The sequence below is a fragment of the Pan troglodytes genome, chromosome 1 (genome assembly GCF_028858775.2).
Source record: "Pan troglodytes isolate AG18354 chromosome 1, NHGRI_mPanTro3-v2.0_pri, whole genome shotgun sequence".
NCBI classification, from domain to species: domain Eukaryota; kingdom Metazoa; phylum Chordata; class Mammalia; order Primates; family Hominidae; genus Pan; species Pan troglodytes.
This window is the reverse complement of record NC_072398.2, coordinates 18184109-18308364: the sequence shown is the minus strand read 5'-3', so window position 1 is coordinate 18308364 and position 124256 is coordinate 18184109. Positions and strand designations below refer to the sequence as shown.

At 41.4% G+C, this 124256-nt stretch overlaps 2 protein-coding genes and 1 pseudogene across 15 annotated transcripts; 1 reads left to right on the top strand and 2 right to left on the bottom strand.

Annotated features, from left to right (window-relative positions):
• Positions 1-15705: 15705 nt before the first annotated feature.
• Positions 15706-15815, bottom strand: LOC112207556 (small nucleolar RNA U13; annotated as a pseudogene).
• A 10419-nt stretch (positions 15816-26234) lies between these two features.
• TTC13 (tetratricopeptide repeat domain 13) lies at positions 26235-98978 on the bottom strand. Of its 13 annotated transcripts, none has more exons than XM_009441650.5 (23): positions 98620-98978; positions 81230-81324; positions 78230-78305; positions 74351-74421; positions 65405-65470; positions 63821-63913; positions 60471-60587; positions 59417-59527; positions 53820-53902; positions 51779-51920; positions 51341-51515; positions 48975-49131; positions 45540-45670; positions 44866-44998; positions 43870-43962; positions 41443-41526; positions 40534-40618; positions 36215-36324; positions 32636-32771; positions 31478-31557; positions 28950-29028; positions 28720-28799; positions 26235-27010 (listed from the first exon to the last, which is right to left on the bottom strand). In XM_009441650.5, the coding sequence occupies exons 1-23, from the start codon at positions 98888-98890 to the stop codon at positions 26896-26898; spliced, it is 2583 nt and encodes an 860-aa protein (XP_009439925.2). In that variant the 5' UTR covers positions 98891-98978; the 3' UTR covers positions 26235-26895. The 13 variants fall into 13 exon arrangements, with proteins under 13 accessions (XP_009439925.2, XP_016796246.1, XP_016796253.1 ...); XM_016940757.4 differs by having other exon boundaries at positions 36215-36321; XM_016940764.4 differs by lacking the exon at positions 63821-63913 and having other exon boundaries at positions 98620-98953.
• On the top strand, positions 98904-120968 carry ARV1 (ARV1 homolog, fatty acid homeostasis modulator). 2 transcript variants are annotated; one of them, XM_016940784.3, is made up of 6 exons: positions 98904-99339; positions 108356-108475; positions 110147-110300; positions 116128-116352; positions 117490-117636; positions 120515-120968. In XM_016940784.3, the coding sequence occupies exons 1-5, from the start codon at positions 99166-99168 to the stop codon at positions 117630-117632; spliced, it is 816 nt and encodes a 271-aa protein (XP_016796273.1). In that variant the 5' UTR covers positions 98904-99165; the 3' UTR covers positions 117633-117636; positions 120515-120968. The 2 variants fall into 2 exon arrangements, with proteins under 2 accessions (XP_016796273.1, XP_016796278.1); XM_016940789.2 differs by lacking the exon at positions 108356-108475 and having other exon boundaries at positions 99151-99339.
• The last annotated feature ends 3288 nt before the right edge of the window (positions 120969-124256 follow it).

The following is a 124256-nucleotide window of genomic DNA, read 5'->3' as shown; positions in this document are numbered from 1 at the left end:
CCTGCCCCTCTCTCTGCCGTCCTCCCCCTCCACAATCACCCTGCCCCGCCTCTGCCATCCTTCCCCTCCTCAATCACCCTGCCCTGCCTCTGCCAGCCTCCCCCTCCTCAATCAGTCTGCCCCCCTCTGCCGGCCTCCCCCTCCACAATCACCCTGCCCTCCCTCTGCCGGCTTCCCCCTCTCCAGTCACCCTGCTCTCCCTCTGCTGGCCTCCATCTCTCCAGTCACCCTGCCCCCCTCTGCCAGCCTCCCCCTCCTCAATCACCCTGAGTCCCTCTGCAGACCTCCTCCTATCCAATCACGCTGCCCCCCTCTACCAGCCTCCCCCTCCTCAATCAACGTGCGTCCCTCTGCAGGCCTCCTCCTCTGCAATCACCCTGCGCCCCTCTGCTGACCTCCTCCTCTTTCACAGACTCTCTGGTTGGGTGTCTTTATTTTTGTTATTAATTTAGACAGCAGCTCTTTCTGGCCTTCACCAGCCATCACCAGTGACAGCACATCACCAAAGCCCCGGGTACAGTCCATCTTCATTGCAACCTTTGTGCTTTGGTTTGCATCAGGCCATTTGGTTAGAAAGATGCTCTTTCTCAGGCCCACCTGTCCAAGTTCTACCAATTTCTGAAGGTCTGGGTTAAATGCCATCTCACCGACCTTTACCGCATCCCCTCTGCTCTATGCTATGGTCACTGTTGCTGCCATGGCCACAGCAGGAAGCAGACTGTGGGTACTGACTGCCACAAAAGGACAACAGTCACACAGCTCTGGCAACCCCTGAGCAGCTGCTGCAAGGAGGTCACCTGATGACACAGGAGGCAGTGTGCCCACCCATGGACAAGCAGAACCCAGAGAATCTCCTTGCCACATGTTGTCCCCATCCCCTTCTCCCTTTGGGTCTGGCACCTACAGCGGCTGTCACCTTCCACAATGCCCATGTGAACTTCCTAGCGACATGGCACTCCTGTTGCCAACAAACAGAAATATGGAGGGCTCTGATTAAGCTCTTTTGAAAACATCATAAAAGAGAGACCAAATCAAGGAAGCTACATTTCAGAAACATTAGTTATGTTCCTATATCAATAAACAATCGCTAGGTGGGATCCACGGTTGCAAAATCTCCCGATCTCCTCAGAAAAAGCAAAAACCACACTTGCCATGTATCCTGTATTTGGGGGAAAATCAAGGAACTCCCTGAGGTTAATCGTACCTACTTAATAGAAACTTTCACCTGAGAAGCACTAAGTACTTTGGACACGTTAGCACATAGGTCCTAATAATACTCCTATTAAGAAGAAAGAGGTGAAATTTACTTCACTTAATGGTTGGGGAAACTAGTCTAGTGACAGAGAAAAAGCGATTTACTCAAGCTCAGGGAATGTATCAGTGTTAGCGATGAGAATAAAACTCAGAGGCTGGAATCTCAAACTAGTGTACTATCACAGTATGTTACTCAATGCACACTGATTCATTTGTTCATTCATTCATTCGTTCGTTCATTCATTCTGTGCCAGACACTGTGCTAGGCTCCCAGAAACAACAATGAGCCTAAGACCCAGCTCATATCAAGCGTATCATCTAATAGATGAGGCAGAGAATGAAAAGCACACAGACAAAAATCACTAGACCGTGCTAAGTGCTATGAAGGAAACAAGCATCCATTGAATCCTTACGGTGCCTGTCATTTGTTCTCATAGCATCCCTATGAAGAAAGTATTTTACAAGTAAGAAAGCAGAATCTCAACAAGGTCAGGTGCGTGCCCAAGGCCTCACCACTCACAGGTGGCAGAGCAGGAATCTCAACACACTACCCTTTCCCTCCAACAGCCATTCACCATGGAGCCAAAATGCAATACCACACACTCCCAGAGCCAGTCTTGGAAGGATAGACAAACACCAGGACTGTGCCAGAACTCCCTTTTCCTTCTAGTGTTGTGTCTCTTCTTCCCTGTTCATCAAGGAGAAGAGGCTGGTGGATGGCACAGCCTCAGGGAGGAATGGTGTCTGTCTTCAACGCTTATGAAGCTGTGAGACATTCTCCAAACTCCTGCTCCAAAGAATATGTCCATTCTAAGCAGTATATACACAGCAGAGTTAAGAAGCGTTAGTAGGGGCCAGTGTGGTAGCTCACACCTGTAATCCCAGCACTTTGGGAGGCCGAGGTGGGTGGATCACTTGAGGTCAGGAGTTTGAGACCAGCCTGGCCAACATGTTGAAACCCTGTCTCTACTAAAAATACAAAAATTAGCCGGGCATGGTGGTGCGTGCCTGTAATCCCAGCTACTCGAAAAGCTGAGGCAGGGAATGGCTTGAACCCGGGAGGCGGAGGTGGCAGTGAGCCAAGATCGCACCACTGCACTCCAGCCTGGGTGACAGAGTGAGATTCAAAAAAAGAAAAAGAAAAAAGAAAATAAAAAAGAAGAAGCATTAGCAAGTCCCTCTGAAATGGGAAAGGTTCCCTTGTCCCTCACAGGGCATGCAATGGGGTATGGCTTGCTTCTTCAGTGCCCCGCTGCTCAAACCTCTAGGGGAGCATTCAGATGGGCAGGCTGAGGGGCTCTGACCCCATGGCAGTATCCAGGGGTGAATGTTTACAGCTGAAGCCCCAGTGGGCGTGTGTTACAGGATGCTCTTTTAGTTTAGCCATCTGTAGGCGGCTTGTGTTAGTCAGCTCAATTGGACCCCTGCCTTATGGCCAGGACAGAGGGCTTTCTGTGTCCCGGGGTTCTTGTCTTGGTGTACCGGAAGAATCAGATCACACCTGCACTTGGGGAATGAGTTCAGGTTTTTTGAGTGAGAATAACTCTTGGCAGATGGGGGAAGCCAGAAGGGGATGGAGTGGAAAGGTTTTCCCCTGGAGTCAGGCTACTGAGCGGCCAACTCTTCTCTGACCACCCCAGCTAAACTCTTGAGTCGTTCTGCTGGTCAGTGGCCTGCCGGCCTGCCGGTACCTGTCAATGTGCTCTTAACATCCAGCCACCTGTGTGTTTCCCTACTAGGGTCTCAGGGTTTTTATAGGCACAGGATGGGGACGTGGCAGACCAGGGTGGTCTTGGGAAATGCAACATTTGGGCAGGAGAACAAAAATCTCTGTCTTCACCTAGGTCTGTAGCCATGGGTCCAGGGGCGGAGCCCTAGCCAGGGACCACGCCCTAGGATGGAAAGACGTTCTCTCTGCCCTGGGTGGCATAATAACAAGGCAGATAAAGGCTATATTGGAAATAAGCAGAAGGCACAGTGGGCTCCGCAGAGGAAATGCGTAACTTTCTTGTAGGAGGAAAAGAACAAAGGGTGAAGGATAAGAAGGTTCACCTAGCACAATGGTAGGGGAAGAATGGTGTGAAAGAGGTGGCAGAGTCTCTCAGCCCTGAGAAGAGACAAAGCATGGGGCCAGGGATCGCTCCGACTGCCGGGACAGGGTACTCACAGGAGAAGAAGTGTGGGTGGGGAAGGTGGAATGGCGGAGACCTTGAGGGTCCACATTGCATCAGAAGCTGCCTCTATTGCTCCCTCATCTGCTTCCCTGGCTCCACTCCTTTTGGGGTGAAGAACTGGCTTTATCTCACCACAACATCTTCTGACTCTCCTGTGTTTGCCTCACGATGGTCACAACTAAGCTTGTGAAACTTAAAAACCAAAAATGGGCCAGGCGCGGTGGCTTACGCCTGTAATCCCAGGACTTTGGGAGGCAGAGGCGGGTGGATCACGAGGTCAGGAGATGGAGACCATCCTGGCTAACATGGTGAAACCCCATCTCTACTAAAAATATAAAAAATTAGCCGGGCGTGGTGGCGAGTGCCTGTAGTCCCAGCTACTCAGGAGGCTGAGGCAGGAGAATGGCGTGAACCTAGGAGCCGGAGCTTGCAGTGAGCCAAGATTGCACCACTGCACTCCAGCCTGGGCGACAGAGTGAGACTCCGTCTCAAAAAAAAAAAAATAAAAGCGAAACCACCTCTTTTTCTCCTACAGACACACAGCCAAGCACATATAAATCCAAAGTATCCTGGGTGGCCACTTAGCTGCTGTGGCCAAGTTTAGAAATGTGTTGAAAAGGACAGCTGACCTCTGTGTTCTGCTGGGCACCTCTGTACCCTCCCTTCCCTGGGCAAATGATTCCCCAGCCGTGAAGGTTTATGCCTGTGCGTGGTGGAGGAGTTCTCAGGCTGAGGAGGAAAGTGTCTCCTCAAAGAGGCACGGAGGGGGCTCTGGAGCCCGGCCACCTGCATTCCAACCCCAGCACCAGTGTTCTGGAGTGTGACGCCAACAGACTACCTCCTGTGCCTCAGTTTCTACATATGTCAAATGGGATAGTAATTCCAAAAAAACCACTGCAGGATTTTTTTTATTTAGGTTAAGTTTTTTTATTTAGATTTGAAGCCAGCTGTGTGGGGAGAAGGAGCGAGCAGTCCAGGGAAATAGTTGGAAGGGAGGCTGAGAGTAGGAGGGTGAAAGCCCGCCAGCCCAAGCAACAGGGAGGGAGTGGAGAGCAGAGCTGAGTGCCTGGAGGCAATGAATCCGCCTTTGCAAAATGATGACAGTGAGAGAAATCTAACATAGCTAACTCTATCTTGCTTCTAACCTTCAAGCTTTTCTTGTTTATTCCTGGGTACAGACCAAGCTAACTTTGAAAGGAATTTAATTTATAGTTTAACCTTAAAGCAAGGATGATAATAACCCTTCCCAAAACTAAACTGCCTTTGTAAAACTAATGAAAGTCCACAAGGTTAGGATCATGAGAGGGATGTAGGCATAGTTAAATGGAACCAGCCACTGTTCTGGAAGTCAAAAGATTTGTAACGTCCCCAATTACTCCTATAGATAACATCATTATTGTAGAACCTAAGATTTTTTTAAAGGTGTTTTTCTAACTTGCATTTCTGACAACTGACTGACCCCACTGGGCCCTATGGCCCCCATCTAGAGAGGCAATGAAGACCACACCCTTGTGATTTCATCCCTAATCAATTAGCAGCACCCATTCCCTCACCCCCTGCCCACCAAATCATTCTTTAAAAAACTCAGTCTCTGAATTTTGGGGGGAGACTGATTTGAGTAATAAACCCCAGTCTTCTGCTTAGCCAGCTCCATTTAGTCAACTATTTCTCTGTTACAGTACTGCCGTCCTGGTAAATTGGCTCTATCTATGCATCAGGCAAGAAAAACCTATCAGACAACAACAGTAAAAGGGGCTGGGTTCCAAGAATGCTGGGTTGGAAGTGACCAGGCTTGCCCTGAGAGTTGTTACTGCCCCAGGATTCTTATGGTCTCAGCACCTTGGGCAAGGGAGATGGCAGCAGAGAGACCCTCAGATGGCACCTACCTCTTGCCCTGGGGTTTGTCCTATCTTCCTCCAAATGTGAGCATGTCCTTACTTAGCCCAGGAAGGCTGAGAAGGACAGAAGGCACTCTGGGGACTTCCTGTGGCTTATCTGGGGGCACCTCTGAAGGATCAGAGACGTGGTCCAACAGGACAGAAGCCAGCAGGGGACACTGCAGCCTGATGCAGAGGGGTGTGAGGTAGCACTGGGCTATTTTAGGAGGGTCAGGTCCTTGTGCCTTGGAAGAGATCAAAGCTACCCCTCCACCTCCAGGCTGTGTTCTCTCCCTCTGCCCGGAGCTGCTTGGCTGAGTTTTCTCCTTCTGCCTCTCTGGGGCAGCTTGGCTGGAAAGAAACCAGTATTGTCCATTTGTCATCCAAATGCACATGGGGCATTTCCTACCTGTTTCCTCTGTCTCTCCAAAGTGGACAGATTCCCCTCCATTCCATTTTTCTCACCACCGCCAGACTCTGGTCCTCTCCTCCCACCCTCCATCCCTACAAGCCAAGGCCCTCCCCTCAACACACCTCCATATTTCACTCTGCCTCCTGATTGCCAAGCCTAGGTAAGGTCTTCCTCTGGTTCTCACCCTCCTCAGTGCCTCTGCTGAATGAGACAGGAGGCTGTGGTGGTTCTGGTCCCCTGGGGAAAACTCTCTTCTTTCAGGCTTTCATTGTTGTCCTGGATTTGTTTTTGCTTTTCTCACCATTTCTTTTCCATTTTCTTATCCTTCTTCAAGGTTGAAGGCCCGGGCTTTGCTCTTCTCTTTGCCTGCCCTGTCTCACATTTTCCTATAGCATCCACTGCTTCTCTGCCAGCATTTCCCCGCTATGTTCCTTAGGGCTCCAAGGAATAGGAAATGCTGCTTCACAGGCAGTTGAGAGGCTGCATTTCCACCAGGCTTCCTGATTCTGCTGCTATTGTGGCCTGTGATCCACACTTTAAGTAGCAGATGCTAGAAAACAGGTGCCAGGCAGACACCGGAATTCTCTACCTCAGAAAGCAAGAAGCATTTGGGATTTACTTGTAGGACAGTATGAGACTGCCTGGGAGAAGGAGACAGCAGGAGCCTAGGAGACTTGGAGAGAGACAGTGAGAATGGCCGCAGGCCTTCCCAACAATTTGAAATTGTTTGCACTGTGCAGGTGTGTGGGAAAGCCCCCACTGCTGCTTCTCCCTCCAATTCAGGAAAACATGCTATGTATTCAGTGTGGGATCAAAGCAAGAATATAAACAGAGGGTCCTATACCATGTGTCAAAATATCTAGAAGTTACTAACTTGACTTGAAAAATACACCTTCACAGAGACCTAGGTGTCCTGGATTGAACTGAGAAGCTTCTGAATCCTTGGACTTTCAACTGAATTGAGCATTCAGGGGGACAGGCCCCAGGTTCCTTCTCTTCCCACTCAGCCCTGACTGGCACTGGGGAGGGCCTCAGTATGGACGTGTGGATACGCCGGCCCAAACAGCTGAGCCACTGTTTAGTGCTGTCATATCTGCACTTAATTCCACCCATTGGATTACATACATTCAGCAAAAGCAAACGTAATAATAATGATTATTTTTTGTTTTTGTTTTTGCTTGAGACAGAGTCTTGCTCTGTCACCCAGGCTGGAGTGCGATGGCCAATCTCGGCTCACTGCAACCTCTGCCTCCCTGGTTCAGGCAATTCTCCTGCCTCAGCCTCCTGAGTAGCTGGGATTACAGGTGCCTGACACCACACCTGGCTAGTTTTTGTATTTTTAGTAGAGATGTGGTTTCACCATGTTGGCCAGGCTGGTCTCGAACTCCTGACCTCAGGTGATCCACCCACCTCAGCCTCCCAAAGTGCTGGGATTACAGGTGTGAGCCACCGCTCACAGCCTGATAATTGTTTTTTAAAGGAGAGGGACAGAAGAACTTTACATAAGCTCACGCCTGAAGTGAGCATGGGTAAGGACATACAAATCTGCTGTTAGTCTCTTAGTGGGTTTCAGCTCTTGTTTGCCTTGCATGGAGGGAGTGTTAAAAATACACCTTTTATCCAAAAAGGCCTTCCAAATGCAGGTCAATTACATTATCTGGTATTTAACAGAACAAAGCACAATCTATTCCCCTGCTAGAGACAAGAAATGTGTCTTTTTGTTTTTTCTTAGAGATGAGGTCTTGCTATGTTGTCCATGCTGGAGCACAGTGGCTATTCATAGGTCGAAACATAGCGAACTACAGCCTGGAACTCCTGACCTCAAGCTGTCCTCCCACCTCAGCCTCCTGAGCAGCGCAGATTACAGGTGCATGACACCGTGCTCAGCTAAGAAATGCGTTTTGTTGTTGTGGGATTTCTGGAGACATAGTTTGTTAGATTTTAATATAGCATCTTCTTAAGAGATTTTTCTTTCTTTTTTTTTTCTTTTTTTTTGAGACAGAGTCTCACTCTGTCTCCCAGGCTGGAGTGCAATAGCGCGATCTCAGCTCACTGCAGCCTCCACCTCCCGGGTTCAAGCGACTCTCCTGCATCAGCCTCCCAAGTAGCTGGGATTACAAGCATGTGCCACCACGTCCAGCTGATTTCTTTTTGTTGTCGTTGTTGTATTTTTAGTAGAGACGGGGTTTCACCATATTGGCCAGGCTGGTCCTGAACTCCTGACCTCAAGTGATCAGCCCACCTCGGCCTCCCAAAATGCTGGGATTATAGGCATGAGCCACCATGCCCAGCCTTCCTTAAGAGATTTTTAAGGGTAATTTTCATTATGCTCAATATTACCTTATACATGGCACTATATAATCAGAACAGTTTTTTAGAAACTATACCAAAATAGGATGACCCAGGAGAGCTACCAGAGACAGGAGACCAGGTAAGAGGCTGTTGCTTCTATACAAGAAAGAACAGGTCTCGAGTAGGATGGTGGTTGTAGGTCTGGGAACATACAGGTCTCAGATATCACAAAGAAATACTCGACAGAGCTTGGGCATGGGTTAAAGATAAGAGTCAAAGAAAAGGAAGAGGTCACCGCTGTCCAGTTTTAAGCTTGGATAACTTGGAGAATGGTGAAACAAGGAGCAGAAATGAGTCAGGAGGAAGAACTGATTTCTGGGGGAAGGATTTGAAGAGTCTGGCTGCACACAATTTGAGTTTGAGGGGCTGATGATCCATGCAGGTACAGAGGATTTGTAGCCAACTGGAAATGCAAGACTAGAGTTGGCAGGGAAGCTAGCAGTAGAAATGGTGCAGAGATGATGGTTGAAACCACGAGAACAGATACAGTCAGTGAAAGAACTGAAACAAGAGAGACCTGGCCGGGCGCGGTGGCTCACGCCTGTAATCCCAGCACTTTGGGAGGCCGAGGAGGGTGGATCACCTGAGGTCAGGAGTTTGAGACCATCCAGGCCAACATGGTGAAACCCCGTCTCTGCTAAAAATACAAAAAATTAGCCAGGCATGATGGCGGGAGCCTGTAATCCCAGCTACTTGGGAGGCTGAGGCAGGAGAATTACTTGAACCCTGGAGGTGGAGTTTGCAGTCAGCTGAGATCACGCCACTGCACTCCAGCCTGGGCAACAAGAGCGAGACTCTGTCTCAAAAAAAAAAAAAAGAGAGAGAGACCTAGGACAACCATGGAATGTGGTCCCAGTTAAGGATGGGACTGAGGCATGAGAGGACTAAGGCTGCAGAGAGGAACCACGTCAGGGGCAGGAGCAAAACCTGCCCTCTTTTAAGCCATCCTTGGTGTTGATGGCAAATGATCTTTCTAATTCTAGTCAAATCATTCCCATGCTTTACAGTCTACATACAGAGAATGAAGTCCAAATTCCTGAGGATGATGGCAAGACACGCCCCTCTGCCCCTCACTTCCTTTCCAGCTGCATCTGCAAGCCATCCCAAGCACACTAGGCACGTTCACCTCTCTGAACTTTTTCTCCCAACTTTGCCTCTGCTGGGAAGGTCCTTGGCTACCTGGCACATTTCTACTCCGCCTCTGCGGTCCCACACTCTCCACACCTCCTCGGCATAGCCGCCGCACACATAGCCGCCGCACAGCTATCCACCTCAGGTGGAAATAATTGGGGCCTTTTGGCTTTCCCACAGCAACTTTGATGTTGCTCTTTTAAAATCATTATCACTTTGTCTTATTACGTATCACTTCTTTCCGAATCGAGCCTGAGATCAAGCAATCCAGAGCAGGGAAGCAAAAAAAAAAAAAAAACAAAAAAACAAAAAAAAACACATCAACAAGAAAGCAGACAGAAAAGAGCAGAAGCCAGGGGAAGGCTAGGTCCATGGACAGAGGGTGGGGAGGGGTCAGATCAGAGGTTAAGATAGAAATGAGTGGAAGGCAGCGCCAGAGCAGGTTCCACTACCAGTAGACGTGGGAGTGGGTAACAGTTTGAGTGAAACTGATGGTAGCTGGTGGGAAAGGCTTCTAGAAGCTTCCAGAAGCTCTGCCCTAGTGTTGACACACTAGTCATCTCTCCTGAGATTTGATAACATAATTATCTGATTCACCTTGGCTTTTTTTCCTTTGACTTTTCCAGATTCCGTCATATCTCCGAGACTCCAAGTAAACCTGTGTCCAAATGTCTCATAGGATGCTCCCAGGAACGACTTGATCCTCGTTTTTGAAACTTCAAGTGCTGGCTAAGTAAGGGGATGTATTTATTAGTCCATTCTCGAACGGCTATAAAGAAACGCCTGAGTCTGGGTAATTTATAAAGAAAAGAGGTTGAATTGGCTCACAGTTCTGCAGGCTGCCCAGGAAGCATGGCTGGGAAGGCCTCAGGAAAGTAATGGAAGGTGAAGCGGGAGCAGGCACTTCACATGGCCAGACCCGTAGCAAGCAGAGGGAAGAGGGTGTGGGGGCCATGCATCTTCAAACAACCGGATGTCAGTAACAAGGCAGGGTGGTGCTAAACCATGGGAAACGGTCCCCATGATCCAATCACCGCTCACCAGACCCCACCCACCTCCAACCCTGGGGGTTACAACTCAACATGAGATTTGGACCGGGTCACAGATCCGAACCATATCGAGGAAGAAGCACCTAACTCAACCTCTCTGCTAGGAAATTACCAACTGAGAAATTCCCTTTGGATGCTTCCCTGCCCTGAAGCCTCTCACTTCACCCTAAAGAAAAACCAGCGGTTGATGTAGAACGATGGGATGGCCATTTTCCCCCAAAGAAGTTTCTCTTTTGAACCTGGCCAACTTTTTCAATCATATCTATCGTTAGGATTATTGTTATTCCGGAATTGCAGGCAATGTTTAAATTTTGCACCCAGTACTAAAGACACAGCTTTTTAAGATGTTTTAAAAACTTGATTTCTAAAACATGAAGACTTCAGGCCAGGACACTTTTCAAAATCTTTCCTTGAAAGATCTTAACTTTCAAGATATTGTAAGAAGCATTTAAAAAGAACATTACAAAACTATAAATAAGAGGTATTGAATGATTTTCTCCAAGCTATTTCTAAAAAGAACCACTTATTTAGGTAACCTTTATTGTATTTGTTTATATGTTGGCTTCAGAAATTATAAAGTATTTGCCAGGTGTCGTGGCTCACACCTGTAATCCCAGCACTTTGGGAGGCTGAGGCAAGAGGATCACTTGAGGCCAGGAGTTGGAGGCTGAAGTGAGCGGTTATCATGCCACTGCGCGCCAGCCTGGGTGACAGAGCAAGATCCTGTCTCTTAAGATTAGAAAACAAAAATTATAAAATATCAAATGCAGAACATAAATTATGAGTTTTCTTCCTTTACATCTCAGATAATTTTGTCAGTTAATTTAAAAATTAACTTTGTTCTGATTATCAAAATAATAAATGTCATTAAAAATGTGGAAAACAGGCTGGGCATGGTGGCTCACGCCTGTAATCCCAGCACTTTGGGAGGCCAAGGTGGGTGGATCACTAGGTCAGGAGATCAAGACCAGCCTGCCCAACATGGTGAAACCCCATCTCTACTAAAAATACAAAAATTAGCTCGGTGTGGTAGCGTGTACCTGTAGTCCTAGCTACTCGGGCAGCTGAGCCAGGAGAATCACTTGAACCCAGGAGGCGGAGGTTGCAATGAGCTGAGATTGTGCCACTGCACTCCAGCCTGGCGACAGAGGGAGACTCCAGCTCAAAAAAAAAAAAAGTGCAAAATAGAGAAGACACAAACAAAATATAATTTTGCAAACATCCTATTATATACACTTCTGGTCTTTTCTCCACATAACTGTATATATACAAAAAATAATAATACAATTCTTTTTATATAAGAAAGTTATCCTTATATAATAAAAATAAATATTACACTGTAACTTTCCCCTTTCAATCAATAATATTATGAACATTTTTCTAACTTTGTTAAATATTCTAATTAAATAGTCATGTAGTATTCCAAATAAAAGGATACATAATTTATTTAATCAAACCTATTTTTGGGGGCTTTTACAGACACCAGAAGGAAGACCCTTAGGAAAACCCACCTTTCTTGGAACTCCACTTCCCTCTCCTCAGTGTGTGAGCAGGGCTGGTTTTGTACCATGCAACCCTGATTCCCTTGGAACAGGCCAGGGCCAATTAAAGGACTTCACTTAGGAACCTGAAACTGTGACTCAGAGACAGGCCAGACAATCTCTGCGCAGCAGGGATTGAAAGAGAAAAAGAGAGAGAATCCTATTCTTTTGAAACGAGATTTTGAGGGAGAGACTCAAAGTTCCTGGCTTCTCTACAGACATCCACTTCCTGTCCTTGCCTGAGGCCAGGCTGTGCCCTTGCAGGAAATTCACTCCTTTTGCCTAAGTTAGCTTAAATAGGTTTCTTGCCACCCAAAGAGTTCTACCTAATAATAAAGGAGTAAACATTTTTAAGGATTTTTATACCTATTGTAAAGCTTTCTTCCAGAAAAATCACCTCTACATTTTAAACGTCTTGAATTTTGGTACAGAGGCACCTTCTGGATATAGTTCTTGCTTGGAAGAGAGTCCACTGTTTAATGTTGATTGCTCCCAAAGGGAAAGAAGCAAGTATGTCCATTTGCAAGGTATCAACGGAGACTTAACTTGGATTTACAGGGCTGGGTGTGTGCTGTCCATCACAGTTGATGCGCATAGGCACAGGACCTGAGTACAAGTGCAATTTTCCTTTTGAGAGGCTGAGGCTAGGGTAATTTTTCTGACTAATTTGAAACAGAGGACAGTTCCTGTAAATTGCGGTAATCCAAGCCCATTTGCAAGGAGGCGGTAGACTTAGGGGTCTGCTGCCATCATCTAAACATGTTAGCAACTGAATGTTAAATCCTTACTTCCTGGTAAGAGGTCTGTCCAGAAAAGGACTGAAGCATGAAGAAAGTGGAAGGGGGTTTCTGGAGAAAGTTTCTCCTCACTCTTCTTCTGAGGGGTTCGTAGCCACACCCCACAGTATGGACAACAGATGTTATTTCCCCATTGTTCACGTGTCCTCACACTCAAACCTTCCATGATTTGCTCTTTTGTTAATTTGCCGTCTTTTGCTTCTCATGATTTTTAACCAGCTGTTTGTTGAGAAGCTGGGCACTTTGACACTACACCGAGGCAATAGTCCTTAGGTCTGGCTGGACCATACAAATCTGGCTGCTTTCCTCACGTCACTTTTTGTTTTGTTTTGTTTTGTTTGAGATGAAGTCTCCCTCTGTCACCCAGGCTGGAATGCAGTAGCACGATCTCGGCTCACTGCAACCTCTGCCTCCTGGGTTCCAGCGATTCTTGTGCCTCAGCCTCCCAAGTAGCTAGGATTACAGGCGTGTGCCACCATGCCTGGCTAGTTTTTGTATCTTTGGTAGAAGACGGGGTGTTGCCATGTTACCCAGGCGGGTCTCCAACTCCTGACCTCAAGTGATCCACTCGCCTTGGCCTCCCAAAGTGCGTGGGATTAGAGGTGTGAGCCACCACACCCGGCCCCTCACGTCACTTTGAAAAGAGAAATTCCTCTGTTGCTCTTCAGCCCATCAGGGATCTGCCAAGTGACACCTGGCAAAGAACCACCCTATTTGACATCAGTGATCTCTCTGTGGCCCTGAGTTACCAAGTTGGTGGATGCCTTTTCACCCAGGTTTTATAACTAGCTTATTTATAATGCTCTAACACAAAACTAACAAAAGTATACTAAGCCAGGCATGGTGGCTTATACCTATAATCCAAGCACTCTGGGAGGCCAAGGTGGGAGGATAGCTTGAGCCTAGGAGTTCAAAACCATCCTGGACAACATGACAAGCCCCATCTGTATTAAAAAAAAAATTTTTAATTTAGCCAGGCATGGTGGTGCATGCCTGTAGTCCTGCCTACTCGGGAGGCTGAGGCAGGAGGATTGCTTGAGCCCAGGAGTTCGAGGCTACAGGGAGCTAAGATTGCACTTTCAAAGAAGGATTGCAGGATGTCAGTGTCCCGTGGTCCCTCTTGCCCCTGTGTCCTAGCTCTTATCTCACTCGATCACAATTATTCATTTCTTCTGCAATAGGTGAAGCCTGTAAAGACCCAGGCTCTGGAGTCAGACTGCCTAGGTTCAAATCCCAGCTCCACCATTTGATCTCAGGTAATTTTCTTATGTTTTCTCTTCATCCATTTGCCCACAGGTATTGTTTTATTTCCCATTCCATGCATATCACATGAAGATTAAATGAGATAACATAAATAAGTGCTTAGCACACTGCCTGGCTAGCAGTAAGTGTTCAACAACCAGGAGCTATCATTATTGTTGTCATTATTATTATTTACTTGTCTATTTCCTAATCTGGCTATGAGTGGGCAGAGACTGTGTCTTTCTTATTCTTGTTCCCTAGCATTTAGCTCAGCACCAGGCACTTATGGTGGGTTCTCCATAAACATTTGTTAGTTGGATGGATGGGATGAATGAATGAGCTGGAAACAGACAGGCTTATATAGTCGGTGCTCTGTGTACCATCTCGTTCCTTTTTCTTTTTCTTGTATTGGAAAGACTCTTGTAACACTGAAAAAAGAGTGTAGAGAAAGGTTTTCATAGCAGAAGCTGTTTCTCATCTCTGTTACATAGACATCATGACCCTTGTCTCCTATGTGATGGTCTGAGAATCGTCTTTTTGCCAGTCACCAATATATTTTTTCCTAAACAAAAAATGAACAATCTACACTTATGATTGAAAAAAGTAGAAGGCTGGGTGTGCCTGTAGGCCCAGCTACTCAGGAGGCTGATGCGGGAAGATCGCTTGAGCCCAGGCGTGCTGGGCTGGAATGTGCTATGCGGATCCGGTGTCTGTACTAAGTTCAGTATCAATGTGGTGAATTCCTGGGAAGCAGGGGTCACCCAGGCTAAGGAGGGGTGCACTGGCCCAGGTCGGAAGCAGAGCAGGTCAAAACTCCTGTGCTGATCAATAGTGGGATTGTGCCTGTGAACAACCGCCATAAACACTGTCCCCCAGCCTGAACAACATAGTGAAAATTTAAAAAATAAAATAAAACTAGAATAAGTGGGATAGAATAAAAGTGGGATGTGGCTCCTCCTTCACATGCTTTCTCTTTTTTCTTCTTCTCTTGTCCCACTGATCACAAAACTCACACCACCACCTCACTGACACTATGCCTGCCAACACCGAGGCTTCAGTCATACAAGGAAAGTAGCCAGTCTGTAGTGTTCTTCTGTGCTGTCATAATGTTTAAATAGGCCTTTTACTTAAAGAATTCCAGAAACTGGCCTTAGGAGATCCAAATATTGAACCAAGGTTTCAGAATGTCCCACCCTAGAAAGGAATGCTGAAAAACTGATGTACAGCCTTGTTGCTGCTGGCCAGACCACCAGGTAGCCCCTGCCATCACAACCAGGTAGGGTCCACTGACCTGCACGCCCTTCCCCTTAGGTGCCTCGCCCAGCCCAGCCTGCACACCCTTCCCCCGAAGCCAAGTCCCGTGCTTTGACTGATTTAAAAAAGCCCTACTGGCTCTTCCCAGTGAGCTACCTGGAGAATCCTTGTACCTCCACTGTCTCCTTTCTACTTGTGTACAAGCCCCAAAATAAAGACATGTCTGGGAAATCTGCTTGGCCCCGTGTTAATTTCCATTACATGGGGGAGCTGAAGAGTCTGTGGTCTTTAGCATAAGTAGTGAGCTATAGCGGTTAAGCTATTTCATCATAAGCGTAGCTCTAGAGGATGTTTTCTAATGATGCAAATTGCTACAGATACATCCATAAGCACAAGGAAATGGTAGAGAAACGTACATCTATAGTGAAATTATAAAGAGATGCATGGGTCATATGATCTCAAAACTTAGGGCCACAGTTACCTTTCGGGGATGGCAGGGAATCGGGGGAGAGTGCACGGAGGACTCCAACTGCATTGGTGAAGCTTGCTTCCTTCACGTAGTTTTTGTGTATCATTATTTATATTATTTGTGTGTTTCAAATATTTCTCTTTTTCCTTCTCATATCGGACAGGTAATGTGCCAACATTGTAACAAGGTTTAAAGGAGGGATATCTCACACATGAGCATGAAAAACTGTAAGTGTGTTTCACATTTATGAACCACAAAATAATGTGTTTCAAATCTTTCTTAATACATTGAAAGCAACAGCTGAAGATCATGAAGACAGTTCAACAAAGAAATACAAGCTGGTGGCTTGCACCTGTAATCCCAGCAACTCCGGAAGCTGAGGTTGGAGGATTGCTTGAGCCCAGCAGTTCTAAGACCAGCACGGGCGTCATAGTGAGACTTCATCTCTAAAAAAATTTTTTTTTTAATTAGCTGGGTGTATATTAATACATTTTGTGTTTCTATAAAGGAATACCTGAGGCTGAGTAATTTATAAAGAAAAGAGGCTTCTCTGGCTCATGGTTCTGCAGGCTGTACAAGACACACAGTGCTGGCATCTGCTTCCAATGAGGCCTCAGGAAGCTTCCAGTCATGGCAGAAAGCAAAGAGGGAGCAAGCACATCGCATGATGAGAGAGGGAGCAAGAGAGAAGGGAGGAGGAGAGAGATGTGAGGCTCCTTTAGACAACCAACCAGCTCTCGTGTGAACAAAGAGAGCGAGAAGACACTCATTACTACAGGAAGGGCACCAAGCCACGCATGAGGGACCCACCCCCGTGACCCAAACACCTCCCACTGGACCCCATCTCCAACTTACTGGAGATCACATTTCAACGTGAGATTTGGAGGAGACACACATCCAAACCATATCACTGCGTGTGGTAGTGCACACCTGTAATTCCAGCTACTCAGGATGCTGAGGCAGGACGATTGCTTGTGGCCAGAGTTGGACATCAACCTGGGCAAAAGAGCAAGACCCCATCTCTACAAAAAGTTTTTAAAAAATAACTAGATGTGGTGGCATATACCTGTAGTCCCAGCTATTCAGGAGGCTGAGGCAGGAGGATCGTTTGAGCCCAGGAGTTCAAGGTTGCAGTGAGCTATGATCATGCCATGGCACTCCAGCCTGGGCTGCAGACCCTGTTTCCAAAAAATAGAAAAAGGCCAGGCGTGGTGCTCATGCCTATAATCCCAGCACTTTGGGAGGCCGAGGCAGGTGGATCACCAGGTCAAGAGATCAAGACCATCCTGGCCAACATGGTGAAACCCCATCTCTACTAAAAATACAAAAAATTAGCTGGACATGGTGGCGCGCACCTGTAGTCCCAGCTACTCCAGAGGCAGAGGTTGCAGTGAGCCGAGATTGTGCCACTGCACTCCAGCCTGGTGACAGAGCAAGACTCCATCTCAAAATAATAATAATAAATAAATAAATAATAAAAAAGAAAAGAAATACAAGTGGCCAATAAACACATAAGAGCTGTTTATGTTGGGTTGGGGCAGGAGAAAGTGGAGAGAGAGAGGAGTGAGAGATCCAGCAGAAAGAAACCCTACACAAAGCTGATCGTAGCTCTACCAACAAGCAAGAGGAAGCAGCTCTGCATGGACAGCTGCTCTCCCAGCTGTGCTTCTGGAAGGATCAAATAGTGCAAAGCTTTGCCTCCAACTTTGGACATTAAAGACAGAGTAAGTATTTGTCACTGGGAGCCAGAGAACAAAAAAGAATTTGAAAAGCTTTCCTGAGAGTGCTTCTGAGTTTTGCTTTTTTACTCTAAAGAGGCAGGAAAAAACAGCAAAGTTTACATTATGAAATTATTTCAGCCCTCGTGACCAAGACAGTCTGGTATGGGGAAAGCAAGAGCCAGAAACTGTATTATTCCACTGGCCAGTTTTTATGTGTTTGTTTGTTGGCTTTGAGACATGATCTTGCTCTGTCGCACAGGTTGGAGTGCAGTGGCATGACCATAACTCATGGCAACCTCGAACTCCTGAGCTCAAGTGATCCTCCCACCTCAGCCTCCCAAGTAGCCAGGACTACAGGCGTGCACCACCATGCCTGGCTAATTTTTTAATTTTTTGTAGCGACAGAGTCTTGCTGTACTGCCCAGGCTGCTCTTGAACTCCTGGGCCCAAACAATCTTCCCACCTCGGCCTCCCAAAGTGCTGGGATTACAGGGATGAGCCACTGCACCTGTACTGGCCAGCGTTCCTTGGCTGGTTTCTCTAATTATCCCTACATCTCCCACATGGGATTCAAAATGCAGAGATCCTTTGACAAGTCTTTATCAGTATAAAAGCCTCTGTGGTTATATCAAAAGCATGAAAAAGGAAAAACTATTTTAAATGAACTCTGGTTTTTCTGAATCTTCTCAAATTGGCTAATCAGTTAGAGAAAACTTAAGAATTTGTAATTGGCCCACTATACAACATATCAAAACTGTAAAGCTGGATAAAACACTGTAGATGACTTAGCTTCACGCTTTCCTTTTCCAGGTAAAGTAAGGCCAGAGAGATTAAATCCTTTGCTTGGTGGTAGGCAGCAGTGTTGGTTTTGGAGCCCACGTGTCCTGACTGAATACTCTACAGCTGGTCATTACTCCAGCTCCTTCTAGAGCATCAGGGAGTCCTGACTCTGGAATCCTGCAGTTCCCTCTGCCAGGGACTTGAGGATGTTCTGGTGTTCACATATAGCACAAGCACTTCCCCCTCTTTTCTTCTGATACCTGCATGCACACCTGAGATGCCTACTCCAAGACTCACCCTGGGGATGAAGTGGCCTGATTTCATTGTCATAAAGGCATCTCTGATGGGATTCTCCCAAGTCAGTAATCATCTGCGGGCTTTATGAATAACAAACATCTTAGCCTTGGATTATGTAGCTAATAAAAATAAGAGGTATATTCTAATATGCCAAAGTCAGCAATTGGGAAGTTCACGTCACCCGGTCCAATGTTGCATCCTCTCTGTGGTCTTTCCCAGTCTCCCCAGGCAGAGCCACTCCCTGCTCTTCTGTTCCTACCCAGATTTCTTAGGCTGTATCATGACCTAATTTGTACAATTTCCCCTGTTAGGACTGTGAGCTCCTTCTGGAAAGGGTTACTGTCTTACTCAACTATATCTCCAACATCTAGGACACAGCTTGGCCTCTAGTAGTTGCTGGGTCCAAATGATGGCTGGGACTGGGAGGAAGGCGCCATGTAGACCAAACAGGGATATAAGTGAACTTTCACACTCACCAACTTTCACTTACAGTCAGGGGCATCATAAGAATGATTATCCAAACCAGGATACTTTTGAATGGAAAGTGGCACTATTAATAATTACAATGGGACAGCAGGCATAAATCAGGCAAATTGGGGTATAGGGCTGTCTTCCTTGTAACCTAGGTTTGGAAAGTTTTAGCTCTGGAAATTATGTACAATAAGAAAAGAAACATTAAGTGAATGCATGACTTGAAACCACTAAAAGAGAGGTCTGTTCAAATAAAGGAATTACATTCTGTCAAAGTATCATATACAATGAAGGGATGGTTAGTCTAGAAATCACCATCCCTTTTATGATTTAACCAAGGGTATCGTATGTGTCTACCCTATGGCACTCTGGATTGGTCCAAGTGGTCACCTGACCTAACCTGGCCCATTCACGAGTCCTTTCCCTGGGATTCTGCGACCACAGCTGCGAAGGATGGGCTGTCTTTGGGTCGCCGATGCAAAGCTGAACACTGGTAGTAGCCCTGCACCCACCACGTTGGGAGAACAGGTTTGCAGATGGAGAGAGGAGCAGAAAGGAGAGACAGAGCCCGCTTCCAGCACAGCTGAAACATTTTGAGGGTCCAGGGCCAGAATATAAATGGACCCACCTATCATGTATCTAAAGACTTGGAAGTTATAAATCCATTGTCAAATAAAACATATCCTGTCTTCCTACCTTAATAAATGTATCTTCATGAGAAAAAAAAATGGATATGGAACATGTGTAAAGCTACAGGTTTAACATATTCAAAAGTTTGCAAAATGCCTAAGACCAGTGCATTTAATCATTATTACACATTTGGTGTTCTCAATAGGCTCTGACATCAGCCAGAGTAATAAAGATATGCATGATTCAAAAATCACATTAATTCCTTAAAATGTATCATTCTTGCCTTCATTTCAGCAAAATCACTAATGTGGTTATATTCAAGATTTTTACTGAATTTGTGCTCTATCATGAGTAATGGATTAAAAAGAATTTTTAAATAGATGTAATTGTAGTAAAAATATACCAAATCTGAATATATTTCTTAAAAATTTAAATAAATGTAAACATTTTTAAACTTGATTTTTAAAAAAATTTTTACTTTTAAAGTGTTCAATATGATCTATTAAAATTAAAGGCAGTGTGTGGATTATAATTTACAAATATTAAATTAAAACTCAAACCTTTAAAGCTAAATTTTATTTTAAAAATATAATTTCAATTTTAAATATAAAAATTATTTGCAATTCTAGCATTCGATGTCCATCTAGTTACCAGTGTAAAGAACTGGCATCATGCTTTACCTGTTGTGGCTAGACCTGCATATCTTAAGTTACCACGTGCAACTGTCACATAGGCCATGCTAATTCATGCGAACCTCCTGAATTGGAACAAAGCAAAGAAAAAAACAATCTAGACTACTGGAAAAAGGCACGTCACTATGTAAGAATCCAGTGCATTTATACTATCCGAAGGGAAGAATTTGACAAAATAGTTTTTCCCCCTCTTACCTAAGGCATTTCGATTGCTCAAGTAATTTTTGGAAGGAATGTGCCAGCATGTAATTTCAGTATTCTTGGTCTCCCAAGGTTGTGGAGCACAGAACCAGGCTGCTCAATGGTCAAGCTAGCATCTCACTCAGAGGGCCAGAGCTGTGCTCCTACCCACACACATTACCAAAATCAGAGTATTGGTTAACGCTGCCCTGAAGGGAGAGCAAGAAGAAATCTAACAGATACAGAAAGGGAAAGGAGAAGGGTCAAGTTGCATAGGAACAGAAGAATGAAGATTATTTTAATGAAAATGTTCTTGTAATAAAAGGATTACAAAGTCAAGATTTTACTTCTAAGGCTCTTAAAATATAAGTGTTCATAGATGATAATTTTTAAAATCACAAACAGAAATATAATATCAATTGTTATAATGATAGGAGTGTTTCTGGAAAAAAATTGGAGGTGTAAAGGCTGGAGTAAGCCTGAGATAAGGTGATTTTTCTTATTGGATTAATCTTAACAGAAATCACTTATGGGCTGACACAAAATAAATGGGGTGATAATATAATGGATGAAAATCAGATTTTATAATACAAAAGAAAACAGCTATAAGAATGGACCAATATTAATTAAATGACACTTGGTGGAGGCAAAAAGATTAAATGGTAAAGCTTTATTAAACAGCTGCTAGGGAAGACTGAAGTTAGAGATTTTTAGTTGACTTGGGTCAATAGTGTGATGAAGCTGCCTTCGAGAGCTACTGTAGTCTGCTGTGTTTATATGAAATCTGTGATGTATATTTATTTATATGTATACACATATGTTCATATACATTCTGGGGTGCTGGTAATGTTCTGTTTCTTGATCTCAAAGCTGGTTATGTTAGGTTTGTGAAGATTCACCAATGTGCACACACATGTGCATTTTTTGTATGTATGTTGTACTTCAATTAAAATATTTTATGGGACAGACCACATGTGGACTATTATGTTTAGTTATGAACATTTATTTCATTTTAAGGAGTATGAAGAGGCGGTGGGAGGAGCCACAGAAGGAGCTATTTAGGCTGAACAAGCGAAGGCCCGAAGGCCCGGCAGGGGAGCTGTCTGAAGTTTTTTTGTGCATTCCGCTCAATGATGGTGTTTACCTAGGTTGACCGCCAGCTCCGTGGCACTACCTGAGTGACCTCTGGGCAGCTACTCACCTCTTTTTGTCCCAGCTTCCTCAACGGCAAATTACAGGAGCTTGACTAGATGATCTGAGGACTCCTTAGCTCTCAAGTGCTATGAGCATTGAAAGGCATGTGTATAAAACAAGTATACATGTATCAGAGTTAGTTGGTTCTCCCACTCATGTTTTTCTTACATGTTGTATTTTTTTTAATCCAGCTGTGAAACTGGATGGTTAACATTTATGTACTTACCTGAAACAGAAAGTGCTACATTCACTTTACAAGTTACTTCTATACCAAACTGGTAATTCGAGGAGTTAATTTGCATGTAAACATTGTTCTAGTTCTTTGCATTAGAAGCCTACTAATGGAAAGATTCATTGATTCAGAATCTATTTTTGGACAGAGATGTATTATTTTAAATTCTGATCCTAGTAAGTGACAATTTCCAGTTTTTGTTGGGCTTATACATAAGCCTTGACAAATCTGATCATTTTGACATGATCTCTAGAGTTGTGTTACACAACAAGCCAATCCGCCTGGCCCCCGATGGATGACTGCTGGAAGCCCCTTGAGTAATATGGTGGCATTTCTACCTGGTAGACAGCCAAAAGTAATCAAGCTCCTTGACAGAAGGGCTTATTTGTTTAAGGCTAAGAATGCGGCAGTCAAATCCCCGCTGGCCCCACCACCACTCTCCACTGAGGACTTACTACGCGTGGCAAACACACTAGGCAACATTCAAGAGCTATGACAGGCAAGTCACTTCTCCCACCTGAGCCCGTTTGTCACCTAAGTGGGGATAATACTAGCACTTATCTCACAGGCCTCTTCAAAGGATTAAATGAGTGAAACAATGTACAACACTTAGAAAAAATTGGCCAGGCGCCGTGGCTCACGCCTGTAATCCCAGCACTTTGGGAGGCCGAGGTGGGCGGATCACGAGGTCAGGAGATCGAGACCATCCTGGCCAACATGGTGAAACCCCCCTCTCTACTAAAAATACAAAAATTAGCTGGGCGTGGTGGCGTGCGCCTGAAGTCCCAGAAACTCGGGAGGCTGAGGCAGGAGAATCGCTGGAACCCAGGAGGCGGAGGTTGCAGTGAGCCGAGATTGCGCCATCGCACTCCAGTCTGGGCAACAAAGAGAGACTCTGTCTCAGGATTAAAAAAAAAAAAAAAAAAGGAAAGAAAAATGCCAGCCGTAGTAAGTGCTTAAAACACATTAGCTCCCGAAGGGCCCCAAACCCTGGAGACAGAAGCATCCGGTTGCAACCCCTCATCCCTCGAGAGGTGGCAGCAAGCCTTATAGGGAAGCCCAAGCCCAGTGTGGCATAGAATAGAGCAGGGGGCCCGCAGGGAGCCTCCACAATGGCAGGAGTTCTGCACGCTCAGTACCGGTAGCCCAGGGCTCTGGAGGTAGAGAAGTCTGCGGACCAGACTGAAGAGGCCGAAGAGGCAGCGCATGCGCTGTTGGCCAGCGGACCCGAGCGGGCAGAGGTCAATCAATAGACGCCGTACCGACTGAGGCTTGCTGCCCTAGCACAGGGAGCATGAGCTAAACCTCAGTGCGGAGGATCTGGGCAAAGGCCCGAGGGTGGCCAAGACGCCTGGTTCAGAAAATCAGACTGTCCCGCGAAGGGCGAAGGCAAGGAGGCTGGGAACTTAAACAAGGCAATTCAAAACTGCACATGTCTGAGTCACCGTGAATGGGCACAAGTTAAAACTCTTTATTGGAGCTTGTGAACCGAGTTGTGTTCAACTAAGCTGCCTGTGTTCAAGACTTAATTACATATATATGTGTATATCCAACTTAAAATGTTACAAATATATTTATTGACATATAATTCATTATGTGTTAATTGAAAAAAGTAAATTTTAAAAATTAAGCACAGTGTAGTGTGATCTCATTTTGTATATCCAACTTTCTGTAGACTAGTTTAACTGGTATGTTTACAACATATAAAACTAAAGGGATTCTATATTTATGGGAACATAGTTTGAAGCAAAAAGGACTACTGTAAATCTAATCACAGCTCTAATATTCAAGAACATACTTGTTTTCATGATGGCAGTTAGGGAGGAAAAAAAAAATCCCTGGTGCAGTGAGGTAGATTTTCATGATATTCTAGTTTGGTGTTTCTCAGGTGTGGTTCCCAGACCACTTCTGTGTGAAGCACGTGAGGTTTAGGTGAAGATGGAGATCCCGGGCCTAACCACAGACCCCTTGGATCAGAAAACAGAAGGAAACGTTTCAAGCCAGTCTAGAAGTGTTTTTTCTTTCTTTCTCTAATTTGTGCCCCCGTGCTGCCACCAAACACTGTGGTTTTGACCCTAAAACCTCCTGGACCCTTGCTTAAGACCACAGGGATGCGCAGTGTGTTGGGTTGGGGGGATAGCAGTGTGTTTGCTTTCAGGATAGCAGTGCTGCTCAGTGGGATGTTCTGTGATGATGGGGCTGTCCCATGTCTGCTCTGTCCAATGTAATAGCTGCTAGCCACATGTGGCTACTGAGCACTTGAAAGGCAGCTAGGGAGACAGAAACAAGCGTTCGATTTAGTTTAATATTGATTAGTTTAGCTTTAAGTAGCTTGGGCTTGGGGGTAACAATGGAGATGGTAAGACATGAATAGTTCTGGGATCTTCTTAGAGGTAAACAGGATCGGACTGGATGGTGATGATTTGAAAACTGCAGGAGGGCAGTGTAGACTGTGGAGGCTGCCTGGGTGTCTGGCTGAAGCTGCTGAGTGAAGAGGGAACCATTTCTGACACAGAGAAGTGTGGGGAGAAACAGACTTTGGGTGAAGGAATGATGGGCTCCATTACAGACATCTTAAGATGTATTCATGAACACTCAGATTTTGCTGGTCTGGGACACAGTGGGTTTCTTTAGGTGATTTTGCTTGTCTCTCTGTCTGAGGCATATCAATTTTATTCCATATTTCCAAATTATCAGAGAGTAATGATCACAGAGTTGGAGGTCAGTTTCCTGTCCCTCATACAGTTTCTATACCAAAGAAATTCCACACTAAAGTTCTTAATGTACTAGCAAATTTTGCTCTAGATTTTTTAAAGTTAGTTTTTTAAAAGTCTGAACATCTTGATCCACAGGAGCAATTTTATCGATAGAACTGTGATACCGAGGTAATAAGAAAGCTATATCTGATCTCTGCCCTCTAGTTCCTGGCACAGAGCTCGTAAAACTCTTGGTATTTTCTGAGTGATCGGGATGAGAAGTGTTTTTTGTTATTAATAAGCACCGTCCAACCATACCTGAATTTATGCTGATGAGATGACTCTTGGAGGATGGGGGTTGGGGGCCAGAGAAACTAACCATGTGATTAGAGGAACTTTCAGTCCTAACCCCCAGCCTCCAGAGAGAAAAGAGGGGCTGAGAATTGACCTAATTGGCAATGATTTAATCAACCATGCCTATGCAATGGAACCCCCATAAAAACCCTAAGTGAAAAGGTTTGGGGGTTTTTGGTTGGTGAACACTTCGAGGTGGGGGGACGGTGGTGGGCCTGGAGAGGGCACGGAAGCTCCATGCTGCCCCCCATACCTTGCCCTGTGCACCTCTTCCATTTGGCTGTTCATGTGTATCCAATATAACAAATCAGTAATAGTAAGTAAAGGGTGTCCCTGAATCGTGTGAGCCATTCTTGCAAATTATCAAACATAAGGAGGGAGGGTGTGATGGGAACCCCCGAGTTATAGCCAATCAGTCAGAAGTACAGGAGGCCCTGACTTGCAACTGGCGTCTGAAAAGGGGGCAGTCTTGTGAGACTGAGCCCTTAACCTCTGGGGTCTGTGTTAACTCCAGGAAGTTAGTGTCAGATGTGAATTGCAGGATCCCTCCCCACTCCAGCTGATATATGGAAAGCTGCATAATTGGTTGCTATCGGGGGAAAACTCCATATATCTGGTATGGGAACTCTTGCGAATAAAAACAGATCATAGTAAGAGCTTAGCTACTCAGGCAAGTCTATAACCACAAATTCAAAATGATATTAAGTTACACTGGGAGACCACCATTCTGGATTATTTCTGTGGAAAAACCTTTAAAGTCTCACTAGGAACTCTGTAGGCTGCATGGGCCAATATAATAACCACTAGCTACATGCAGCTATTTGAATTTAAATTAATTAAAACTAAATGTGAAACTCAGCTCCTCAGGCATACTAGTCCTGTTTCAGGTGCTCAGTAGCCACATGAGGTTACTGACTACCATACTGGCAGCACACAGAACATTCTGGAATGTCATCACAGAATTTCTATCGGACAGTGTCAAGCTAACTGTAAGGTTCTCAAGGAAGGAAAAGGCTAGGGGAGTTGATGGTGCAAACAAAGGACAGTGCGGGGAGTAAGAGATTCAATCAGAGAAACACAGCCGCGTCAGCTAGGCTACAGCAGGAGACTGCGTTTCATTTTAGGACAAAAGGAGGCTGTGGGGTTTAAACCGAGCAGCAGCAGGAAGATGAGTCAGGAGACTCCGGAAGTGGTCCAAGAGAAATTACAATGGACAGGGAGAAGTGGCCAAGCAAAGAGATGGGCGTGCATCCTGTAGAAGGGAGAGAAGAGCAGGCTTGCTAATGGATGGTGCCATTTGGAAACAGCAACAGTTTTAATTAACCCATTTTACTCACTGTCATTTACCCTGTCTGGGAAAAAAAAACCAGAGAGACTTTCTGAATGTTCTTATACCTGAAAGCGAAACTGGTTCACAAAATAAACACATACATAATCCAATGCCAAAAACTGGTGATTTATAGAAATCACCCTGGTTTATTTTTTTCAACAAAGGAAAAAAAAACATGGTTCAATAATTCAGCATTTGGGACACTGGCAAATACTGTCTGCATTGTTCAAAATAAGTGTTCCTGGCTGTGAGCTCTGCAACACATACTGATGGCCCAGGAACCTTCTTCCATGGTTCTAATAAAACAAAGGACCCACACATGGAGGTTACGTGAGTCAACAAAAGATGCTCTATCACAATGTGCGTAAAAAGCAAGTCTTTGAAAAATATCCAGATCTCTAAAGGAATACAAACACTCCTATTTGGTTTTGGTTTTGTTCATCTTCAGTATTATATTTTAGTTGTTGAGGAAAATTTTTTTACTGTAAGGAAGGAGTTATATGACTTTATAAGTGGGAACCAACAGGCTGCCGGCTAATACATACGTTTTCCCTCCAAGTCAAGTAGCTTTTTCCCCCTGAAAGCCTCTTTCATGATTTTCATTATGGTTCAGAAAAGTAAAGAAAATGATTTCAAGTATTCAATTCCTATAAAAATTGGTATCAAAAGTAATAGAGGACCTAATTTCTTTATAATTCCATGTTTTAAAAAATAACTTAAGAAGCAAGAGGTCCGGCCCTTTACTTGTATAAATACAGCAGCAGAACTAGAGTTTCTTAAGACAACGTGGAGAAGAGTCTGTGTTTAGCACCTCAATCATCGATCTTAACGTTGGAAACGTTTCTGATACTGATGGAAGAGTCTTATAAGAAGGTGAAATACTGAAAAAGAAAAACACAAAGTAGCGGCATGAAAATTAACAAAATTTGCAAAAAAAGGGCAGAGCTTATATTTATTCCTATCATTATATTTATTATATTCATGTTGTAATATCAAACAATGTTAGAAAGGCAGGGAGGAGCTGTGAACAGAATGGCTCCTCTCACAACAACGGCCTGCGGCATCAGCCAACACGTTACAAGTCGCTTGGAAGTTAAGCCAGAGCTTTGAAAAAGAAAATTAAACTCTGATTTACATGTCCAGCTGTGGTGCATGCTGGGCTTGGAATCAAAAGACACAGGTTTCAGGTCCAGCTTCACTCCTTATTAGCTTTCTTTACTTCTCTAGGCTGCACTTCCCTGATCTGTCACAGGGACAGTGTTCTTAACTCGCAAAGTTACCGTGAGCTCTGAATGAGATAAGGTATTTCAAGGTACGCTGTAAAGCGTTAACTGCAGGATGTAAGGTAGCATTGTTATTCTTTCCTTAAAGAATTGTCAAAAGATTCACACTGTACAATTATGTAAGAATAGAAGCAAGACCTTCGGCCTGGTGGTTGTATTACTAAAACATGTGCAAACTAATAAGCCTGAAACAACAATGTACCAGGACAAGGTGTAACTGTTAGAAGCTTTCATTGCAAAGCTAAATTACAAATTGAGCAATGGTAGACTACAGGCACAAATATTTCTGTTTTAAACAGAATATAAATTACCCAGCAATAGAGTGGTTGCTACGACAAATAGACGTGAAAGGCAAAACTGGGGGTGGTTGGGATGTAAAAAACCAGGAGAAGGGGCAAAAATAACTAAAGTTGAACAGTGAGGCTTACTTATTCTTCATTAACTACTGAGGCATCTATGAGTTTAATTTCACACACTTCAAATTCACACAGTCCTCTCCAGTGCTTCTGGAAACAAGAGCCAGGAACGATCACGGTCTGCTAGACTCCTCACACACAGTGACCGTCAGGGATAATTCCTGGCTGCTGTAAAATTCCTGGCTGCAATAAAATGCAACCAAGTAGGCTAAGTGCTACCACTCAGAGTAATGTAAAATGGGCTCTGTCTACAAGTTCAAACACTCCTGAATACTGAGCCTAAGAGTAAACAGGCCAAGAGAAGTGAATACCTGATCATATAAATAAGACTTTGGTAATTTTCTTTCACCAACTACTTTTTAAATTTTTTATTCATGGTTCTTTAAGAGTCAGGGTCTCACTCTGTCGCCCAAGCTGGAGTGCAGTGGTGCAACCATAGCTCACTGCAGCCTCAAACTCCTAGGCTCAAGAGATCCTCTCGCTTCAGCCTCCCAAGTACTTGGGACTACAGGCACACACCACCATGCCCAGCTAATTTTAAATTTTTTTGTAGAGGGGAGCAGTTTCACTATGTTGCCCAGGCTGGTCTCGAACTCCTGGCCTCAAATGATCCTTCCACCTCAGCCTCCCAAAGTGCTGGATTACAGGTATGAGCTACTGTGCCTGGCCTTCATAGTCCATTTTTATCCATACATTCACCCTTAAAAGGTTATCTTATACAACAGCAAAACATTTTAACCTTGAAAAAGTGAATTAAATTCACTGTATTACATATTAACTTATAAAAATGAGTATAACAGTTCCAGTTTTCATAGCGCTCCAAAGTAACAGGAAACTCCTTTTCCTCCTCCAGTTATGATACCCTTGTGTGGACCCCCCTCAAGTAGTTACCTTTTCAAGTTCATCCAGCTTTTGGCGACTTTGCTAAAGGCCTCTGAACCAGGGGCTGTCATAGCTTCAAAGTCGACTAACTGAAAAAGAAAGACATTTAGGAATGTTACTAAACATGGAGGACACAGGCTCGGCTGGAGATCTATGTAACTCGTGTACCTTAAAATAAAAATCCATAAATTGGGACTTAATACATAACCAAGCATTTCTCCCTTCCCGCTCCAACATACCTTCCCTTTGGGAATTTTTCCTGCTACTTCTTTTCCACTTGCCATCAGTGCTCCCACGATGACCGAGTAAGCAATTACACTATTTAAATAAAGAACAAAGGTCAATCCATCCTGGACGGTCTACAGTTACCATGTTAAATTTCACCATGGACTTCCCATCATGAAAGATAAAATTTATTCAAAAATTCTTTCAAATAAAACACCGAATGTTTCATTTAACATGAAAATATGCCTATTTGTTTAAGAATAGTTACTAATTTACTATTAGAATATATTTACTGGCCAGGTGAGGTGGCTCACACCTGTAATCCCAGCACTTTGGGAGGCCAAGGTGGGCGGATCGCTTGAGGTCAGGAGTTTGACAGCAACATGGCGAAACCCTGTCTCTACTAAAAACACAAAAATTAGGCCAGGCATGGTGGCTCACACCTGTAATCCCAGCACTTTGGGAGGCCGAGGTGGGTGGATCACTTGAGGTCAGGAGTTCGAGACCAGCCTGACCAACATGGCAAAACCCCATGTGTAACAAAAATACAAAAAATTATCCAGGAGCGGTGGCATGTGCCTGTAGTCCCAGCTACTTGGGAGACTGAGGCAGAAGAATTGCTTGAACCCGGGAGGCAGAGGTTGCAGTGAGCCGAGATCGCTCCACTGCACTCCAGCAATGCATGTATACAATAAAGTTCATAAATACAAATACATATGTTAGTCTTACTTTTTAAGCATTAGAAATGCTGGCCTTCAAAGAAGAAATGCAGAATACATTCTCACAATGTACTAACGGACAGATGGTTTGGAGATTTGGGCATGTGTGTGAACTGCCAGGGCTCCAAGGTGGCTGTTAGAGGCCAGGGGATTGTGGGGTACCTTTGCCTGCTGGCTCGGAGGCTCGTGGGGCAAGGTCTGCTGCCCTGTCACTCCAGAACGAGTGTAGAGCTGCGAGTGTGCAGGTCTGGGATAGGAGGCATTTGTAAGACGTTGTGCTTCTGCTCTTGGTGAGGGAAGAGAGGGAGCTGACTGGTTTTGGGTGGAAGGGGCTGGCAAAAGGCCGTGGGACCCACTATTGTAACCACAGTGTTGTGCTTTTCCCAAAACAAATCGGCTCAAAATAAAGACAGCTCTCACCCATGAGATAATGCATCCTAGCAGGTGGAAAGGATGGCACGAGCACCTGAGAAAGCTAACAAGTGCCATGGGTGGACACCAAGAAAAGTGAGTCAAGGTGATTCATGGGGTTCTCCAGCAGGGAAGACTTCAGAGGCTAAAGACATGTGCTCTGCAACCTCCAGGGTCCCAGGGCTGAAGATGAAAGGGGCAGAGAAGGCAGGGAGATGTGGCAGAGAGCCCACGTGGAAAGCAAAGGGGAAGCGAAAGAGCCACGGAAGAGAGCGGTGCTGCAGCCAAGGCAAACCAGGGCAGGGCAGGGCTGGCACTGCGCACTGTGTGTGCTGCCAAGCTCGGCTTAAACCCATGGTTTTCAGAAGGTGCTGGAGAGCCGCAGGGCACAGAGAGGAGCAGGAGCAAAGCTAGCTGTGGCGGGTACAGGGAAGAGAGAAACAGAAGTGTGGGAGGCAGAATCAACAGACTATTTAGGATTGAAGAGATGTAGGGATGAGGCAGAGTTGAGGACAATCAGAGCTGCACGTCCTTCAATGTCACACGTGAGCCAGCAGAGCTGCTGTGAGGACAAAGGACGGATGCTGGCTGTTGAGTACAGTGGGGCCCACAAGCGGTGATGTGCACAGGCCTCACATCCCTTATTCAGTGGACACAACTAGCAATATTATGCTGATAAGACAACATTTATGTTTCTATTTTGTTTCAATGAGTCTTAAATTCTATAACCAAATTTACTACCACACTTAGGGGAGTTTTACTTTCTAAGCCATTAATCAAAGATAAAGACATTCAAGTGTATTATTTTTAGCCAAAACATCTTAAGTTCAACTATGTGCCAGTAATGGCAAAAGGCCATTTACATAATTTACTGCACACAGTACTGGGAAAAGGAGAATGAAATGAAAACTCTACAGTCATAGCTCTTGTTTTAATGATACCTAAAAAACTCCTGATATACAAGTAGCAAGAATTTATCCAAAATAATAAAAATAGTACAGACTGACTGTTGGCCCAAAAGTATAAAACATGAGGATTATGGGTCACCTGACAGCCCAAAATGAAAAAGGAAGAGGAGGAGGAAGAGGTTCAGTAAGAGGCTGGCAGATACAAAAAATTAAAACACACTGAGCACGGCACATGGTACACAGTAAACTTTCCATGAACTTGTGTTGAATGGATGAATCCCTATCCTATTAAACGTAAGCACACTATATTAGAACTGTCTTCTATAATTCTTTTGCTGATGTGATAGACTAAGGAAATATTTTTTTGTGCAGATTTTGGAAAAAAATAGGGAGCTCCTTACCATTTCTTTGTGTACTCTGTACCTATATCCATAACAGGAAGGGTAAGCAAAAAAGAACACATTTCTCAATTTAAAATAATTTTAATGACAGGATATTACTTACCTGGATCCTCGAGAGAGTGGCATTAAATTATAAAAGTAATAAACTAAGGATAAGATTAAGTTGCAGACAGCATCAGCCTCCTAGAAAAAAAGATACAGACTCATAAACTTAAATACTACAAAGATTACAAACTAATTTTTCATTAGGTGACAGAACACACAAGAATAATTTACATCAAGAAAAGGATTGTTTTCTTCCTCCCCCATAAGAATCTACTTTTCAAATTCTTGAATATTCTATACCCTTTTGTATCATTTTTTTCCAATTTAGTTCAATTTAGAGCAATGTTTTCCCAGCTGTTTCTTAAACTGCAACTCTTGGATAAACATAAAAATCTCAGTCTCCTTTAACGTTATTTGAAATGTCAAAATATATATTGTGACTAAAATTTTAAAAGGCATTTATTAACACCAAATGTGTTCTCTCAAACAACATGTACCTTACCCCAAAAGATCTGGGTAAGCCCCTTCCCCTACTCCGCATTGAGATTTGGATGATGCTCAATTATGTGTATAAACTTAGATGTTTAATTATATGGATGCAGTGATTAAATGTTGGAGAAATAAGGTGACTTTTCAAGGGTATGGGGCACCTGTCCACTGCAGAACACAGAGAAGGGGCGTGGTGGGGAGAGAATGTCCACCATACCCTGCTGCCTGTAACGACTCCACCTCGAGTCCAAGCAGACAACCAAAGAAGAAGGCCACAGACCAGGAAAGGGCCGCCAAGTGCAAAGTATACACAACTTCATTATACTTTCCTTGCCATTAACTCATCAGAATGCATCATCCAGTTTACATTCAAAAGCTCCTTGTAAATATACGGTTATAAGCAACAACCGCAACGAAGGGAAGAAAATGGAAGAAAAAGGTGAAGCCCAGGTCATTTTCATTATGGACCAGCTTTTTTATATCTTGTCAAAGCCCAAACTTATGATAATGTTGTAGTACAGTACTAAATTATTAATTTATTATCCTCCCCATTACTGTAGTTACTAAATACAAGAATTTTTGCCTATAAGAAATAAGAAATATTTTTAGGTCAATTCAACCCAATTTCAAGCATAAGATGTACAATCTCAGTGAAAGGGCAGAGGTTCAAAAAATTTACAAAAGAATCATAGGAAGAGCAGAAAAATGGAAACAAAGAGAAACCTACCCCAAATTCTGATGAAAGAATCAATACTTTTCCTTTTGCTGTCAAATCTTTATAAAGTGCATCTATTTCAGCATGATATAATTGTGTCCTTTCTTCCGTGGTTTGAGTTTCCACAGAAAATAATATATTGCCAACTCTGAAAATACAAAAATAAGTGTGAAAGGCATGTATTATAAGTTCAAACAGCCAAACACAGAAAGTTTTTTTAAAAAAGCAAATAGCATGCTGACGTAGCACTAAACATATACAAGAATGTACCTTACATTTCTAACTATAGACAAGCAAGGTAGGTTTCATGAGAATGCATTCTTTCTTCATAAAATGTGATAGTTGCCTCACCTTTAAGTGACCAGTAACTCATTTGCTCACAGTTAAGTCTAACTACATGTACTTATTACACAAACTTAAGCTAATATATGGGAAAACAATGACACATAGTAAAGAATGCATTTAAATAACCAGTAAATATTTTCTAAGCCACCCCATTAGGATTAAAGGTCAGAAGCAAGAACTGTGTGTAGGAAGAAAGTTCAGGGACTACACCATGGTTCTGTTTTTTATCAAAACAAAAAAAAAGTGGAGCTGAAGCTCCACTGAGGTTCTATGGAGGATATAAGTTTGATACAACAGGCATTTTTTGTATAACGCCACTAGCAAAGTGTTGCATTTAGTCCTCAGAGCCTACAAAGAAAAGCTCAGCTGCTGCCTTGATTGAGGAAGGAAGGAAGAAACTGGGCCACAAATTATTATTATAAGAGATGGGATCTTGCTCTACCACCCAGGCTGGAGAGCATTGGCATGATCATAGCTCACTGCAGCCTCAAACTTTTGGGCTCAAGTGATCTTCCCGCCTCAGCCTCTTGAGTAGCTGGGACTACTGGTATGCACCTGTAGTTATTTTTAAAAATCCATTGCAGAGGCAGGGTCTCACCATGTTGCCCAGCCTGGTCTCAAACTCCTGGCCTCAATCTTCCCATCTTGGCCTCCCAATATGCTGGTATGAGCCACCACTTCTGGCCAAGGGCCACAAATTATTATGAAACCATGACTCAGGTCATAATGTAGCTCATCAGAGGTTCAAAAAAGGAATCTAATTTGGACAACATAGAGAAAAGCAGGAAAGGTCTCATGGGAGAAGTGGCCTGAACATGGGTCGGGATGGGAGTGAGAGACCCAGACATCGGAAAGCAGGGGTGAACTGGGGAACAAGCATTCCAGTCGGACTAGCAGGCCAGGTTCCAACAGGGAGATGGTCCAGGTCAAGCAGGAAATGTCTGAGGCCACTTTGTGAGAGGCTGTGAATGCCTGGCAGGGAAGCTGGTTTGGGTAGCCACAGGCAATGGCTGGGTATGGAGAGGGGAGAGATTTGTGGAGCTAGGGGAACGTCCACTGAGGTGGAGCTCTAGCAACATTGGTGAAGTGCTGGTGAAGCAGGAGACAGAAGATGGGATGCCAGGCAGAGTCGACTCGAGGGGTCAGGAGGCCCAGAGCAAGGGAGGCAACAAGTGAGGTGAAGCAGGAAATTGAGGAAAGATGTCACGTTTCAAGGGGAGAAATTTCATGTAGAGTTGACCCTTGAACAACATGGGTTCGAACTGCATGGATCCACTTATACGAGGATTTTCTTCTACCTCTGCCACCCCTGAGACAGCAAGACCAACCCCTCCGTATCCTCCTCCTCAGCCTACTCAACGTGAAGATAATAAGGATAAAGACCTTTATGAGGATCCACCTCCACTTAATACATAGTTAAGTATATTTTCCTTATTATTTTCTTTTTTTTTCTCTTTTTGAGATGGAGTTCACTCTGTCACCAGGCTGGAGTGCAGTGGCACGATCTCGGCTCACTGCAACCTCTCCATCATGGGTTCAAGCGATTCTCCTGCCTCAGCCTCCAGAGTAGCTGGAATTACAGGTGCGCACCACCAGGCCTGGCTAATTTTTGTATTTTTAGTAGAGATGGGATTTCATCATATTGGTCAGGCTGGTCTCGAACTCCTGACCTCGTGATCCGCCCACCTTGGGCTCCCAAAGTGCTAGGATTACAGGCGTGAGCCACTGCGCCCGGCCGACTTTCTTAATAACATTTTCTTTTCCCTAGCCTACTTTACTGTAAGAATACAAAATATAATATATATAACATATAAAATATGTGTTAATCAGCTGTTTATGTTTTTGGTAAGGCTTCTGGTCAACAGTAGGCTATTAAGTTTTGGGGTAGTCAAAGGTTATATGCAAATTTTTGCCTGCTGGGGTGGGAAGGTCAATCCACCTAACCCCTGAGTTATTCAAAGATCAACTGTACTTATATAGTAATTTCATTTCTGCTTAGGAATCTGATCTGAGGATCCACGTCATGGATGTGTGAAAAGGTAGGAGAACACTTTGTATGTTAAATAGCACAACCTGCAATCAGGGGAGAATGATCTTTATTGGGAACGTACTTTGATAAGAAGCTTGAGGTAGAGATCAAGACTTCAAAGATATAGAAAAGCCCTGAAATCTGGAAGTTGCTGAACTGGTGTTTACTCATGAAGGCCTGTTTAAGTTTTGACATGGAACTTGAAGAGGTGGCTCCTTGTAGTTTAGAGGAAAAGTATGTGAGAAAGCCAGAGCCCAAGAGGCAGAGGGGCTGGAGAATGTGAGTCACAGTCTCACTGCTGAGCAGGTGGAAACCAGGGGGAGGGCATGGCACTTCCCAAGGCTATACACCTGAATATGGGGTGTGTGTGTATGCGTGTGTGTGTGTGTGCACAGCTCAAGGCAATTCCACCCACAATTCAAGGAATATGGAGGCTGACAGACAAAGCTTGGATTTCAGATGTAAATAAAACTAGAGTTAATAAAAATGTTTACTGCAGTGCTATTTATAAAGCAAAACAATGAGAAATACCCTAAGTGGTCAATAACAAAAAGATCAGTCAGAGAAATTCTACATCTATACAATGGAATATTATGCAGTTACTAAAAATACTTTTAAGAATATGACTGGGGAAATGATTGTGATAATGTAATGGTAAGGGTAAATAGTAGAACAGTCTAACCTCAGTTTTTAAAGAAAATAACTTGATTTTTATTTTGTTAATTTTGCTTATCTGTATATTCTAAATTTTCTACAATAAGATTATACTACTCATTAATTATTAAAGCTGTTTTCTCTCTCTCTCTCTCTCTCTATATATATATATATATATAGATTGGCTTTTATATATATATATTTAAATCTACAATGGACTTCAATCCGCCAACTGCTCATCTTTTTTCATTTTATTAGTAAAAGCCTCCCTCGCCCCCCCAAGGAACTTCAAGAACCCAGGAGAATGTCTTCCACAAACTACATCATACATAGTATCGAGAAAGTCCTTAGATTTAGACAGTCAGAAAATGTATCTGCTGGTGTAATACTTTAGATGTCACATTTTTTTAAATAACTGGTTATAACTGCTCACTGGACCTTGATAACTTTTCATTTCAGGATGGAGCAAAAGCTCAACACCACAAAACTCTATAGTGACAATAAGCACAGGCACCCTTCCTGCCTCGTCTCTAGTTTACACCCACATTAAGAAGCGCACATACTTGTCTCCTGTAATCGTGATTGTGAATCCATCATATTCCTTCCCTTGGTCTTTAAGGCTGGGAACTTTTGTGTTCACGGTGAACCCATCCTTCGTTTTAGTATTAAACTGCTTTCAGGGAAAAAGAAAACTCACGTTACTAGTGTTTCATTCACTGTAAACCCCAACTGCAACTCTGCAGTGCTGGCTCTACCTTACATGTTTTTAAAAAGGGCCAAGGAGGTCATCTGATACAAGAGATGGTGTCCTGGTGGCCAAGGACATCTCTGCCTGTCTTCAGGCCCCAACAGAGCCCAGGTTACGCTCCCCACAGCTCCTACCAGAGGCCAGCAGAGAACCTCAGCACCAAAAGCTCACAGGTTCTCTTCATCAACAAGGGGCACTGGCTCACTTCTAAGAGCTCCCTTTGAATGTTTTCTCATGCCCATCTTAGTAGGCAGCAACCTTGAATCACGGCAGAATAGTTGTACCTAACATCCCGTAACTCAAAAATGCAACTTATGCTCATACTAGTGCTCAAAGCAGAGACTGATTTTTCTGAAGAGTACCCAGGATTATATCCACTAACTGGAGAACTTCATTCACACCCACACCCACACCCACCCAACTCTGTGAGCCACAGATAAGTCGGTTAAGTTAAAAGAATTACTCGGAGTTAAGAATGGCTTTCGGGGTGATAAATGTATGAACACAGTTTCAGATGTTAGCTTTCTGTTTAAAACATTTGGGACAAACCTGCAATGGCAATAAATAGGTTTCAGGAAATGACCCCCAAATTTAGTTAACTTAATATTGCCAATTTTTTTTTTAATTGATGGACTGGAAGTTAAGAGAAGCAACAGTAAAGTAAAAGAGGCTGCTGCTTCATGAGGGGAGAGCTTGTCTAGAAACAGAAAGATGCACCAGGTGTCACCAGCAGCCCAGAAGCCAGAGGATGAGTGGCACAGGCCATAAGGCCCACAGCAGGCACTGAACAGGCAAGCATCTTTCACGCCCAAAAAAAACGACTTTCAGGAGAAGAAATGCGTTAACACACTATGTGCCAATTCTCATCTAATCCTCACAACATACTGATAGCACTAGGTATGGTCTCAATCTTACAGATGAGAAACGAACTAGGTGAGGCAAAGTCTGGCTGAGTCCCAGCCAGTAGGGAAGCTGCAGAGTGGGAATGTGGGCCCAAAGTCTTGGTGAATTCCAGTCCGCGTTACTTGCTAACAAACCGCCTCTAGGGGGCGCTGACATACACGTTAACTTGGTTTTTCATCAACAGTACCATTGTGCCTTTCAGTGGAAGTTGACCTGGTACATTCCACTAAGCACTTTAAACACTCAAATATCTTGTTGTATATTCCGCTGTGTGTGCCTTGCAAAGTACCAATATATCCGTAATCCTGGGTAAAAGCTAGATGTATAATGCTGAAATGGAATGTCATCCCACCGCAGAGAACAAACATCTTACATCTTTCAGACAACAGTTGGTAATTTCACACCGAGAGGCACACTGAGGCTGGCGATGCCGCGTCTCAGGCTGCATGCTAAGTGACTACAGTCTTGTAGCCCACTCTGTTTTTCTTCTTAGACAAAGACATATAAAATATTAAAATCTCCCTAAACTGACGTTGTATTCTGCCTAATACCACAGGACATCTAAATGCCTAACTAGAATACCCACAGGAAGGCAGCTGAAGAGCCCTCACATACCAGTTTCCTTTCTATATGGTACATCTCAGGGCCTGTGGTGAAGCCATTCTGCCCCCTGGGGGGCGCTGGGGAAATTTATGGGAGACTGATTATTACAGGGATTGGACAGTTGGGAGCCAAGATTACTATATGTCCCACAGTACAGGGGATTGTCACACATAATGTATGATTTTCTAATGTCCCACTGGATTTTCATGTAGATGAAGAACATGTTTATCATTTAATCAATATGTGGGCCTGGAACCAGACTCTGTTTTGCACTTAAACGCTAACTATTTATTATATAGTTTTCATACATACTGAATTTTCCAGGAATGCAAATAGCATACACATTGAGTAAGGAGTCTACTATATACAGCTTGGAGCTTTACTAAGCTTGGTTTACCATTTCAGAAAACCACATCGCCAATGACAATGTAGCTCACCAAATAACACACATATGGGGCTACACTTATAACTGTCACATTCACCATGATTTTACATGCAGGTGTGAAGCACTGGCTACTGCTTTCCGGCTTCTAGAGAAGGCCTGCCCAAATTTCTGCATACTGAGATACACTGTGTGGACACTGTGTGGACTGAGATACTGAGATGACTTTGCGTGGACATTTTTTAGGAGGTGAGACATATTCTCTGTGAAGTTCATCCTAGTGCAATAAAGGAGTCAGTAAAGGGGGCATCTGAACATGTTTACTGAGTCAACGCAGTGGGTTTGAGAAGGTTGAGGGGCACTGTGTTAGTGCATCAGACCCTCACAATAAACTCCCCGAGGTAGGTCTGGCCACAATATTTGGTCTTCAGCAGACAAAAACCTGGAATAACTGTAAAATAGGCTCATCCACACCCACCCAGGCAGATGTGGGGCCTGGGTCAGATGCTCAGCTCTGTTCATGACATGCTACTTCCTTGTTATTCCTTAGAAATAGATACACTTTGCTTATTCATACAAATTTCCTAAATTTTACATGAATCAATCTCATCTACTATAACTGCAAGGAAAACATTTACTGAAGTTCCACATTAGTGTTTAAACCACTAATTGGAAAAGCAATTCTAACTGCTGTTGGCATGTTTTGGGGCAGTTTTACTCCTAGATGGAGGAAAGGTTCACACAGTTATAATTCTTAATGGATTATACTTTAATCAAATAATTTCTGTCCCTTTTAGTGTCCTTCCCATTGAATTCAAATGTTTCCATTATTGATATTGCCACACATACTTTTCTTCTCATTAGCATTTGCCTGGTATACCTGGATCATACTATCATACTTTTGTATCTAGCTTTTTGTTTGTTTGTTTGTTTGTTTTTAGGAGATGGGGTCTCACTCTGTCACCCAGTGTAGGCAAGAGAGCAAGACCCTGTCTCAAAAAAAAAAAGAACAGAAATTTATTCTGGAGGCTGGGAAGTCTGAGATCAAGGTGCCAGCGTCTGATGTGAGCCTTCTGACTGCTGCCTCACATGACGGAAGCTGGAAGGGCAAGAGAGGCCACTCCCCAAAGCCCTTTTTATAACGGCATGAATCCATTCATGAGGGCTCTGCCATTAAACACTTCCTGTTAGGCTCCACCTCCCAACATATGTGCACTGAGGATTCCATTTCCAACACATTCATTTTGAGGGGAACACATTCAAACGATGGCATTTACTTCTCTAGTAATTAAAGAGTATAGGTTATTTTGCCTTTCTTTAAAGGGTAATGAGTTTTGACAGGTAGTCAAATCACTAGCAGATCCACTTAATCCTTTAGACTTAGTTTTATTCTTTGTTAGGGCAGTCTGTTTAGAAATTGTTCTTAGTCCTAGGTTGTGGGCCTTACTGTAAAGTATGGTCTTACCTTTAAACTGTGTCCTTTCTGGGGTCTTAACTAAACGCCCAAGGTGTTCACAGGATCCATCCACATTGGCAAAGCCGAAACTCCAATGTCTCTCAGCACATACACCTCTGATACCTCTGCTCAGCTTTCGTTCCCACAGTAGCCACTCTCTGCTGAGCCTCTCATGGTCTTTCATTGCATGTTCATGACCAAGGTCTTAGTCAAGGATGAAAAGGAGTGCTCACATTAACCCCTGAGCACTCCCCAGCCTACATGGCCTCCTTCTCTCCTATACTCTGCTCTGCAAATTCCAGCCACTTTGGCAGACCCAAACTCCACTCTCTACCTCCTTAGCTTAGCAAGACCACTGTACTCTGCTTGGGCTCCACATTACCGTGCAGTGGTCTAATAAATACCACAGTAGAAAGCTGGGGTGACAGTGGGATTCACATTATTGTAATTAGCCAGTGCCTGAAAATAACTGACTTACATTTTGTCCAGTTTTATAACTGCAATCATGTAGAAGGGCAGCTGAGTACCAGTTACTCAGCTGTGGCCAGAAGCAGAATTCAATTATATGTATTTTTAAGTTTTCTTTTTTCTATATTAACTGCTTCCTCACAAGTTGTTTTTTCTGTTTGAGTCTGATGCCTGTAGGTTCTTTTATTTTGGTTATTATTCAGAATGTGTTCATACGAGTGATTTCAAATAGCATTTAATAATTCTGAGTTCTTTTTTAAAAAGTGCTATTGGTTTTCTTTTCCTCTAAAACCATGGACTGCCATTCTGATGCTAAAGTTACCTTCATAATCGGAAGAAGGTCTTCTACTTTGTGTACCTTTTCCAGGGCTTCCCGAACTTCCAGCAATCCTTTAGGATTATTAGCTCTTAAAGAGAGACAGAGAGATGGCAACTGAGATTAATGCAGAATTGTAATAATTAATCATGCAATTATCTTTAATTTAAATAAATTGACCTCAATTTTGAGTAGCTAAACATTCAAAATGGTAGGCCACAAATAAACCTTCCAAATAACGGGATAGTTCAATTCTAATGAGTTTTGGACTGCAGATGAAAATTAAGGAAACAGCAGCAGATGAGAATTAAGGAAACATCTAGAAGGCAAAACAGGAAAAAGCAGAATGGATCAAAAGCCAGTGTTTGTGTGAACATGTATGGTTATGAGTTTGGTTCTTAAACTCTGATTTTCCTATTCCAGCTCTAAAATTAGATGTGGATGTTTTGTTTTGTTTTTTTCCTTTCTAAAGCTGCTCAAATGAAAGTATTCTGCTAGGTTTTTCCACCGATTTTATATTTACTTGGTGATATTTAAGCATTCAGATTTTTTTTCTCCTAGTGTTCTGCTCATTGTTTTGTCTATCCCATCCTGCCTTTCAAGTGAAGGAGAATAAGTATTAAAGCTGAAATCCCTAAAAGATAAATCCAAAGAAACATCCTGCTTTACAGAAGAAAGAGACTAGAAAAGTCGCAATAGTGCACATAAAGTTAAAAACACTTCAGTTGAGGTCTGTGGATTTTGTATTAAAAAGAAAGTGATTATGAAAGCCTTTACGATTCTAAACACTGTGTAAAAATTTGATAGACCTTGTTTAGCCTGTCAACAGGCTTAGTTCTCAAGTTTCAAAAATATAACAAATATAAAACACATGAAATCAACTCATTACTAAGAAGGAGAAAATTAAAGGCTTACCCATGATAAACAAGAATTCTGTCTTTAATAAAATGAAGTATTTTCTCAAAATATTCTAGGTATCTCATGTTGATCACCTGACCCCTATAAGTCAAAAATAATAAAATTAAGAATATTTTTATAGAAGAATATGCTCAAGCCAACATCTAATTTCAAAGTTAATTTAAAAAAATAAGAAACTATGAGAATAATGTAGAAAAAAAAAGTCTGGGAAATTCGCTTGTTCATAGTCAATGAGTGGTGAAGCAAAGCACCGTCTTAGCAAGACTGCCTGCCAGCTCACAGGGCCTATTCTGGCATCAAACTCAGTGCCAGATCAGCCACAATGGGAAGACAAATCCCCCAGCACTGAAGTGAGGTCCAGACTTTCATATCAGCGTCCTCTGACGGATCCCATCACTTGTGGGCAGTGTGCCGTCTCCCCTCCCTCAGTTCTCCCAACAGCATTATCCAATACCCTGTCTTGCTCTCTAGCTCACTAGCAGTCTCCTTTCCTCTACCCACTCTGAATACTCTTTTCCTCACATTTCTATCCCTTCTGATCTTTTCCTTTTAAACTCACTCCCAGAACTCCATGTTCAGCCAACATGCTGAGTCACATGACACAGCCGACTGCTCCCAGGACATCGCTCCCTGGGTTCCCACCAGGCATCCCAAACCTCAAAGGTTACTGTCAAGTAAGAATTCCCTCCTGCAACCCACACTTCTCCCAGCCTCCCCACTAAACATGTCCACCTACTTTTCATTCTGGTGCTCTCTGGCCTAATGGGACAACCACGTACCTGAGGGAAGGTGGCCTTCCTCTAGCTCCATGCCCTTCCCACTGCAGCCCACCGCCAGTGCTCCTGATTCTATCTTCTAAGAGTCTAGCTCTTCCTCTCCAACTCACTACCACACAGCTTTTGAGGCCTTTGCACTTGTCCACCTGAACAACTACACAATTTTCCAACCTCCTCCCTTACCTCCGAGGTTCCTGCCTCCTCTCCAATCTATTTTGCCATCTTCTCCCAATGTGCAAATCTGTTCCTGTTACTTCTCTGCTTATAATCCCTGAATGGCTCACCATTGTCTTCAGGGGAAAAAATTCCTTAGCTTGGACTATAAAATGATTTATGTTCTGACTTCTGCCTATCTTTCTAGCCTTAATTCCTGATACTCCCTTAATTGCAAACTCACCACCAGGCGTAATGAGTTAGTCACAGTTTCCTGACCATACCTAACTCATCCATGGGTCCACGTTAATCACCCCACCTCTCTCTGTTTTCCATTTTTCCAAATAGCCCTGTAGCACCAGAAGGCTGTATCAGGCACCCCTTCTCCAGGTTCCCATGGCATCCTGTGCATGTGATCAGCTCACTCTTAACACACTGCATAGTAGTTGTCTGCTGGTCTGTCTGCTGTGAGCTTTCAGCAGGTGGGGCTGTATCTCCCTTCTGTATCCCCAACACACAGCACAGCACAGCACACTGGCTGATCCACAGTAGCCTTCGATTAAAGTTAGTTGCTTGAGTCTACCTATCTATGCCACAAATTATTCCATGAGAAATAGGAATATACAAGTCACAAGGTGAAAAGAAATTTGTTTTCTAGAAATTAAAAAAATAAATATACATACAAATTATATTTCCATTAAAACCCAAACTTAAATGTCAAAGGTGTATAGAAAAATATTTTCTTAATTCAGCTTCCTGGAACTAGAAGCATTTTGGAGGTGACACAACTACCATATCTATACATTTTATCTAAAATTAAATTCACTAAAAGATGGGCTGATAATATAGGTCCCCAAGAAACTGATATTCTTTAATATTTGTTCACCATTTATTTAGAAGGCAGCTAGGCACATAAAGAAAGAGTAAAGAAGTGAGCATTTCACCCATGTCCCCAACTAGCAGAGCCTCTGGACAAAACAGAAGTTTTCCAGCCAACCTGACTTGCCCTCCCCAGATGGCAGCTTAGTTACCAGATAGTGTTATTTATCTAAGCTCTTTGTGTGTTGGGGTGGAATGGGGAGCCGCCCACCATGAGAGACTCCACCACGAGAGACTTGTCAAATAATTTATTTGAGCCATGTACTATCAACAGAATATTATGGTTACTGTAATGTTCTCCATCTAATAATTTTCTATGTTTTAAGACTCCTTAAAGACTGACGCCCTAGGAAAACATCTGCAATCTACCCTTCGGTTGTGCTCTACACCAGACAGAAGGGCCTGGGGAAGGAGTATGGCATGTGCTATGTTTCTTTCTGCAGCTGGGCTAGAGGAAAGGAATGCAGGCAGGACTCCGCAGGTGCAGAGTCAATCAGTATGTTCCCTGGTCAAAAAGTCACCAGGAAAGGAGCAATGGGTCACTCCTGGTCTCCATGGCCTGTGTCTTGAGAATAAACTCCTAGGAAAAGAAGAAAGATGCACAAAAGGTTCGTACCTGATTAAATTAATGTGGTTGTTAAAACCTCTGCTAAGACTTCGTGCTGGCATTTGATCTAACCACAGCACGGGCTGGTCTGGGTCAGCAATCCTATAAAACAGAGACCTTTATAAAACCAGAAGTGTTCAGAAGCATTCCAAATAAAACATGTAGAAGTGTTTGCAAAGGTGGGGATAAAGCAACAGCTAGTCCATTATATCTAAAAACGTGATGTCCATACCTACAAATTCCAAACAGATGTTCCAGCTGGACCAGGCGAAAAGCCAGGTAAAGGTAAAGGTTTAGGAGCAGAGGACAGTTTTTGTCACGCAAATGAATATCAAAGGTTACTCTAAACTAGCTAGTTGCCAGGCACACCATTATCTATAAAGGGACTGGTCCAGCGAAGTTCATTCAGAGGTACCACAGGTAATGGATCTGTTCTTTCAAAGAGACTGTTTCTAAAATGCTTCATGTAAATAGGTGATTGAAAATGTGACAACAATCAATTCTTTTTTTTGTTTTTTGAGATGGAGTCTCGCTGTGTCGCCCAGGCTGGAGTGCAGTGGCGCGATCTTGGCTGACTGCAAGCTCCGCCTCCTGGGTTCACGCCATTCTCCTGCCTCAGCCTCCGGAGTAGCTGCGACTACAGGCGCCCACCACCACGCCCAGCTAATTTTTTGTATTTTTAGCAGAGACGGGGTTTCACCGTGTTAGCCAGAATGGTCTCGATCTGACTTCGTGATCCGCCCGCCTCGGCCTCCCAAAGTGCTGGGATTACAGGCGTGAGCCACTGCGCCCAGCCAATCAATGCCTATTTTGAAAATATTAGTTAAGTGTATGTCAAATAATAAAGATGCCAGCAATTTCTAACAAACTTTAGAGAGGAAAACCTAACTTGGAAGGCCTGGTGTTAGCAAGCAAAACAGGGTTCATAGCCTGTTAGCTAAAACAGACTGACGTTATTTGACAATGATAAGACTTATAGTTTATTTTCACTGAGATGTTAGTTACCTTCTCCATTTAACTGCAATGTCAAACATGTCTCTCCACTGCATTAACCGTGTCTTCCCATTCATTCGAACTTTCGAGTTGGTCCATGTACGCTGCACGGCTTGCATGACCTCCAATGCGGCCAAACCCATAGCTACGAGAAAGGAATATCGAGAAGAGTTAGTACACTTTAGAGGGACTGAGTTCCACCTACTTTACAGAGTCTCAGTGATAATTCAAGAGTTAACACATAAAGGGTCAGAAGTATTGGTGATATAACAAGACCCAAGGCACGTTTCAGTCATGATGGTCCTACTAAAATTAAAACCCATCAGTTAACTGAAGACAACTCAAGTTGTCTGCTCCCAACTCTGCCTCCTACTGAAACAAGTGGAGGTTTGCATTCTTCTTCACTCCTATAGTAAGGAAATAGCTCCCTGGATCAGCTGTCTGATTTTGAGTAAGGACTTAAGACCTATATTCTAGTTTATACTACAGCAATAGCAAAAAAGCCAAGGATGGAAGCAGTCTTCTTTCAGAATTCAGTTTGAATGATTCTACACATTTCTATTCTGATCACATGGAGAATTTGAATAAGCACAATAAATACTAATTTATTAAAATGCACAACATGGCTTAACCACCCTTCCTCTTATGCCAGGAATATTTTCATTTTCAGGTAGTTTCCAGAATACCTCTGTGTATTCTCTTGTTTGGCAGGAAACCAGGTGTTTCATATTGCATCAGGGATCCCAAACGATCAGCCACACAAATCAGCTCCTGTACTTCAGGCTTATAACTCTCAAAATTCTGATGTAACACATCTCTGGAAGAAACATCATGTACATGATAAGGACTTTTACAACAGACATTTGGTAATCCAATTCCACCTGAGAAGCAGTCACTTCCTCCACGGGAAAACTAATGAAGCAGTCTATGACCACATAATCCTTACTTCAGTCCTTTGCACCCAACCATACCTCAGCTTAAAAGGGAATCTCTATGATGGCATGTGCATAATTGCCATCACATGCTGGTTAGTAACAGTGAAAACTATGATAACTAGTATGCAATTCAGAAGACACCTCTTTCCATTATTTGCTTTGTAAACTTCTCCAGAATACATTCCTGAATGGACTGCCTTTTTCAACAAGCAACCAAACCTCTGCCCTTTGTCCACTCCTCAACCCTGCCCAAGTTGTATTAGAACAAGTATACTTGGAATGATACATTGAAATACTACTGTTTAGCTGCCAACCTGCTTGATGCTTTTATAACAAAGACTGAAACTCTAAATTACAGGTTGTTCTGGGGATCTCCAAGACCATCCTTACTCAGGCTCAGAAGTTGGCTGAAAGGGCTCAGTGGACTTAGCACATAATGATACTCACAATAGTGAGTATCATTTTTTATTTTGTGTCCTTTACAAAACAAAACCAGCAGAGGGAAGAGGCACATTGGGAGAAGTCTGGAGGAAACCAGTCACAAGCTTCCAAGGGTCCTCTCCCAAGGAAGTCATATATGACACATTAAATTCTCCCAGCGATTAGTTGCGAACACGTGTAAAATGCTGCCAACCAGGAAAGCTCATTAAAGACTCAGTGGCCAGGGTTATAGACACCTTATGCCTGGCAAGTTCCCAAATTCCAGATACCCAGAAGGAAAGCAAGTGTTGAATAGAAATCACACTGTTTGAACGCACAGTTTAGGCACAGGGAACCTCTCCTATTAGTTTTGGGAGTGGTAGGAATCCCCTCGAAATCCAAGTTCCCAGATACCAACCAAGGGTCACTCTTGCAAGCAGTCCTTTCTAAGGACAGCAGTCATAGACCTGCTACTATGTTAACTCTTTTGTGCATAGAAATATTTCTCAAAAAAGGAGTAGTTAGAGAACATGCATAATCTCCATGAGCAATCAATTTTCTTTTTATTATTTTTGCTCATTTAATAGTTGAGACACATAGAAAACACGAAGTCAAATTACCCAGTTTAAGAACTAGAGCAATTCATGCAGTTGTATCTACTTGTATGCTGCTTTCCTATCCCATCCTCCTGTCTCTTGAAATGTGTGCTCCTGACTCACGTACCTTTTTAAAAACTAGGTTTGTTACATACATATATATATACAATATACTCTACAGTTTGGCTTATGAGCTTTGGGAGAAAAAAATATGTGAGAGCACAGCTTACTGACTTGCTGCTTTTATTCAACATTACATTTTAAAATTAATCCACATTGTTGCCTTGGTCATTTGTTTATACTGCTGTATAATATCCCATTGTGTGACTGTATCACATTTATCCATTCTTCTGTTGATGGACATTTGGGTTGATTTCCAGTGTTAGCTGTGAACAAATTCTGCTGGCAGACCTGTATAAATCTCTCCTGGTAGACATGTGCACAAGTACAAAGTTCTCTGAATAGACACAGGAACAGAATCTTATATCAAGTATGAGAATATTCAGCTTTACTAGATAATGAAAAACTGCTTTCCAAAGTGGTTGTAGCAACTTATACTCTAACCAGGAGTATAAAAGTTCTCCATAATCTCCCTTCTGACCAATATTACTATTATCAGACTTCATAACATTTGCTCATCTAGTGGCTGAAAAAAATCTCATGAGGCCTTAATTTATGAACTAAAGTATCTCTTCATGTTTGTCATTCATGTTTTCCCTGTGGTAAAACTACTTGTTCATGTCTTTTGCACACTTTTCTATTGGTTGTCTCTTATTTTTTAATTTGTAGTGATACTTCATAAATTTGGACAGTAATTCTTGGTCAGTTATTAAATTTCCAAGTACCTTTATCCAATTTGGGCTTATTTTTCTTTCCTTATGGTGTCACTTGTTGAACTGAAGTTCTTAGGTTCAAGGTAGTCCAATTTATCAATCTTTTTGTTTCAGATCTATGCTTTGTGCTTCTTATGAAATCCTTGTCTACCCCAAAGTCATAAACATCTTCATTTATATTTCCTCCTAAAGTTTAAAATATTTTGCCATTCATACTTCAGATTTTCATCCATTTGGAATTAGATTACTATGCCATCACAAATATCAATTTTATTTTATCCATAAAATAACTTAATTGGCCCACTCCCACATCTTAACCAGTCCCACTCTGATCTCTAACACACCTTTCCCATTTATCTAAGTTATCTATTCTCTTCCTTAGTCCACTTGTCTATCCCTGCACCAATACCATTCTGTTCATTATTATATTAAGTTTTGCTACCTGGTAAGATGAGAAGCTTCCCCTTCAAGCCTGAGCATCCTCTTCTTTGGGAGTATCTTGATTACTCTTGGTCCTTTGTTCTTCAATACAATTTACAGAATTTGCTTAACAAGTGCCTCAAAAAAACTTGGGATTTTGAATGGCATTTTATTAAATATATAATTAATTTGCAGATAAATGGCCTACTAATGTTACTGAACTTCCAATCCATGAACACAGTATTTCTCACCATTTATTTGTTTTATCTTAGTAACTTTCAATTAAGTTTTGTGATCTCCATACAGATTTTATACAGATCTTGTAAGATTTATTTCTAAGTATTTGTTACTACTATAAATGATATTTTTGTTGCTTATATATAGAAATATAACTGATTTTTGTATATCGATTATAAACAATGAGCTTGCTAAACTCTCATCATTTCCTATAATTTGTAGATCTTCTAGGTTTCCTTTGTAGAAAACTATGTGATCTGCAAACAATGACAGCTTTCTATTTTCCTTTCTAATCCATATCACTGATTTCTTTTTCTTCTCTCTGTGCACTGTCTAGGACTTGTAGTTCAGTATTACAGAGAAGCACTGATTCTGGGCTTTTTGCTTTGACTCCCAGTGGTAATGTTAATGTATCTACCATTTCATAAGTTAAAATGATGTTTGCTATAGGTGTTTTTTGTTTTGTTTTGTTTTTAGAGATGGGGTCTTTGCTGTGTTGCTGTAGTGCGACGGATGGATATTCACAGGCAAAAGGATAGCATGCTTGATTGAACTCCTGGCCCCAGGCAATTCTCCTACCTCACCCTCCCAAGTAGCAGGGAGTAGCGTGCCACCATGCCCAGCTTATAGCTCAGTTTTGAGAAAGGAAAAAAAAAATCATCTTCATTTAAAGCACTTACTTTATGTGGGGTTGCAACCCTGGCTGCTCTTCGTAGTCTTCTATGAGGAAAGGCAAATTTTTAGCCCAGTGGTCCTTAAAGCTTCCAGGCAGATCCACATCAATGTTATATTCCGTAAGGGGGGTATCAAGGTGTGCATGAAGATATCGAGAATACTCTGCAGAAAGGAAATGAGATCTGACACATCCAAATACTGCTAAAGAAACTTTCTTAGGGCTAGCTGCCATACAAATACTTTGTAACAAGCTGTTCTTCAATTATAAGAATGCTAAAGAGTTTCTAAATTTTAGTAAGTCACTATTAGTATATGATAGAGGTAACCTGCCACTGACTTGAGATAACAAGGTCAAATATAAGTCAGTCAGTCTGGGTCTACTTTGGCTACATTTTTTTTTTTTTTTTTTTTGAGACGGAGTCTTGCTCCAGCCCAGGCTGGAGTGCAGTGGTGCAATCTTGGCTCACTGCAAGCTCTGCCTGCTGGGTTCAAGCCGTTCTCCTGCCTCGGCCTCCCGAGTAGCTGGGACTACAGGCACCCGCCACCATGCCCAGCTAATTTTTTGTATTTTTAGTAGAGACAGAGTTTCACCATGTTAGCCAGGATGGTCTCGATCTCTTGACCTCGTGATCCGCCTGCCTCAGCCTCCCAAAGTGCTGGGATTACAGGCATGAGCCACCGCGCCCGGCCTAGTTTGGCTAAATTTTAATCACCTTTCCAGGAAAACCACTAAAAATCTCATTGTTTTCAATTCCAGAGCTTAAGAATCCAAGTTCAGTCTCAGATAGAGCCTGGTACTCTGTCAACTGGTATACAGATTAATTGGGTATATAATTTCACCAACCGACTAATGGACTGCTGCTTATCTCTATGAAAGCAGTGTAGGAAAAAACCCAAAGTACAGAATACCTGCCCCTTCTGCCTATAATTCACAAGCGCAAGCTCCACTGAACCAGAAAAGGGAATTGTAATTCAGGTAGAAGAAAGATGTTCTCTAATAGGTAGCCCCTAGCCACCTGGCTATTGGATACTTAATGAGGCTAGGGTGATTGAAACTGAATTTTAAACTTTATTTAATTTGAATTAATTTAAACTTACAAACTGATACTTGATTCAATCATCAGAAAACTTCAGTGCATTTGGAACAACTTACACATATGAACCTACTTTCTTAACTATAAATATTATAAATTCTAAATTCAGATCAAGTATTTCCAATGAAAATTTAACATCCAAATTGAGATGTACTATAGCATAAACTATACATCAGATTTCAAAGACTTAGTACAACAAATAATGTAAAGTATCTAATGAATAGCAGCTTCATATTAATTATGTTATATATTGAATGGATATTTTGGGTATACTGAATTTAAAATTATACATTATTAAAATTAATTCCACTTCTTTGATTTTCACTTTTTTAATGTGGCTACCACAAATTTAAAATTACACACACAGCTTTCCCCTTTTTTTTATTTTGGACAGTCATGGTATAAAGGGCTCACAATAACAAAAAAGAATGTAGGCTTTAATAAAAAAAACTGTCTTCAGAGACAGGAGATAAAAGGTGAGTAAAACTACAACTAATAAAAGGGTAACTGCAAGATTTGCTTTCTTCCTCACCTCATATTTCTCCAAAATATATGAGAATTTTGATATGAAGGAATGACAAGTCAAAGATACCAAGTTCACATTTAACAGTAAGAACCAGCTGGGCGTGGTGGCTCACGCCTGTAATCCCAGCACTTTGGGAGGCCGAGGCAGGTGGATCACGAGGTCAAGAGATCGAGACCATCCTGGCCAACATGGTGAAACCCTGTCTCTACTAAGAATACAAAAATCAGCTGGGCATGATGGCGCACCCTTGTAGTCCCAGCTACTCGGGAGGCTGAGGCAGGAGAATGGGATGAACCCAGGAGGCGGAGGTTGCAGTGAGCTGAGATTGCACCACTGTACTCCAGCCTGGTGACAGAGCAAGACTCCATCTCAAAACAAAACAAAAAAAAGTAAGAACCTCACAGAATGTCAGTTTCATGCCCTTCCTGTATTCTTGGATGAGATGTGATGAGACACAAATATTCCAGATGCTTGTCACATTTAGTTCAAAATATGGCTTTTCGACTTAAGTAAAAAATGTTTTAACTTTAGAAAGTAAAAATGTTAAAAGTGGTAGAAAATGCATTTGACTGATCTTTTGAAGATAGAAACATCTAGTCTCGACACTAGCACTGACAAGGTGTGGCTGTGGACGAGTCACCTGGCCTCTTTCAGACTCCACTGTTTCATACGAAACATAAAAGAGTCAAGCAATATGATTTCTACAGCTTTGAGCATGAAAATCCAACAATTCTGTGATTTTCTGACTTACCTCGGAGATACTTTACTTTAAGATACTCAGGGCTAGCCTTCTGGCCTGGGAGAGGATCATTCAGCATAACTTTTGTTTGTGCTTTTATCCCTTCATAAAACTGTCCCATGGCAACATGGCTGAGCCCTTTCATATACTGGCACACTTCATTATATGGCTCTAGCTGCAGACACCGCTGAGGACAAAATGCTGCATTAGTATCAACACAGTTTAGGAAAACTTTGAAATGCTTTATTCTTTACTCTGGAATTAGTTTTCCCTCCAGGTTAAACCAGACCTGTAAACTAGTCTACAGGACAAGAGCAATGATTTCTTCTCTTTCTTTTTGTTGGAGTAGAAACACTATTCTCAGTCCCCCTTCTCTATTCATTTCACTAAACTTCACTGAAGAATAATCCAGTAATTCCAATTACAGTGTTCTTATTTATGGATGCTCACCTTAAAGTTCTTAAGGGCTTCCTGTAAGCTGCCGTGGTGGTAGAGCATCATTCCCCGGAGCTGGAGGGTTTGCACATGATTTTGGTTGAGCAACAGTGCCTTTTGAAAGCTCTCAGTGGCTGCTTCAAAATTGCCCAGTTCTCTAGGTATTTAATAATAGTTATGAATACAGTATAGATATTACGGGAAACATACAGAATAAGCTATCCTCAGAATTATGGACCAATATGTAAACAAGATACCTTGATGGGAGTGTTCCCTTTGTTGCTTTTTTATAGCCTCTGACACATTACATTTCACTTACTTCTAAATCTCACCAGCTCATAGGATAACCACAGAGCTCTTGAAATTCTGTGGGGAAAATTCATCTGCTGATTTCCAAAGGCAGACGCTTATTCAAACCCCTCTCCTTGATTATTCACAATGAGTCCCAAACCCTAAAAACTGTGTAAATTTTAATATATGGATAGAAACACACTTTTCCCATTTGGAAAAAAATATACCAATTATAATCATAAACAGTTCATCATTCTCAATCAAATTCATAGCCTTAAAAATGCATTTTTTTTTTTGGTCACCAAAGTTGCTTTGCTTAAAATCTAGTAAATCATTATATAATTTAGAATTCTGAAAAAAGAAGTGTATTTTAGAATTGTAACCATTCCAGGATGGAAATGGTTGTTATGGATCAATCTGCTTTTTATTTGCTTTTTAAATAGGTTTAGAAACCAGGTCTCACTGCATTGCTCAGGCTGAAATCAGCCTCCTGGGCTCAGGCGATGCTCCCACTTGACCTCCTGAAAAGCAGGACCCAATTCTCTATAAATAGTGAACATTTTTTAAAAATATAATTCCTGCTTACATTCATACAGCACTTTACAAGGTGCTTTCAAATCTGTTTTCAATTTATATTCAATAATTCTGTGAGACAGGAAGCACAAATATCATCCCTTAAACACCAAACAAATCCAAACACACTTCTTCCAAGTTAGTATAAGAGCTCCTCAAACTATCAGATAAATAAGCTCTTGAATGTAATCCTTCCTGAATAAGGTACCTAATAAAGGGACTTTCTGTCGCTGTCTTTCTTTTCTAGCTTTTGTAGCACCTTTACAAGTGAGAAGCCAGAAGCTCAGGGAAGTTAAGCACTCATACCTGCAGAACGACCAAGGCAGAACTAAGTCATGAGCTCCTTCACTCATGCCATCCTACCTCCTTTTCATAACACAATATACTTTTTTTTTCCTGTTTTGAGATAGAGTCTCGCTCTGTCGCCCAAGCTGGAGTGCAGTGGTGCAATCTTGGCTCACCGCAACCTCTGACTCCCGGGTTCAAGCGATTCTCCAGCCTCAGCCTCCCAAGTAGTTGGGATTACAGGAACCCACCACCATGCCTGGCTAACTTTTGTATTTTTAGTAGACACAGGGTTTCACCATGTTGGCCAGGCTGGTCTCTAACCCCTGACCTCAAGTGATCTGCCTGTCTCAGCCTCCCAAAGTGCTGGGATTACAGGGGTGAGCCACCGCTCCCAGCTTACTTTTTTTTTTTTTTAAGCCAAAAGTCACAATGGCTGTATTCATCAGGGCAATGCATGGCGTCAGGAAGCCAAGTTCTAGTTACAACTTCTCATTCTCAGCAGATGTACCTTATAATCACAACTTTTCCATCCCTTCATTCTACGACTCTTCAAAGAGATCATAGGAAATTTACCTTAGTTACTGTCTAAGAAAGTAGCAGCAGCGTCTACACCCCAATAGCTTACAATGCCACTATTCAAAACAACCCTTGAAGGATGAACGTTTTCTAGACCAATACACACGCTGATGTTAAGAGAGAATACTGTGCATCATGACATCCTCTGGTACAATTTATTTTTCTGCATTTCAGAGAAAATGTCAACAAGTCTATACATACTTGCACAATTCAAAATACCCATCTCCTTTGGTTAAGAAATACTATTTCTTTTAAATATTATGTGAAGCTATCTTGTTTCCCCACTCTTCAGCCTCCCTCCTACCCCAACTGTTATTATTTTACTCACCTATATGCCTGCCCTAGACTTTTATATGCATCAATAAAGTCAACTTTCTGCTTCAAAGCTTCTTTGAAGGATTCAATAGCTTCCTATAAAAAGTGTAGAGAAAATTATTTCATTTGCATAATTGTTAAAATTGAGATTCACTTAAATCATAAAAGGATTTAAATATATATCCTAGTCTCTGACAGATTTTCTTTTAGGAGGACTTTTAAAAAAGAGAGGCAGAAAATGCAATAAACTATAAGTCAGAAGGATTTAATTTCAGTAAACAAATGCATTACTATGAAAAATACGAGACTTAAATTTCTCCCCTTTACAATGGGAAATCAGCTTTCCATTTTATCTACTTCATTACTAGCTACTTCATTAAAACTTTGAATACTAATCATTTCACCTTCATATTATTAATATCATATCCTTAATTAAGAAAGGCCCTAGGACCAAAAGCAAGCCTAACAGCTGTGTGAAATAATTTAAAATGATCATAACTGGCAACATTTAAAATTGAACCGAGAGACAAAAAAGAAAGCCCAATGTGAAACTGTTCCTAAAACAAGCAAAAAGGCTCCTAGATTCACCATCTGAAGGATTCCCATGATCTACGAGGAAAAAGAAAAAGTAAAACAAAACAAAAGAAAAACCTTAAGTTGGAGGTGTTTGGGGTTAGCTTCCATCGGCCTAACACCAAGTCTGTGGCTAAGAAAGTGAGAACTGCTAAGCAGGCACTATCCTTTGGGAAGCTATCCTTGGAAATGCATGGTGTACTTGGCTACTGCCTAACTCCCTCTCCATCTATGAAAACTATTAATCAAGTGTACCATTCTATTTAAGTAGAAACAACCTAGGCTTAAACCAACATTAAATGTACTTTTCACTGTGACTTATACGCTGCAATAAAAAAAAATTACGACTATATAGCTTACTAACACTTTTCCTAAGGAAAAGACATATCTTACTAAAGTTACCTGCTATAAAGCATCATGATCTCTAATAGCTTTAATGCAAAAGACATGACTTTAGATAATTTTACACCTGATTAGATAATTCATAGAAGAAAACTACTGAAGATGTCACATACCTTGTACATGGTAGGCACTCAATAAATATTTAATGATTTGGTAAGGCACACAAAATTGCAAAAGCAGTACAATTCTAATTCTTTTCAAAAAGGCATTCATTCCCTGCACCTTGATTTTCTCTGGAAGGGAGACAGCAGGACAAGACAGGCTGGTGTGCAAACTCTTCAAAGGCAACGATGGGATGACAATCTACTAATTAAGGACTCCTGCTGAATATCTACGGTTGGGTAGAGAGATGAGAATGGATAAACTTTAACATTTAAGAAATGTTAAAGATCACTTTTAGTTAGGCTTCTTGCCATGGTGTAACCTTGATCTTTTAAGACTTTACCACTATATTCTTAATTCAGTAAACATATATTGAGCGCCTACTATGTGCCAGAGACAGTGTGAGGTGCAGGGAAGGCAAGGATGAGCCAGTCATTATCTCTGTCCTCTAAGAATGGAGTCTAGTTAGAAAGCCAGTTGTGTCACCAGGTTATCGGAATACAAATTAAGAGCTGCAATAGAGATATAAGTAAGTCTCTGAGAATGAAGAGAAAGAAATCACTAACTGAGCCTGGGGTAAGAGAACAGGCTTCAGGGAGGAAGTGACAATTGAGTTGGGCCTTGGAGAATGAAAAGAAATTTGGTAAAGAAAGAGGGCATTTTGGAGAGGGGAAATAGTACTGTATAGTGGCACAGATCACTCAGAAATGGTGCAGGAGTGCAGGGTGCATGGGTGGGTGCAGTGGAGAGGGAAAAGATGGGAGACCAGGCTAACGTGGGAAGCTGGGCCAGGAAAGGAAGGGCCTCCTGGGCCAAGCAGTGTAGGCAGTGAGGACTAGGGGGCTTCACACAGGTGCATGACCTCAGGAAATGTACTTTTTAGAGATGATTACTACTAGCAGCAACAAAGACAGACTAGAGACAGAAGGGAATGGAGACAGGGAGCCAATTAGGGAGTTGCTGCAGTAGTCGGAGCAAGAGATAATGAAAGCTCAAACTAAGAAAGTGTCTCTGAGGAGAGAAAAGAAGGGTCAACCTCAGGAGACATTTTGAAAGGCAAACTACAACAGAGTTTGGTGGCTGCCTGGGTATGGGAGATGAGGGAGAAGAAAGGGTAGGAAGCTTTTAAGCTGAAGAGCTTGGGTGGGTGGCAAGAACATTAACCAAGTAAGGAAGTACAGGAGAAAGGGCAGCTGCAGGTGGGGATGGGGTGGGGCAGGAGGGAATAACGAGCCCATCGGGGCGTGTTAAGTCTGGAGTGCTTGTGGACAGCTAGGTGGAGACGCCCAGGGGGCTGCCCACTCCACTTACAGCATGCTTGGACGCCACAGTTCTTCAAAGTCTGATTTCTCTTCAGCTTTTAAGAGTCTTTGGTTTCGGGGTTCCTGTCTAATCACTGCACAGCTCTCTACCTCATTCTGCCAAAGAGGGGACATAGTAGAATCAAGATTTTAAGGCGTTGGGAACAAAGAAACTACGTTTGAATGAATCAATCTCTAAGCATATGAACTGGCTCTGAATTAATTTGCTTGGCAAATGCCATCCCACCATTTTCAGTCCCCATCTTTCTTACTAGTTGACAGGCAACCACCACCCTAGGGCTGTTCCTTGTAACTAAGAGAACACTCTCAGAAAACTCTCAAAGTGAAGACTGATGGTGCTTGGGACACATGGTTTGTGAAATATCCTTACAACATAGATAAAACAATGGAATTCAATAGAAAAGTTTTTGTTGTTTCCCTGGGAAGATCCAAAATGCCTGATATAACCCCTGGATTAGATAGTTGTAAAACTTGTAATGTAATATTGCCTAATATACTTCTAACATATTACATCATATAGTAAATAAGCAATCACCCACTCAATTAATTTCTAAATTGCTGTTGGCCAAGAGAGACCACCTTTAGGATATAAAGATAGCTCAAACTCATTGGTCCATTTAATACTTGTCTCTGCGGTTAACAAGAGAAATAGAAAAACCTAGACAAAGTTCATTTATTAATTCAGCCGTTTCACTACCGACTCAGTTTTCCAATCTGTGTAACAGGGACACCCTCCACTCCTTCTATACCTCATGGGGATGCCGTTGGGATGAAGGAGTCAGTAAGTAACCACTCTAACCTCCTCAGACAGCGGATCTATAAAAACGCAAAGCAAGAGTTCCCATCTATTATACTTGCTGATGCTGTGCTTATGAGCATGGTGAAAAGGACAGAGTACCAAATAACTTGGTAGGACTAGTTTGCTGAGGGGCTTTTAATGCTCAAAATGAAAGCACTGTTTCTAGGTTCTTATCATGCAGATCTAAAGCAAATCAAACTGAATTTCAGTTCTTGTGCAATTTGTAGTTAGTTTCTCTTTTCTGAAAAATTCTCATTTTCAAATACCCCAAAGAGCCCCATCCATGTTCCTAAACCTGGCTTTACAGTAACAATGTTAAAAGTGAAACCGTTTGCATTTGTTTACTTTTAAAAATATTTTCAACCTCTTAATACGAATAGGTTGGTATTTTTTGTATTTGTAATCTTTTTCTCCTCCATGAGATATCCAAGGGATGTAATTTGAGTAGAGTACCGAGGTTCTGAGTTTTTAAAATTTAAGGTGACTGTCAGAGAAGATGAGAGGAACAGAGGGCAGATACAAAATAAACTGGACAAGTCTATCTGGCAGCTGCTGAAAGCATGTTTTAAGAAATTGTTCTCAAAGCCTGCGGCTGCCAGTCTGAATCCTGAGGGGAGAGAGAGGTCTTTATTAGGAGTATCCTCCACATACTTCCAAAAGGAATGTGAGGTTTATGAAATAGAATCTGCAAAATTCCTTTTGGTTTGGTTTTTAGTGGGATGGGAGTTTTCTTTTAGAATCTGTAAAACTTTAAATTTTCACATATAAAATAATCTATAATAATTAATATTTGATTCCTGTTTAAAGCTTACAAAGTACTTTTCACATAGAGTATTTTATTGAATCCTCATGATCACTCCAAGAGGCAGAAAGTAGAATTGTTTCCACTTTATAGACATGGAAGGAGAAACTGATTGCCCATGGAGCTTGGAGCGAGAGCTCAAACCAAGACCATTCAACATCAACTTCAATGCTCTGTCCTTGAAATTCATTATTGCACTAATACGTATTGAGCACCTACTTTGTGACAGGCACTGCCCTTAACACTGAGGATTTGCAATGTGCAGCCTTTTCACAGGTAAACACTCTCCCCACAACCCAAATATATGTATGTCAGATCCTCAAACCTCTTTCAATAATAAAATGTCTGTTCTTTCTGCAGAATACATATCCCTGCCACACATTACTAAATTTCTTCACAGCCTTCAAAGTTCTTGTTAAGTACCACCTTCTGGGGCTCCTGTCAGAATGAATTGCTTTTTGGCTGTGCAGGCTGCCTCTGTTTCGTTCTCAGGCCCGTCTGTCTTCCATCAGGTAGCTTGGATGTGTCCTGTGTGAGAGCACCTACTGTGTGCCAGGCCTTGAGCGGCACTAAGGAGGCCCAGGTGAGAGAGGCAGCTCCCCGTCAGGTTCCAGGCCCCCGGCTCCTGTCACAAGCCTTCTCACAGTGGGTTCCCCGCACAGACTCGGAACATGGAATCGAGTGCCCAGGCAGGAGGAAGGGCCAGGCTGGAGGCCACGTTTCTGCCCATACTTTCAGTCAGTTCAGATAGCTTTCCTGTTTCCCTCTACCTCCTCTGCCCAGCAGTCAGGCAGTCCTCAAGCAATACTAATACAGTCAATCAAAGAAGGGTCTCCCAACCTGTTCCTGTGGTCTCTCAAGGAGCTGGGTCAAGTTTCATGCCCACTGACCTAGACCCAACCAATGTCACCTAGTCAGTCCTTCTGTCCCTCATCTCCTCAGCCACCACACTGTCAGAATCTACTTCCTAAATTACAGATTTGGTCTCAGTGCTGGAATCTACGCATTTTGGCAACCTAGAATTTATAGATCCTCTGGTCTGCAAATTTAAGTCAAAATGCTTAGCACAGTACTCCAGGATAAGGACCTGCCCTCCACCGACCTTCCAGCTTCATCTCCCTTAAACCATACCCAACTACTTCCCATTCTGTGAACTGCCCATAGTTCCATCTCCCCAAGTCATCACCCACGCTCTCCTCTCTGCCTGAAGGGCTTTTCTTCTCCCACCTCCACCCCCTAATCCTACTCAGTCTTCCAGCTCCAGGACAAAGTCCACCTGTTCTTTGGAACTTTCTCTAACTCTGCAGTTCCAATGAATCTTTCTTATCTACGTTTTCAAAGCACTTTGTTTATATTACATTCTTGAGTATGTTTACCATATGATAAATTATATATGGAAAAAGCTTTGCAAACTGTATCCTCTATAAAGTATCATTTCTTCCACTTATTAACCTTTGATCCTTTCCCTTTCTGTATCTCCCTCCAAGAACCCATCAAAGAGTAGGAGCTCAATAAATAATAAATACCAGCCATCAATCAAATGAAATTCCTCCCACCCACAAAAGAGAAGCAGAGTCATCATATGGTACACATATGCACAACACTTTCACCTTCAGAAGTCCTCTGTGAAAGAAAGTTAAACCTTTGTATAGCATAGCTATAGGCTGGTTTTTGTTCAGTTCTAAGGACTGCTGAAAGTCTTCATGGGCTGTTGCATAGTCCTACAAAAAGGAGAGTGGGGGGAAAAATAAAATAGTATTCATTAGATATATGAACATTTCCTAATTTTTGGCTGGTAGAGAAAAAAAATCTCAATTCATCCTCTGCCCTTTTTGGCTTTAAAGGAAACATTTCATGACACTATATATTGGTTAAGTGCTTATACTACTCATTCAAACAGTTGGGAGTTTTTTAAGAAAAGCGATTGTGAGAAAAACAAAGGTTTAATTTAAGCACTCTGTCTCAACTACAAAAAAATTTATCTCAAATAGTATTATGGTAATAATCTGTTAGAGAAATTTCTGGTACTAGCATTTTATCATACTGGATATTTCCAGAATAATTATGCCACAGATTAACATTAAAATGTGTTATGCTGAGACTCTTTTAATATATTTTCTTTGGCACAGAAAATTGTTATTTAAAGTACTATAAGCCACAGAAATAATTGTGGCAATCATAAATGCCACTCTGATGATAAAAGACAACCTTGTCAGGCTTGGGTCACTTACATAGAGAAGCTACAGTCTGGAAAGCCATGCTAGTTCAGGGTGTGTTTCTTGGGCTGTGAAACCCAAAGAAATTCAAATTGTACCGCTAAGTTTAATAATCACATTGACAACATGCACACCTGCTTCCCTATGAGGACATTTGCGAGAAAGATTGACATACAATCCACAAACTAAATTTATCTTTCTCTCTCTTTTTTTAAATGCCAGTCCAGAATTAGTTATTGCTGACAGCTCAAACAAGAAAATGTTTTTAGTACTTAATGTTCTCCACTGGGTTTAATTTCAGCTACAGAAAATGCTTTTATAACTCTTATGACACAGACATATTACTAAACAGTCAAAGCCCAAATCTATCAAAGAGTCACTTTCTGAGGTCAAGGGAAAAATGAAATCTTCATCATCATAAAAATACTTCAAGACAAAAACCAGTCACCTCTGATATGAAGTACAGGGTTCCCCGATGTCTGTACAGCCGTGCTGAGGGCTGCAGTTGGATAGCTTTAGTGAGGTCATTCACTGCTTCATTAATTCGTCCCAGAGGGGACAGAATCTAGAAATCCCAAACATGTAATCAGGAAGAATACCAATGACCAACCCTAAAATCCCAATGTTTTTGACTCTTCAATTCCACCTCACCATACTCCACTCAAAAATTACTCTCAGCAGGCTGCAATCCTTGACCCCCTATATTACACGGTGGGGTTCAAAGTCAACCAGCTGAGGTGCCACTAATCTTTGTCCAGTCAAGCAGGAGGCTGATGAACTATGACTGCAGCAACTGCCTTGTCACTATTTCACATTCTGGGTTGTATCAGATGTTGCTTTTCTTGCAATGTGATTTTTTTTCTTGATTTTATCTTTTAAATCAAAATTTGGCATCTATACACAAAGATGTCAAAATTAACCTGAAAGATAACTTTGAACCATTAAAATAGACAAATTATCGGACACAGATTAGAGTCTTCCATGGTCTTTAGCTCTGTCCTCTATGGTAAGAAGAGCTGAATGACAACTTCTAAGATTCCAGATGCTCTTTAAGCCCTTTTGTGTAACAACTTTTAACTCATGAGTCATGATCTGCAGAGTAGGAGGAAAAATATCTGCAAGCCTGTTTGGAAAAGCTCTTTTGAGCCAGCAACCAGTTGTATTCAGGCAACATGAAAATATAGAAGACAGTTCAGAATGCAAAAGTAAACCAAAAAGACATAAGAAAATCCAAAATGGGTATCAATGTTCATGCAATTAAGCCCAAGCACTTTATCCTGAATGAACGTCCTTAAATTAGGGTTTATTTTGTTGTTGTTTTAGAGACAGGGTCTCACTCTGTCACCCAAGCTGGAATGTAGTGGCACAATCATAGCTCACTGTAACCTCGGACTCCTGGGCTCATGCAATCCTCCTACCTCAGCCTCTTGAGTAGTTTAGGCTACAGGGTTGTGCCATCATGCCCTGCTAATTTATTTTTTAAAATTTTTTGCAGAGGTAGGGGTCTCACTACATTGACCAGGCTGGTCTTGAACTTCTGGCCTTGAGCAATCCTCCTGTGTTGGCCTCCCAAAATTTTGGGATTACAGGCATAAGCCACCATGTCCAGCCTATTCTATCCTTATTAGACAGGATATTTCTACCGAATTTTATAATTTCCTACTCTACAGAAGTTTAAAACCAGCAAGAAAGAGGATTCAGGCAGGCCTATCACCAGTAGTAAGCATGATAGCTCAGAAAGAGGAAAGAAATTGAATATATGTCTGAGAATTCAAAAAGCACAGTGGGCTAGGGTTGTATTTGGGAAGGAAAATCATCCCTCCCTAGTTTATCAACCCCTAGGTACATAACTGAATTATCATACCCCAGCACAACAATCAATATGATAATAATGAGTAACTTTAAAAAGTTAATTTATGTTCATCAAATATAGAATATTTCAGAAAGCATGAAAGTGAAAGATTACTCATAAAATGACCTCTGACATATATAAATGGTATGTTATAATTTAGCTGGAAAATTCAGTATGTAGTAACATTATTGCCCAAACAATGCCAGAAAAACAGAATATTATACATTTTTAAGACAATTAAAAATTATTTTTCTAATTACCAATGCCATTTTTGATAAACAGTAGTTTTTTATTAGATATGAAAATTGTAAAGACCTGTTAAATAATTCTTACCTAAATATACTTAATTCATGATTTATCAGATTTTAACATAAACCAGAGTAATATAGGGGAAAAAACATCAGTCCCCCCTACCAGAAGCAGATGATTACCAAATTTGTCACCAAATTAGCCACTAAACACCAACTAAATACCAGCAAGTCTCATGCAGTGATAAACTATAGTCACTTAACCCTTAGGGTTACAATTCAAAATAGAGAAGAGGTAAGAAATTAAATCATTCATTGAGAAAGATTTTATTCAAAAAGCCAAATCCCCAACAAAACAAAAATTCACTTTAAGAGACTGAACTGTAAGACACAATAATCTTAAGAACAAAAATACCATAAATACAGTTTTTAAATTCCTATACCTTTAGCACTTCCTTTACTAGTTTTCTCTTCCAAAAGAGAAAATAAAAAGTAATTTTTTCTTTAGTTCAACTATGAGATCATATCAGATGATTAAAAGTTGTTTTATTCAGACTAAATACATTAACACATATGAAGCCTAGATAGCTTATTATTTTAAGAAAGTAAAATAAACACATTTCACTTAAAAACATAAAACAGAATGCCTTTGTACAGACTCTCTTCTCTGCGCTGAACACTCTCCTCCATCTTGTCCCCATCACACCATGGGACTGGATCAGCTCTAGCCTCGCTTCCTCCGACGGCCTCAGCAAACACTCCCAACATTCCCCTTCTTCTCTTCCCAAAGAAGCGCCTCCTCTGTCTACTTAAGCCAGTATTACATGGCATCTTCACCACATATTATCTGTCTCTATGTCAAGTTCCTTTAAGATGTGGCTGTCATCATCCTCACTTGATCTATGTATCCATGCACCTAGGTCTATATCATAAGAATTACATTTAAGTGCTTACACACATACACATCAGCAGAATGAACGCTTCCAAGGGCTGTGAATTCCAGTTTGACCTAACAGTCATATCAAGTCTTGCTAAAGTATGTCATATATACAGTAAATATTATGTGTTATATTTTTCAATGAATATTATGTGTTTTTCTTTTGTGTTATATTTTTGTGTTATATTTTTTGTGTTTTTTTTTTAATTTTATTATTATTATACTTTAAGTTTTAGGGTACATGTGCACAATGTGCAGGTTTGTTACATAAAGACTTGGAACCAACCCAAATGTCCAACAAAAATAGACTGGATTAAGAAAATGTGGCACATATTACCATGGAATACTATGCAGCCATAAAAAATGATGAGTTCATGTCCTTTGTAGGGACATGGATGAAACTGTGTTTCTTTTGTGTGTTGTATTTTTCTGTGTTATATTTTTCAAAATATAACACAAATATTATGTGTTATATTTTTCAATGAATATCTATAGAAGTAGTACACGTCATATTTTCATACTAAATATTTTCAACCACATATTTTCATACTAAATATTACTCTTCTATGTTAGTTCAGGAATATCACTCAGTCCATAGTTTTCTATTAATTTCAACCATGCTTAAAGGCATTAAGTACCGACATAGAAAAACATAAGAGTTTTAAGGGAGCATTAAAATTTACAAATAATAAAGTAATAGGAAAAAAATTGAGATTCAACTAATCCAATAATGACAGAGGGAAAAAGAAAGCCACACTCACTTCTGCTCGCTGCTCAAATACCTCTGGACGATCTGGTTCCAAGGTAATTACTCGGCTCAGTTCGAACAGAGCAAGCTCAGCATTCTTAATGTCCTTGAAAAGGCATTAGCTTAGTATGAGACATACTGTTACTCAAAACCAGGCTGAAAAAATTTTCTGAGAAAACTAATAATTTAGTAATGATGTAACCAATTGTTTAAAAATAAATATGAACTTCACTTCTATGTAAGAGATGTGCCATGTCAAATCAGTCATGATATTATAATTATTTAACTCACTCAAGTCTACCTACTTACTCAACAATAACATGTTAGACCCAGCTACCTATCACAAATTCCACAGATGGCAGGATATTATCTAAACTTAATCTACTTAAACATGGAATCAACGAATCTCAATGGATGAGTATGTGGATACCAGCACATGAAATGAGGCTGACCTGTGGCAACAGGGGAACAGAAATGGGTCAAGACAGTGTCTATCAAAAACATAAGCCTATAAATCTATACCTTAAGAAGTTTAGGTACGTTCTCTTTAACATTTGCACGTTATTTTTACATTAAAAATGCATGTGCAACTTTTTATTAAATATACATGCAAATTTAATCTCAAGATATATAATTTTAAAAGATGAGAATTAGGAAGGGGCAGCTCTGAACTTTACTACTGCAACTTCAACCTGGTCATTTATTGATGCTCTGAGTAAAATATCATTTCCTTCCTAAGCACTTCCATCATTCCCAATTCTAAATTCATTCTCAGTCCTCTATGTCTCAAAGTATACAAATACACAAAGTTTCTCCAATAGGCCAGCACAAGGTTAGTATAATATTAATTGTAATATTTTATAAATTGTAATAAAATAAAAATGTTAAACATTTTTAATATTTTAATGTAAAAGTTGCAAAAGTGGTATTTCTCTCAAAGCACAATTTCACACAAATATTTGTAGTATACAATAAGACAATAGAAAAAGTTTGCATATAATGTCCTAGACTAAAAATTTGGAAAGCTGAACTTACACCATTTCGTGATTTACTATATAATTTCAGGAGTCTTCATTTTTATACCATAGTACCTTTGTTTGTGTAAAATATGATTATTATAGTCCTTCTCTAGCCTTCCTCAGAGAAATAAGGGGAATAATTTGATTACAGCTACAAAGATATTACACCCATGTGCAAAAAGTATAAAATATAACAAATAAAAATAAATTTTACATGCCTAAAAAAACCTTTTGTTCTTTCATCAACCTTTAATAATTGTGAAAGGAACTCAAACTCTAAGTCCTACTGCACTATTGATGCCCAGTCTCCACTTGGACCATTGAATATCTCTTAGGAAAGCAAGCAGGGTCTCATGCTTTTCTTAGTCTATCCAGTTCATCAAAGTTGACTTCAGAAGATCTGGGTGGAAATCCCCAGTCCACCACTTACTAGCTGCCATTTTCTCATCTGTGAACTGGAATGATAGATACCACTCCACATCCCATCAAGGGTCAATGAACAGTAGCAGTTCTAGCAAAACCCTGGTCTGTGTCAGGTCATGTAGGCGCTATGGCAATCGTAACTATTACATACTCACATGTAGTCCCTTCTTTCCATAGGCTATCCCTCGGCCATAAATTGCACTAACCAGATCAGGCTCCTCCTAGTCAGACCAAAACAAAAACACGTCAAAAACCATAAACAAAACAAAACAAAAAATCAGTTTCTGCTTAAAGCACGTTAATGCCGCAAGTGACAGCTCTGCTTCTTTATGCTACGACCACTCGTAAGTCAATACGCAGTCTCCAACCTGAAAAGTCTATGTTCTTAAAGCTCATTTGTATGAAATGTGATAAAAGTTTCATGTTGAAAAAAATAATAGAGAGAGAAGGGAACCAACATTACACAGAAACATGCTGGTTTCTTTCACAGGGTCATCTTATTTAAAATGCAATCCTCTCAACAACTCTGGCAGCATCAGCAATCATGTCTTACAGAGAAGAAGGAGGCTCAGAGGGGTAAAGAGATGTGAGCAAAGGATTAGGTAATGCCTGTAACTAATGTGTTTCCTTTCATATATCCATGAAATTACCTGAAAAGGAAAGAACCACTCAGTGCCAACACAATGACGAACTAGAAATGAGGCTGCACTGAAATCTGTTGGAGATTAATTCAACCCTTCATACTAATGGGTTGAAATAAAAAAACCAGACTCTTTTTGCAGCCTGCTCCCATGCTTTCTCCTGTTATTCTGCAATCCAGATGGGGTGGAGGAAACACCTATCAGGACCAAGGACAAAACATCTGTTGACCCCGGCCATTGAGTCCTTACACACAGGTTAGTTGGTGAGTGAATGAAATGCCTCTCATCTACATTTAGCCTCTACAATTTTTACTTCTCTGAATGGTTCGCTATACAGTTAAGAAAGAAGAATAAACAGCTGCCTCTGGCTATAAGGTCCTGGGTGGAAGTCTTGCACTGCTAAGGAATTTAATAGAATGGCACTGGATTCTCCAGAAAGAAACTCTGCAAAAACTTGATAGATTAATCTATTGTTCAGTTTCAAATCTGAGCTAGGGTATCTGCCAGTATTATAGAAAATGAACACATTCACTTCAATGATGAGTAAATGGGAAAAAATAAAGGAGAAGATAACACGCATTTAAATTTTCCTAAAGGCTACTCAAATAGAATGAGATGCATCTATATCCAGTGGTAAACTGGCATATCGCTGGCCACAACCCAGACAGCAGATTGGACTACATGGTGTATGAAAAATTGCAAAAATTCAACTAAACAATTTTAGGTTTCTAGCTTCTCTTAGAACATCAAAAGATCCAACAAACATGGGCCCACATTTTGGCATTCTCACACAGCAATAAATAAGAGACTAGAGCTAAGCACTGGCTGTCTCTATAGATGAGAGGTACAAGTCCATCAGTTCACCACAGGGCCTACCCATCACAGCCACACTGCACCAACTTTCTTTACTCATGTTACCTCCCTGGCCCCTACAAAGTTCTGGATTTATGAATTATATGTAACTGGTATAGAGGTTGCTCATGCTATTTTCTAAGAGGGGCGGGGAACAGTACATGTTATAGACCTACAGAAAGATGGTAGTCATATTTCATAAATCATACTTATACGTGATTGTGTGAGCCATTAGGTGCACAGAAAGAAACTCCAAAATGCTACCAGGAATTTCCTCTGGGGAGTGAGATTACTAGATATATTCCCACTGTACTTAATATATTGTTATATTCCTGTTAATTGTTTAAAACAGACATGCTCATTTATAATCAGAAAAAAGTATGTTTTAAGTAATACATGTTTCCCTGTAAAAATTTTAGAAAATGAAGAAAAGCACCAAGCAGAAAGTAAAGGAGCCCTATAAGCCTGCCCCCCCAGAGATAAGCACTTTAAACATTTAAGTATTCTTCCTGGCTTAAAGGAAGGCAGAGTAAGTGGTTTAGATGGAGAAAGGATACAGGTGTCAGGGGGGAAAGGGGAGCAGGAAAAAAGGGAACCTAATGAGGCATTGAAAGTAAGCCTGGCGTCATGCTTTTCTGTAGCAAAAAAGCCAGAAGACAGAACAGTCAACAGTCGAACTGAACCCTGGCCAGGCTGGGGTGGGAGGCGGTAAGCCCAGTGAGCTCATTCTCTAGAGCAGGGGTGTCCAATCTTTTGGCTTCCCTGGGCCACATTGGGAGAAGAATTGTCTTAGGCCACACATAAAATACCTTAACACTAATGATAACTAATGAGCTAAAAAAAAAAAAAAATCTCATAATGTTTTAAGAAACTTTACAAAGCTGTGTTGAGCCACATTCAAAGCCATCCTGGGCTGCATCTGGCCCATGGGTTGGACAAGCTTGCTTTAGGATAACATACATCTCCAGGAAGAACCAAACCTATGCTCAGATTTGTTATGGTTCAAAATATATTATCCAAGCTGCTTTTCTCCTAACAGAAAAAAGTTTACTCCAGATGACCAAGAGGTGAATCAGAAAAAGATGTAAATAAGCAGTTATTCTACAAATACAACTGGCATCCCCGCACACCCGTGGCCGGGGCTGGTGCTCTGGCATCCTCCTGCTCTCCAGGTCACACACCCCTCACCAAATCCTGGCCATCTCACCTCCTGAACAGATCAGCATCCTCCCATCCACTCCATCAGCCACTGCCCTATTCTAAGCCTTCCTCTCTCACCTAGGATACTGTGATCACCTTACCTGTTCCCATTTCTTCCTATCTATTCTCCAGATATACACCAAGAGTTATCTTTCTAACACTAAAGTCTCATCATATCATTTCCCTAATTGAAATTATTCAGTGACTCCCCAACACCTAATACACTGACATTCAAACTTTTTAAACTCCAAATCACTGAAATACATTTTACATTACAATCCAGTACACACATACACATGTGCACAATATATACACACATGTATCAGAAAACAGTTTCAGTAGGTTACACCTAGGACTTCCTATACACAATGGAATCTGATATTTTCTAGTCCAGCATATTTCACTTAAAAAAAAAAAAGTGCTAATCTTGACTTGCCAATTAATTTCAGGACCCACTAAAGGGTAGCAACTCACAATACCAAAAAAAAAAAGGTAACATCTAAATGGCTCTGCAGAAAATATTAATCATTTTCCTGCTTACTGTTCAGCCTCATCTCCTTCCTCTTTTTTTTTTTTCTTTTCATAAAGACAGGGTCTCACTCTGTCACCCATGCTAGAGTACAGTGGTGCAAGCCTAGCTCACTACAGCCTCAAACTCCTGGGCTCAAACTCCCACCTCAGCCTTTCAAGTACCTGAGGCTATAGGAGTGCACGATCACACCAGGCTAATTTTAAAATTTTTTTGTTGAGATGGGGGTCTCACTTTGTTGCCCAGGCTGGTCTCAAGCTCCTGGGTTCAAGCAATCCTCCTGCTTCAACCTCCCAAAGTGCTGGGGTTACAGGCATGAGCCACCACACCCAGCTTCACTTCATACCCTAGAAATCAGAATCATTTAATAATTCCCTACATACAAGATGCTTTCCCAAATGCAGTGCATTTGCAAATGCTATCCCCTCTGTCTGAAACACTCACCCATTGCCTCGGTCCCCAAGAAATTCCTTTGATCCCTTAAGTCTCAGTTCAAACACCACCTTTGGATTCCTTCCAGACGCCCCTGGAAAATAAATATGCTCCTTCTCCTTTATTCCCACTGTTCACTGTATGGATGTCAGCCATTCATTCCACAATTATTTACTCAGGGCCTACTGTTAGCTATCTCAGGTTCCATGTGCTAGGAATACCATGCAAAGCCATGCTATTCTTGCTACATACTAGGAATAGCAAGCAAAAACCAACACAGAAAACAAGGATTTGCCTATCAGATCAAAGTCAGCTCTGCTAAGCCTGTTCTTCCCAAAGGGGAAGCAAGCAGGACAACATGGCTAATAATAGTGGGGTGCAGTCAATGGAAAACAAGAGCCCGATCCAGGGTAACAGGAAGGCAAAGCTCTATGACAGATGTGCCACAGTGAATGACATATGGTGGCCCTCCAGCTCTTGCAGCTGGAACATTTTTATAGTGATAAAAATTTTAAATTAAAAAAAAAAACAGCCATTCAAAAATTTGCAACAGCTGAAATATCCGAACACTGACAACTTCCTAAAGGTAGCCATCATCATCTTGACTGCAGGATTGGATGTGTGCCCCACACAGAGGCCCTCGCACGGGCCTCCCCTCTAGTCACCCCATGGTCTCATCATTACTACAGCACTGAATTGATTACTGTGCTTATCTGTAAAGTATTTAGGTTTTCTCTATTCAATTTCTTCTTTCCTTTTTTTTTTTATTTTTTATTTTTGAGACGAAGTCTCGCTGTCGCCCAGGCTGGACTGCAGTGGCGCGATCTTGGCTCACTGCAAGTTCCATCTCCAGGGTTCACGCCATTCTCCCGCCTCAGCCTCCTGAGTAGCTGGGACTACAGGCGCCAGCCACCATGCCCAGCTAATTTTGTTTTTGTATTTTTAGTAGAGATGGGGTTTCACCATGTTAGCCAGGATAGTCTCAATCTCCTGACCTCGTGATCCGCCCGCCTTGGCCTCCCAAAGTGCTGGGATTACAGGCCTGAGCCACCACACCCGGCCCAATTTATTCTTTCTTTTTAGAATTTTTTCCTAACAGTCAAGAAGGACATATAATTATTGTGGCTGTTATATCTACAGTCTAGTATTAAGCCTTCCTAAATTTAAATAACAGATTTTATTACTTTTAAAAGTTGATACAACTTTATTTATTATTTTATCTATCATTAGCTAAAAGCCAAAAACTTTTCTTTATGGAATGCCATAGTAAATTATTGGGTTTTTCCAAATAAAAACCAACATTTATTCCTAAAAACAAATTAGGCTCTGAAGAGCAATTTTTCAAAATATTTTTATAATATTTATACTTTATAAAGTTTTCAGAAACTTTTTAAAAAGTTTCTTTAAAAAGTTTCTATACTCTTAAAAAGACTGAAATGAAAATGAATACTTCAATCTTCCAATTTTACTTTATGCAACTGCAAAATCATGGTATAACAGTTGCCTAAATGGTGTTGTGTCTACTTAGATGTCTCAATTCTCAAAAAAAAAAGAATCTAATATATTATCCTCATTTCATTACTTATATAGTGACTTTAAATTTTACAGTATTTACTGTATTTACCACTACAAGGCTGGCTTTTTTATTAAAACTGGAAAGTCACTGGATCTAAAAACAAACAAGTCGAAACAGTCAGTAGATAAGCAATGTAATGAGGATTAGATTTCACCTAAGTGACGAACACACATATTTGCATAAAGGATGTTATTTAAAATTCTATGCAGAGGAATGTTTCCAATTTTGTATGCTAATGTAAAATAGGAAGTAATATTCTTTTACAAGTTCAGTTCCACTGGAATCAGATCAAAATCAGATGAGCTCAAGGTCACATAATAAATAGCAAAGGCCAAATTATCTCATAAAATTGTTGAAGCATTTATGTTAAACCCATCCCTGCATGAGGACCAAAGCAGCACAGAAATCAGGAAAAAGTTCTACTTTTCAACTCAAGAACACTATTACTGATGCATTGACACACATGGAAATGACTTCAGGGCATTGGCATAGAAGCAACACTAACTTATAAGCTTTAAAAATCAAGAGTTTCCAATGCAGACCGACATCTATTAAACCCTGTCATTGTGCTCAGTTAGAAACCTTGATACTTCTGTAAAGGAAAATCAAACCACAGGGAATAAACATTCCAATAAACACTTTGAAACACCGAGGATTATGGAAGTATTTCCCAGGTTTGTAACCTGATGGTGAAACCAAGACAACAGGAAAGGTATAAGAGCTTTATATCAAAAAGTCATTCTGGAGTTAAAATACCCTTTATATGTAGATTTGAAAATCATATTAAATGAGCTTATCAAAACAGTGATTCTAATAAAATCCAAGCCCCTGAGTCCCCATTTGTTGCCTGCTTCTATAAACAGAATCATATTCCATGCTCTGCTGCTTCATACTGGAGCTCATGAGCTGTCTAAAAAAAAAAAAAAAAAGATTGCCAAGAGTTAATGAACTCAAGAAAACCAAAAAGTCTGTACATGAATAGCTACCACTTTGTAGATTTGTCAAAGGACATTTACTGGCTTAAAAATACTGCGTTTTTGCATATCTAGAAGGTCCTGCAAGGAACAGGTAAAAACTTATTAGCATATACAGAGAAAAATGGTTCTCAAGTGATATTTAGCTCAGGTGCAACGTGAAGAATGAAAAGTAGTAGAGCAACATCTGTGTAGGCTTGAAGAAAAGCTTCATCACTATTCTGAAATACTGGATATGAAAAAGTATTATTGAGATAAAAATGTATTTCATACTGCAAGAAATTTTATCACTACACTTGCAACAAAAGAAAAAAACAAACAAAAAAGAAAAGAGTAATTAGATTTAGAGAATAATCATGTGTGTGATACATAATTTAAAGAGAATAATTTATGCAAATTATGATTTGTGATGAAAAAAGGATTTTCAGTCAATTGGAGAAGAAGCAATAACTATTCTTTGGACATTTGCTATCACCTACTTTTACAGTGTCTCGATGACACTGGCTATCGAGAATTTGATGAAATCAACAGAAAACTCAAACAGAGACTGCGTGCATCAATTTCAAACATAAACTCTAATATAGAAAAGTTTTGTCCAGAAAAGTAGGATCAAGTTTCTTATTAGAGCTTTTGAAAACAATTTTAGCATTTAACATCGAATCTTCGTATTTTCTTTCTTTTTTTCAGAGACAGGTTCTTGCTCTCTAGCTGGAGTATAGAATCTTCGAATTTTCTATTCCTTATCAGTCATATAATACAAAGAAAATGTGACAGATTTTCACAAAGCTTTATCTGGATGCCTCCAAATTATTCTTGTTTACCCATGTGCCATGCAGATATTATTTCCACATCTGCCATGATGTGGAAAGAGCTGGGAAGCACTGAGATAAAGGGTAAGGAGAGAGAAATCACTGAGGAAAGCACCAGCAGGAAAGCCAAGGGCATTCTTGTGCTAATAAAAATATGTTATAAATGACCACCCAGTTCATTCTTCTGCATCTGAACTTTCCACTGCCTTCATCCCTGCCCCATCAATAGTCTGAACTGCGAGCAAAGCAGTCCAACCTTATAATCCACACATTCTCAAAGAGAGATTTCCCAGCTGAAAGCAACCCATTGTATCAGAGATTGATGAAAATACGATATCACATTTCAATACATTATCTTCTTTGCACAAAAAGAAAAATGCTAATATACTTTCTGAACACAATTGCAAGAGAAATGTCTTACAACTATAAATGGACAAAACAAAGGCATATTATAGAGCCATTAAAAATAAGATTGTAGAAAAATACTGATAAACATTTACGGCATAGAATTAAGTGAAAAAGTAATACAAAACAGTACATATATTCAGATTATAAAACAAATGCATACTTTGAAAAGGCATAAATAAAAAATTTAAACAATGTTAAAGTGGCAGAATTCGGAAATTTTTTATTATTTAAAATATTTTCTTTAAGAGTATTATATTGTCTTCAACCACAATGGAAATAACATTTTCAAAAAGTTGAATAAAATAATACATCTGCAAATTCCTATTTTCTGCTGGATTCTACACTCCAGCCTGGTTGCCTTAAATTAACTGATATTTGCTCCTATAAACGTATCAAAACCTCCCTTTCAAACCAGGGTCAGGTGTTAACTGTGTAAAAGTGTTTGCTTACCTTTTATAACATTGCCAATACTTAACAGAAAGGTGATTTTTTAAACTATTTATAATCTACCCTTTATACTTTAAATTCTACTGAAGAATAGTGTTCCACATGACCACCCAAACATACCACTCCTTGGATCCAAAGACCTCAAAGTAATAACTAAAAATATCTCATCAATTGTTTGAGAATGAAGATATTATCAGTATAATTAAACTTATTTTTAAAGAGAAAACAAAAGCAGAGCTAAAATTTCAAAATGAATCATTTAAATTAAGTCTGCCTGCTAGACTGGAAGGTATTTGTTGGCACTTGCTACGGTTAACACAGATGAATATACCAGAATGGTACTTTGACTAGCCAAAATTTACTAAGCACTTACTATGTGCCAGGCACTGGGTACTAAGTACTTTAATAGGACATTTCATTTAAACCAAAAAAGAATTTTTTTGGAGGTAGTTATTATTATCTCCATAACTCAGGAGTTTAAATAACTTGGTAGCAAGAAGCAAAGTGGATTAGAATTAAGGCATCTCTAGCTCTAAAATCCATGTCTTCTTCACTGGAAAGACACATCAACAATCAATAAATGGTTAGGCACCAACAGTGCATACAGTTGAATAATGATACAAGATAAAAGGCCAATGATGCTGGGCAGCTACCAGCCTTCTTTGCAACTCTTATACATGTAGTGCTTAAATGCTTTATCTTAACTAGACTTTAGTGCAGCCACCAATCAGTAAAGACCCAATACTTCACTGAGGAGTCTCATAATTATACTTTAAGGTGAGAAACATACCTATGAGTAGAAATTAAGTTAATCATGAAGATCAACTCCTGTGTGAAATTAAGTTGGAATTTCAAGAATTTCCAGTGTCTGTATCTCATGGGAGATATTGTGGTAGAGAGGAAAGTGAACTGAAGCTAATGTTTTTTTAAAGCTTGCATTTGAATCCCATCTCTGCAATTTGATGGTCGGGAGACTATGAGTAAATTGCTTGACCTGATTAGATTCCCTTTTCTCATTTAAAATGAAGTTTTCTTTAAAATCTTTCATTTAAAAGATTAAATGAAAGCATGTCACAAGGCCTGGCAGCAAGAAAGTGCTCAGTCCATACCAATTTCTTTCACTTTCTTGTATAATTTAAAAACATGTCGTATTACAGCACTTCAGCTGTTCATTAGTCCATATTTTTGTCATGACCATAAACTCAAAATTACATAAATAAGAAGAAAATTTACCTGAAGCATTGTTGAAAAATGCCGTATTGCTTCATCATACAGACCACTGCCAATCAAGACATAAGCAATAGCTATGAAACAAAATACAAAAATATTAAAGGAAAGAATAAAGTAGTTCTAACTAGAATCAATAACTAAATGCTTTGGTAAATCTCCAAAGGTAGCTCCAAGCACTGGAAGCAGTTAAAGAAAACCTAGAAGTTAATAAGGTGTCATTGAATTCTTCTACTTTCACCACTCCACACTTGCTAATCAGCCTTCCAGTTCCATCTAGATTTAAATTGTTAAAGTCATCTATAAAATATCTGCCTACAAGAGATACTGATCTTTTTCTAAGGCCATTATTCATTTTCAAATCCCAAATAACCTTTGTGATGTCTCCTAGCTATCACAAAAGCTAGTAATAAGCCTAAATAATGTCCACATAACATGGCAATGTGATTTTTACTGTGAATGTTATGAGAAATATCCAAATAGCATCACAAATCTCAATTCCTGAGAGTGCCGAATTTACTGCCAATTACCTAATAAGAACAAAAACAGGGACTCAAATGTATTAACATAATGCTTAACTGTGGATAATACAAACCACTATAACGCAATGACAGTCTTTTTCCTACTTCTTCCATTCAAAATATAGTCAAAACACTACTCAAAATATACACTAAAGATGAACCACTTTGTATCACATTGTTTAGGAAAGTGGTATTTTGAAATTAGAGCCAGGACAATCTCTGAAAACACAGCAATATTCTGACTAAATTCTCCCACCCATCCAAAAACCAATGCTAGATTACATTACCATCTATAAAATTTGCCCTGACTGCTTGACCCTTAGCCCCGCCAAAATCCCTGAAAAACATTTTATTCCTCACTCAACATCACTATTTTGATAACATTTATTTGCAAAAAAGCTTTTCTGTAAAGCTTTACTGCAATATCCTTTAGGACCTAACAGGTGTTCAAGAAGATAGGCAACGAAAACTTTTACTGTCATTAAGAGCTTATATTTTCTGACAGTTAAAAGCAGTAAAAATAGGCCGGGCGTGGTGGCTTACACCTGTAATCCCAGCACTTTGGGAGGCTGAGGCAGGCAGATCACAAGGTCAGGAGATCGAGACCATCCTGGCTAACACGGTGAAACCCCGTCTCTACTAAATATACAAAAAAAAAAAAAAAAAATTAGCTGGGCGTGGTGGCGGGTGCCTGTAGTCCCAGCTACTCAGGAGGCTGAGGCAAGAGAATGGCATGAACCCAGGAGGCGGAGCTTGCAGTGAGCCGAGATGGCGCCACTGCACTCCAGCCTGGGTGACAGAGAGAGACTCCATCTCAAAAAAAAAAAAAAAAAAAGGAGTAAAAAATTAAAGCAGAAACAGAAACGAAATGCAGGAAGAGTTTAAAATACATTCATAAATCAATAAAATAAAGTTCAAATTGAACACCATAATAATATAAGCACTTCTGGGGGCATTCTTCAAAATAAAAAGAGAGCCCTTTTGCCCTACTTTCTTTGGAAAGATAAATTAAGCCCAAATTCATGCTCAGAATGCTGACAATAGATACCGTTCAGTTAGCTAACCTCCAGGTAACGAGAGGATACCTTTAGTTTTGGTGGGGGTGGTGGAGGCAGTAATATTAGTAGTAAAAACAGCAGCAAGAATCACAGTGGCTACAGGCATTGCATTCTTAATATGTGCCAGGCACAGTAATATCCTTTACCAGTATTAACTCATTTGCTCCTCCACTGCAATGAGGTAGGTACAATTATTAACCCCATTTTGCAGACAAGGAAATAAAGTAGAAAGTGGTTAAACTAGCTGTCCAAGGACCATAAGCAGTGAGTGAGAGGAAGGCAGCAAGCTGCCTGGCTCCAGAGCCTAACCTCCCAGGCAGCCCAGTACGCTGAGAAAATTCAAGTCAGTTCCCAAACCACTGTGCACTGGAGGGATGGCCAAGGGGCTGAAATTCCTTAATGGTCAGATGAACATGGATAAAAACATAAACTTGTACTTTTTTGAATGCAGGAAGATGACGATTTGATCAGAAAGCCAAGATGTGAGCTCGGATTCTGGCTCTGCCACTCACCAGCCGTGTGATCATGGGGACCTCAGTCACTTCTCATAACTGTCTGGGTCTTGCTTAATAAGCCTGTAGAAAACTTTCTTAAAGTTTCCTTTCAAATCTAAATATTTATTTCCTATTTATTATCCCATAATCAGTAAATATCTGTTGAATGAACAAATCAATCAATGAGCCATAAAAACAAATATGATTTTTAGAGATAAATTTTGTACTTTAGGAACATATTTAGATGGCTGTCCACATCTAAGTGATTGAATTCCACTTAAAATCAAATGCAGTTTTCAAATCCCTCCACCTAAAGCTCAACATTTTGTGAAAAAAAACGCAGAAGTATCCATTCATAAAAGAATAATCATAACCCAAATCTTGTGCAAATACAAATATTAGGATCTAAATTTTTTTGTAGGAGTCTAAAGACATAAAGGAAAAGCTGGTATAACTGGACTTCTCTCAGAAATCTCTACTCACCAGCAACCCCACATCTCCGAGCAATGTATATGTTCACAGATGTCATTTTTTCAAGAAAAAATACTGGATACAAAAGATCATAGGCCAGCTCAGGGCCTACACTACCCCAGGGTCTACTAGGATTATTCTTGGAGAACAAAACAGACCTGGCACATATCAGGCTCTGAAATCATTATTCAATAAATAAATACTACTCTAAGTAGAATCCAAGGACTTCAGAAAAGACCAGATCTGATGCCTTAAAGGGCAGTCCTCAAAGCCTCTTCAAAGAATATCACCATAAAGTAATTAGCATTTTCAAAATAGCACGCTGGGAGGCCAAGGCAGGAGGATTCCTAGAGCCCAAGAGTTTGATACCAGCCTGGGCAACATGGTGAGTACTGGTCTCTACAAAAAAATTTTAAAAAATTAGCCAGGCACGGTGGTGTGCACCTGTAATCCTACCTACTCAGGAGTCCTAGGGAAGATCATTCGAGCCTAGTTTAAGGCTGTAGTGAGCTATGATTGTGCCACTGCACTCCAGCCTGGGCCACAGAGCAAGACCCTGCACTAACAGGAAAGAAGCCAATATAAGGAGCACTTAGTCTTAATATCAAACGTGTATGACCATGGTAAGGATAAAATAATTATGCATAAATTAGAGAAGAATTCCTGCAGGTGCTTTGGCGACTGGGCCCCATGCGAAAACATGTGCTTCAATAGTTTGCCCAGTTGCACTGCTCAGCCCTGTATTCAATTTTGTCTCCACTTCTTCAAATGTAAACTCACTAGACAGTGAGGGAAACACACCCAGTGCATATCTGACACTGACAAAACCAGCCTGTTTTAAAACATGCAATGAACACACCAAACTATGTGACTCGTGCAGATACGAATGAATTCAATTTTTCTACACCCACATTCTTAGGTCCAAAAATAACTCACTAGCCTCATGAGTAAAATAACTTTAAGTTAAAATAACTTAAACATAGCTATTTCACTATACAGAAAAGTAGGTAGTCTGCTTTCACTTCTTCATTGCTCACATCTGATGACAGCACACAAATAACCTTTTACTGAATCGAAACAGCTCATAAGAGCTCATTACCATAATTATTAATTTCCATAGAAATGGAGAGCTGGAAAAGATTATTCCATCCAAACCTTTTTTTTTTTCTCTTGACATATAATAAATGGAATGTCACAAGGGCTGAATGCTCCATGCAAGATCAAACAGCTCAAATTGGCAAAGCCAGTCTCTCTACTCCTTACCATCCTGTCTTCCTGCTATGCATCTAACCAAAACTTTGAGGCAAATATTACAGGAATATTACCAGATTCAAGTCTTACCTAACTCTTCATTTGTGCTGTCATTATCAGTGGCAAACGGGAATCTCTTCTGTTCTGCAATAGACTTGGCCTGGCTCTGGGGGAAAAAAAAAAAAAAAAAAAAAAAAAACAACCATATATTTTAGCTATCACAAATGAAAGAAAATTTGTATTAAAATCTGTATTTTAAAAAATTAAAATTAAGGCTACATTTGATTTAAGTGGAAGCAAGAAAATGCCACTATTGTGGGAATGTTTTACACTTTATGGCTTTCAGTAGAACCTTGATGATGAGAGGGAAACTCTTATCAGCTCCTTCTAGTTTTGCTATGCAGCTGGGAGCTTCCACACCTGGAACCTGGTAAAGCTTCAAGATGTGGCAGATTTAACAATGCATAAGGGTGTTACTGATGATATACAGCTGGGTGTGACCAGAACATGCGCCCTTCCTCTTTGTCAAATGTTTACAGACAAGTTCACAGACGCAAAAGATTTTTCTCCTTAATAAATTGCTTAGATAGACGGGGCATGGTGGCTCACGCCTTTAATTCCAGCACTTTGGGAGACCAAGGGAGGAAGATCACTTGAGCTCCGGAATTTCGAGATCAGCCTAGGCAACACAGTGAGACTTCATCTCTACTAAAGTTCAAAAAAATTAGCTGGACATGGTGATGTACACTGATAGCCCCAGCTACTTGGTCGGGGCTGAGGCAGGAGGATGGCTTGAGCCCGGGAGGTCGAGGCTGCAGGGAGCCCTGATTGTGCCACTGTACCCCCAGCCTGGGCAAAACAGTGAGACTCTGTCTCAAAAATAAATAAATAATTGCTTAGATGGCTTGATTGTGGCAACCATTTCACAACATATATGTATATAAAATCACATTGTACATTGTAAATATATAATTTTTATTTGTCAATTACACCTCAGTGAAGCTGGGAAAAAAAGCAAGTAAATTGCTTAGAGGCAAGAAAAAGAGTCTGTAAATATTGCTTTATTTCATATTTGAGGAGAGTCTACCATTTGCCAAGCCTTTCTGCAAAAAGATATAGGGACGAGGACAGAAATGAAATTCTACAAAAAGAAGAAATCATTTACTAAGCAACCTCAAGAGTACACTGAAGAATATATCTGATTTTAAGTTGTTTGTATTCACTAGAAAGTGGGCAGGAGAAGTACAGTACAAACAAATCAAATTCTTTTTTTTTTTTTTTGAGACAAAGTTTCTCTCTTTTTGCCCAGGCTTGAGTGCAATGGCACGATCTTGGCTCACCACAACCTCCGCCGCCTGGGTTCAAGCGATTCTCCTGCCTCAGCCTCCCAAGTAGCTGGGATTACAGGCACGCGCCACTACCCCTGCTAATTTTGTATTTTTTAGTAGAGACGGGGTTTCTCCATGTTGGTCAGGCTGGTCTTGAACTCCTGACCTCAGGTGATCCACCCGCCTTGGCCTCCCAAAGTGCTGGGATTACAGGCGTGAGCCACTGCGCCCAGCCAAACAACAAATCAAATTCTTGATGAAAAAGACCCTTTCCTATTTCTAATACTGCATCTATAGTATCTCCTCTGGACAGAGTTGAGAAGCTATGCTCAAGTAAGTTTGAACACACAGCTCAACATCACTAGTAGACTAATTTCAATCCAACTTTCTCATCCCTGCTTACACTTCAGTTCCTGAAAGCTGTATTGCCTGATACCCCTAAATAAAGGGAGTTTATGTTGACCCTTTGCTATTCCTTCATATGATGTGTACAATCACACTTTTATGTTTATTTGCATAATGATTTGGTTGATGACTATAAAAGTCATGGTGCAGAGACCAACGCTATCTGGCTTGCTGCTATATTCCTAATACTCACCTAGTACAATGCCTGGTACATAATGCAGAGACCAACACTATCTGGCTTATTGCTGTATTCCTAATAATCACCTAGTGCAATGCCTGGCATGTAATAGGTGCCAAATAAATATCTGGAGAATGGATCAATAAATGAATAGTCTAAGTCCCATATTTCAACCTTGGGAAGAGGAAAGGCCAAGACTAACGAGCTTTCTCCCATAGGTCACTAGCTAGCACTAGCTTAAACTGGAAATGCAACTAGTAGAACATATTTTAACTACTCTCAGTAAGAAGACTTTCATAACTCTAAGAATCTAACTGCCTATACAAGATGGGATTATCCAACTTCTACTTAAACACTTTCAGAGATGACCAACTCACTGCTTTACAAGACAGCCCCTTCTGATTTTGGGCAAGTCTAATTCGAGAGTTTTCCATATATCAAGTTGATTACTATGCAGCGAGTTAGGTAAAAGCAGACGATCATTCTCTAGTTTGCAGTTTCAATCCATCTTCAGTAGTTCTCACATGAAAAGGCAAGGCTTTGTTTGAAGAAAAAAAAAAGAGTATCTTAAAAGGACATTTTAAACCGAAGATGCAAAGAGTATCTATGCAGATGTTGAAGGAAAAGGCCTGGAGAAAAAATACATTAAACTAGGACAAGGAAAGAACAATCAGCTTCATAGAGTTAAGTGTGAACAAAAAGAAGACCCATCCCTCTTGAGGCAGCCAGGCTGGAGGAGGAGATGCACTAACATGGATAGGCAGACGCAAACATTAGCTACTGTCAAGTATTCACCCCTGAAATGGAGAGGTCCACGGTATAGTTTAGTTGATACTGATAGAAAACATAGATACAAAAGATACCCACATATGCAAAGGTTGGAAAAATAAGAGTCTACTATACCTCCAAATACACAAGGCTGCTAGAAATAAGGTTTAACTATAATGTCCCTTTATTTCTTGACACTTGCAAATTAAAAGTTCTATGTCCAGAATAATCAACCATCCAATTCATAAGTCATAATTCAATGTGGCAAAATACCAGATGACCTATCTTTATCCTATGCATGTAGACTCAACGAGGCCCAACTTCTAGTTGACAGAGGCGACTTCCACTTTTTGGAACTAGTATCACTGGGCTTCAGGTTACAAAAACAGAACACAGAGAGAAGATGCATACCAGAATCTTCTCAGTGTTGAGGGAAAGCAAGGAGTCACAGGGTGATGATCCCTTGGGTTCGCAGTCTGAGTCATGGAAGTTCAAAAAGGATGACTCTGAAAGGCAAGCATTGTTTGTTATTCTCTACACCTTAATTTATGCTCTTAGGTGCTTAACTATGAATTAGAATTTTTAGACTCCACAGAACCAAAATAAGAACAGGTGTGAATAACACTAAAAGTGGCAACCAGCTGGGCACAGTGCCTCACACCTGTAATCCCAGCAACTCAGGAGGCTCGCTTGAGGCAAGGAGTTCAAGACCAGCCTGGGCAACAGCAAACCAACCAGGCTGGGTCTCAAACAGTGAGACCCTGCCTCTAGAAAACAAAAAATAGAAGTAGCAACCTGTATCCTACCTTTATAATTGGGTAATGTTTTACAGTTTGCAAGTATCTTGCACAACCATTAGTGATGGTCCTCACCACCATTCTCAAATGAGCAAAGCCAGTGAGCTTCCTGGATGGTTAAATGAGGTTTAAATAGGTTGTAACTTATCTAAAGGCAACAGGGTAGAAAGAGTACTAGTACAATGCTTGTCTCAGGACACATGTGGAACTAATATTGTTGTTGAGATCCTTCAGTTGAACAATCTATGGGGCAGCATTTACCATAGATTAAAAAAAATCACAAAAGGAGAATAAGCCAAACCAGTGAGACTTAAATGTTAAAAGATACACCCTAGGCCAGGCGTGGTGGCTCACACCTGTAATCCCAGCACTTTGGGAGGTCAAGGCGGGCGGATCACCTAAGGTCATGAGTTCGAGACCAGCCTGGCCAACATGGCAAAACCCTGTGTCTACTAAAATACAAAAATTAGCCAGGCGTGGTGGCAGGTGCCTGTAATCCCAGCTACTTGGGAGGCTGAGGCAGGAGAATCGCTTGAACCCGGGAGGCAGAGGTTGCAGTGAGCCGAGACTGCGCCATTGCACTCCAGCCTGGGCAACAAGAGCAAAACTCTGACTCAAAAAAAAAAAAAATGATACACACTATGAGTCCAGTATGCAAAATATATAAATAGCTCTTACAACCCAACTAAGACAACACAATTTTAAAAACAGGCAAAGGACCTGTATAGGCATTGAGCACATGAAAAGTTGCTCAACATCATTACTAATTACTACTTAGGGAAATGTAAATCAAACCACAATAAGGTACCTCTTCACACACACACACTAGGATGGCTATAACCAAAAAGCAGAAAATAACAAGCAGTAGCAAGAATGTAGAAAAATTGGAACCCTTGTGCATTGCTGGTGGGAATGTAAAATGGTACACCAGTTATGGAAAATAGTTCCTTAAAAAGCGAATCAGAATTTCCATATGATGCAGCAATTCTTCTCCTAGGTATATACCCCCAAAATTGAAAAGGGACTCAAACAAGTATTGTATATACATGTTCATAGTAGCCCTAATCACAGTAGCCAAAAGGGAGAAATGGTCCAAGTGTCCATCAACAGATGAATGAATAAACAAATTTTGGTGTATACAGAGTAGAATACTATTCGACCATAAAAAAATGAACTACTGATACACACTGCAACGTGGAAGAACTTCCAAAACATTATGCTAAATGGAAGAAGCCAGACACAAAGGGTCACTTATCATATGACTCCATCTATATGAAATGTCCAGAATAGGTGAATCCATAGAGACAAAATGCAGATTGGTGATTGCCGGGGATAGGGGAAGGAGGGACTAGGGAGAAACTGCTTAATGAGTAAGGGGTTTTATTTTGGAGTGTTGAAAACAACTTGGGGTGGTTGCACATGGTGAATGCCACTGAACTGTTTGCTCTAAAATGGTTAATTTTATATTAAAACATCTCACCTTGATAGATTATTGCAAAAAAAGATATGTTCTAATTCAGCAGTCATTAAAGAGCATTAAATTATGTTCAAGGAACCATCTGAGGGAGAGAATAAATTATAATATCAAAATCAGTCTGTGTCCTCAAAGAACATATAATTTAGCTAAATTCTCACGTGTTGTATATCTTAACAATAAGAAACAAGACATGATATGGCGAAGAAGCCCTGGGGTGGTGAACAATTACTGAAGCTGCAATGTTAAATTTCACAAGGCATAAGCAGGGTTTAAAAGAATGGATGGAGGCTGGGTGCAGTGACTCGCCTGCAATCCCAGGACTTTGGGAGGCTGAGGCAGGCCAATCCCTTGAGCCCAGGAGTTTGAGAGTTTGAGACCCACCTGGGCATCGTGGCAAAACACCATCTCTACAAAAGAAAAAATTAGCTGGGTGTGGTAGTACATGCCTGTAGTCCCAGCTACCCAGAGGCTAAGGTGGGAAGATCACCTGAGTCCAGGAGGTGGAAGCTGCAGTGAACCATGATCATACCACTGCACTCCAGTCTGGATGACAGAGTAAGACCCTGTCTCAAAATAAATAAATAAATAAATAAATAAATAAATAAATAAATAAAGAAAGAATGGATGGATTTAGACTGGGGTGGAGAAAGGGAAGGGGTATTCCAGATAGGATGATGAGTGGTACACGCAAAGGTACAAAGGCAAGGAAATGCAAAGGGCAGCGAGGAGACTCCTACTCCCTGGCTAGAGCAGGGAGTTTGTGTTGGAAAAGAAAAAGTATGAGTTTGGAAGGTGAGGAGTCAGACTGCAGAAAGTCTGATCTGAACCCCAATGAAAGGCTTTAGTCCCACAAAAATGAAGATAGTAATGGTTCCTGGCAGATGGTTGAAGAATAATGACTCAATGAAAGATATTTTGGAAACATACACATTTATAACCTGCTTCTCCTGCCTTTTCTAAGCTAAGATTTGAGAACTTACTATATGTCAGGCACTGTGCTAAGCAATGTGTATACCTGGCCTTATTCTAACAATCCCTCTCCTTTGTGGAATCCATTTCAGTTTCAATAAATATACACCTACATAATTTTAAAAGGCTGCACTTAACCATACTTTTATCACTGGATACTTAGGATGTCCCTACTTTTTTCTTAATACGAACAGTATTTCAGTAAGTATTCTTGACCTATATTTTTGAAAATGTACCCACTTACAATAGATTCCAACAAATAAAATTGCCAAGTCAAAGGGTGTGCACAAGTTTAATATTTTTCATATATATTGCCCCAATTTCCTTCCTAGCATATAATAACAATTTCATTCCTACTAGAAGTTTGAGAAGGTCCATTTCCCTCCAGAGTACTGACATTCTTTTTAATCTTTCCCAATCTGAACATACCACTAATAAAGTTAAACTTTTGGTTTATTGGCCATTTGTATCTCCACTTTTGTAAATCACTTATATCCTTTGCTCATTTTTAAGTCATCTAAACCTATCCTTGCAAAAGATATTGAAAAAAATTCCTAATTATCTATTTTCCAAATGGTTAGCCAGTTGTCCCAGCACCACTTGTTAAATTATCAATTTGAATGCCACCTTTATAATACATTATAGACATTAGGATCTGTTTCTATACTTGCTTTTAAAGGAAATCTTTAAGATTATTTAAATCCAGCTATAGTAACCAAAACAGCATGGTACTGGCATAAAAACAGACACACAGACTAATGGAACAAAATAGAGAACCCAGAAACAAATCTACACGCCTACAGTGAACTCATTTTTGACAAAGGTGCCAAGAATACACACTGGGGAAGGCAGTCTTTTCAATAAATGGTGCTGGGAAAACTGAATATCCATATGCAAAAGAATGAAACTAGACTCCTATCCCTCACCATATACAAAATGAAATCTAAATGGATTAAAGACTTAAATCCAAGAACTCAAACTATGAAACTACTACAAGAAAACATTGGGGAAGCTCTCCATGATATTCATCTGGGCAAAGATCTCTTGAGTAACACCCACAAACACAGGCAACCAAAGCAAACAAGGACAAATGGGATCATGTCAAGTTGAAAAGCTTCCCCACAGCAAAAGATACAAGCAACAAAGTGAAGAGACAACCCACAGAATCAGATAAAATATTTGCAAACTACCCCTCTGACAAGCGATTAGTAACCAGAATATATAAGGAGCACAAACAACTGTATTGGAAAAAATCTAATAATCCAACCAAAAAATGGGGAAAGATTTGAATAGACATTTCTTAAGACATACAAAAGGCCAACAGGCATATGAAAAGGTGGTCAACATCATTGATCATCAAAAAGTGCAAATCAAAACTACAATGAGATATCATCTCACCCCAGTTAAAATGGTGTATATGCAAAAGACAGATAATAACAAATGCTGGTGAGGATATGGAGAAAGGGGAACACTTGTACACTGCAGTGGGAATGTAAATTAGCAGAACCACGATAGAGAACAGTTCAGAGGTTCCTCAAAAAACTAAAAATTGAACTACCATATGATCCAGCAATCCCACTGCTGGGTACATACCCAAAAGACAGGAAATCAGTATATGGAAGAGATATCTGCAATCCAATATTTGCTGCAGCAGTGTTTACAATAGCTCACTCTGACACCCAGACTAGAGTGCAGTGGCACGATCTCGGCTAACTGCAGCATTGACCTCAGCATCCCTAGTAGCTGGGAACACAGGCATGCACCACCACACCTGGCTAATTTTTCATTTTTATTTTTTGTGGAGACAGGGTCCCACTGTGTTGCCCAGAATGGTCTCGAACACCTGGGCTCAAGCAATCCTCTCGCCTCAACCTCCCTAAGTACTGGGATTACAGGCATGAATCACTGCACCTGACTTAAATTTTCTCCTAATTACTTAAACTTGGTAGGATTATATATCACTTTTCATTTAATATTTTTAAAATAAATTTTTAGTTTTCTATAAGAAACTTTTGTTTCCACACTTTCTAATCCCTTATAATGATCTGTTTGTTTTGATTTCAGTATCACATTGTTTCAATTATTGTAGCTTCACAATAAATAAATGTTTTTTGGTTTTTATTATTTTAAATTGATACAGAATAATTGTACATAGGGGTAGAGGGTGATATTTTGATTCACAATACATACATTTTAATATAAAGCAAAGCCATTATCAATTTTATTCCAAAATTTTCTTGGCTATTTGTATAAACATTCTTTCTTCAGATAAACTTCAGTCAGTTTTTTAAGTTCCAAAACAAAAAAAATCTCTCTATGATTTGTGTTAGGATGGCATTAAAATTGTAGATTAATAGGAGAAGAAATACTTCTTTATAAAATTTGATCTCTTTATTTAAATATTTTATTAAACTATGTGAAACTTCATAAATTTTATATAGGATTTACATGTGATTTTTTAAATTGGGTTGATAACCATTGATTCAATACATATTTGTTGAGCATCTACTATGTTCCCATCACTGCGTTAGCCTCTACTGAGCAAAACCAGAAATGACCCTTCTTCTACAAAGACATTATAGTTCCCTGTGGGAAAACTGATAGCAATCAAAGTACACAAAGAAACATAAACCAACAACAGTGTGAGAGCTACACATGACAGCACAGTCAGAAGATATGGCCTGGTCAGTTTCCCGAGGACGTGAATAACATCAGCTAACACATAGTTACCATGTACAGGCAACCTTAGAATCCCCATTTCAAAGATGAGGAAAATGAGCCCGAGGAACCTGCAGTAATCATCCTGACGCTACCCTCTAGCAAAGCAGTGGAGGGAGGATCTGAACCTAGGCAGTCTGGTTCTGGAGTCTGTGCTCTTAGCCATGAATAAGTGAATGGGGACCTGAGGGAAATTATGGATTTCACCATGGGAGGCTATGGCACCGGGAGAGCAGTCAGGCAGAAATACCAGCACATGGTAAATCCTTTGTCTAACTGCCTAGTGCTGAATATTTTATCTGCCCACATTACTGAACTCTTTACAGCCCTATTAATGTCTCCATTTAGTCAGCTGGTAACTGTATTATCTGCACGTAATTTTATCAAGGTCTTTTAAAATATTTATATTCATTTAGCATCTTATTATACTAGATGAAACTTCCAAAAAGTGCTCAATAACGCCACTGATTAACAGGCACCCCTGCTTATTCCTGACATTAATACTTCATTTAATAACTGAGATTTCATCAACTTTTGATGATAAAACTTTTTCACCTAACATTTATCAACATCCAGTGGAAAGCTGCTCTGTGTCAGCTATGGGTTGAGACTGATGTACTTCACCATATAAAAGAAGTATTTTCCTATTCTATTTTTTTTTACCAGAAACTTTAAATCAGGAGAGCTTGCTGACCTTTATCAAGCACTTTTGAAATTTATTTAAGATGTTTCTATGATTTTTCTCCTTTGGCCTATTAACAAATTAATTTAATTTTTTCAAGTTGAACCATCTGCGTACTTCTAAAACAAACTCTGATTGAGGTAGATCATTCTTTTAATTGCTTGCTAATATTTTACTTAAAATTTTTATAACTATGTATGTATCTTCTAAGGTTGCAATAGAAAAATAGTTGCTAGAGTTATAACTATAGTTGTGTGGAACAGGAGGTTAAATTTGTTCTTCGATCTTAAAATATTTAACTCACTATGGCTTTAATTACTTTACTATCATAAATGATTATATTAAAGGAGAACTACTTAATATAATAAATAATTACAGCCCAACCAGCTGTACATAAATAGTATAAATTTCCTTGGATAGGAAAAGCATTAGTTTTCTTCCTTGCTTACGTCGTACAAGTAAAGTTAGTGCTGATTACTATAGAAACTGTGTGAAAACGCATCACAGAATTCTATCTTGTTCTTCTACATCATCTCTGGACATTTCTTCACTGCTTCAGAGTTTAATGTCTTAGCAGAGATTTCTGCACAGTTGCCTCTTAAGTTCTCATGGCCTCTGGAGCTCTGCGCATGCCTCTCATTCACAACTGACACTGGCACCTGCTCCCTCTTTCTGTAGTCGCCTCATCAGGCTTATCTATTTTATTCTTCTTTTTTTTTATCACTTAAGAATTTGTTTTCCTATGGTGGTGGGGGGGGGGCCTTTTTGTTTTATTGTGGTTAAAAAAAAAACACATCACATAAAAGCAATCGCCTTAGCCATTTTTAGTTTGTATGGTTCAGTAGTATTAGGTATATGCACACTGATGTGAAACAGACCTCCAGAACTTCTTAATCATTCTTTTTTTAAAAAAACAACCCGGGTCTATTTCTCAATTCCACTGCTGCTTTGTTTCTAATTCATTTATACCAGCTTTGCTGTATTAGGCCTTCTAATTTCCCTTATTACCTCTTCTCGCAGCTCAAGTTCAGTATCTAGTTCATTTATTCCCTTTCTTCTTAGCATTAAACTAAGAAGGCAGGATGGGTTTAAGCAGGAGGTGACATCACTAACAGGTGTCTAAGGAGAGAAGGGGCAAGTAGAGCAGGGGGCAGGTGGGAGGCCATGGCCAGTTAAAATGAGCAAAGTCTGAATGGAGGCAGCAGCCATCGGGTTGAAACAGAGGGTGACGGTCTAAAGGATACAGCAAGTAAAAAGGAGAGGGCCTTGAGGAAGAATTAGGCACAGAAAGAGGGAAAAGACACAGGTTTCCAGTTTGTGCAATGAGGGAAGAAGTGGTGCCATCAACGGAAACAAGGAGTTTAAGAGGAAGAGAGGTTTTAGAGGGAAGTCAAGAGCTAACTTTGGGTTTGAGTCAAGTGATTACGCTGGAAGCTCTCTAGCATGTAGTTAAGAAAGTCCAGAGAAAGGTAAATACTACAGATATGGATGTGATGATTTGATAATCATTAACTTATGGTGGATGATAAGCTGAGACTGTAAGTACAATCTCTAAGAAAGCTTAGGGGGCTGGGTGCGGTGGCTCACGCCTGTAATCCCAGCACTTTGGGAGGCTGAGGCGGGCGGATCACGAGGTCAGGAGATCGAGACCACGGTGAAACCCCGTCTCTACTAAAAATACAAAAACCTAGCCGGGTGCAGTGGAAGGCGCCTGTAGTCCCAGCTATCCGAGAGGCTGAGGCAGGAGAATGGCGTGAACCCGGGAGGCGAAGCTTGCAGTGAGCCGAGATTGCGCCACTGCACTCCAGCCTGGGTGACAAAGCGACACTCCATCTCAAAAAAAGAAAAGAAAAGAAAAAGAAAGCTTAAGAAGCTTACGTTTAATAAGAGAAGAGTTGACCTGGTGAAGATGAGTATTTAAGAGATAGTGGGAGAATCAACTTAGCAATTTATCTTTTGTTAAAAGAACTATCCATTTCTTTGAAAGGTTCTACATCTGGGCCATAAAGCTGGACACAGTTATTATAATGATTTTCATATTTATTATACTTGCTTATTCCTCAAGCCAAATACTTGTTTCTGCTCATTTTTCTTGATTAGGCTTGCTAGATAACTGTCTAATCTTAAGCAGTATTTTCAAAGAACTAGGTCTTATATTTAATTCTAGTATTTCTCTGACTTCAAACTTAATTAATTAGTTTGAAGGCAATGTAACAGTGGCTCAGGGCAGGGCTATGGAGTCAGACTAACCCAGATTAGATGCTTCCCTGACTGTTTGACTTAGAGCAAGTCCTTTAGTACGTCTTAGCCTCAGCTCCTTCATCTGTAAAATAGAAATAACCACCCCCAGATACCTTCACAGGGCTACTGTAAAGAATAAAGGGTATAAAGCCCTGTGCACAGAAAAGGATTGTTCAATGTTAGTATAGGCTTATAGGCTAAAATCGCAGTGTTTTTTTGTGAAATTTTTCTATCTACTTTCTTTAAGCTTATCTTGGCCTTCACAGTACTTCCCAGCTTCCAAATACCTTCATAAACCTCATTTCTTTTGATTCTCCATCCTCCAAGGTAGATACAAGGCACACTGTGCCCACTGTACACATGGGGAAATAAACTCAATGTTAATGAACATGTTTAAGGTCACAAAACAAAGACATAGCACAGCCGGGTCTTGCCACAGCAATGAAGAACATGGTACATTTGTCACAACTCCTTCTGCCAATGCTGGGTCCTAGTAATGAATGAACAGTTTAGGTATAGCAGTGTCTTGAAACTTCTTTCCTCTCCTCCTAAACCTCACACACAACTGACCTTAAGAAGAGCAGTTTCAGCACATTGACGAGGACAAAAGCTAACCATAGAAGGTCCAAGAGAGAGTGGAGTGGTGGAGGCAGTCCATATGAACATCTCCTTTGAGGAATTCTGCTGTAAAAGGAGGCAGAGGGATGGGGCAGTGGCTGGAGGGGTGTGTGGTCATCTTAGTTGCTTGTATTTTCAGGATGGTAGTTTTATTAAGACCATCTGTATGCTGACGGAAGACAAGAGGAAATGAGAGCCAGTGAACAGAGAGCTGAACTAGGCAGAGGCACCGGCCACTCATCCACCACAACAGGACAGAAGGCAAAATCTACCAGTCCATCTGCGGGCAGGCCAGTAGCTGGGGTGGTGGGGAGCAAGGAAGTTGTTTTCTCACTGCTTCTTGGTCAAATAAGATGACAGTCGTCACCTCCAAGGAAGGAGAGAAGGTGGCATTGGCAGTAGCATGTATTTCTCACACATCCATGTGTGTGAGAAAATTGACTGAAAGCTTATAAGTGGCAAACCCATGGCCAATTTATAAGGAAATCAACAGCTGCTGGGTAGCACTTATCACTCGACCACCTAGTTATAACAGACAGCACACCGAGCTACTTGAAAATAAGGATGACTGGGCTTTTCCCTTGGATGAGCTACAACTTAAAAGTAGAGTGCCAGATATTTATTGACAATCCTAACCCCAGGTATAGGGTAAACCTGCGAAGAGAAGACAGAATTCTTGTGGCTGAAAGAACTACCTGAAGGCCAGGTGGCTATGTGGTATCAACTTGTAGTGCCTTTTGCTTTTATCAATTTCTGCACTTATAAGACAACCACAGGTGGCCAGGCGCGGTGGCTCACGCCTATAATGCCAGCACTTTGGGAGGCCGAGGCAGGCGGATCACGAGGTCAGGAGATCGAGACCATCCTGGCTAACATGGTGGAACCCTGTCTCTATTAAAAATACAAAAAAATTAGCCGGGCGTGGTGGCGGGCGCCTGTAGTCCCAGCTACTCGGGAGGCTGAGGCAGGAGAATGGCATGGACCCAGGAGGCAGAGCTTGCAGTGAGCCGAGATTGCACCACTGCACTCCAGCCTGGGCAACAGAGCAAGACTCCATCTCAAAAAAAAAAAAAAAAAGACAACCACAGTTGACATCATATACTGCATTGCTCAATGGCCCCGAAATATGGTCCCAAGTGGTAAATTCCTTTTAGAGTGTAATAACAGGAAAAATGCTCTGAAGAATTTATATGCTTCATTTAATGAAATGAAATATTCATCGGTACCTGAGATGTGTTATCGTAAAGCAAATTGAAAATAGAGACTGCCTGCTGATTATTAAATTATAAAGTAAACATATAATTAATCCATAGGAACTAAGGATCCACAAAAGCCATCTTAAAGAGACAGAAGTTTTTTGTTTTTTGTTTTTTAACAAAGCTTGAATGTAATCGGATCAAAGGTATCTTAACCCACATACAAATATAAACACATGTAAAGAATCAAAAGAAAAGGAATTCACTGCACAGGATGGAAAAACAGGCACAGTAGCAAATTACATGGAACAGAACAGAAGAAGGATGCCTTAACCAACAAAACAGGCCTTCCCCACAAAGGCCAGTTACTTAGCATAAGGTTATAAACTAGATTGAAGATGCTCAAAGTGACACATACCTTTAAGAGCTAAAAGCTTTCTCATAAGCCCACACATACTGGCAGACAACATCAACTCCACAGGGAATGCTGAAACAGAGCTAGGCACTGACATGAAAAGATTAGTGACAAGGGAACACAGAGTCACTGAGAACATTGCAAACACCAGCAGGGAAGATTTGCAAGAGAAGACAACTGGTCTTCTTGTGTAGAGGTGGTCCTGAGATGCACCAACTGATTCCTAAGTGAGAGTCTATGGAAAGAATGCCAGCACATGTGCAGTGTAAGTCCACTGCATGGTGCTGGACTCTAAATCAGACAAAACATTTCCCAAATGAAACTAGGGTTAGCATGGAATGAGACTATCGGCAATCTTAAAAACAGACAGCTATTGATTTCGGTTCTTTCTGATTACATCAGTTGTTCAGCTTATGAAAATGTATTGAGCTATCTACACTTAGGACATATGCACTTTCCTGTATATATGTTGTATTTTGATAAAAAAGTAAAACCAAAACATAAGAAAAGGAATATGCTGGAAAGCATTCACCCAAAGTATTAAAATTCTGCCGCTTTGATAAATCGTGTATTTATTCTATCTGCAAAATAAGATGAGCCCAAACAAAATGACCTCTTTAAAACAACTCATTGTGAAAGGGAGAAGGTTTAAAAGTCAGTCAAGTATATATTGAGTGCAGTGAAGCTAAACTGTCTGTACATTGAGTGGTGCACATCGAAGAGCCTTGACTTTCCTACAGTCATGCTCCAGGTAGGTTCTAAAACCCAAGTCACACCACTTTTGCCTCCACCCAGAGATTAAAAAATAATAATTAACCCTTATCACCTGAAGTTGAACAGGTTTAGCAGTGTGTAGATCTTTTAAAAGGTAGATGTAATTCTTAATGACAACAGATATATGTGAAAAAGCGAATCATAGGCTGCCATCGTCATAGGGCTTATGCTATAAAATGCTACTTCTAAACCAGAGGATTTGCTGAAAGATGCTGTTCAGTGAGCAAAAGGGAAACACCCTCTGGCAATGCCACAGGGGCCAGGATGTGGCAAGATCACAATCTCTTCATCACTCTGTGCCTCAGTCTCTGAGCACAGCGACTTTGCACTGGCAAATTTACTCAGGAATGCCTTGAAAAACAAGATATGAAGAGGTCTGCCATGAAACTATGTATGATGACAAACACAGAAAATCAGGGCCAGGAGATGAAAGGATTGACCAGATACACTCACAGTAATGGTTACCACAATTGCTATGACTGAGCACAAAATGTGGTTCTTAACTTCCTCATAGAGCAAAAAAGGAAATAGCTCTCATATTATAAGTTTCCTTCTGTTGATTATCTACCACCTCTAGGCATAGCAGTGATCTATGTGCTGTGAGCAAAAAGACTGACTTCATGTATTTAAATGGCCAATTCCTTAATTAAGAAAGCTACCATATACATGGACAATCTCAGTGTTACCAATTTTGTCAAAAACACAGAGCTAGGTTCATAGCTACTTCCTTATTTTTCTGGCAGTTCACAATTCCCAAACTGGACAAACAGATTCTAAATGCCTTTTCCCATAAAGAACTGTGGGAAAATAGAATAAATGCAATTCTGGGTTCATTGATTTCAACAAATTAATGAAAATTAAGACATCAAGTACAGGGCTGCATCACTCAAGAGCAGTGAAAAAAGGCTGAAGGCATTGGAAAAAAAGATTCACACAAACTCACTGTTCTTGTTACTACTACATTTTCAAGGCAAGAGGAGAAAACAAAAGTATTTTTAAAACAACTTCTAGAAATGCATATGCTTGAACCATAAAATACACCTTATACTGTCTGTAAAGAGTATAAAGATATAATTTAATACATTATTTGAAAGAGATGCAGTTTAGCTTTGGTAAGAAGAGCAGAGGGGCCGGGCGTGGTGGCTCACGCCTGTAATTCCAGCACTTTGGGACGCTGAGGTGGGCAGATCACGAGGTCAGGAGTTCGAGACCAGCCTGGCCAACATGGTGAAACCCCCGTCTCTACTAAAAATACAAAAAATTAGTCAGGCTTGGTGGCAGGCGACTGTAATTCCAGCTACTTGGGAGGCTGAGGCAGGAGAATCGCTTGAACCTGGGAGGCGGAGGTTGCAGTGAGCCGAGATCACGCCATTGCACTCCAGCCTGGGTGACAGGGCGATACTCCATCTCAAAAAAAAAAAAAAAAAAAGAAGAGCAGAGAACCTGAATTTTTAAATCAATGAACAAGTTACAAATTTCACAAGACCTTAATGTAGCAGATCTATAGAGTGTTAAATTAAGATATTTCTAAGATCTCTCCAAATCTCACTCTATCTAAGTCTCAGCTCAAATGTCTCCTTACCAGAAGCCATCCCGGGCCACCTCTTAAAGTAGCACCTACACACTGCTCTTTATCCTCTCACACTGCTTTATTTTCAAGGCATGTATTACTGGGCCCTACTATAGAGAGTCATGCGCCACATAATGATTCGGCCAATGATGGACCACGTATGTGTGAGAATGGTCCCATCAGACGGTAATAACATATTTTCACTGTACATTTTCTGTATTTAGATACACAAACACTTGTCACTATGTTACAACTGCCTACAGTATTGAGTACAGTAACATGCTACAGGTCTGTAGCCTAGAAGCAATAGGCTATACCATACAACCAAGGTGTGTAATGGGCTATTCCATCTAGGTCTAAGTACACTCTTTGATGTTTGCACCATGATGAAATCGCCTAACGACACATTTCTCAAAACATATCCTGTTGTTAAATGGTATGTAACTGTACTTATTTCTTCCCTCACCAAGACACAGGATCCACACTAGGAACTCAGTCAGCTGTGCTGCATCACCAGGGTCTAAAATACTAAGTAGCATCTAGCAGGTATACAAATAGTTTTTCAATGAAAGAACAGACCCATTCTAGTCCTGCAGTTCAAAACACTAGGTTCAGTGAAGCATCCTTGTATTTGTAGTCAAAGACAAAATTCTAATAGTGATTTAAGAATATAACTTTCAACAAAACTTGAAGGTATAGGACTTCATCATTAATATTAGTAAGAAATTATACTAATATGCAACAATTACTGAAGATAACACACAAATGGTCAGGTCAGGTTCAAATCCTGGCTCTACTCTTTACTGTGTAACCTTAACTTCTCTGCCTCAGTTTGTAAAATGGGGATTAAAAACAGCATTGGCCAGGCACGGTGGCTCACGTCTGTAATCCCAACACTTTGGGAGGCTGAGGTGGAAGTACTGCTTGAGTCCAGGAGTTTGACCAGCCTGGGCAACATAGCCAGACCTTGTCTCTACAGAAAAAAAAAAAAAAAATAGCTGGTCATGGTGGCACACGTCTGTGGTCCTAGCTACTTGGGAAGCTGAGGCAGGACGATGGCTTCAAACCAGGAATTTAAGGCTGCAGTGAGCTATGACAGCACCAATGAACTACCTCCTGGGCAACAGAGCAAGACCCTGTCTCTCAAAAAATAGAAAAAACAACAGCACCTATTTCAGTATCAAAAGGATTAAAAAAGATTGCAGAGTGTTTATGATAATATAACTAAAAAAGTGAGGAAAGAATTGGAAAAATACTTCTGTTCATCATTTCCTCCGACAGTTACAAATTAAAGATAGGGCTTTGGCAACAGGAAATTTACTTTTATTTTTAAAATATGTACAATACAGTGTTCATTTTTTTAAAATAATATTTTTTCTCTACAAGTAAACAAAGAGAGAAGACAAGTTTGTGGTTATATGCTTTTCAAGTAAAAAGGTAAAAATAAATAAAATATCAAAAAGGTAAAATGTAAAAATGTGGAGTAGAAAATATTAAGTGGGGATCAGGAAACATGCAAAGCTCAGGCTGAGACATATGGCACCAGAGGGGCATCCATGCCTGTCACTTCTGCAGTAGATCTGGGTGGGGCTCAGCCCACTGAGCATTAGGCTGTTCCCTGGGACATGGATTCCATGTGACGGTGGTGTGCATAGCTGGGCCAGCCATTGCTAGTGTGTTGTCTTTGGATTGGTGGGCTCCCACAGCCACTGTCCTTGTATGTACAATCACTGGCGGTTCTGTCTCAAGGGAATACATATACTGCTTGTAAGAAGGTATGCAGATTTAAATTTAGACCCAAGCAGGCATCAGCTCAGCCATTTGAACCTGAAAGCTGTGGGAAAGATTCTGAAAAGTGGTTGTGCTGCTGTGTTTGTCCTCAGTATATGTGCTGGATTGATATGAACAGGTTTGTGGCTGGACAGGCAAGCAAGAGATGATGGCATGATCAATGCTTAGTAAAGCCAAGTCTGTATGATTCTGAAGAACTGACTAGTTTTGGATCCTGACATTTGTCTAGACCCTAATGTTGCTCAAATGGGTCTCCGGATACAGAGCATCAGCTGCCCCTCAGGCTATGGCACGGTTAGTTGTAAATCCCGAATTCATCCCCACATCCTAGGACAGAGAAGAAATGAAGCAGGTTTCATAGGGTCCAGCTTCTACATAGTTGTCCAGGGCGAAGAGGGAGAAATGAGAAGTATTTCAGTAGCCCCTACAACAACAGAGTTGGCTTTTGTTGCATACTGCAGCCAGGAAAGCTGAGGGAAACAGCTGGAGCTCCAAGTAGTTGATTCTGGAAATGACTTCTTGGGTGACCACAGCGGCAGCTGCCCCACTTTAGCAGCTGTTGGTAGCTACTCACACAGCCAGGAGAGGTGATCTGAAAGACTCAGGTCATTCATTTGCAACAGTAAATTTTAAATTCCAAGCTAGAAAAAATAAGTACTACATGGGAGAGAGAAAAACAAGGTAGAAACATCTAAATAAATGTTTACAGCTTCATGATACAGTGTTCATCCTCCAGGGAAATATCGTAATACAAGTCAGAGCTGGCTTGAACAGGGTTCTTAAACACTGGTGGTTAGCCTGATGCCAAAGAATCAAATAAGCCACCAACATCAATGATACCAATATATATCATAATATTAATCGATACATACCTTCTACTGTCTAAACGCTGGGGCTCCTTTAGCCAGTGAGCACCACATGAGCAAAGGAGAAAGGGAAATTTACCCAACATGCACCATATGCAACTAAATACTTCAGATGTGGTTTGCCTACCTACAATCACTTAATGGTTAAGACAAAGGTTTTGTCTGGAGCCCGACTACATGGGTTCCTCCTTTGGCAGCTGTGGGATCTCAAGAAGATGACAATTTCACTATGTTTCAGCTTGTTCATCTCAGAAAATGAGCCACCATCTAATGAGGTGGTTATTGTTTTTCTGATAGGCTAATATACCAGGCTCATAGACTAATATACCAGGCTCATAGACCTAAAGCACTTATAACAGCACCTGGCATACAGCAAGCACTCAATATATGTCGGCTACTTCTCATTTCCCTCACAGCACCCTCGTGAGGAAAATACAACCCCACAATTAGGTGAACAGTGTTTTCCACTTACAGAGGAGGCATTTTACAAAGACAGGTAATTCACTTGCTCAGAGATACAGAAAGTGACAGAGGTAAGTAAACGCCATTCTTTCTCCACCGTGCAAGGCTGGCCGTGTTACTTACGCCGTTACCAGCTAAGGCCTACCGCAAAATAAAAAAGTCACAAACCTCTCAGTGAGTGACACTTCCTCAAGGAAGTCAGACTGTGCTAAAAGGAAATCAGATTGTGCTAATCTTGACGTCTCATCTCAACTAAAAAAAAAAGGTATTGTTTTCCCAGGTACACAACGCCGAAGAAAACCACTGCCAAGTCTTAAAAGCAACCATCTCCTAGTGGGTTTGGTAGACTCAGGCCCTTCCCAAAGCAAGCCATAAGGGAACTCACACAGAGAAGGGGGAAAGAGAAAGGGAAGAGATTGATGGGTAAAAAGACCCACGACAGAACTTCAAAACAAAAAAATGTACACATGTATTTTGTCCCAGAGGCATCTGCTATGATTTATTAAACTGAAGCCAATAGCGCCCATTCTTAATGAATGAGCTGGCGTAGCTCCAATATACACACGGCACTGACACACAGGCTCAAGGCCTGCAGGGGCCTTTTTTCCCTCTGGGAGACACCTGACAGATCGCAGGTTAATCTTAAACAACTGGAAGCAAGATGTCAACGAGCAGATAAGATGGGCTTGCTCTTTTTTTCCATTCCAGGGATCGAATTTTTAGGAACTGTTGTATACGAGACATTAACCCGGGAGGTCAGGAAGCCTGATTTCCAGGCCTAAGATGTGCCAGGCGTCTCCCTCCGGGGGCGGGCTCCGCAAGCCGCCGGGCTGGTTGCTCGTCCGCCCGCCCCTCCCTCGCCCCTTCGGCATCCTCGGGAGGCCGGCGGCGGGAACAGGGCTGCCCCGGGCCACCTGCCATCTCCTCCGCCACCCTTCCAACAGTTGCTTCAAACTCAGAAGAGGCCGCCCTGGCCCCAGGAGCATGCTGTCAGCTCATTTCTCGACTCGCCGCCCTGCCCAAAGGCGGCTGCAGGAGGGCGCGCGGCGGCGTGGGTGGCAGCGGCGGGAAGCTGCCCGACAGGACCCCTGGCTGAGCCGGCTCCCGCGGATCGCGCGCTGCAGCCGGAGGCATGAGGCCTGGGCGACCCGTACCCCGGCCCGGGACCCCAGCCCCGCTGCCCCGCCGCCCCGGCCGACTCGGACGCCCGCCGCCGCCCACTCACCGCCGCATTCGGCAGAGTACTGGTCCCCCCAGTCCCCGGACTGCGGGCTGCAGCCGCCGCCGCCCGCCGGGGCCTCCTGCTGCTGCCGGTGCTGCAGCTCCTGCTTGAGCAGGGAGAGCGGCGAGTAGTGCTCGGTGGCCAGGGCGCCTGGCCGCAGCCCGGCGGACAGGACCCCCAGCAGCAGCAGCACCAGGACACGCCGGGCGGCGCCCGCGGCGGCCACAGCGCCGCCCCAGAAGCAGCAGCAGCAGCAGCAGCCGGCAGGTGCCATCTTCCCTCAAGGCGCATGTGCGACAGCCCTGGCCCGGCTCTCAGGCCTCCCCGCCTCTAACCTACGGCGGGCAGGTGGACCGTGGCAAGGGGGTGGGACAAGGGGAGAAGCATTGTGTGCTGGGAATGGTAGTCCCAGCTCGGCCAGCCCGGGGCGGCCTTGCCGGTGCCGGGACTACGAATCCCAAAAGCCCCGCGCGGCGCAAGTCTTCCGGTCTGGCGTCTGACGTCTTACCCTCCACAGAATCGGAAGTTCTGGACTGCAGTTGAGTGGAAATGGGCAACGGCGGGCGGAGCGGCCTGCAGCAGGGGAAGGGGAACGTGGGTGGGGTGGCAGCGACTCCTACTGCTGCCTCGGCCTCCTGCCAGTACAGGTGCATCGAATGCAACCAGGAGGCCAAAGAGTTGTACCGAGACTATAACCACGGTGTGCTGAAGATAACCATCTGTGTGAGTTGTCAGATGTGGGGTGCCCTTGAGAAGAAAATGGCGCGGTGGGATTTGGGGACCGCGAGGAGCAGGGTCCTCTGATACAGTCTTTAGTTCGGTAGTTGACATTCCCGCCCGGGATCTTTGCATGAATATCTGTACTGATAGAGAACTCAGCTACCCGACAGCGCTTTTCTCATACTGGGGCATATTTGGGTGATATGACCTAAGCCGGCGAACGGACCGGACCGACAGACAGAGGTAGATGTGGGCATTTTGCAGAGAAATTTAAAGATCAATTAGGTTGACATTTTGGTTCATGCCAAAGCTACTTCCTTCTAGCTCTTCTCCCTTTTACAGAGAGATGGTACCATCCTTACCCTCCACAACCCATGTTGAATTCACCTACGATGCTTTTTAAAGGTTTCATCAATTGTCGTTATTGGATGTCTACAGTGTACAAAGCATTATGCTAGACGTTGGTGGTACAAAACCCAAAAGTGAGGAAGTAAAAATTCTCATTTCAAGGTGTTCGTAGAATACCCTTGAACTTTCTGATGATTTTCCATCTCAGAGTTAAGGCCCGAATCCCTGAACTGGCTTATAAGGCTCTATGGAGTCTCCTGCTACTCTTTCCCTTCTTTATTTTACGGCAGAGAGAATAATCTTATGTTTAAAGAGTCTACAAAGTTGGAGGTTCTTTGGGGGTATTAATTAGCAAAGAACCTGTCACAGAATAGACAGTACATTTTTGTCCCATTTCAGATCTTGTGATTTTCTAATCTCTTTAGTAAATTATGGTCTGTAGTAATATACAAGAGAATTGACAAACTGAGTGTATACCTGTATAATCTGTCAACCACATAACGTTCTGGTGCATACACCCTCAATTTCCTGTTCCTCTCTCAAGTACTTTCCCTCTTTTGTCAAAATGTCAACCCTTGTTAAATCCAACATATTGCCTGGTCTTGTCCCTGTACCCATGCAGCAGTACGTTGCTGGGGAAAAACAAATTTGTGACGATTAACCTCATATAGGCCTTTCATGATTTCTGGCAATCTTATTTCGGTGTTTTTTTTCTTTCTTTCTTTCTTTTTGAGATAGAGTTTCCCTCTGTCACCCAGGCTGGAGTGCAGTGGGGCACTCTTAGATCACTAAAACCTCTGCCTCCCAAGTTCAAGCAATTCTCCTGCCTCAGCCTCCCGAGTAGCTGGGATTACAGGCCCACACCACCACGCCAAGCTAATTTTTGTATTTTTAGTAGAGACCAGGTTTCACCATGTTGACCAGGCTGGTCTCGAACTCCTGACCTCAAATGATCCACCCACCTCGGCCTCCCAAAGTGTTGGGGTTACAGGCATGAGCCACTGCGAAAACAGAAGAGAACTTCCACTAGGTTTGCAACAACATAAACCCAATACTAGCATTTGTTATTTCTTTACTGTACTGTCTTCTTCTGCCTTCTGCTGAATCATTCCCACCAGCATGCATACTGTTACTTATTCCATCAAAAAAAAAAAACCAACACCACCAACAAAATACACTTGCTGCCACTTCCCCCTTTAGCTTCTGCTCTTTCTTCTTAATTAGAAAGCAGACCTTCTAAGATATGTTTGTACTGTCTATTTCCTTTCCTAGTTTCTCTTGAACCTGCTTTAGTCACGTTCCCACCCGCATTTCATTAGAAACTGTTCTTGTTAAGATCACCACTTCCACTTTGCTAAATCCAGTAGTCAATTCTCAGTTAATGATCAGCAGCATTTTACCTCATTACTTCCTCCTCCTTGAAATGCTGTGTGCGCTTCCCAGGATTCAGTGCTCTTCTTATTGTCTTCTTACTTCACTGGCTATTACCCTTCAATCTCCTTTCTGCTTTTGCTTCACCTCCCTTACCTCTTAATCATGGTGTATTCCAACGCATAGTCATCGTGCCTCTTTCTGTCTGCATGCTTTCCCTTGAAGAGCTCATTCTGTCTCATGGCTTTAAATACCGTCAAAATTTTGACAATTTCCAAATTTATATTTCTACCCTGAACCTCTTCCCTGAACTCCAGACTTAAATGTCCAACTACCTACTTGACTTCTCCACTTGGATTTCAATAGACAGCTCAAATATACCCATCACAGTTAATGGCAACTTTACCATTTTAACTCCTAAGACCAAGAAACCTTGGTGTCATCCCTATTGCTACTCTTCCTCTCACATCCCGTATTCAGTTATTCAGCAAATCCTGTTCTGTCTTCAAATTATGTTCAGAATCCACTACTTCTCACTACTGCTGCTACAGTCCTCATCCAAGCCACCATGATGTCTACCTGAACTATTGTTGTAACTCCTATCTGGTCTCCCTACATCATCCTTGCACCTCTTCAGTCTTCTCTCCACACAGTAGCCAGGGACTGATCCTTTAAAAATGTAATTTAGATCATATCATCTCTTTGACCAAAACTTTCTGATGATTTTCCATCTCAGAGTTAAGGCCTGAATCCCTGAACTGGCTTATAAAGCCCTATGGAGTCTCCTGCTACTCTTTCCCTTCTTTATTTTACCGGCAGTCCCGCTGGCCTCCTGGTGTTTCTCAAACCAGGCAGGTTCCTTCCTCAAGGCCTTTGCACAATGCCTGGAGCACTCTTCTATCAGGTATCTGCGTGACTAATTCCCTTACCTCCTTCAAACATCTCAGAGAGTCTACTCTGACTACCCTATTGAAAAGTATGATATGCTTCCCAGCTTTATCTTTCTCTATAGCACCTATCTTCTTGTAATCTTGTATATAATTGACTTAATGTTGTGTGTCTTCTCCTACTGGAAAGTAAGCTACACAAGGACAGACATTCTGTCTGTTTTATTCATTAATGTAGCTGTATCACCCAGAACAGCAACTGACATTTAGTAGCCACTCAGTAAATGTCTGTTGAATAAATGTATCACTTCCAGGTTTTTAGATTAGCATATGCTTGGCCATCCAGGTAGGAGGAAGAGAACAAGATCTTATATGTGGTCTAAACTTAGTAACTTTTGGACTGGTCCAATTAAATGGTCAGTTTGGAAGATGATAACCACATAACTGAATATGGTCTGAAGAAAAGCTGGTATTTGTATATGCATTTTAGTTAGTAGTCTTTAATAATACAAAAAATCTCTTTTTGTTGGCATTAAGCTAACAAAATCCCTTTGCTAAACAGCAGGTGTTTATTTTGTTTATGGAAAGGCAAAATAATTATTAGATAGCTGTTTAGGTCAACATTCACTTCCCCCCTCCCCTTTGTTCCCTAACATCATACTCTTTCTCCCAAGAGATGGACTTTGGAGTTATATTTGGAATATTGAATGGTGGCACAGTACTTTATGGAATCGTTATTGTCCACAGTCATTCCATAATAAGACAGAGTGTGTAATGGCCTTGTCGCTATCATGCTAATGCATACTAAACTTTAGGCCATAATAGCACGACTCAGGGAAAATCATTTTGTTGATGCCAGACTAAAAAATTAAACCATGAAGCAATGAATTATTTTAAAGGCCCTCCAACCTCTGAGATACAAAAAGTAAGAAGTTTTTAAACATTAGACCATGTGTTGTGACATAATCTCCAGAGTTTCTAAGTGGTTACTCATATATACTTTGGTCTCTTCCCTGCCAAACTGGGAGTCAGCAAGATCCTCAGCCTGATCGCCCACGTGTATTTTTCATCCCAATCTCCTTTCCTTTTGCTCTGCTTGTTTCTTCGCTGCCATTCCTCCCAGCTTGCCTTTCTGTGTTTCTCTGACTTTCCTCTAATATATCATGTGTCCCTTGCTTTTAACCAATCCTGCTGCTTCAGTTCTTTACGATTATAATTATTATAAGTATGCTTAAAGATACAGTACTTTCGGCCAAGCACGGTGGCTCATGCCTGTAATCCCAGTACTTTGGGAGGCCAAGGCAGGCGGATCACGAGGTCAGGAGTTCAAGACCAGCCTGACCAACACGGTGAAACCCCATCTCTCTAAAAATACAAAAATTAGCTGGGCGTGGTGGCGCACTCTTGTAATCCCAGCTACTCGGGAGGCTGAGGCAGGAGAGTCGCTTGAACCCGGGAGGCAGAGGTTGCAGTGAAGCTGAGATTGCGCCACTGCACTCCAGCCTGGATGACAGAGTGAGACTCCGTCTCAAAAAAAAAAAAAAAAAAGTACTTTTTATTTGCTATAGGGCTTGGCTTATTTTAAGTGCACAGATATTTAACAAATTCATTATTATGTTAACAAAACAAAACTCCTGTAAGAGTCTCCTAAGTTTCCATTTCCTTCAGCACTACAGCATTCGGCTCCCACCCTTGGGATCCTAGATGCAAAGATGAATGAGACACAGCCCTACCCTTGAGGAGCTTAAAGACTTAAAGAAGGGAAGGGAATGCTCCTAGAGATGACAGGAAGGAAACAGCAGGAATATTTATGAAAAAAAATTGGTTTGGCCGATTTATATTCTAAAAGAGATCTGATTCATTAGGCATTGGAGAACACAGCAGGACAGAGGAAGTCATATCCATGTTTAGACAGGTGGTGGAAGCAGCCTGAATTCCCAGAGTATGCTTGGTCCTTGCGTTGTAGGGATTCTTTAGAGGAAGATTTTTCTCTTTTCAGGATACTTGCCTGTAAAGTAGTAAATGAAACAATTTTGCCAAAATAAGAAACATAAGAAACATAGTTGCTAAATCTGGGCAGGTGTGATGATTCACACCTATAATCCCAGCACTGTGGGAGGCTAAATCACAGATCACTTGAGGTCAGTAGTTCAAGACCAGCCTGGGCAACATGGTGAGACCACCCCCTGCCCCCCACCCATCTATATTAAACTACAAAAATCAGCTGGGCATGGTGGCACGCGCCTGTAGCCCCAACTACTCAGGAAGTTGAGGTGGGAGGATCACTTGAGCCCGGGAGGCAGAGGCTGTAGTGGGACAAGATCCCGCCACTGCACTCCGGGCCTAGGCGACAGAGTGAGACCTTGTCTCAAAAAGGAAAGAAAAGAAAAGAAACATATATACTAAATTGAATAAATACAACTCCCAGTGGTCTGCTTTGGGATGTCTACATTTGTTTCGTGTGTGTGTGTGTGTGTGTGTGCGCGTGTGTGTGTGTGTAGTTTTCCTCTTCACATTCAAGGTGAAGGCAGAGGGAAAGGAAGTTGCAAGCAGCACTTAAGGGAAAAGCAAATAATAGAGGGAGAACAAGGAAAGTGAGGTGTAAACTTGTTGTGCCCAGGGGTGTTAGAGAGAACGCCACACTTTGAGACGAATTAAGAGTCCTTTATTAAGCCGGCGGCCAAAGAGACAGCTAATGCTCAAAATTCTCTCAGCCCCGAGGAAGGGGCTTGATTAACTTTTATACCTAGGTTTAGGAAGGGGAGGGGGACTCAAATGCAGTAATTCTACAGAAGTAAAAACATGCAAGAATCAAAAGAAGCAAAATGGTTACAGAGAGCTAAACAACTTAAAAGACAAATGGTTACAAGAAGAGCAACGGTACCAGGTGCAAGGTTCTAAATCCTTCATTATAATTAGATATAGGGTCTATGCCGGACACGAATTCAAGGTTTTATGTTGTTATCTCTTTGAGAAAAATCCTGGGAACTTCATACATTGTTGGTGTTAGTACCTTATCAGTTAATTGGGCTCTTTTGAAATGCTGAGTATCTGTTTACCCAGGCCAACTCCTTACGGAAGGGGGTTGCGTAAGGAGCCCTTAGTGTCTTGTAAATTAAGAGGTCAATTGGAGTTTGTCCGGCCTTCCCAGCTAGAGAGAGTCTTACTTACAGGAGAAGCAAAGCTAGGTGATTAAAGAGACAAGCAGGACAAAATTCAAAGTAACGAGTTAGAGTAAAAACAAGGTTAGGCGTTTCAAACTGACTGAGAGGGAACCAGCAAACTTTAATGACTTCTCAGCATTTATAAAACATGCCGAATGCTAAGAAGGGAAATGGGCAAAGCGCACAGCATATCACATACTACCAGAAGCTGCCTCCTCTGATTTCATATCACCCTGTGCTTATCCCATTGTAGCCGTTGGATGTTACATAGTCTGATGACTGTGGTCATGAGACCGTATCATAGAGGCATGTTTGTCTTCTGTTTCTAAACTGTTAGATCCTTGAGGATAGAAACTGTGGCTGAAGGTGAATATCTAGCACCTTGGAAGTTCCTGGTCCATCAAATGGCCAAGAAAAGAGAGCGATTGTTATACATGTAATAGCCACTCCAAAGACATTTGTCAAACAAATGAATGCAAAAGGAATAACAGCTGCTGTGTCTCCTGGTGCTGGTTTCTGCCTACTTCCTTCCAAGTATTGTCCAGATCCCCAGCCTTAGACTTGTGATGCTGTCCAAAAACGGGTTTTAGAGAATATTTAAAGGACAGAGAGAGGACCCCTGACTTCTTAGGGTTTCCATTTTAACATGAAGCAGCCTCTCTGGTGTCCCAGTCTTGCATGTAGAAAGGAAGGAGATGTGTTCCATGTGAGTAGCCAAGGGAGACCTATCAAACAGCTGTTTGTCATGGACATGGAATTTCTGATTCTGGGGCTTCTGTTTAGATTCTGGCTTACTCCCTGCTCAGGTAAAGAACTGCAAAAATATTAACTCCTTATGCCTCAGTTTGATTAAGCAGAATTTTTTTTTTTTTTTTTTTGAGACGGAATCTTGCTCTGTTGCCCAGGCTGGAGTGCAGTGGCGTGAACTCAGCTCACTGTAAGCTCCGCCTCCTGGGTTCACGCCCCATTCTCCTGCCTCATCCTGTAGTTGCTGGGACTACAGGCACCTGCCACCACGCCCTCCTAATCTTTTTGTATTTTTTTTTTTAGTAGAGATGGGGTTTCACCATGTTAGCCAGGATGGTCTCGATTTCCTGACCTCGTGATCCACCTGCCTCGGACTCCCAAAAGTGCTGGGATTACAGGCATGAGCCACCACGCCTGGCCCTGATTAAGCACATTTAAGTTTGAGGTAACAGCACGTCTCCCTTCATTGGATCACTCGGTAACTGGAAAACATACCTATTCTTGTAATGACACAAATGAAGTGGAGAAGCTATTTAAATTGGGAACACATCCAATGTTTTATTACATTTGAATTGCAGGGTCAATATTCTTCAGTGCACTTCATTTTTCTTCCAGCACTTTAATGTAATTAAAAGGCCAGCCTAGAATGTTTTTACACTCGCAACTCTTCTATTTTATCTTCTCAAAGTTTCCAAATGTTACGCGTTTGAATTGTAGCCATTCCAGTAGTCCCCATTCTCTTTGGGATATATGTTCCAGGACCCACAGTGAGTGCCTGAAACTACAGATAGTATGGAACCCAATTACCATCTGTTGGAACACGTTTCTGTTCGTGCCTTCCACCCACAAATGTAATACTTTTCCTATCTTTTTTTTTTTTTTTTTTTTTTTTAAGAGAGAGACCGAGACAGGGTCTTGCTTTGTTGCCCAGGATGGGCTCGAACTTCTGGCTTCAAGCGATCCTCTCACCTCGGACTCCCAAAGTGCTGGTATTACAGATGTGAACCATGGCACCTGGCCCTGCCTTTTCCATCTTAGCACTTCTCACATACTGTGGCCTTAATTTTTGCAGTTTGAAATGCCACAGCAAAACTAGCACAATTTCTTTTCTTTACAGTTGCACAGGTAGAAGATTCATTCTTACTGTAGATCTTAACCTCAGCATAAGATTGGTTTTTTCCTTATTAGTTGAGAACTTTCACCTTTTCACTTAAAGCATTTTACAGCTTCTCTTTGGCTGTAAAATTGCCAGCATCACTACTCTCATGCTTTGGGGCTATTATTAAATCGAAGAAGGGTGACTTGAACCACAAGCACTGCAGTACTGCAATCCTCAATCCTGTTAACCTGGACAGCGACTAGATGACTAACAGGCGGGGAGCATCTGCAACGTGGACACGCTAGACAAAGGGATGATTCACATCCCGGACAGTGGAGCAGGACAGCATGCAATTTAAAACTTATGCTTATTTCTGGATTTTTCCATTTAATATTTTCAGAATGCTGTTGACCTCGGGTTACAAACTGCAGAAAGCAAAACTGTGGCTACGGGAGGACTGCCGTAGTTTTATAAGTGAATAGTAGCATTGATGCAACTTTGTGAATAGTACTGCTTTAGAGGTCACATTTCTAATGAGCTTGTTTGTGTACACCTGCGTTTTTTATGTTCTAATGATGTTGGAATTTGGTAACATTGTAATCACATGTGTCTAGAGAATCTGAACTCAAAATTGGTGACCCTTCAGGGGGGAATAAAGCCATTTAATGTGAACTGCTAAGAGCCAAGGGAGCCTTGATTTTGGAACCTAGAGCTAGGCTGCACAGCCTAGTTCCTTGCACAGCCCAGCACTCTCCAGACTCTACAGACAGTAGAGTCTGTCTCTACTCTAGCAGAGAAAGACCATTTTCTTTCCATATCCTTGATGTTACTGGAGAAAAACCCAGGCTTCCCCTGTTACCGGCCACCTCAGGATCATTGGGATCATGCCCCATTCTTTACCTACTTGCAGCTCTCAGTAGTTCTGGGGACAAGGTAACTGCTGAGTACTTTTCTCCAAATCATGTGCCAAGAACCATAAAGTCAGGGGCATCTAGCCAAGAGGCAACAATTTATCAATGAAAGTGCATTATAAATATATTTATTTTGTAATAATTGCTACAAATTGAAAGTGGAATTGGACATAGAGTCTCTGTAGATTGAAAGTAAAATCTTCTGGAATACTTTCCTGCCTACACTCAGTCTTTAAATTAGATATATTTTTAGCTTCTTGAATATGAGGTTAAAATATTAATATTCCTAGCCTAGAAGATTATATTTAGTCCTTTCTGAAACCCTTTCTTATATAGATGAACATTTTGTATCTGAATGGAAGTTTATATAAATAATTGCTAATATGGCCATATTGCTATCTGTGTCCAAAATAGACTCTGCTGTTTTGAAATCCTTGAGGATTTCAGAAAGTAAACATTTGCTTGTTCTAATATTATCTTGCATTATTTCAGAAATCCTGCCAGAAACCTGTAGACAAATATATCGAGTATGATCCTGTTATCATCTTGATTAATGCTATATTGTGCAAAGCTCAGGCCTACAGACATATTCTTTTCAATACTCAAATAAATGTAAGTTGTGATAATTTCATTTTTTAATTTTATTTGATGCTGTTGCATTTTAAAAGAATAATAAGAATTTTAAACAGAAGTAAAGAATATTATAAAAGAGGAAAAGAAATTCTAATGTGAGAGTGGGTCTTTTATTGCAACATATCTGGAAGTTTCTAGAAATAATAGATGTTGATTTTGAAAGGTGCACAATGCTTAGTGAGTGTTTAAGAATATGGTCACTGGCAGGAAACTGACAAGCCATGATCTGAATTACCTGCTAGTAAGTTGAAACAGTCATCACTGGTTTTTAACAGAATACAATTAGACATATCCAGGTAGGGAGAGAATTATACCTAAATGAGTTAAGCAAACATTAAAAGAAAAATGTTTTTTAAAAACATAATTTATTGCATTTTATACTTTGCTATTAAAGGAATGTGTAAGGTAAATAACATTCAGTTTAATCAAAGTCCTGATTTATAAAGTTGAATTTTTCAAAATAAACTTTTAGTTTATTGAATTGTGAACTCTTTAATAGTTTGGGTAGAGTTGACAGATAACATACAGGACAGTCAATTAAATTTGAGTTTCATATATACCATGAATTAATTTTTTAGTATAAGAATGTCCCAAATATTTCATGGAACATACTTATACAATAAAAATGGATTCATGGTGTGTGTGAAACTCAAATTTAACTGGCGGTCCTGTTATTTTATTTATTTATTTATTTTTGAGACGGAGTCTTGCTCTGTCACCCAGGCTGAAGTGCAGTGGTGTGATCTCGGCTCACTGCAGCCTCCACCTCCTGGGTTCAAGTGATTCTACTGCCTCAGCCTCCCAAGTAGCTGGGATTACAGGCACGCATCACCACGCACAGCTAATTTTTGTATTTCTAGTAGAGATGAGGTTCACCATGTTGACCAGGCTAGTCTGGAACTCCTGACCTCAAGTGATCCTCCCACCTCAGCCTCCCAAAGTATTGGGATTACAGGCATGAGCTACTGTGCCCAGCTCTTCCTCACTTTATATTGATGGAGAAAGTTCAACCTGAAGGAGGAATACATAGAAAAAAGCCAATTTTTGTTGCCTAGTATTTTTTATTTTAGCCAAAATTTCAGACTCTTAAGAATTAGGTTTTAATTGTTCTCTTTTAACATATCGAGTCATACTCATCCAGCTGGAGATATTTTTAAAAAACTGATGTTCAAACTAATAGTTTCTATTCAATATCATGGAATCTTCAGATTAAATCTGTTCTCTTACTGCTGTTCCCACATATACATGAATCACTTAAGTTTTTTGCTTGATTCTGTATAAAGGACAGAAATCAAAAATGTATAATGAAAGGTGAACTATTATTTAAAGCAGTGATTCTTAACTAGGGGCGCACATTAGAATCCCCCCAGAACTGTTTCAAAATATGGATGTCTATGTTGTACTATGAAGATTCTGAATCAGGACCAGGGCTCAGACATTTAAATTTTGAAAAAAATCTCCCCATGTGCTTCTGATGGACATTGCTGATTAAAACTCACTGATTACAAAATGACTACAATTAGCCACTTAATTGGGCAGTCCTGAATTTGAAAAGTGACTAGGTGGGATGCCACAAATACTCTGTACCTGTTGATACTAGTGCAACTGGGTTTCCTTACCTAATTGAATGGCAATGTCTTTGACTATCAGATCCATGGAAAACTCTGCATATTTTGTTTGCTTTGTGAAGCATACCTGAGGTGGTGGCAGCTTCAAGATTCCAACCAGAATACTGCCCCTGACGACTTAATCAGATATGCTAAGGAATGGGATTTCTATAGAATGTTTGCGATTGCTGCTTTAGGTAAGGAGATGCCATGCTTTCCATTCTTAGTTAACTATTCTTACTTAACTAATCTGGTTAAAACTAAGACATGTAGTCTTAATTGTTGGTAAGAAGAGCTAGTTAATGTGGGACTTAAGATGAAATTTTCAGCTCTACCACTACTAACCTACGAGGTGAGTGTGTTTGAATCACCTGCTTTTTAAAAATTTGTTACCACATATATGATATGGAAATAGTTATGCTTATCAGATTAGAAAGTTTCATAAAATATTTCGAAGCACAATATTGTTGATAAAATTCTTTTATTTTTATTAGTATATATTTTTTAAGACAGGGTCTCACTCTGTTGCCTAGGCTGGAGTGCAGTGGCACAGTCACAGCTCACTGCAGCCCTGAACTCCTGGGCTCAAGCAATCCTCCTGCCTCGGCCCCCCCAGGTAGCTGGAACCACAGGTATGCACCACCACACCATGCACCACCTCCAGCTAATTTTTGTATTTTTTTGTTGAGATGGGTCTTTCCGTGTTGCCCAGGCTGGTCTTGAACTCCTGGGCTCAAGCAGTCCTCCCACCTCAGCCTCCCAAAGTGCTGGGATTACAGGTGTGAGCCACTGTGCCTGGCCAATAAAATTCTTAATGTTTAAGTTTTGATTATCCAATCTGAAAGTTAGCTAAGTCCTATCTTTATTAATAGAGATAGTTGCCAGATATTACCCAGTGTATTGTACTAATTGCATTATACTAATGCAGTGTATTTAATAGAGTTTGGTTTTTTTTGTTTTTTTTTTTGAGACAGAGTCTCGCTCTGTCGCCCAGGCTGGAGTGCAGTGGCGCGATCTCGGCTCACTGCAAGCTCCGCCTCCCGGGTTCACGCCATTCTCCTGCCTCAGCCTCCCGAGAAGCTGGGACTACAGGCGCCTGCTACCACGCCCGGCTAATTTTTTGTATTTTTAGTAGAGACGGGGTTTCACCGTGTTAGCCAGTATGGTCTCGATCTCCTGACCTCGTGATCCGCCCGCCTCGGCCTCCCAAAGTGCTGGGATTACAGGTGTGAGCCACCGCGCCCGGCCGAGTTTGGTATTTTTTGTTACTTGTTACTTATCTGAGTGCATGCAGGGAATTTGGCTACTCCTCAAAATTCCTTAAGTTCAGGAAGTGCTTTTCAGAATTTCACTTCATAAGTTATTGTTTTCCTAGTGTCAGAATTGTGTTGAGCTAATTTCTGTGACTATTTTATTGCTAGTTCCACGCTTCTCTGCTTCTCAACTCTTTGATTATAATGAAATCTTACTTTAGTAATACTAAGTCTCCAGTCCACTCCAATATCACATTTCTGGGCTGTGTGTCTTCTTTTGTCCTCTTTTTTTCTCTGTCTGCTTTCGCTCTCTTGGTCATGTAACCTGTCTGCTGAGAACTCTCAAATGTCCATCTAGACCTTTCTCCAGACCTCCAGACTCTGCATCCCTCTGCCTTCTCAACATCACCACTTGGATGTCTAATAAATCACCATACCCATAATTAAGCTCCTCATCTCTCTGCCTCTACCACAGCCTTCTCCTTCTCAGTTGTAACTCCATTCTTTTGGTTGCATTCACCAGAAAACCTTGCAGTCATCCCTGATGCCTCTTTCTTTGATACCCCATAGTCAGGTCATCAGGAAATCCCATTGGCTCCACCTTCAAAGTACTTCTACTTTTTTTTTTTTTTTTTTTTTTTTTTTTTTGAGACGGAGTCTCACTCTGTCGCCCAGGCTGGAGTGCAGTGGTGCGGTCTTGACTCACTGCAACCTCTGCCTCCTGGGTTCAAGCAATTCTCCTGCCTTAGCCTCCCGAGTAGCTGGGATTACAGGCACGCGCCACCATGCCTAGCTAATTTTTGTATTTTTAGTAGAGACGGCTTCACCATGTTGGTCAGGCTGGTCTCGAACTTCTGACCTCGTGATCCGCCCGCCTCTGCCTCCCAAAGTGCTGGGATTACAGGCATGAGCCACTGCGCCCAGCCACACTTCTACTATTATACTACTGCTACCCTCCATTCCCTCCACGGCTGCCACCCTGTTGCAGGCCACTCTCATCCTTCACCTGCATGACTACAGTAGCCTCCTTGTTTGCTAGCCCAGTTCTCCAACTGTGTATTTGCACGCAACACAGAGTAGTCCTTTTCAACCAAATCAGATCATGTCACTGTTGTGCTAGAACACAGTAGCTCCCCGTTTCACTCAGAGTGCAAGCTGAAGTCTTTACAGCGGGCCTTGTACTGGAATCTGCCCCTCCCACTGCTTCTCTCATTTTATCCACAGCTGTCATCTCCCATGTCTACTCTGACCCTCCCCATCTAGTTAACTTGCTTCAGAAACACTGGATGAGCTTCCACCTTAAGGCCTTTGAAGTGGCTCTTCCTGTGCCTGGAATGCCTGTCCCCCTGATGCCCAGATGTCTGACTCCTGCATACCCCTCAAGAGTTGGCTAAAATGACACTTTCTAAATGAAGTGTGCCTCTGACACTCCTGATCTCCTGTTCCGGCTCTACTTTGTTTTTCTTGTGGTACTTACTATTTAACATATCGCAGAAGTTATTATCTTTTGTTAGTGCCTTTCCCCACTAACATATCAACTGAATGAGGTCAGGGCTCTTTGTGTTAGTCACGGTTGTAGCTCAAGCACTTAGGTGCCTGGCCCAGGTGCTTAATAAATATTTGCTCAGCTGATTGAATGAATGATTGCATACATTCATCCACGCACTCTTAACTTGAGCAAGTCACCATCAGTTACACTCGGTGATTATTCATTCACTATTCATTATTATTCATTCCCTTAAGAAATATTTTTAAATACTTATTAGGTGCCAGTTACTACTTTAGGTACTAGAGATATATCCATGGAAAATACATAGAAAAATCTCCGCCTCCATTATTATGTAATTACTAAGGCTTATGACAGCTTAACCGCCATGATGTCCAGTCTATCAATAATTTTGTATACAATTTGGACTTTGCAACAATTTAAAATATTTGAAATATACAAAAGAATATGTTAACCTTTTTATCTTATGAAACATAATACTACTGAAAACATCCTTGAGCACATCATCTAGCCCAAGAACTAGAACCTAATATGATTTTAAACCTTAAAGCAAAGCCTCTTAAAAATTTTTTTCAATTTTTATTTTTTTAAGAGTGAAGGTCTTGCTCTGTCACCGAGGCTAGGGTGCAGTGGCACAGTCATAGCTCACTGCAGCCTGGAGCTCCTGGGCTCAAGGGATCCCCCTGCCTCCGTCTCCTGAGTAGCTGGGACCACAGGTACATACTACTGTGCCTGGCTAATTTAAAAAAAAAAAAATTTATGTAAAGGCAGTATCTTACTCTGTTGTCCAGGTTGGTCTTGAACTCCTGGGCTCAAACAGTCCTCCCATATGGGCCTCCCAAAGTGCTGAGACTGCAGGCATCAGCCACTGTTCCTGGCCCTTCTTAAAATTTCTAAAGATAAACTGTTATATGTCCATATTTTGTATATACTATTAAAAACCAGGCTTGTTTTTAAATGGGTTGGAATTCCTATAGCAACTACTCTGTAGTAGATATTTTGATGCTTAATCAGAAGTTTCTTTCTACTATTACTTAACTTTTTTATGTGTCTTAGTCTAATCCCTAATTAGACTGTATAGTCCAAAAGAATATCTTGGCTGGGCGTGGTACCTCACACCTGTAATCCCAGCACTTTGGGAGGCCAAGACAGGTGGATTACTTGAGCTCAGAAGTTGGAAACCAGCCTGGGCAACATGGCAATATTCTGTCTCTACAAAAACTACAAAAATTAGCTGGGCATGGTGGCATGTGCCTGTAGTCCTAGCTACTTGAGGGGCAGAGACAGGAGGATCGCTTGAGCCCAGGAGGTCAAAGCTGCAGTGAGTCATGTTCATGCCACTGCACTTTTGCCTGGATGACAAAGACAGACTCTGTCTCAAAAAACTAAAAGAATATCTTACATAAATAAAGCGTTTTATAATTTAAAAACTGCTTTTACAGGAATTATTTAATTTTCACAATCATCGTCTGAGGTAGGTAGGTTAGGGGTTCCCCCATCTATAGCTGCAGAAACATAGATGCATACATTTTCCCGAAGTCTCACAGTGGGTCAATATCAGTGCTGAAACTGAGGAAAGTCTCCCAACCCCCTTCAGTGTTTACCACACTGGAGTATTCTATAGGTAGGTAGCAGCTCCTTCTGAACTGACCTGATTGATGAGAGCCTGAGGGCTGGTGTAGTTCCATAAATCTCGTAAATCCTAAATTTAAAAGATGTGGAGGTTATCTAGTCTAGCCTGTGTGGTGCAAGAAATCTTTCTGTCTAGACTCCTGAGAGATGCTGTAGCTTTGAGTGTCTCCAGTGACAGGAGTCAACCCACCATTGTTAGATGGTTCTTGTTATTTGCTATTCATTCACTATTTATTCATTCAAGGAATTATTGTTATTTTTATCCAAAATCCAAGCTTTACAATCTACCTGAGTACATTCTTGTAGCTGACAAGCCTTTTAGTTATTTTGAAGGGAGATAGCATGTCTCCCTTGAAGAATACATCATATTTCATGGAGGTTAACCATCCTAATTTTTTTTTTTTTTTTTTTTTTTTTTTTTTTTTTTTTTTTTGAGACGGAGTCTCGCTCTGTCGCCCGGACGAGTGCAGTGGCACAATCTCGGCTCACTGCAAGCTCCGCCTCCCGGGTTCACGCCATTCTCCTGCGTCAGCCTCCCGAGTAGCTGGGACTACAGGCGCCTGCCACCACGCCCAGCTAATTGTTTTTTGTATTTTTAGTAGAGACGGGGTTTCACCGTGTTAGCCAGGATGATCTAGATCTCCTGACCTTGTGATCCGCCTGCCTCGGCCTCCCAAAGTGCTGGGATTACAGGCATGAGCCACCGTGCCCAGCCCCTAAATTATTTTTATTGATCCTAATTACCTACATTTGGAACCTCTTTAGTTTGGCTTTATTAAGTTTAAAAAAGAGGATAGTTGTTTCTGCTGTAATATAATACATGTGTCCAGAGAAACCTGATTCTGCAGAAACCTAAACTGCTAATAACATAGCTTATATGGGAAAAAATAAAATAAGGGACTGGCCACTCAGAATGGATACAGTTGGGTAATCAGATGACTAACAATCCTAATAAAAATTACAGCACAGTTAAAAGAGATGTTAAATTCCTAGTTAATAGAAGCTGAACAGATTGTGCTGTGTTCTGACCGTAGGACACAGTGGAACTATTGCTGCTGTTAATCTCGACTCTGTCCTATGAATACTTTTTGGAAGTGTAAGGAATTGCATTTTAAAATGTTGTTAAAATGAGTAAAGGAAGTCTCAGTTAACAATATTAAAAAATCATGTGGATAATAGGCACTTAAATAGTGGAAGAATGCACAGAGAAAAATGTCTTCCTGTGTTATCCCATTCTTAGGATAGGTCCCATCTTTCAGACTGAAAAGCCTGCATTCTCCTGTTTTATTCTTTGGAGATCTCTTACACTGAAGATGTTTAAGCAGAATCTTACTTCCTTCAAGGAACTTCAGAAAGTTGATGATTACAATTCTAATGGAGTTACTTTTTCTTCAGTGGATAATGTTTCTGAAATTATACCAGCAGGATCTAATACAAAAGCCAGGGGTTTATTTAAAAAAAACACACACACACACAAACAAAAAGAAGAAGAAAAAGAGATTGTGATCTTGAGAAAGTATTTCTTATGAAGTCAGCTGATAAGCTGTATTTTAGAATGGTGGTTTATTTGTTTTTAAGGGGATATATTTTGGATGGGGACATTCATACTTTTATTTTCCATTTCTTCTTTAGAACAAACTGCCTATTTTATTGGCATTTTTACCTTCCTGTGGGTAGAACGGCCCATGACGGCGAAAAAAAAGCCCAACTTCATTTTGCTGCTGAAAGCATTATTATTATCTAGCTATGGAAAACTCTTGCTGATTCCAGCTGTCATTTGGGAACATGACTACACATCTGTGTGCCTCAAACTCATTAAAGTATTTGTTCTTACATCAAATTTTCAGGCAATTAGAGGTATGTTTATGTGTTTATTCTGCCTTCTCAGTTTTCAACCCATAAAAAGCTTAAAGCCTTGTTTCTGGGGTGCAGTTTTTATATAACCTGTTGAACACTGGAATTCTTCATCGCATAGTAATAATACCTAACACTTCTATAGCACCTTATACATAGCAGGTACTCAGTGTTTGTTACATTTAACTATATAGTACTTTATAGTTTTCAAAATGGTCTCATATGCATCATCTCTGTCCTGTGAGGTTAGTAGAACTGCCATTATTTGATTTTATGAATGAGCTCCTGGGGCTCTGAGGGCTAAGTGGCTTGTCCGAAGTTACATGGCTGGGCAGTTATCAAGTCAGGAGAGAATGCTGAGTATCTGCCTCTCAATCCAGGACAATTTCTACTATACCAGGAAGAGCAGCCCTGTGTGTCTTCATTTTTCCCATATATTGTACATAGTGCTATTTTATTTATTTTTATTTTATTTATTTTTTTTGAGATAGGGTGTCACTTGGTCACCCAGGCTAGAGTGCAGTGATATGATCAGAGCTCACTACAGCCTCTACTTCCTGAGGTCAAGTGATCCTCCCAACTCAGCCTCCTGAAAAGCTGGCCACAGGTATATGCCACCACACCCTGCTAAATTTTTGTAGAGACAGGGTTTCGACATGTTGCCAGCCTGGTCTTGAACTCCTGGGCTCGAGCAGTCTGTCCACCTTGGCATCCCAAAGTGCTGGGAACAGGCATGAGCCGCTGTGCCTGGCCGAAGTCCTATTTTAAATGAACTTATTACCTGATACTTTTTATCAGAATGCTTGTCATCTTGCAAACTGTGACACTGAAAGTATCATTTTGTTGTTGTTGTCATTATTCTCTTATAGCCTTAGAATTTTTTGTTTTCTCCTTTGATATTCACGGGAATCTGCCGCTTGATATGAGGAGAAGGGGCTCAGTGTTTTGTTGTAAGTAGAGGCTTTGGTTCTCTAAAAACGTGTAGATGGAAAAGTGGGAGAAGGTAACAGCATAGATTAATAAGAACAAACATTGATTTTTCCAAAAACAGCTTTACAAAACAATTCATACTACCCCAAAATTTACATGTCAATATCGTTTCATTAATTCTGAACTTATTGGCTGCCTTCTCCTTTCCAGTGACCCTAAACATCAACCGTAAGCTCTCCTTCTTGGCCGTGTTGAGTGGCTTACTGCTGGAAAGCATCATGGTCTACTTCTTCCAGAGTATGGAATGGGATGTTGGAAGTGATTATGCCATCTTTAAATCTCAGGACTTCTGAAGAGGTACTGAAAGCATGTAGTGGTCATGCATTCAGACATGTAGCCTTCTCAAATAAGACAGATGTCATTGTAAAAGAAGTCGGTGCCCTTACATAACCCATTCTCTAGCGTCTAACTGCCTCTAGGTCACCCTCATCTTCCTCAAGGACTTTACTACATGGCCCCCAGGGGTCTTCACTTTAGTTCCTTTTGTCACCCTCTGGGACATCAACATCCATGTTTTTGTTGCTTCTAGGGTCCTATCCTCACAATTTTTCTAACACCTCCACTCCCACCCATTCTACTAGGATTGCAGACTCTAAAACTGTCTCCTACCCTTCCCAACCATTCTCCACCCTCCCTTCCCCCATGCCAGGTTTTTGCTGCCTTTCTCACCTCTTAGTCTCTTGACCTCTCACTTTCGCTACTTCTGACCTGCCTTGCCTCTTTTTTAACCACACCTGGAACCTATAGGCTGTGTTGTGCTCTTCTCTGTTAGTACCTTGACATCCATAAGCCTTTTGCCTTCCATCATACGTGCTTTGCTAAGGCTGTTTGGGTGAGTCTTGCCACCTGTCTCCTAGAGAGCCTCGCAGTGTTTCCTGAGCAGCCACCTCTGCCAGTGCACAGAACCTCAGAAGATGTCATGCTGCTCCTGTGCCTTCATAGTCACCTCCAGTGACCCTCCCATCAGAGGGCCATACCTTGATTGTTCTGTTCTGGTCGTCCCCTTTGTGTGCTCTGACTTTGCTGAGAATTGAGACCTTCACCAGTTCCTTAAGCTTCCCTCTTCACGGCAGTTCCTCTTCGGTCTTCCTCATTCTTTCCTCCTTCTCTCCTTCCTATCTCATGTTGTGCTCAGCTTCCTCTCTGGGGCTGTTTCTGACCTGTGGGTGTTCCCCTCCCTCCAGTCACAGCCAGACTGTGGATGGCAGCCTCTGTGTTAGGAAGCAGGACCTTAGGCAGGATCCCGGAAGGCTGGGCCAGAGAGTGAGGAAAACACTGGAGCAGAGGGACACAGACCCCCGTCAGGGAGAGTTGAGGCTGCGCTTTGGTCTCTCCCTCCTCGCTGTTACATCCTCCTTGCAAGTAGCGGCTGTAAAGCTTCTCTGCCTCTCCTAACATGCCATCCTCCATTCCTGTTGCCTCAATCTCTCTTCATGCCCAGCTAATCCTCCTTTTTGGGTCTTCAGACATATCGCTGCTTCATTGATCCTCTCTCCTGTATAGCAGCTCTCTCCCCTCTGCCTATGTACATGCACAGCTCTTCATTCCAGAACAGTTGATGTAAGCCTGCTTCCCCTGTTTCTTCACTGCCTTTCCTCTTTGTAAAACATACTTTCACCCAGAGTCTCTTGAACCTATGCTCCTAAAATTCACAAGGAGAGCAGGGCACAGTGGCTCATTTCTGTAATCCCAGCACTTTGGGAGGCCGAGTCAGGAAGATGGCTTGAGCCCAGGAGATCAAGACCAGCCTGGACAACATAGTGAGACCCCATCTTTACAGGAAAAAAAAAAAAAAAACAATAGCTGGGCATGGTGGCATACACCTGTACTCCCAACTACTCAGGAAGCTGAGGTAGGATGATTGCTTGAGCCCATAAAGTTAAGGCTGCAGTGAGCTGTGATTGTGCCACTGCACTCCAGCCTGGGTGACAGAACAAGATCCTGTCTCAAAAACAAAAAAATACACAAGGAAGCCAATTCCTCCTTGTTTTCTGAGTCCTCCTCCTCCCTTAGCTCTGCTCCAGAAACCTCTGGCTTTTGGCTCCTGCTGAAACAGGCCACCCAGTCCCTTCCCATTAGATCTTTCTTCACTGACTTCTTTGCCTGTGCCAGGATTCTGTCCTCAGCCCTCTTCCTTCCCTTCACTGTGCACATAACTGTGTACTTTCCTTCCAGGCCTCATACCTCCAGCTTCCCCTCTCTGCCAGGTCCCCTGCCTCCTACCAGGACGGTCCTGCCATTACCTCAAGTGTCCACGGGTCTGATGTGGAATTCGGTGTCACCTGCACTCTCCTGTTGAAGCAGAGTCCTTTTCTGATAACATTTCTCTTGAAATGCTCCTCATCTCTTTTCACCCACACCTCACCCTCTCCTGCCTAAAGGTTCTAACACCTCCAAACCAGCCTGCAACCCATACTGCTGCCATATAAGTCTTCATGGAGCACCATTCCTGGGGGCCTTCTCAATTTTTCCATAATTTCTGATTGCTGACATAGGAGTTTCTTGTGTCTTTCTGAAGAATGTCTTTAGTTTTCTCTGAGCATTAGTGTGGCCCTCCGTAATGTCATCATCCTAATTCTTCTCCCCAGGCATGTTCCTACTTAAGTTCCACATCCACCACAGGTCCTCTCTTCTCCAAACTTGCCTTATGCTCTCCTTAGGTCCTGCAGGGCCCTTGTCTCCACCTAACCAGATACGGTCAGCTTTGCCTCTCCATGGAATAAGTGAAGACTTTCCAAAAACTCCAGTTTGCAGTGCTTACTTTTTCCGTTGACCTCCTAGTGCTCAGCTTAACACCTACAGCAGTCACATGCCCAAGAACTTCTGACATTGCCCCAGGGTCAGATCTTTTGTTTCTACTTTTCATAAGTGCATCTGCTTGTCTGACAATCAATTATAATTTATAGTTAGGAAAATAAGGTCACATATCTTGAATCACTTGAAAGCCATTACCCTGTTTTTTATTATCTCATGTTTTATACTTATCTATGTCTGTCTGGTATTAAAATTTCATGTGTTTATGCCTCACTCTCCCAGCCTGTTCAGAAGTCTGGTGCTGGGAGAGGCATGCCTTGGGTTCCTTTGTATCCACCTTAACTCAGGGCCTGCCCTAGTGTCTGTCAGTTTGATTTTCAGCAGAACGTGCCATTCTAAATACATCCTTTATTTTTCACAGGTTTATTCTTCTTTACTATCTGTGGCATGACCAGCTGTATCTGAAAGAGAAAAGACATGAAATATAAACCAACCTCCTCATTTCTGTTGAGTAAAATGAAGCAAAGATTGGAAACACTTTCTGAAAAAGAAAGCAATGATAATAGCAGTGGATACCCACCCCCACAAATGCACCCAAGAGACAAGCCATTTACATACAGATATTCACAGTCACACATAGAAACACCCACATGGACACAAGGAATGTTGCTGCTGTGACTGAATGACATGCAACAGGTGAAGGTTTATACGTTATACACAAGGCCAGGTAAGCGCTCATAATTCACACATAATAAAACATCTAGGTTTCATTCCTTTGACATGTTTATATCTTTTTAATTTAAATGTTGTTACTGGCTTAAAATATTTTGTGTTCTTATAATAGAAAAGCTTTTAATAAAGTCTTTCAGAATAAACCAAGTTTTTGTAAATTTTCAATTCAATAATTAAGGTTATCTTTAAAATTGGATGATCCAAAAATAAGTGATAATGAAAACCACTGAGTTATATACTTTGCAAGGGTAAATTACATCTGAATAAAGCTGTAATTAAAAACAAATAACACCTCTCCCCTTTCCACTCTCCCTGTTTCATTCATTTGCTCTTTCACTATTATTCATGCCACAGATACTTACTGAGCACCTGCTATCTCTGTGGCAGACCCTGTGGTTACAGGGGTGAATAAGACATGATCCCCTTGAAGCTTACTGGGCAGTGCTGGATTTGAAAGTATGAGTAGAGAATCACAGTGCAGTGCAATGAAGAGGTGGGGATAGGGTGCTCGGGCAGTACAGAGTAGCAACACCTATTGCAGCATTTGAAGTTGGGAGGGCTTTGGAGAGGAAGGGGAAAGAAAAGGAACTTTCCAGTATCCCTGCTGGAGAGAAGAAGAACACATGCTGAATTAGAGGGTGGAGAGTGTGTCGGGGGGTGTGCAGGGCCTGAAAGTACATAGACACCTGGGCGAGGCTCGGCAGTGGGGGCTTTACAGTGACACTAGGAAGTCATGTAAATAAGGGTTATGAAGAGCCTTTTGTAATTTGTCCCCAAGGACTGTGAAACCAGCACAGCTAGTTAAACAGAAGAATCCAAAGATTAGAAAAAGTTAATTGGAGTAACATCTCAAAACAGCCACAGGACAGAGAGGACCATTGACCACCAGATGGAGCCTGTAAGTGTTAAGGGGAGAGAGAGAGAACAGGATTCAAAGGCACAACCAAAAGGAAAAGGTCAGTTAAAAACAAGTGTCAGAGGCCATCCACGGTGGCTCATACCTATAAACCCAGCACTTGGGGAGGCTGAAGTGGGCAGATCACTTGAGCCCAGGAGTTTGAGACCAGCCTGGAAAACATGGCAAAATCCTGTCTCTACAAAAAAAAAAAAAAAAAAAAGCCAGGCTTGGTGGCACACAGCTGTAGTCCAAGCTACTCAGGAGGCTGAGGTGGGAAGATCACTTGAGCCTGGGAGGCAGAGGTTATGGTAAGCCAAGATCGTGCCACTGCACTCCAGCCTGGGCGACAGAAAAAGACTCATCTCAAAAAAAAAACAAAAAAAAATTGTCAGAAAAAGTAATAACTAAAAATGTAATACATCAATGACCATTTTGCAAATCTTTGTCTAATCTGTTAACTCAGGTAAGTGAAGATAAACACATCATCCATTTATAAATTAATAAATCTCATTTTTTTTTAATCACCACAAAGGTGTTTATTAGTCACTAAAAAAAAACAAGTAGATCTGGAGGAAGATGGTGGATAGGAGACAGGGCTAACATGCAGCTCCCACTTGGACAGACAGAATAGTGTGGAGACTCACCATGGACTTTTGCTCCAAGGACCACCACAGGAACATGCCAGGCAAGCCAAAAGAATTTACAAATCCTTTGAAAGAAGCAGCACACCACTGCAAATTCTGCAAGACAGGCAAAAAATTGTGAGTTCTCAATGTGTGAAAGGGGGAAAACTTACCTCTGAACACACATCCCCACTGGAGAATCTGAAAATCCAGATCACAGAAGAAGGATTTAACCCTACCTAGAGCTGAAACATTTAGGGAGGCACAGAAAATACAAAAGTAGAAGCAACAGTGGGAAGAGCCTTATAGGCATTCCCAGTCTCCAGCTCAAGCCCAGGAAAGCCATCCCTGACTACATCTCACAGGAGCCCTCAGGGAAGGCAGACAGCAGAATTAGGGAGGGCTTAAACAGGGTGAAAGAAGCTTCCAACTGAAATTTGTAATAATTTTTACTAGGCATGAATTTTATTGAGCAGAATCCAGTGGGTGAATGGGAACTGCTGCAGATATGAGTGCAGGAGCTGCCACCAATGATGTGGGCAGACGTGGAGGGGTAAGGCCTGAAACTTGTGCTTACTTTCTTAGTGGGGAAGTTTACAGCCTGGGGCAAGGGCTGAGTGGGGCACACAGGAGTGAGACCAGCCTCACCAACTACATGGGAGCTGGGGAGGCCTCTCACTACCAGCTATCTCCCACTTCCCTGGTGAACTAGATGACACAGCAGAGGCAGCCATAATCCCTTCTGGAACGTAACCCCATTGGCCTGAGAACCACCCCCTCATCCTGCACAATGGCAGTGGCAAGCCCTACCCAAGGAGAGTCTGAGCCTAGACCCACCTATCCCTGCCCAATGCCACCATGGTATTTCTCTACCCACCCTAATAACTGATTACAAAAGACATAAATTCTTGGGAGCTTTATGGCCTCACCCATCATCTAAGAAACCTGAATACTTATCCTGGCCAACTTAAGACAAGCTTATAGCCCCCTTCTACTACCACAGCTGGTGTTCTCTTGAAACCACCACCTCCTGGCTAGAGGCCAACCAACTCAGGCCATTATAGCAACTCATTACAGAATAACCCTGTTCCCAGGAAGGAGAAAACAGCTAATTCCACTGTCTGCAACATCCTGGCTAACCAGAGGTCCTGAGTCTGTCCACGTGACAACTTCACTGCTGGCATAACCAGCATTCAAGAAAGCCAGCACACTAAGCATATCTACAACCAAGGACTCTCACAGTCTATTTCACTCCCTGCCTCCTCCACCAGAGCAGGTGCTGGTATCCATGGCTTGGAGACCTGAAGATGAATCACATCATGAGACTCTTGCAGACATTCTCCAGCATCAGCCTAGAGCCTGGTGGACCCGCTGAGTGGATAGGCCCAGAAGAACAATAACAATCACTGCAGTCCAGCTCTCAGGAAGCTCCATCCCAAGGGAAAGTGGGAGTGTCCCACATCAAGGGATGACCCCATGGCACAAAAGAATCTGAACAGCAGGCCTTGAGTTCTAGATCTTTCCACCGAAATAGTCTACCCAAATGAGAAGAAACCAGAAAAGTAATTCTGGTAATATGACAAAACAGGGTTCTATAACACTCCCAAAAGATCACACTAGCTCCCTAGCAATGGATCCAAACCAAGACGAAATCTCTGAATTGCCAGAAAAAGAATTCAGACGGTTGATTATTAAGCTACTCAAGGATATACCAGAGAAACTTGAAAACCAACTTAAAGAAATCTAAAAAACAATACAAGATATGGATGAAAAATTCTCCAGAGAAATAAATGTCATAAGGAAAAAACAATCACAATTTCTGGAAATGAAAGACACTTAGAGAAATACAAAATGCCCTGGAAAGTTTCAACAATAGAACAAGTAGAAGAAAGAACTAAAGAGCTCAAAGA

Bases quoted from the DNA above. Each gene is read 5' to 3' on its own strand.
- TTC13 (XM_009441650.5), bottom strand. From the start codon at position 98,890: ATGGCACCTGCCGGCTGCTGCTGCTGCTGCTGCTTCTGGGGCGGCGCT. The intron at 81,325-98,619 runs GTGAGTGGGCGG...CTTGCCTTTCAG, and splicing joins GTACTCTGCCGAATGCGGCG to AGTCATCCTTTTTGAACTTC. The intron at 59,528-60,470 runs GTGACTGGTTTT...TCCTTTTTGTAG, and splicing joins CCCTGTACTTCATATCAGAG to GACTATGCAACAGCCCATGA.
- ARV1 (XM_016940784.3), top strand. From the start codon at position 99,166: ATGGGCAACGGCGGGCGGAGCGGCCTGCAGCAGGGGAAGGGGAACGTG. The intron at 110,301-116,127 runs GTAAGGAGATGC...TTTCTTCTTTAG, and splicing joins GTTTGCGATTGCTGCTTTAG to AACAAACTGCCTATTTTATT. The intron at 116,353-117,489 runs GTATGTTTATGT...TCTCCTTTCCAG, and splicing joins AAATTTTCAGGCAATTAGAG to TGACCCTAAACATCAACCGT.